This window comes from Schistocerca nitens, chromosome 9, assembly GCF_023898315.1.
Source record: "Schistocerca nitens isolate TAMUIC-IGC-003100 chromosome 9, iqSchNite1.1, whole genome shotgun sequence".
NCBI lineage: Eukaryota > Metazoa > Arthropoda > Insecta > Orthoptera > Acrididae > Schistocerca > Schistocerca nitens.
In genome coordinates, this window is record NC_064622.1 from 247749385 (window position 1) to 247893563 (window position 144179).

The 144179-nt window shown below is 43.4% G+C and overlaps 1 protein-coding gene across 1 annotated transcript; it reads left to right on the plus strand.

Moving 5' to 3' along the window:
• The first annotated feature begins 53287 nt into the window (after positions 1-53287).
• Positions 53288-88741, plus strand: LOC126203142 (cuticle protein 8). Its single transcript, XM_049937388.1, has 3 exons — positions 53288-53320; positions 61627-61842; positions 86994-88741. The coding sequence occupies exons 1-3, from the start codon at positions 53303-53305 to the stop codon at positions 87273-87275; spliced, it is 516 nt and encodes a 171-aa protein (XP_049793345.1). The 5' UTR covers positions 53288-53302; the 3' UTR covers positions 87276-88741.
• Positions 88742-144179: the final 55438 nt, after the last annotated feature.

The following is a 144179-nucleotide window of genomic DNA, read 5'->3' on the forward strand; positions in this document are numbered from 1 at the left end:
TCTTCCGCTCCGGCTATCAGACATTGTGCTGTGAAAAAATATTTTTAAATGTACCGCGTAATGGCGGCAAATTGTTAACAATCAGAGATCACTGTTACTCGCTCCGCTGGAAACATGCTAAATAATTTTCATTAAATATTCTTTTCATAAGATAAATGTGGCGTAGGTTCTTGAAATAACACACGGAGATCACTTTATACTAATATATTCTTACTAGGACACAGTTTTCACCATTAAATATTTGCAATTACGTTACGACAGAAACAAATGCTAGCGCAGCACAATAGCTTGCGTACCTTATTCCAGCTAACACCAGAACGAACAGAACAAAACAGACTAGACAGAAGAATGATCATTGCATTGTGTTTTATACTCTTACAGAGATGATAATACTCCTTTTAATTACTTACACATTATAATCTCATACACTAAAAATTATGTCTTTTCTGCATTTATCGATATATATTGTATATTTTTACAGTTAAATCAATGTTTGCAATTCATTTTGAGTCACATACAGTCATTTTTATTTATGTTTCACCTCGATAATGGTGAATATTGCAAAAGGGACACTACACACGTATTAAGAACCTTCAGTCATAAATTGTTCCAAAACCTTACTTAAATTCAAAGAAGTACCAAAAATCAATATCAAAACCTACGATTAAAGATTTTATGTACGTACTCGTAGCATATGAAGTGTTTCTTTTTTCTTAAATTTCTTTCCGGTAAGACATTCAGATTCAAAACAGCCTTAATTTTTTATGGAGAGTTCCTTTAGTATCTTTAAAAAAAAACTTTCAGATGGGTGGTTTAATGATATGTACCAGTTTCTGTCTGTAATGATGTTAAAGGATGCTAAGCAGGAAGTGATATAAAATGTTAACGGCCTTTGTTCGCTGTGTCATTATGGTTTTGAATATCTATACTGATACTGTGATAAAACGATGTTGATGATGATGATGTTTGGACTGTGGGGCGGTCAACTGTGCGGTCATCAGCGCACATACAAAGTTCCAATTTTAACGCAGTTCAGTTTTTTTTACACAGTCCAGTCTGACCATTGTCACGAATGATGATAATGAAGACATCACAAACACCCAGTCCCCGGGCAGAGAAAACCCCCAACCCGGCCGAGAATCGATCCCAGGACCCCGCGATCCAGAGGCAGCAACGCTAGCCACTAGACCACGAACTGCGGACTGTGATGAAGCGAGAACAGATTGCAAAAATGACATTTTGTAGCTGATTTGAACTCATTCTAAAAGTATTACTAAGCAAACGTATAAATAAAATAAAATCGCTAAATTAAACAAAATAGTTGCTTGGTTCTAACACAGTAGAAAGTTTTAATAGTAACTCGTTTAACGTAAAACAATAGAATAAAACTGTGCAACAAAAACCAACAGGGATCGGTACAAGTTACGAATGGGGGTGCCACTGCCCTGTTCAGGTATCTAGTGAGGCAGTCCTGTGGATTCCTGTTAAAGTAGTTTGAACTGTGATAGAACTGAAAGTTGTGTAAATGCTGTCACTGTACTATCTGCGAAGACACCAAAGCGATGTTGAACGAGAAACTGATGCTGGGTATTAACGCTGCAAATATATAAGTACGAAAGTTCCTAGTTGTAAATTCGGCATCAAGGTGACTCTCTAATTTCAGTCGATTACTTTGGTGGCAACAATGTGATGTTAAACCTGTGTGTCTTGTTTAGTTATTCTGTAAGACATAGATTACTTAAGATGAAACTACGTGCATCTGAATGTGTTTCACAGACGTGTTTTGTTTTCTTTTATTTGGATCGTCAGTCTTATGATCGGATTGACGCAGCCCGCCACGAATTCGTCTCCTGTAGGGGTCTGTTCATCCGAGAGTAGGATCTGCACGCACCTTCTTCACGTGTGTCCTGAATGTATTGCAGCGTCGTGGCTTAGTGGGCCAGCACACTGAACTCGTGTTCCGGATGACGACGCTTCAGATTCGAGTCAGACCATTCAGAAGCAGCTTTTCTGTGATTACCCTAAATCGCTCTATGCAAATTCCGGAATGTTCCTTTGAAAGGGCACGGCCGATTTCCTTACGCATCCTTGAAACAAATCGAGCTTGTGCTCCAACTTTATTGATGTCGATGGTAATGCGCCGTTAAACTCTAATCTTCCTTCCTTCCTTCGCTTCAAAGTCTCTGTTCCGCTGCAGTTTATATCCTCAACGGACCCCTGAAGTATCATGGGAGTTATTCTCTTCACACGTGCCCTATCATCCTGTCCCTTCTTCTTGTCAATGTTTTCCAAATTTTCTTCTCCTCGCCGATCCTGTGGAGACCTTCCTCATTTCTTACCTTATCAGTACACCAAATTTCGAGTACCATTCACTAAACCGCATACACTTCGATTTATTCGTTTCCGAATTTCCAGCAGTCCATGATTCACTTCCACACTTCCAAATGTATATTGTCAGAAATTTCTTCGTGAAACTAAGTTTGATACTAGTAGTGCTAGTCTTCTTTTGATGTCCTCCTCCTTTCTTCCGCCATTTGTTATTTTTTTCCAAGGTTGCAGAATTTTTGTTCTCCCACTCTGTGGTCCATAATTTTTGTGTTAAGTTTATCGCTGACTAGCTGCAGTGCCCAGCGTACTGCTCAGCCTTCCATCGTCTTACTGGTTCCCGTTCTACACCCCATTACCTCCTTCTCCATTACCCCTACTTAACGACTGCCCCCTTCCAAACAACCTCTGTAAGGCAAACCACTTCGCTCTCCACCTTTCTGAGGTCTTCTCCATCCCTGATGATATTCACTTTGATTATTGTCCTTCCTCCACGTCGATATCTCGGTCGTTCCACTTGCTCCCAGTCTCCAGTACTTGGGACAGTTGCCTCCCTCCGACATCAACACTCCAATTACAGCACAAGACATTACACGTATCCTCTGGTCAAATCACAGCAGGGCCCCTTGTCATGATTGTGTCACCTACTGCTACCTCAGAGAATGCCCCTTCTCCTTCCTGACTGTCCTTGCCAATCTGTACAATGTCATCCTCTCTATTGGCTTCTACCCAGACCTGTGGAAGACTTCCCACATCCTCTTATACCTCAAACCTATCAGACCCCCTTCCATCACAACTTCCTACCATCCCAACTTCCTCACCTCCATCTTCAGTAAGCTCATCGAATCCATCCTCTCCTGTCGTATCTTTCACTAACTCTGTCAACACCACCTCCTCCCCCTTACCCAGCCTGCCTTCTGACCGTCCCTCTCCACTGAAGACCATCTCCTCAATCTCATCCACCTTCTCTCCCACCAACTTAATTTCTGTCGCTCTGCCGTTTTTGTTTCCCTCGACCTCCAAAACGCCTACAACTGTGTATGGCATCCCTGTCTCTTCTTAAAACTCCCAATGTACGCCCTGCCTATCAGCATTGTCCATATGGTCACTTCCTTCCTCTCACGCCATCCTTCCTCTGTAACCCTCCATGACACCAACTCCCGTCTCTTTTATCCCAATGCTGGCATCCCCCAGGGCTCTGTACTCTCCCCTCTATCTCCTGTACACCACTGATATGCCCAATCCACCCCCACCTGTCCACCTCCTTCAATATGCTGATGATACCGCCTTCCTGACTTTGTATCCTACCCTTCAACAGTTCCAACACACACACTCCAAACCCACCTTGACTAGTTCACCATTTGGTGTAACCAGTGGTTCCTTTGTATCAACCCCTCCAAAACCCAGGCAATCATATATGCTGCACCACCTGCTCCTTCCATCTCCATAATTTCTACCTCACCATTTATGGTCGTCCCATCCAGCTTACCCCAATCCTGAGATACCTTCGCTTCTTCCTTGGCTGTCACCTCACCTGGACCCCTCATCTCCAGACCATCCAGCAGAAAGCCCATTCCCGCCTCTATCTCCTGAAACTCCTGTCTGGCTGGACATGGGGATTGCATCCTTCCACCATCCTCCACACCTACAAACCCATCTGTCCTATCCTCTGTTACACTAGTGTTGTCTGGATCTCTGCCCCCCCCCCATCCCCCTACTTTTATAAGGCCCTCCAAATCATAGAACACCATGCACTTCGCTTTGCCTTCTGTATCTGCCTTTCTTCCCACACACCTGTATGACCTCATCCCCTACCATCACCTCCTGCTTTTCCCCCAACATCTCCACATCCTTTACACTGTCTGCAGGCTTGATCCCCCACCCCTTGTTTCCTCCTTCCTCTCCACCTGCACCTGTTGTGGCACCTCTATCGCAGTATCCCTCCCTCTCTTCATCTCCACACCCTCCATGTCCTTCATCAGGGCAATTTCCAGTTCCTACCTCTCCTGGATGTTGAACTACGCCGTGACATGTACCCTTCCTACCAACTGTAGCCTGGCCTTGTCCCCCCCCTCCCAGGGCCCCCACTTTTCCTCTCCCCTAATTCTCCCAGAGCGGGTTTTCCTCCTCCCCCCTGAGTCCCTGCACCCCCTCCTCCTCTCAACCCTTCCCTCCCTGGCCCTGCCTCTTTGCGCCACCCACCTTATCTTCCTCTCTGTCCCTGCCTTCTCGCCTCCTTTTTCCTTCTCACTTGTTCCCCACCCCTGACAGATCCTCCCAGGTTTTTATTCATCATCAAGTGTGGTGTGTTACTGTTGTGTTTGGTGCTGTTATACAGTGTCATCAAGTGATGTGGTTTTAATTGTGTGCTCCACCTGTATACAGTCCATGTTTGTTCGTGTGATTTTTTATACTGTGGCCGACTTTTTAATTTGTGTTTGACTCCAGTGATTTTAAGTGTGCAACGAATTGCCAAATGTGTTCTTTTAACTTTATGTCGACTTTTTAACTGTGACCCAGTGCATGTCCCCTTATTAGTGTATATTTTAACTCCCGTCATCTCCATTTGCCGTGTTTTTATGTCCCACTTTTATCCCCTTTTTTTGTACGCTTTCCCCTTTCATGTTTTTTGTAATCGTGTTTGGCTGAAGGTCGGTGGACTGTGCTCCTGCCTGCCTGCCCATATGGGCAGGAGAATGAAATTACAATAAAGAAAAAAAAAGTGTTTCAAATCAGATTACGAAATCTTATGTAGACAATCGTCTTCCTCTTGTTTTGAAGGTTTAGTGTGAAAATTTCCGTCGGGATCGGACTAAAATTGAAGTCTTGTATGAATTACAAACAAACGAACTAACAGACGGACACTCTAGTTCGTTTCTAATATTCCTCATTGGCACATATATCTAAAAGTAGTTTATTTATTTATTTTTTTTACGTACGAGTACACATATTCTTAAGCATTTCTAAGCATAAACCTGCAGTGTGGAGGATATTCGAAGAAAGTTTCTGGAAACTGTTATGACCAATCAATGATACGACTTTTCCCGGTAAACAACCCGTTTAAAGGGGACCTAAAACGCACAAAGAGCTGGCATGAGTCCGTCACTTGCCTTCAGCTTGAAGGGACGCCCAGCTGCCCGCTCGGGCGCTTTCCCCGGGGCACTCTGCTCGTTACTTCACCGGCCTGTTTCGAACTCGCTCCCTTACTGGGTAACTGGAACAAACGCGTAGCGTTCTAGCGCCAGTTTAAATTATCACAAATACCTTCTCCTTATCAGATACAGTCGTACTTATTCCTGGAATTCTGTTTTTGCAGAGAAAGTTCTGTTCGGCACGTTTCTAGAGCGACAACGTGTTCTTCACTCTGATTGCTGTCCCTGTCTTTCTTACTGCAACGTTAATTGTAACGTCTCCGTTCCACCCGTCGGAAAGACAATGGACGGAAATTTTATTATCTTCGCTGTGAATCTGCCCATTCCTCAGACCGCCCAATGAACAACTGTTTTCTATTCCTTAATGAAACACAAACCTTTTCATCACCAAATGCCATTCTCACGCTACTGTATCAGATTAAGACAATAAAGTCGTATGTAGGGACAGCGATCTTCGAATTACAGTTCATACTTACTCATTTTGGTGTTCCCTGGCTGATTTAATCTTTCATAGAATTTTCGGGAGGATTATTTCTGAAGCACCTAACACGATAAATATGTATAAGGAGTGAAAAAGGAGGAAGCTAGAGCTGCAAACGAAATACCTTTACTAGTCTTAAGTGTAATCACCGTTATCTACAACGCTGATCTAACAATGTCAGAAATCATTTCGGGTGAGGAATCGTTCGAAGCATCGTGGTGACACATTGTTGGATATCCTTAACATTACAGTGGATGAGAACTGGTTCTACCATTACCATCCAGAGACAAAGCGACAGCCAATGGCACTGTGGTCATCGTCTATCCTGTACAATCTTCAATTCTGTATAACTACTGCAGGCTGCATCCATTTCAACCAATTTAGTGTAGCAAAACCACGGTTTTCCTTTACAATTACACTACTCTCAGTTACCAAACTGACGAGTCTTAGGACCTGTAATATCAGTCTACCCTTCTTTTAACCATTTCTGAAATGAAATTCTTTTCGGCCTAATTTTATCCACAACCTCCTCACTAGCTCTTCATTTCATTCTCTTCTTATCCCAATTGTTTATCGTTCACTTATCGCTTTTTCGCTTCAGAAAGAACTTCCTAACATTTAAACTTTTTTTCAAATTTAGCAAATTTCTCGTTTTCACAAATTATTTGCTCGCTGTTGCCGATCTGCGTTTTATATCTTTTCCTTTTCTGCCACTCTATTTTTCTTCCGAAATAACAAAATTCACCTACTGGTTTTAAAGATCTAGTCATTTCATTCAGCTATTTTCCCGGGTCATTTGTCCTCCCCGACAGAATTTCAGTGTCATCGTCCAACCACAAAGTTATAATTTCTTCTTTGGAATTTTCGTTTTATTTCAAATTTCCTCTTTGGTCTGTTTCACAGGTTTCTCAACATACAGATTAAGTAACATCGGAGACGATTTTCAATGACCACATTCATGCCTTTTGACTCTTATAACCGTAATCTGGTTTCTGTACATTAACTTTTGCTCCCTTTAATTTATCCCAGCTACTTTCAGGAAATGCTATATTCTATCTGAAAGCTGCCGGTGTCTTCACATTTCTTCCATGTATATAACCTTCTCTAAACCAGCCGTTAGGAATTCCACCAGGCGGTTTCCATTTTCATTCTTTTCGCCTAATCAATGTTTTCCTACTATTTTTAATTCTATTCCCTTTCTTTCTATCTGATTCCAGTCCCCCATTGTAATTAAATTTTCGATACATTTTTTGATTCTCTCCATCATCTGCTAAACATGTCCTACTGTAATGAGTATTTTTTTGTGTCTGTCGTGGCAGCGACAATGCATTCACTATGGTGTTCATAGCAGCTTATTCGCATTCCCATTTTCTTCTTCCGTTAGAGAATTACTCTGTATTATCCCTATTTCTTTTTGTATCGACCACTCTGTACTCTTCCGAGGAGAAATTATATTTTGCTACTTCACTAATTCCCACCGATATAATTTCAACTCATCCACAAATATGTTTTAAATTCTCTAATCCATCAATTCTATTAAGGCATGGGTGCTGTGACCTTTCGAACGCCTAGAGCGATATTTTTTATGTACTAAGATGTAAACGGTAAAAAACTTACAAAATATGTAGTCTGTTCTAGTTCAAGACGCTATTTATGCAGACATATTAGGAAACTATTCTTGCGTCCTCAACAACTACCGTAGTCATTCTCAGACAATAGACATCTATTTTGAAGAAATGTGAAGTGTTTGTTAGTGACTGAGAAACAAAATCATTGTTTGAGGCTCCTATCGTACGCCGAGCGTCATATAAATGAAACATTTAGCAGTGGGGAATCAAACCAGTACTGATGGAAGTTGTTTGGGTCCCGGACAAAAGCAAGAACGCGCGAGATCATACTGACTGTATGACTTATTTTAGAAGATAGGAGAAGGAAAGACAAGCTTAAGTTCACAACATTGGTAGGTTTAGAGAAATCTTCTGGGAATGTTGACTGGAATACAGTCTTTAAAATTCTAAATGTAGTAAGGGACAAGATACAGAGAGCGAAAGAATAATTACCGCTTGTGCAGTAACCAGACGGCAGTTAACAAAAATGAGGCAGTGGGTGGGAAGGGAGTGAGACATGGTTGCAGTCCATCTCCGATGTTACTGCTGCTGGTGACTGTGAGTTTAAGGAGACTAAAGTCATCCGTCTCCTATTCCTGGTCGGAATCGGTGAACTACCATCTGTAGGTGTCTGGAGTAAGTTCTGCGTGCAAGTGTGAGAAAGTTTCCTAAATGTCTGTGTAATGTATATCTGTAGTGGGACGTCGGTAACAGCTGGACATTCACTTCGTCGGATGTGGGAAACCACCCAAAATCAACATTCAGGCTGCCCAGCACACTGGCGTATGTCTTTAATCCGCCGGGCTGATTCGCACCAGGGTCGGTGCGCCTTCCCATCCCAGAAACGGGTGCTTTAAGGCGCATGGAAAGCCAGGCGGGTCACATATTTTTGTCCTTCCACTGTGCAAGCAGAAAATGGCACTAGGCTCGCCAACTCTAGCCGATAGAAAGAGAGGTGCACAATATTGGTCCAAAAAGGGCGATCATTACAAGGTAAAGGAGAAATTGGGTAAGAGCCACATCGAACGAGGAACTAAAGGAATTCGGGAATAGAGAATGGCAATAAACCTGGAGCAGGAGAGAAAAAGGGAACAGGACTTACCAGTTCCTTCCTAACATAATAGACAGATTAAGAAAGTCATACTTCCTTCTGATCCAGGGAGCTATACGTTTCCTCTCTCGACACAGCCCACATCCCGTCTACTTACTAAAAATACAACACACCACAGACACTTGTGGATATGGAGTAATCAGCAGCCAATAACGCATCGTCTGGGAATGTGGCACTAGATAAGATGTTACAGACCAGGACAGGAACGTCTGTGGTAATATGACAGTCTATGAAATAATAAGGAATGAGGAACTGTGGATAAGGTAGACGCCCTGACAGCTAAAGCATCAGCTTATGAATCTTAAGTCAAAAATACATAAAATATCTACAAAAAAGTATACAAACTCAGATTGACCATCTGGAGCAAAGATATTTCTTCATCCGGAACCACAAGGCACATGCTACTGGTCTGCTATAGTATCCTGCACTGTTTGATCACAATTTTTTAAATTTATGACTCTGGGCTGCCACTTGACAACACTGTACTACAGAGCACTGCACTATGCTACTGTCTCTGGTGTCAGAACCAAGCTAGATTCCTCACTTTTCCGGACAGTTAGCCCCTAGCACATTGAAGTACAACTCAGGATTCATAGGGACTGTGCTGCTATGCTATCCAACGTGTAGAGATTGGGAAATGGCTCTGGGGGTTTCAGCAAATTCTTCCTGGTTCTCTCCGAAGCTCTGCTTCCAAAAGGGTGTTGTATGTGGGTCATCAGAGACAGCAAAAAATTTGGTAGAGCCTACATACGAAAACTAGGCCATTTATATCACGACTTTACCTTAACTCCGAGACCTAAAAATGTTCTAAGAGAAAAACGGGTCGCAGCACAATAAATGTATAATTATACTGCTGAGGTGGTTTTCATTAATTATTAAAATTTGTCATTCTTGGTGCTCAGCATGATCAAGATAACTTGGAAGAACAGCTGGACGAAAGGATACTGAAAAATGTTATAAACTGAACATCAACAAAACAAAAACAAAGATGACGGAATGTAGTCAACTTAAATCAGGAGGGTATTTGATTAGGAAGTGAGACACTAAAAGTAGGAGATGTGCTTTGCTATTTAGAGGGCAAAATATGTGATAAGACAAGTAGACTGAATGTAGCAAGAAACGCATTTCTGAAAAAGAATTTCTTAACGTCCAGTTCTGATTTAACTGTTGACTGAAGGGAAAGATCGATTGATAGCGTACATCCTGAGACATCAAGAAATGGTTAATTTGGCACTGTATGGAAGTGTGGGGGTGTAGTAATTACAGAAGGAGAACATGCCATGAATACTAGGGTGATTTAGTGAGTCTGGTAAATTTCCGCGAAAGAATGCAACATTTTTGTTGTGCCTACATGGTTGGTGAACTTGCTTATTCCTAAGACCATAGGAGGAATTTCAACTGTCTAAAATGTACAGTTCATTAGTGACAGTCTTCTGAAATGATAAATGTGTCGACTACGATTGAAAGTGGAGAAAACCGTGCTCCGTTAGTTTACTAAACATCTTCATTTGCAGGGCTCGACTGCAGCAGAGATCAAAAGAGAATCTGATGAAGTTCACGCGGTCTCCGCACGATCATTGAGAATCATTTGCTGTTGGGCTAATGTAGTTGAATGTGATCGAAGAATGACTGATGATGAAGGGTGCTCTGGCTGTTCAATTGAGGCCACCACAAAGGAAACCATTAACAAAATCCACGATATGGTAAAGAAGACTACCGAATAAAAATAAAATCAGCTGAGAATGTAGGCATCTCAAGTGAGCGAGTGCATAATATCCTACACGGAGAATCGACTATGAAGAAGCTATATGCGAGGAGGATGTTGCGATTGCTCATAATGGACCAAATGCCCATCCGGCATAACGTTCCAGTACAGTGTCTGGCGATGTTCAATCGGAATCCGCAAGATGTTTTGCTTCGATTTGTGACTGATGAAATCTGGATTCATCATTACACAGGGTCAAAATGACAGTCAAAACAACGGACAAAGGCTGGTGAAAGTGCACCGAAGAAGATAAAAACCGTCAGCTGTTAAGTTGACGGGCACGAATTTTTTGGGGTTCCCGAGGACTAAATATTAATAGATAACTTGGAAAAAGGCAGAACCATAAATGGACCCTATTATATTTCATTATAGGATCGTCTGAAACTTACATTGCCTGAAAAAAGAGCAAGGTTAGCACGCAAAAAGGGGCTTTTCTACCACGACAATGCACGATCACACAGGTCAGTGATAACAGAATTGGGGTTTGAACTGATTCATCGTCCACCTTATTCACCAGACGTAGGCTCAAGTGACTTTTTCCTGTCCCCAAATCGGAAAGTTTGGCTTGCGGGAAGAAATTTTCATTAAATGTGATAGTTGGAGTCCGTGAGTATTTTTCAGAGTTTTTTTCCAGTGGGGTGAAAAACCTGAAGAATCGTTGTGCCAAGTGTATATCCCTCAAATGAGACTATGTCAAAAAGTAAAGTGAGTTGTTTACGAAAAAAAAACATTTTTTCTTGCCTTTTACCAGACTTATCAATCCACGCACGTACACGGAGCATGTGCAAATGAATGTATGTTGCATCGAGTATTGAGGGATTAAAACGCCTGCATAGGGTAGGCTACGATGGAGAGCTGTATCAAGTCGGACTGAAGACCACAACGACAACAACAAAATTGTAGAAACGCTGGTGGAAGTTTTAATTTTTCGTAAGAGTAGCTTACTTTTCAAATTTATGACGAAATTCTTTAACCGAAGCTCGAACCGATTGGGCAGGACTGGGGAGCCAGCCCGGAGCGATGCCGCCCGCCGCCGCTGCCGAAATGACAGCCTTTCACAGCCGCCGTGCCCCACAGACTCACCAGCCACCAGTCGGGGCTAGCGAAGGGGAACCACACGGGACCGCACCGCACCAGCCATAAATCTAGCGCTCCGGGCTCCTGCCTTTCGCTTCGTGGGCGGAGCGGCTTCGGCTTGGACCCTGGGGACAGCAGCCCGCTCTCTGGGCCCCATCGCCCAGGCCCTGTGTGGCAGGGAACATCATGTCTCTCCTAGAACTAATCATTCTACGAAGCTGCTCTCAGTCGGTGTGGAAATGTTCAGTACCGAGATCCACGTCTGGAGCGATAGGCAGTGACAATATGTAAATCTTCATCTACGTGCAAACTCATCAGACCACTATGAAGTGAAAGGCAGAGGGGCACCACAATTTAGGGCTTATTCTCATTCCAACCGTGCATGGAGCACCGGAAGAATGAATGCTCAAACATCTCTGTGAATTCTGTAACTAGCTTACTCCTGTCTTCATGCTCCGTATGGGAGACTTAGGCGTCTGGGGAATATCGTTAGCTGCTTCACTGAAGACACTTTATCATGTCTGCTGAAATTGACAACACTGGAGACGAGCCATCTTTCACAATTTTGTTTAAATATTAAGGATTAAAAATCCTGAAAGTCAAGAACTTTACTGTGGTTATTAGTCTCAGCTACACAAAATCTATCTTCAGGATCGTCATCTGTTACGCTCTGTGGGTCATTTTCATCAATATAATCATTATCAGACGCCAAGACAAAATCTCAGTTTCTTACGATTTCGTATTTATCCAGAACTAAATCTGAAATCAGAACAAACTTAGAACTACGCCTTTGTAACTGGTAATGATTCTCTTGATGTATCAGATACACTAAGCATAATAGATGACAAAATCTGAAGATGGCTCGTGTGTAGCTGAAACTAGTAATCACAATAAAGTTTGTGTGCGATCTTGCGTGCGAGGATTTTTAATCACTGTTAGCATGCTTTCGCTTGGTAATTATTTGTTTGCTAGAGTCAGCTAATTCAAGCTTTTGAACATTTTCATGGCGTTCTATCATGGGTCAAACTGGCCTGTGGCCCTTCATGCTGCCCCCCTTTGTGTATGTTCAGTATCTCCTGTTAGTAGCGCACACGTGAAACACATTCAGACATGGGACGCGCAAGTAATTTATAACCAGTCTGCTTAGCAGCCTGACTGCCGTTTCCCAGCATGCTGCCAATGAAACGATGTCTGCCATACGCTTTACTTCCGACGAATCCGGCATGGTCATCCACTTCCTGTCGCTACATGTTGGGACACCCAATTATTTCCCATGAGCTAACTGATTTGCACTTCAAGTTGGAATATCAGTAGGATAAGAGTTTAACATTCTATCGACAGCGCGGTCATTAGAGACGGAACACAAGCTCTGATTACGAAAGGATGCGAAAGGAAATCGGCCGTGCCCTTTTCAAAGGAATCATCCAGGCATTTGCCTGGAGCGATTGATGGAAATCATAGAAAACGTAAATATGAATGCTCAGAGGGGGATCTGAACTGTCATCCTTCCGAATGCGAGTCCATTGTGCTAATCACTACGACACCTCTTGCAGTGATGCCTCTTGACTGCCGGTCTGAGTGGCCGAGCGGTTCTAGGCGCTTCAGTCTAGAACCGCGCGACCGCTACGGTCGTAGGTTCGAATCCTGCCTCGGTGATGGATGTGTGTGATGTCCTTAGGTTAGTTAGGTTTACGTAGTTCTAAGTTCTAGGGGACTGATGACCTCAGATATTAAGTCACATAGTGCTCAGAGCCATTTGAACCATTTTGAGCCACTTGACTCAGCTATGTTGTCTTACGACAACCGTGAAGAATGCCGCTCGTGACTGTCACCTAGACTTCTCCTTCGTTGATTTGAAACCTTCTCTGCTCGTACTTCAGTACTGCCTGGTCTTGTACAAGTTTATGCACTCAGACCTGAGCTCATTGTCATACGCAACGCCAGAGTGTGCACATAATCTTGAATACTGCTTCACCCAGGTCTGTGTACTATGGGCAACTCTGTCCGATTAAACTAATTGCAGCTGAATGACTTAAGGGTGAAACACGTACGAAAACCTTGTAATCACACTTCTACGTTTTGGAATAAAACTGTCTGGATCTAGAATATTCTCGTTATCAAGGTCCGAAAGCGATTTCAGTTTATTTGTGACCCAAACGGATACCTTTTTTATCTCTTGTCAAAATAAAAACATGTATGTGTACGAGATTTTTTCTCGATTGGTTTAAACCAAACTGTTGCGCAACTGATCCATGTTGAACTGTTCTGGCACAGCTGTGATGCTACGCTATAATGTGCTTACCTCTTATCTGAGATACCTACGACATGAAGGGATCTGGCGGAAGAAAGTGCTAACCCAGATAGTGCATGTTATACCTTAGGTCAAATTCAAAGAGAAGACCATAAATACAATAGGACAAAACAATTGACATAGCTGATAGCGTTTTCTAGCGCTGCATGTGAAACAGTTTGTCACCAGTATGTGATGTATGCAAAAAGACAACAGATAACACGGCCAGATTAATCCAAACTAAGGGTTAGCATTTTCTTCCGCAAGTCCCTTCATATATCAAAATATAGCTTTATATAAAATATGATGGGTGACGAAAATAAGAATGGTGGAAATCTAGAAAGATTATGGCTTGGGGCCAAAGTAAAATGAAAAAACTAGCGCTTCTTCCAGTGAGTGTGTATTCAAAGGAAAGGGTGATTATATTAAAAACAGTAACTAGAAATTAATGGATATTGTGTGTTCAGTAGCAAAGTTTTCACATTAAGTAGACAAACACTTGTTAATTCACCTAGTTGGACGCTTATCTAAACTGAAGGTTCATACGTCTAATCTCACGGAGACTAGTCTGCAGCTCGTGGTGTAGTGGTTAGCGTTACTGCCTCTGGATCACGGGGTTCACCGAGTTCCGGGTTCGATTTCCGGCCGGGTTGGGGATTTTCTCTGCAAGAGGACTGGGTGTTTGTGTTGTCCTAATCATTTCATCATCATCATTATTCGTAGCAATTGGTTAGATTTGACTGTGGAAAAAATCGATCTGTGTAAAAAAAAAAAAAAAAAATTGGCCGAGCGGTTCTAGGCTCTTTAGTCCGGAACCGCGCTGCTGCTACGGTCGCAGGTTCGAATCCTGCCTCGGGCATGGATGTGTGTGATGTCCTTAGGTTAGTTAGTTTTCAGTTGTTCTAAGTCTAGGGGACTGATGAACTCAGATGTTAAGTCCCATAGTGCTTAGAGCCATTTGATTTTGATTAAAAAAATTAGGACTTTGTACGGGCGCTGATGAACGCGTAGTTGAGCGCCCAACAAGCCAAACATCATCATCATCACGGAGAGTAAAACATATGTTGTACACGTAGAAATACGAATGAAATGGTTTTCATTGCGGGCACAACTGTTTGTCTAGCATGGACTTTCACACAATACAGTTGTGGGCCAAACATCGTAAGTGTCTCATCACGCTTAGACATTTCTGAACAACATGATTACCAGATAATGCAATTCAGGCTTTCGTGGCCGGATGTATTAGCTGTTGGTGAATGTGCTGTGTTGTATGATTGTGGTTCATCAAACTCTTCCGTTCGTGAGGTTTCGTCCAGAGATGTTCAAGAGTCGGCAGGACCCAGCGGAAACAGAAGCATCTCTAATGATGTCCAGCGAAGTTCTGGACGAAATGTGAGAAACGAAAAACTTTGACAGACAACGACCGTACAACAGAGAATATTCACCAGCAGCTATGATCGCTAGAAACACTAGAACCTGGAACACATTCAATCCTAACACGTGAATAATGCTGATCACTTTAAATCAAATATAACTGCTCAGTAGAATAAATAGTCCAGTAGAGAAACCAAATCAATGGAATCTAACGGTAGCAAATGAAATCACTTCAACTCAGGTGGAAAATGAAGGACTCTTTTGTGTTGGGGTTGGGTTGTTTGGGGGAAGAGACCAAACAGCGTGGTCATCGGTCTCATCGGATTAGGGAAGGAAGTCGGCCGTGCCCTTTTCAAAGGAACCATCCCGGCATTTGCCTGGAGCGATTTAGGGAAATCACGGAAAACCTAAATCAAGATGGCCGGACGCGGGTCTTTTGTGTAATTCCAACATGGCGTTAAACTCTGTTCAGAAAATTATGTTATTTAATCTGAGTGGCCATGATCATTCACCTTGCGATCATGTGTTACTGACTGCAGGTAGGTACTTGCGATGAGTTCCAATTGAAATTCACGCTTGTAACTGGGGCGGAAGTCCCCAGACGTCATGAAAGAAATTTTGCCAAACTGTTTACCGTTACCAGTCTCCTCCTGTTCCAGTTAAGCAGCAAGTTTCTCGATGACTGAAAGAGAACCATAGAGAAAGACAGGCATATTTATCGCATGTATGTAGCTATGGTCACTTGTAGCAAGGTAGAGAGATAGAGATACGTATTTAAGTGCAGCGATAGTCGCCTACTGTAAAGTGACCATGTGTAAACATCATACAGTTCCTTAGGTTGACAAGTTGTAAAAGTTATAATTCAAATAGAACACATTCTACGCAATAGCACAGACCCATTGTCCAATTTATCCCTCAGAGAGAAAACCTACGGTCATATTGTGATTACCTACCGATCAGCATTTCACCTGCTGTTTTCAAACCCATGAAAAATATTCTTGATGATCGAACCACGGAATATTTATGGAAATTCGTCTGACATGACAAATGTGTCTGGTCTTCCTAACGTTTCATAGTACGAACGCTGTTATAATTAAGGTAAATGGTGACCATAAATATGCCACATGCAACCAAGAAGCACGATATTGACAGTGATAGATTCATCAAAGTATTTGACTATAGCTTTACCGATGTGCCAAACCTGAAGTTCCTCATCACCTAGTGGAGGACAGGGCGGGATGAGCATGGGGAACTAAGAATGGGCGGTAACAGCTCGGGGCCCCATGTTCGACATGCGAGAACTCTTGAAAGAGCCATGAGCACCCTGGGGGAGAGTACTCGGCCGAAAGCTCGTGGATTTTAAGCGACCTGACACGTCTAGAAGCTCTAGAGAACTTTATCACAACGAATATTTTTAGCAATTTGCCAAAGGAACTCGTCTTCAGCACTGCAGTGACTGTTCAGAGTCGTCGTAAGATACATTCACGTCATATCATACAGACTGCGCTGTGTCATCTGAATATCCTTGCGATAATTAAGATATTTATCTGCTTTATTGCACTGCTCTAATCGTACATGCTAAGGACTAAATAAAAGTCTCTGGTATGACTTTCTACAGAGATGATTCGAAGCAAATACTTCCCTAATTTTAGCAGAAGTGTACCACGTTAGAGATTCCATCCAAAGCAGTTGCTTAAAAATCTTTGATAACGAGCAAGACATCCTATAAAACACAATAATAAAAATCCAGTTTTGCAACGAGAGACATGATGAATGAAAGCTTGTCTGGAAACCATCCAGGTACAGAGTGTGTTTAGAGCCTCTTTTCAGGATCATGACGTGGGTAAAATGCATTTAAGTACTGCAGTACGTATGGCACCACCCGTACCTAAAACAGGGAAAACAGTCTTTAATTAGGTATTTCCAAGCATGAATTCTGATGTTCGGAAATGAAGTGGATAGTCTTAACGAACGCAAGCAACAGAGACTCAGTTGCTACTAGTACATAACACTGTGACTGGCAACATGCAAGTTTTTTGTTACTTGCGTTTTTAGTGTGCTTGTGAGACAACTGTTCTTGTTGAAACTTTCTGGCAGATTAAAACTGTGTGCCGGAACGAGACTCGAACTCGGGACCTTTGCCTATTGCTAGCAAGTGCTCTACCAGCTGAGCTACCCAAGCACGACTCACGCCCCGTCCTCACACCTTAACTTCTGCCGGTACCTCGTCTCCTACCTTCCAAACTTTACAGAAGCTCTCCTGCGAACCTTGCAGAACTAGCACTCTTGAAAGAAAGGATATTGCGGGGACATGGTTTAGCCACAGCCTGGGGAATATTTCCAGAATGAGATATTCACTCTGCAGCGGAGTGTGCGCTGATATGAAACTTTCTGGCAGATTAAAACTGTGTGACGGACCGAGACTCGAACTCGGGACCTTCTGTAAAGTTTGGAAGGTAGGAGACGAGGTACTGGCAGAAGTAAAGCTGTGAGTACCGGGCGTGAGTCGTGCTTGGGTAGCTCAGTTGGTAGAGCACTTGCCCGCGAAAGGCAAAGGTCCCGAGTACGAGTCTCGGTCCGGCACACAGTTTTAATCTGCCAGGAAGTTTCATATCAGCGCACACTCCGCTGCAGAGTGAAAATCTCATTCTGGAAACTGTTATTGTTGTCTGACCAATGTCCTAAGTAGACAACCAAACTGAACTGGGTCGCCGCGAGTTACAGAGGAATTGTAGCAATACTTTGTTTTAGTTAACTGCAAAAATAATAAAGAGTAAAGCTACATAAGAGCCGTATCGTTTTCTGACACCAACAAGTGGAATGACCACAGGGAAAGTAAAATGAAGCGTGATTCAGTGATTAAAGGTGTGTAACTAAGAGATGTAACTAGTGCTACATTTGTATCTGGGATGGTCAAAGGAGTCTTACTGAGATAGCAAGAGGCAGAAACAAATCAGTACCCACCAATTCACCCAAAAATTAGTGGCTGCGATATGAATTATTTATTTCTCCTTTTACTTTCATTAGTTTATGCTTTACATTGATATGTGTAGTGTAAGGCTTAGGTTCTGAAGCATACGATTATTTGACTGAACTATGAAATAAGATTTGGAAAATGCGGACTAAAATGCTTATGGAATTATGGAGCCTGATGAATTGCCTACACCTACTAAACTGTGTACCATTTCCGACTTGGACGAGCTAATGTATAGCAGAGATGTCGATTTTCTACTAGTGAAGTACGTTAAAATATTTAGTGACCTGATAAAAATATCACCTGAAAAATGGCGAGAAACGAAGTCTTCGGATGACCGTAACAAGGAATAATATTAGTTGGGTACAGGCAGAATTTATTGAACTCAATAACTATAGACCACTGGACTAGTAGGGGGGGGGTGTAAAAAGTACTCTGTTCACTCGAGAATACACAGTGACAAGCAAGAACGTCAACGGCTGGCAAAGAAGTCCAAATCACAGTCCAGAGCTGAAGTCAGTCATCATCCACGTCCAAGATCGGTATCTAAAGGCAGGTGATTATTTGAATGAAATACAGAATAAAATTAGGAAGATGAGGATGAGCGGAACTGGCTGCCTAAGACTGTAGCAACGCATATGTAGGCGGCTGGTTGTTGATGGTCGACTGTCTCCCAGACTGGTGCCGCTTTTACCTCCGGACACCCACCGTTGCACAGTGCAAATTGCTATGCTCTGTTGAGCCGCCTACAGACGTTCCATAGTCACCGATGGATACAGAAAGTACGAAAGTTTGAGAAAAATATGGAAACAACGCGAAATGGTCATGACTGAACTTAAATACAGATGCTGGCCAAGCCTGCAGGTTGCGTTGTTGCGGTTGACCGCGAACGGCACGTGTGCGATGTCCTCAATACGTTGCATGGGTCAGTCGAGCTCAGGAGAGCGTTATCTGTAGCTGTGAGTGCATTATTTCGGAGCTAAGCGGAACTTCATAAGGGCGAATTGTTGCTGCTCGTATGGGGTGCTTCTGTAAGCAATGTAGCCCAAGTGTTTGGTGTGCCATGAAGCACTGTAGGGAAGATATACCATATACTACACGGGAAGTGGATGAACATTATCCGCTGAATCATAACGTGGACGACAGTCCGTGATCGTGACGGACTGGAATTGAAGACAATTTTGAAAAAAAAAAAAATGCTAGCACAAAAGTAAACCGAAAGGACCTCCACACCCAAGGAACTGCAGGGCAAGCTGGAATTCAAAACCACTTATCAGTGATGTAAATGTACATAACAGGAAAACGTGGTGGCGAATCCATTAAAACTGGATTATGGGGCAATGCAAGAATTTCATACTGTCGGATGTCTTTTCCACAGTACTTCCAACTACTGGTGAAGTTTACGTCCCATAAGTGTACGTGGCGGCAATTCGGTGATGATTTGACAGGCATGTAATGGTACTCCAAGGACCGCTTGGTTACTCTGAAACGTCGTATTACTGCCAAGGATTATGTGAGCGGTTTGGCCGGTCACGTCTAACCCATGGGATACTGTTTATCCTCCAATGATGGTGCTGTGTTCCAAGACGACAGTGTCTGTGTTCACAGAGCTCGCCTCTGTTGCTGACTGGTTTTTAGCCTCGGAGAGAGGGTGCGTATCGCTATCCGCCTCCATCATTTTCACCTAAACTTTTTATTTTTCGAGTCATCAGTCTTATGACTGGTTTCATGCGGCCCGCCACGAATTCCTCTCCTGTGCCAATCTCCTCATCTCAGAGTAGCACTTGCAACCTACGCCCTCAGTTTCTGGGTGTATTCTAATCTTCCTTTACAGTTTTTACGCTATACAGCTCCCTGTAGTACCATGGACATTACTCCCTGATGTGTAAACAGGTGCTGCACCATCCCGTCTCTTTCTCTTCTCTCTTCTTCTTGGCAGTTGTTTCCATATATTCCTTTCCTCTCCGACTCAGAGGAGAATCTCCTGATTCCTTATCTTATTAGCCCATCTAATTTTAAATATTCTTCTACAGCGCCACATCTCAAATGCTTCGATTCTCTTCTTTTCCTTTTGCCACACTACATGTTTCACTACCATACAACGCTGTGCTCCAGACATACATTCTCAGAAATTTCCTCCTCAAATAAGCCCTATGTTTGATTTTCCAGCAATGCCCTTGTTGCTAGTGTTAGCCCACTTTTCATACCCTCCTTGCTCCGCCCGTCAAAATGGGCCATTTTGTGCCTAGGTAGCAGAATTCTTTAACTTCGTCTATACTTCGTGATCACCAATCCTGATGTTAACTTTCTCGCTGTTCTCTTTTATGCTACTTTTCATTATTTTAGTCTGATTGCTCGAAAGGCCTGAATGTAAGGTACATGGTCCGGTGACCACCGCCTGTGTATGACGTCAAAGAGGAATAACCACTCACAGACAGTAGGTGGCAGTACTAGCTGTGGAGGGCGTACTAAGTCCATCGGATGGACGCGGAAAACAGTGCAGTCGTTATAAGGCGGGAACGGACCGATTTAGTTGATATCCAGAAGTTCATGAACATTGTCATTCCGGACAAGGATGAAAGCATTTCTGAAACGCCGAAGTTTGAAACTGTTCGTTTGTCGATGTGGTTAACCTATACCGTGCATGGCAAAATGGCGCTATCAGAAACCGGCACCGAGCAACTGTGCACTACAGCCCATGAATGACAGATGTGAACCACGGCTGCGGAGATGTGTTCGGGTGAACTGATGTGCGGCTGTTGACCAACTGGCCGCCCAGATCACCCAAGGGACAGCTAACAGCGTTCCTCAACGAGCATCCAGCAAACGTTGCTGCGTATGGGCCTCTGCAGTAGGAGCCCGGTTCATGCAACCAAGCTGACTGCTGTTCATAGGCAACAGTTTGTTTTTCCTCAGCACGATTGCATCTACCAGCAGCACAATGCAACTTTTCACACAGCTCAAAGTATACATGCCTGGTCCGAATAGCACTAGAGTGGGTATACCGTACTGTCATGGCCACCAAACTTCCCACATTTAAACCCAGTCGAGAATCTACGTGACCACCTTGTTCGAACTGGTCGTGCCATGGACCCTCAACCGAGAAACCTAGCGCAGCTGGCCATGGTGCTGGAGTCAGCACGGCTCCAGGTTCCGGTCGGTACTTCCAGAACCTCACTGACTTTCTTACTGAATGTCGCGCAGTGGTCCACGCTGCAAAAGATGGTTATTCAGGCTTCTGACAGGTAATTTCATTCAGCGGTCATGAGGTTACAAAGTCGAGGAATCGGCCGACCGCCCTCGGGGGGTGTGGGAGGGGGGGGGGGGTAAGAGGTGTCGTGTGCCCTTTGGACCCTGGTAGTGTTCAGCTGTGTGTTCATGAAGTCTGTAATCGGTGAATCTGAGTAATCAACCCAATTATTTCTCTAGAAAAGAAAACCTATAGAAATCGAAAGTGCACGCCAGTGAGCTATCGTGGAGCTCTGGTTGAATACTTCCCGATTTTCTAGGTAAGTGTTGTCTGTAACTATGCGCGGGTGTGCCCAGCAGGCAGAGGCCTTACATCAAATCATGGAGCCAGTAGCCAGCTGGACTATGACGCTTCACCGAACGAGACGGACAGACGAAGTTTAATTCAAGTAAATGGATCCCATTCGTTCCCATGTGAATTCCACTTGTGTGTTTCTGTGAGACACTGAAATGTATTTCTGTTTTGTTACGTGGAGATTGAGCTGTTGGGGGCTCGCAGTACATTTCTTGTGCCTTGATTTCGGGTATTATTCACTGTCGCTACTATTGGCAGTGCGAATCGATTGTACCTTGAGCAGCGTCGGTTTGGCAGAGCATGCAAGGCAGTGAGTGACAATGGACTAGAGGGCATCAAAGGCCAAGATCAAGACATAGTGGGTCATTGGGCCGTTATCTCTGTTTACGTCGAGATTTAGTGTAACTGGCGAGCTGGATTACGACATTGAGCTGAGTATGGCGTCTTTCTGACCATGTCACTGATTTGTCCGGCTTTGCTATTCCATGCTGTCCACACGGAGACTGGGTGCTGGGAGCCACTCTGGACATTTCCAGGATTATTAGTTACCTGCCACATCGTGCGTTTATGGTCAGTATTTCTAACACTACGATAGGCCCACTTCTATTGCCTGAGCTTGGTGGTTTACTGGCAAAAATTTTGCAGGCTAAAGTTTGGTATTACGTATTTTTAAGTATTTTGCATGTAATCTTGTATTTTACATTTTGTTTGCTTTAACAGAAAACTCCTATATCTTTCATGCGTAGCTTCCAACATCTAAATACCACAAAAAGGAGCATTCCTTTTAAGATATAGTTGTTAAGATCCGCACCGTAGAGGTAAGCTTATCGTTTTCCTTACATACACTACTGGCCATTAAAATTGCTACACCACGATGATAACGTGCTACATACGCGAAATTTAACCGACAGGAAGAAGATGCTGTAATATGCAAATGATTAGCTTTTTAGAGCACTCACACAAGGTTGGCGCCGATGGCGACACCTACAATGTGCTGAGATGAGGAAAGTTACCAACCGATTTCTCATACACAAACAGCAGTTGACCGGCGTTGCCTGGTGAAACGTTGTTGTGATGCCTCGAGTAAGGAGGAGATATGTGTACCATCACGTTTCCCACTTTGATAAAGGTCGGATTGTAGCCTATCGTGATTGTGGTTTATCGTATCGCAACATTGTTGCTCGCGTTGATCGATATCCAATGACTGTTAGCAGAATATGGGATCGGTGGGTTCAGGATGGTAATACGGAACGCCGTGCTGGATCCCAACGGCCTCGTATCAATAGCAGTCGAGATGACAGGTATCTTATCCGCATAGCTGTAACGGATCGTGCAGCCACGTCTCGATCACTGAGTCAACAGATGGGGACGTTTGCAAGACAACAACCATTTGCACGAACAGTTCGACGACGTTTGCAGCAGCATGGGCTATCAGCCGGGGACCATGGCTGCGTTTACCCTTGACGCTGCATCACAGGCAGGAGCGCCTGCGATGGCTTACTCAACGACGAACATGGGTGCACGAATGGCAAAACGTCATTTTTTCGGATGAATCTAGGTTCTATTTACAGCATGATGATGGTCGCATTCGTGTTTGGCGACATCGTGGTGTACGCACATTGGTAGTGTGTATTCGTCATCGCCATACTGGCGTATGACCCGGCGTGATGGTATGGGGTGCCATTGGTTACACGTCTCGGTCACCTCTTGTTCGCATTGACGGCACTTTGAACAGTGGACGTTACATTTCAGATGTTACGACCCGTGGCTCTACCCTTCATTCGATCCCTGCGAAACCCTACATTTCAGCAGGATAACGCACGACCGCATGTTGCAGATCCTGTACGGGCCTTTCTGGATACAGAAAACGTTCGACTGCTGCCCTGGCCAGCACATTCTCCAGATCTCTCACCAATTGAAAAGTCTAGTCAATGGTGGCTGAGCAACTGGTTCGTCACAATACGCCAGTCACTATTCTTGTTGAAGTGTAGTATCGTGTTGAAGCTGCATGGGCAGCTGTACCTGTACACGCCATCCAAGCTCTGTTTGACCCAATGCCCAGGCGTATCAAGGCCGTTATTACGGCCAGAGGTAGTTGTTCTGGGTACTGATTTTTCAGGATTTATGCACCCAAATTGCGTGAAAATGTAAGCACATATCAGTTCTAGTATGATATATTTGTCCAAAGAATACCCGTTTATCATCTGCATTTCTTCTTGGTATAGCAATTTTAATGGCCAGTAGTGTAACTGTTTGGTTCACGCAAGGTTGCTTGCTGAGTGATTATGCTGAATTACTGTAATATCTTATTTTCTGGGGATTTATTAAGTTTCCGTGTACTAAATTTTATTCCGCTAATTGGTTTAAGAGACATTACCTTCGCCACTACTACGCACTCTTCATATTTTGTAAACTTGATGAAAGAGAATTTTTTGAGATATGGTAGCACAATAAGAGGCCTTATAGTGATCATTTCTCAAAAAATCCATTTAATAAAACCATCAGCTGTAGAATGGAACGACTACAGTGAAAATTTGTGCCGTACCGGGACTCGAACCCGGATTTCCCACTTATCGCGAGCGCTCGCCTTACCATTTGGCTATCCGTAAACGACACCCAGCCAGACCCAAACTTCCATATGTCGTCAACCACGCGTCTACGACCTGTACTCGTACATCCACTATGTATATTCACGTACAGGTCAGACATTGAACTTGAAAGTAGCTTTCCCGGTATCGGCAGATGAATACGAAACTGCAGTGCTTGTGTTATCCAGATTACGATTCAAAGTTCTTCTGGACGTGCATGCATGCCCGAAGGAACAGCCACTGCGGCGACTACAGCCGTAACGAAATACACTAAATGAAGTCGCGCTTGCGAATAAGGATATCCATCAGCTGCAGAACGGAATGGCGGCAGTGAAAATTAGTGCAGGACCAAAGGAACTTTGCATCGGAATCAGAATAACACAGGCACTGCAATATCGTATTTCTCCAGAAGGTGGACATCAATTATTGTTTAAGTTGTTTGTTTGGCCTATGTTTCATCTAAGTGGTGTTTGGTTAACAGCTCTACTGAGTCTTCTGAGCGTCGCAGCCGGTTAAGTAGTGGCTCTATTAATTAATGTTCTGATCTATGGAACCTTATTTAAAGTTTTACTTAAAGTTGTACATCTCCTTTGGAATATGCTTTTTATTGCCCATGTTATGAATTTTTGGGTAGCTAAGTTTGTTTAAAGTTGATTAAGCAGAAGGTAGTGTCTTGAATACTATGTTACACGACTATTTCCAAATCACTTAACCATAATTAATGGTTTGAGCCTAAATTAGGACTGTACTTGCCTCACGTGTGGACAACCTTAATCAATTGTTTGTTTAAAAGAAATTAGTTTCTTTTCCCAATACCCTTTGAAGACTTAAGTGACTTTTTTTAACTGTCAAAGATAGCTTTACTGTTGCCCTTTGTGTAGCTTCTTTTCTTATAAGGAAAGGTTTTTTTTTTTTTAAATTACTGTTTTATATTTATTCAGGCACTGGGTTGCGTTGTTTCTGGGAGACGACCAGACAGCGAGGTCATCGGTCTCATCGGATTAGGGAAGGACGGTTAAGGAAGTCGGTGGTGCCCTTTCAAAGGAACCATCCCGGCATTTGCCTAGAGAGATTTAGGGAAGTCACGGAAAACCTAAATCAGGCTGGCCGGACGCGGGATTGAACCGACGTCCTCCCGAGTGCAAGTCCAGTGTGCTAACCACTGCGCCATCTCGCTCGGTCAGGCACTGGGTTTTGTGTTATTTCTGTAAGCAACTATTAGTCTTACGCTGTCGTTCATAATTATTTGTGAGTATCGTATTTATTTATTCACGCTATCAAGTAGTGGTTAAATAAATGTAACCACTCAAACAACAGATGACGCTGCTCTTCTGGTTTCGGCCTTTCATGCTTTCCCTCTCTTACCCCATCCTGTGTTTATGGTCTTCAGAGATTATGTGGTTATGTTGCAGATTTATAAACACTGTTATTAATTAACACAAACAAATAATGTGTCCTCGGAGGCAGGTGTTCATCAGAAACATGTATATCGTCAGTAGTGCCCCAGGGTAGTGTGATATGCCCACTACTATTTTTCATATACATAAATTATCTGGCGGGCAGGGCGGGTAGCGGTCGGGGACTGTTTGCTGGTGATACTATGGTACACGCGAAGGCGTGTCGTTGGGTGACTGTAGGAGGATACAAGATTGTTTAAATAAAATTTATAGTTGATCTGATGAATTACAGCTGTCTGTAAATGTACAAAAAATTAAGTTAATGGAGATGAGTAGGAAAAAAACTCCGCAATGTTCGAATGCTTGACTCTGTCATGTCGATTAAATATCTAGGAGTAACGTTACGAAGCGATGTAAAAGCGAATGATCATGAATGGATTGCAGTAGGAAAGTCGAACGGTCGACGTCGGTTTGTGGATAAAATAATAGGAATGTATGGTGCATTTCTAAAGGAGACCGCATATAGGATTCTTGTGATACTTATTCTCGAGTACTGCTCGAGCGTTTGGGATCCCCACCGAGTGGAATTAAAGGAATGCATGGAACAATTCAGAGCAAGCTGTTAGATTTGTTACCGGTTAGATTCGAACAACAATTAAGTATTACGGATATGCTTCGACAACTCAAATGGGAATCCCTGGAGGGAGGGCGACGTACCTTTCGTAGAACACTATCGAGAAAATTTAGAGAATCGGTATTTGAAGCTGACTGCAGAATGATTCAACTGCTGTCAGCCAACATACTTTTCACGTAAGGACCACGAAGATAAGATAAAAGTTAGGGCTCATACGGTGGTGCGTTGAAAGTAATTTTTCCCTCCCTCTGTTTTCGAGTGGAGCAGAAAGGAAATGACTAGTCGCGTTCCAGTGTTCTCTCCACCACACACCGTACGATGGCTTGCGGAGTATGTATGTATATGTAGGTGTACATATGGATATTCGAATACAGTGGTGAGGTCTTAGAAACTATCTGAAAGTAGCTGCAGTGCTACAACACTTTTATTATTGACAGAATAGTGGGAAGCTAAGCCTGTGTCGCGAATCAAAGCGAGATCGACGGCCATCGGTTAGATAGTGTAGCAGAACATGAAATTAGATTCCCCAATAACTATTTCAATTAAAAGCCAGGCGCAATACGTCGCGTAATTTGTATCGCACGTCAACAGTGCGTTAACTGTGGTGCGATGACACGGAAGCTCCAGTGGATGGACGAAAGAAACGTTTAAAGTTCAAGACGATTCTGGCTTTGTTCACTTGTACTGACCAAAGCTCAAAATAATTAGCTTTTAGGCCATCGACTTTTTCCAGACACAAGACGGTTCTCGGCAGTGACCTGCCTAGTTTGCGCAATAATACGACCCGTGGTCTAGGGGTAGCGTCTTTGATTCGTAATCAAAAAACGCCTTCGGTCCCGGGTTCGATCCCCGCCACTGCATAATTTTGATAAATAATCAGCATTGGCGGCCGAAGACTTCCGGCATAAGAAGTAAGCCTCATTCTGCCAACGGCCTTGTCAAAGAGGGCGGAGGAGCGGATAGAGGTTCAGGGCACTCTCTTGTCCTAGGGGTGAGAAATTGCCCCTAAAGGCGGAAGAATCAGCAATGATCAACGACATGAGGATGCAGAAGGTAATGGAAACCACTGCATTAAAGACACGTAACGTGTATCCACAGGACATGTGGCCTGTAATTGAAGAAGTGTCATGATGATCTCTCCATTAGCAAAAGATTCCGAAATAGTCCACCATTCGGATCTCCGGGAGGGGACTGCCAAGGGTGAGGTTACCATGAGAAAAAGATTGAATAATCAACGAAAGGATAACGTTCTACGAGTCGGGGCGTGGAATGTCAGAAGCTTGAACGTGGTAGGGAAACTAGAAAATCTGAAAAGGGAAATGCAAAGGCTCAATCTAGATATAGTAGGGGTCAGTGAAGTGAAATGGAAGGAAGACAAGGATTTCTGGTAAGATGAGTATCGCGTAATATCAACAGCAGCAGAAAATGGTATAACAGGTGTAGGATTCGTTATGAATAGGAAGATAGGGCAGAGTGTGTGTTACTGCGAACAGTTCAGTGACCGGGTTGTTCTAATCAGAATCGACAGCAGACCAACACTGACAACGATAGTTCAGGTATACATGCCGACGTCGCAAGCTGAAGATGAACAGATAGAGAAAGTGTATGAGGATATTGAAAGGGTAATGCAGTATGTAAAGGGGGACGAAAACCTAATAGTCATGGGCGACTGGAATGCAGTTGTAGGGGAAGGAGTAGAAGAAAAGGTTACAGGAGAATACGGGCTTGGGACAAGGAATGAAAGAGGAGAAAGACTAATTGAGTTCTGTAACAAGTTTCAGCTAGTAATAGCGAATACCCTGTTCAAGAATCACAACAGGAGGAGGTATACTTGGAAAAGGCCGGGAGATACGGGAAGATTTCAATTAGATTACATCATGGTCAGACAGAGATTCCGAAATCAGATACTGGATTGTAAGGCGTACCCAGGAGCAGATATAGACTCAGATCACAATATAGTAGTGATGAAGAGTAGGCTGAAGTTCAAGACATTAGTCAGGAAGAATCAATACGCAAAGAAGTGGGATACGGAAGTACTAAGGAATGACGAGACACGTTTGAAGTTCTCTAACGCTATAGATACAGCAAAAAGTAATAGCGCAGTAGGCAGTACAGTTGAAGAGGAATGGACATCTCTAAAAAGGGCCATCACCGAAGTTGGGAAGGAAAACATAGGTACAAAGAAGGTAGCTGCGAAGAAACCATGGTCAACAGAAGAAATACTTCAGTTGATTGATGAAAGGAGGAAGTACAAACATGTTCCTGGAAAATCAGGAATACAGAAATACAAGTCGCTGAGGAATGAAATAAATAGGAAGTGCAGGGAAGCTAAGACGAAATGGCTGCAGGAAAAATGTGAAGACATCGAAAAAGATACGATTGTCAGAAGGACAGACTCAGCATACAGGAAAGTCAAAACAACCTTTGGTGACATTAAAACCAACGGAGGTAACATTAAGAGTGCAACGGGAATTCCACTGTTAAATGCAGAGGAGAGAGCAGATAGGTGGAAAGAATACATTGAAAGCCTCTATGAGGGTGAAGATTTGTCTGATGTGATAGAAGAAGAAACAGGAGTCGATTTAGAAGAGATAGGGGATCCAGTATTAGAATCGGAATTTAAAAGGGCTTTGGAGGACTTACGGTCAAATAAGGCAGAAGGGATAGATAACGTTGCATCAGAATTTCTAAAATCATTGGGGGAAGTGGCAACAAAACGACTATTCACGTTGGTGTGTAGAATATATGAGTCTGGCGACATACCATCTGACTTTCGGAAAAGCATCATCCACACAATTCCGAAGACAGCAAGAGCTGACAAGTGCGAGAATTATCGCACAATCAGCTTAACAGCTCATGCATCGAAGCTGCTTACAATATACAGAAGAATGGAAAAGAAAATTGAGAATGCGCTAGGTGACGATCAGTAGGAAAAGTAAAGGGACGAGAGAGGCAATTCTGACGTTACGGCTAATAATGGAAGCAAGGCTAAAGAAAAATCAAGACACTTTCACAAGATTTGTCGACCTGGAAAAAGCGTTCGACAATATAAAATGGCGCAAGCTGAGATTCTCAAAAAAGTAGGGGTCAGCTATAGGGAGAGACGGGTCATATACAATATGTACAACAACCAAGAGGGAATAATGAGAGTGGACGATCGAGAACGAAGTGCTCGTATTAAGAAGGGTGTAAGACAAGGCTGTAGCCTTTCGCCCCTACTCTTCAATCTGTACATCGAGGAAGCGATGATGGAAATAAAAGAAAGGTTCAGGAGTGGAATTAAAATACAAGGTGAAAGGATATCAATGATACGATTCGCTGATGACATTGCTATCCTGAGTGAAAGTGAAGAAGAAGTAAATGATCTGCTGAACGGAATGAACAGTCTAATGAGTACACAGTATGGTTTGGGAGTAAATCGGAGAAAGACGAAGGTAATGAGAAGTAGTAGAAATGAGAACAGCGAGAAACGTAACATCAGGATTGATGGTCACGAAGTCAATGAAGTTAAGGACTTCTGCTACCTAGGCAGTAAAATAACCAATGACGGACGGAGCAAGGAGGACATCAAAAGCAGACTCGCTATGGCAAAAAAGGCATTTCTGGCCAATAGAAGTCAACTAATATCAAATATCGGCCTTAATTTGAGGAAGAAATTTCTGAGGATGTACGTCTGGAGTACGGCATTGTATGATAGTGAAACATGGACTGTGGGAAAACCGGAACAGAAGAGAATCGAAGCATTTGAGATGTGGTGCTATAGACGAATGTTGAAAATTAGGTGGACTAATATGGTAAGGAATGAGGAGGTTCTACGCAGAATCGGAGAGGAAAGGAATATGTGGAAAACACTGATAAGGAGAAGGGACAGGATGATAGGACATCTGCTAAGACATGAGGAATGACTTCCATGGTACTAGAGGGAGCTGTAGAGGGCAAAAACTGTAGACGAAGACAGAGATTGGAATACGCCAAGCAAATAATTGAGGACGTAGGTTGCAAGTGCTACTCTGAGATGAAGAGGTTAGCACAGGAAAGGAATTCGTGGCGGGCCGCATCAAACCCTCAGTAGACTGATGACAAAAAAAAAAAAAAAAAAAAAAAAAAGTGTGAACGTATCCTACTCCAATTGCCAACACAGCTGAGTTCATGACCTCAATGAATGCTGAATAGCACAAAATGGAAGTGAGTTCTACCATGTTCGAATGTTCGAGAGAGTTGGAGAATCATGCTGCAAACGTATGGAGGAAACAGAAGGCTGATTATTTGAACAACTGCTGTAAATTTGTTCGAACAGTAAAGTAGGAAATTGTACCGCATATACAGTTTTTGTTGTTTGTTGTCACAACCTTACTGAAGTCTGCCAATATACTACCCGACTTCCGGAAAAACATCATCCAGACAGTTCCGAAGACTAAGAGCTGACAAGTGCAAGAGTTATCTCACAATCAGCTTAATAATTTATTGATCGAAGTTACTGACAAGGTTAATATACGGAAGAATAATTTAAAAAAAAACAGAATGTGTTGGATGGCGATGAGTTTGTCTTTAGGAAGGGTAAAGGCACCAGAGATGCAGTTCTGGCAGATGCAACATTAAACAAAAAACAAAACACGTTCAAAGGATTTGTCGACGTGGAAAAAGCGGCCAGTAATATCAAATGGTCAAAGACGTATGAAATTCTGGACAAAATAGGGTTAGGTCATAGGGAAAGGCGGGTAATACACAATATGTACAAGAGCCAAGGAAGAACAATAAGAGTGGAAGACCAAGAAGGATGTAAAGTAAAACAGGGATGTAGTCCTTCGCCCCTAATAATCAATTTAGACATTGAAGAAGCAATGACGGAAATAAAAGAAAGGTTCAGGAGTGTAATTAAATTCAAGGTAAAAGGATACAAATGGTAAGATTCGCTGATGACATTGCTATTGTGAGTGACAGTGAAGAAGAATTACAAGTTCTGCTGAATGGAATGAACAGTGCAATGAGTACAGAGATTGGATTGAGAGTAAATGGATGAAAGAATAAATCGATAAATAGTAGCAGAAATGATAACAGCGAGGAACTTAATTTCAGTATTGGTGATCACTTAGTATAGATGAAGATAAAGAACTTTACTGCCTACTCAACGAAATAGCCCACGATGGTTGGAGCAAAGAGCATATAAAAAGCAGATTAGCACTAGCAGTAAGGGCACTCCTGGAAAAAAGGCCTTACTTGAGGAATAAATTTATGGGAATGTATATTTGGAATACAGCATTGTCTAATAGATGATGGCGAGACATGGACTGTGCGAAAGGCCGAGCAGAAGCGAATCGAAGCATTTGAGATGTAATGATATGGAAGAATTTTGAAACTTCGGTGGAATGATAAGCAGGTTCTCCTCTGAATCTGCGAGTAAAAGAATACATGGAACAGAATAGTGGGGCAACTTTTAAGACATCAGAGAATTACTTCCAAAGTACTAGAGGAAGCTGCAGAGGGTACAAAAGTAGAGGAAAACAGAGATTGGAATACATCCAACAAATAACTGAGGACATAGGTTGCAGATGCTGGTCAGAGACGAAGTCATGGTGAGCCACGAACCATGAGTCGCATTAAACCGGTCATCATTGATGATCAAGAAATTCAAGTCTTGATGACTCATCGTATATATAATAGCACATGGTACCACCTGACATTAGAAATGACCAACTTAAACAGAGCTGGCTGCTTACACTTCCATGCAGCTAACCTCCGCATGTGACATAAGTAGTAAGTAGCGTCCTTTTGTATATACGTATGTACTGAACTGGGGACCTAGAAAAGACGGAGAGGCTTCATCCCTGCCATAGTCCTCAGTGGTACACAACCCAACAACAGATTACTGCAGTCCACTCACCCCATCGCCGCCCCACGCCGAACTCAGGGTTATTGTGCGTCTCGGCCCCTGGTGGAGCCTTCCCCACCTTCCCCCTCCCAGGAACGTCTCATACCAGACGAGTGTACCCCAAACGTTTGCATGGTAGGGTAATAATGGTGTACGCATATGTGGAAACAGTGTTTGCGCAGCAGTCGCCGACATAGTCTAACTAAGACAGAATAAGGGGAACCAGCCGCATTCGCCGAGGCAGATGGAAAACCGCTTTGAAAACCATCCACAGGAGTATTGGAAAAAAAGCCAGTTCTACGCCTCTCTGCATTGTTGCCAGAGAGGCATCGGAGATGGCTGCCATGACGTCATTCAAGATGGCGGATTTTGGCGGGAACTTTGAATTTTGGCAGGAAAGTGCCACACCTCCCCTCCCCCAGAAAATATGTCGGGAAGTTCAAATTCCAACACGATAATGCATCACACCTTGGTTATCTCTACTGACTTAGTGCACATCACCACTACCAGAGGGCGCTCCCATCTGCGACATAATTCAAGATGGCGGCGTCTTCGATTATGGTACTTGCGTCATCACCCGACGCCTGAATGTTCATTTCCAGTCAATGATCGGTTCAGTTGGACCAGATGACCCAATCCATTCGATGTAAACACAGCCCATACCATTATGGAGCCACCACCAGGTTGCACTGTGCCTTGTTGACAACCAAGGTCCATGTTCCATAAAAACAGCACCAAATGCCCTTATACAGGTTTATTTCTAGGCAACTAGTTTCGACGTTACACTACGTCAATTTCAGGCCAAAACTATGGAGGATATAACACAGCAATAAGACTTACTGAAATACAGAGCATATTCACTAAAAGAATCAAGTGTTGCGTATTACTTTACGTTATGAGAATTATATAGTGAATGTAGTATCAGAGCAATAAATTACATTAAAATACAGAGCGTATTGCTTAAAAGCAAGGTTTTGAAAAGTTAACGTACGCAATGTCTAATTTATGGTGTGGTATCTGAGACTTATCCCTTACGTGGACTCAAGGATAAGTTTTATTTTGCGTATTTTGATTTTTACCTCTTACTGTCATCATCATAGAGGATTCCTGTGGTTCCTCCATGTAGAATATTATCTACAACCATTGAGTACAACTATGGTGGTTCAATACTTGCAATGCCGTTTATTAGCTGTTCCTTTGTACATACTTACTCTAAGTAGTCCAAGTCTGTATAGTGAACCAACACTCCCCCGACCCCCCCCCCCCCCCCCCCCCACCCTTTTGTACTTCGCCTGGTTTATGATAATGATACTGTTCTACATATGGTTTGTCGTCTAGGATCCAACCAATATCGACACGAGCCCAGGAGAGACGCTGCAGGCGATATCGTGCTTTTAGCAAAGGCACTTGCGTTGGTCGTCTGTCGGCACATCCTATTAACACCACATTTCGCCGCACTGTCATAACGGATACGTTCGTCGTACGTCCCACATTTATTTCTGCAGTTATTTCACGCAGTGACGCAGTGTTATTTGTCTATTAGCATTGCTAATTCTACTGAAACACCGCTGCTCTCGGTCGTGAAGTGAAGGTCGTCGGCCACTGCGTTGTCTGTGGGAGAGCTAATGCCTTAAATCTAATATTTTCGGCATGCTCTCGACACTGTGAATCTCCGAATATTGAATTCTCTAATGATTTCCGAAACGGAATGTCCTATGCATCTATCTCTATCTACCATTTCGCGTTCAAAGTCTGTTAATACCCGTCGCGCGGACATAATCGCGCTGGAAACCGTTTCGCATGAAACACCTGCGTACAAATAACAGCTCCATCCATGGACTGCCGTTTTGTATATAATGTGTAGGATACTACCGCCATTTGTGTTGGTGCATATCGCTATTCGATGACTTTTGCCATCACAGTGTAGTTCCCGTCAGAGGTGGCTGTGAGTATGTGTATATACTAATGACTCGACTCACACATTCAGGTTACTATCCACATGAACAAAAACGTTTGTTTCACCATTATCAGTGACCAAGTGAACCACTACATCTTATGATTATCCTGTGGACACTCCTGTGTTATAAGATAGCAACAGCAGTATTCACAAGGCTGCATACAAACGTTTCTGATTTGATGAACACTCAGGCGCCACATCGTACCTCGACTGGCCAACTAAACCACTCAACCTGGATCGCATATAAAATGTCTGGGACTATTTGGGACAGTGGCCGAAACGTAGCAATCAATGCATTGCAGTTTGGTAGCTCTACAGGAGCTAATCAACAATTAGTGATTTCAGCCAGCACTTCCTGATAAAAGTCGCTGCTTCAGTTGGATATGACTTACCTGAAGAAACTCCTAGACTCTCTTCTTCGCCAAATGAAGGCCATTATTATAGCTAGAGGTGGTCTAACACTGTGTTAGAGTGATGTCTGTCCTGCGTGCTTGTAGTTCTCTGTCGGACATATCTGATTCGTAAGGAGGCTGCGATGCTGTAACACAGTGGTGAGCTCTTGTAGTACATAACTACACATACTCCTGCACTGAGAACGATAATTCATGATATGCTGCGATTATCTCTACAGATGCACGTGCCATCCACGGCGAAGCCATGTGGGGTAGTCGTACGGTCTGGGGCGCCTGTCCACGGTTCAAATGGTTCAAATGACTCTAAGCACTATGTGACTTAACATCTGAGGTCAACAGTCCCCTGGACTTAGAACTACTTAAACCTAACTAACCTAAGGACATCACACACATCCATGCCCGAGGTAGGATTCGAACCTGCAACCGTAACAGCAGCGTGGATCTGCCTAGAAGCGCTCGGCCACAGCGGCCATCTTCCACGGTTCGCGCGGTTGCCCCCGTCGGAGGTTCGAGTCCTCCCTCGGTCTTGGGTGTGTGTCTTGTCCTTGGTGTAAGTTACTTTAAGTTAGATTAAGTAGTGTGTAAGCCTAGGGACCGATGACCTCAGCAGTTTGGTCCCATAGGAACTTACCACAAATTTCCATTTCCGTCCACGGGGTGAAGGACGGAAAAGAACCCCCTGTCGAATGATCGACTGTACTATCGATAGGTCAAGCAAGCCATTTATGCAGAAGACCTTCGTGAGGCATGACTACGTAGTGAGAAAAGCCCATACGTCCAAATGTGTAGCGCATCCTCAACAGCAATGCAATGTCTGGCTGCCCAGGGAGTGAATCTTGCTCTCGGGTGTCAGACTTTCGTAGTGTCGTTTGTCGATGGCTCATCAATTTACGTGTTGGCCTCTGCATCTACAACTATTTCCGGCAAACCACGTGAAATGCGTAGGAGACGGTACATCTCTTTACCACTTCCTTTGACGTATGGAGCGCGAGAAGAATAATCGCTTAAATTGCACTGTGCCGGCTGTAATTAGTCTAATCTAGTGTTCGCGGTCACTACGGCAGTGACACCTAGGGGTTGTAGTAGACTCCTAGATTCCACGTGCACTGATGGTTCCGGAAATTGTAAGTAGGCTTTCGCAGTTATCTAGCGTCTCTCTAAAATCGTTTGCCAGATGCTCCGTAACGATTTCCTATTGGTCAGACGAACCTGTAAAAATTCGTGCTGTCATTCGTTCTACACTGTTAATATCCGCCGCCGTTCCTATGTGGTATCGCTTTCACACACTTTGTTTATATTCTAGGGTGGATCACTAAAATGTGTTGTTAGCAATTTCCTTTGGAGACACTGCATTATTCCAGTACCCTCCCAGTAAACCGAAGTCTGCAACCTGCTTTACCTCCGACTGATACAACCCATTCCTACAAATTGCTACACACTGTTATTCGCCAAATGCTTTTCGGACGTCAAGAAACACTGCATGTACGTGATCACATTGATCCGTAGATTTCAGGGCGTCATGTGAGAAAAGTGCGAGCTGGGTTTCACATATCAGTATTAGGGTCCCTCTTGATCGCTGTTTAAATCTTTTATTTCTTAAGACGAACTTGTCGAAATTTATTGAGATCTATTACACGAGCTACGTTGTATCTATCCTTATTATGTAAAAATGTATCGCACCTCGTTATATATGAAGCTGTTGGTTTACAATTACTATCTATGCTTCACAGATCCGAAGCTGGTTACTTAGTTGGCTAAAACGGATAATGTAAATAAATGTCGAAAAATGGCGTTCTTAGCTATCTGAATATCTTTGCTCGTATTTTCATATTAATTTAGATCGCACCATAAGTGAAAACTGTCAAGCATATGTAGTATTAAGATATTTTAGCAACAAAAGATCTCAGAGGTCAAATTAACCAGTCTAATATCAAAATCTATTTTACAGACGCCGGTAATCAGAACAACACTGGATCGTTGATTGATTTAAACTTAGTACGACGAGATTTCCAGTGGCATAGGTTAAAATGGAACCCCGGTTTCATGTCGACGAAGAGCAACAAGGCTTCGCACCGAAATCTTGCACAGCTCTCACTTGCATTCGACTCCGATCGTAACCGGTCGTCCCACTAGTTTTACACTGGTAGGATGAGAACAGTTGAGTTTTAGAGCTCTAAAACAGGAAAGAGACAATGTTGCCACACATACAGTAGTACATTAAAAACAATCACATGTCATTTGAAATAAGAAAACAGTTTTTCATGTTTAACATCCCTGAACAGCTCAAGTAAACTCAACCATGAATGATCAGTTAATACATGGCCCTGTTGTTTGACAGGAGCACATTTAAGTAAGTGCCAAAAGCTAGATGTTGCAGTAGTTCAGTAGTTACGGCGAAATGCGAGTCCCTCATAACACACACATAAGCTACCGCTGGCTCGCCCTTAGAAGTTTGAAAAGAAAAAAAAAAATGTGAATAGAGCACCAGAGCTCGCATGGGAGCCAACAACAGTTCACTCGCAAATGGCTCAACTCAGTTATTACGCAATACAGAAAACAGGGGCTCACCTTTAACATCAGTTATACGAAGCTGATAACTGCCATACAGCCTCGCAGCAGGTAAACCTCGATAGAATACATTCGTGGTGGAACTGAGACGTGGTTTCACCACACTAAATGTTCCACATCGCCGGCCGCGGTGGCCGAACGGTTCTAGGTGCTTCAGCCCGGAACCGCGCGACTGCTACGGTCGCAGGGTCGAATCCTGCCTTGGGCATGAATGTGTGTGACGTCCTTAGGTTACTTAGGTTTAAGTAGTTCTAAGTTCAAGGGGACTGATGACCACAGCAGTTAAGTCCCATAGTGCTCAGAGCCATTTGAACCCTTTTTTTTTTTTTGTAATGCATATTCTCACGAAGAAAAAGACTGCTCAGTAAGCAATTGGTCGACATTGTTGGGCCAGGAATACGAGTGGCATCGACATGGGATGGAAACAAGCTAGAGGTTACAAATACCCCTGCTAAACCCGAAGTATAGGACAGGTAGTTGAAATTGTGGAAAGGGGTCAAAATGAGCGGCTGTCAGTTACATTCGAACACATATAACTTTATTTATTTGACCAAACATTACAGTACAAATTCTTGAACTTAGTTATCGGCTGAATACGCCACACTATCTTATGACTTAAGGGCACAACCACTTTAATTATAAAAAAACTGCTAAAAGCCATTAACTCAAAATTCAGATGCCAAAGAGAATATTTAGAGGACAGAAGGCCTCACGTTAAGTAAGTTCTACAATTTGGCTGAATGCCCAAAATCTAACACATGTAAAGCAACAACCTATTTTTAAAGACGGCTGAAGGCCCATGAATTAAGTCTCAAGGTAAAATTAACTAAAAAGACACAAGGCGGAAGGCCTTCAATTAGGCTGATGGCCCCAAACAGTCTGATGCTCAAAAGACAAATATCCTTAATTTAAAAACGGCTGAAGACCCCATGACTTAAAACTCAAGGGAAAATAAATTTAAACAAGAAAGCCTCATCTTAAATTAGGCTGAAGGCCCCAAACAATCAAATACTTGATAAGCAAGGAACTTTAATTTTAAAACAGCTGAAGGCTGTTGACTTAAAACACCACTAAAAACAATTCAACTTTAATTCAAAACCCTCGGCTATGAGCCATACGAATACACACAACAGAAAATAAGAAAAGGCAGTGCAGCTAACTGCGCTCAGAAGTTTCGGGAGTCGGTCAGCACTTGAAATACTAATGATCACTTATGTGAGACAGGCAGACAGCCAACCATTCTCGATCCAACGACAACCCAACCAACAGACAGTAAACGGACTCACCGACAAGGTAACTTGCGCTCCACTCGACCAGCACACAAGTGGGAGTTCAATGCAAAACGTAAAAGGCATGGACGCCCACAACCAAGCATACATTAAACTGTTAAACTACACACCGTGCTGGACAGCGACAACATGGTGAGAAAAGGACACTGCCTGAATTTACGTCAACGGCCAGGGTAGGTAACCGGAACATTAACGACCACAAGGCAGAAAATTCCGCTGGTGCACTTCAATTGGGAATAACCAAATACAGTTAGACTCCACCGTATAGTGGCTAAACCTTCCCCAACTCGAACACACACGTTGTTGCTCGCTGGAATGTCGCAACAGCCAACAACGAGAACCAGACGGCACAATGTGAACAGTTTTGACTTGCTGATAAATTAAATCCAAACTCAACTTTCGTGACCAGGGTCGGTGAGCCACGGACCTCGTAGCGATGGGAACAGCCCCATACACTCCGACAGTGCGTAGAGATCACCAGCGGGCCTGGCCAAACTACGCCCTACGGAGATCTGTATCGGCAACCGTCGGGGGAGTCATGGCTGTCCGGACCTCACTGCAGCCGCGCCCCAACTGAACTTCTGCCGCATCCAAGTCAAAGACTGCCAGGTTCGAACTGCACCGCTAGCGCCTCCCAACTCACTGGCAGATCCGAACTAACCCCGAACACACGAAAACCGGGAAGTAATAGCAGTCAGCAAAGGGACTACGCCAGGGCTTATGTCAATAAGCGCCGCTGCTGCCGCTCAAGGGGAGGCAAGGCGGCAACGCAGTGACACCAGTAATTGAAATTAACATAACGAGGTGGAAATACAGTAAAAATAGGATGTCAGATGGGGTATGGCACGAACATGAACCACACAATGCTCACTGCCGTCTTCCATAATCGGCACTATACACTGTCCTGGGTCATCTCCACATATTCCTGGCTGCTTGTAGACTGGCCAACTCTGCACTGCCCAAATCAGCGTACTGCCGCCAGCTTACCCAAACGGTAGGAACATGTCACTCTGGCGATGAAAGTATGATTGGGAAACTTACGTATCAGCTAACTAAGGTTCTCTCTGAAGTTTTAGATTACGTCTGTGGGATTATAAAGTGCCTTCGAAGTCGACTTCAGTGACGTTATACTTGATCAAATAGTGACAACCGAACAGCGCTGAAAACCACTATCTCATCCTCAGGAGAAAGGGGTTTCACTTACAAACAGTAGGTGGATCAGTCTGCAGTATATTCACCTCCTGTCAACTGAAAATCCTACCTAGCTGAGGGAATGGATAAACAACCACCTCAGCCTGTTAATGTGAGATGTACGATTTTCAAGAATCCCATCGGTGTCCCTTTTTTATTGATGGGACTCCGAATAGCCACCAGTATCTACACTTCCGAACCGATATTCTGACACAGGTACTGGAAATCGTCCCCCTGGACATAAGGCAATCCATTTGGTACAAACATGACGGATTACGTGTCATTCTGCAGAGATATTTAGAGACATTCTTAGCGGACCGATGGATATCGTTGCCTGAACCCTCAATGGACAACACACCTGATTTTCTCTGCGACAGGATAAGTAATAGATTAATAGATGTACAAGGAAACCCCGACGACTCTCAAAGACACGGACCTGTGCTGTGCTAAGTCCAGACGAAATTAAACCTACAGTAGTGTCTGTCAAAAATCGTGTTACTTATGTATCGATGCTGAAAGTGATCATCTTGAGTACTTGATATTACACTCGTAATAATAAACACACGAAACATACCTGAGATCGCTGTGTGCTTACATTTGGTACAGCTGGGCAGGCACTTGTGCAACATATTCTCCTAAGGGTGGATAAGAGGTTCGCCACGCTGTTCTAGTGCTACCATTTGATAAAATTCCACAGATGCTACGGCCCGCATCTCGTGGTCGTGCGGTAGCGTTCTCGCTTCCCACGCCCGGGTTCCCGGGTTCGATTCCCGGCGGGGTCAGGGATTTTCTCTGCCTCGTGATGGCTGGGTGTTGTGTGCTGTCCTTAGGTTAGTTAGGTTTAAGTAGTTCTAAGTTCTAGGGGACTTATGGCCACAGCAGTTGAGTCCCATAGTGCTCAGAGCCATTTGAACCACAGATGCTACATCGTAGACTCTTTCCAATAAAGCATTAAAAGTACACAATTCTGTAAAAAAAGAAGTCGGTGTCATATTTCGGCACCTACAAACAGTGATCTAGCGAAAACCACTCCTCGATCATTTACTGGTTCTAGATATATTTTTTGTAATCTGCGTCGGCTGCCTGATCACGTGTGAAGACAGAAAGGAATGAAAGACATTAGATGTCTTTGGGCATTGATTTATGTCAATAGAGCGTGTAGAATATTTGTGGCCGACTGGATTCGTATGTGGGTCTCATGCTTACTAGGCAGATGCGCTGACTGCTACGCCATCCGGACACAGTGATGACCCGAGCCGCACCGACTAAGCTAGTACTCCTCCCACCAGATCGAAATCCTCAACTTATACAGCACACTACTGATGTAGAGCCCCTGCTTATTAGCTTCATTACTCGCGGCATCTCGGCAATTCCCATGAAAGTTCGAGCTTGGTGCGCATCTGCACTGGAGGTATCATAGGCCGTCATATATGTGATCTCTCGTACATGTCGGAACGAACAGACGCCACATAAATGAGCACATATAAGACGACGTCCGGGTTTTCCTTCCTAGTCCGATCACCGGAGTCGTATGTGTTCGCTTCGAAAAATGTAGATTCCAGTAACATTTGACGTAGAAGCTAAATGTATTTTAAGTGTCATGTGCTCATTACCTGTCACTGATTACGTCAAAATTTGGATGTGTATCGTGGAATATTGGAACTTTCGAATGGTGAGTAATTCGTACTATATTCTCAGTTGTAAATCATATTTGTGCTTTCTACAAAATTAGACTATGGCATCCTCGGTCACACAATCGTTCTCTCTACATTTCGTACTTATCTATGTGACTTAAGTTATTTTTATTTTATTGTCAGAAGCTTATGACTGTTTCGTGTAACATATTTTGTAGTAAATCGGTTTCCTTTAATTGCTGAGTACGTACTTACATGGCAGTGGTAGTAGTGGTGGTGGCACAAGTGTTGGGCACCACATGGAGCTCCCATATTATAGTCTGATGCCAACTTGACTCCGGAGAGGATACAACAGCTTTATGACATCATTCGCAAATGAATCCGTGCATGCATAACTGGGCTCATACTGCCAATTTATTTATAAACTTGATTCGATCCTTCAATATCTGAAATGACATCACATACCCTTCAACCTGTGAAGTTTCATTTCCTCTTCCCTTTCTAGACGCTTCACCGTTTTCTCAGGCCGTGTACTTTTAATATCAACGTAACTGCAGCCATGAAAATATTTTTAGAATAGCACATACTACGTGCTCTGGACGCCATCAAAATTAACACCTTACCAGCTGCAGCATTCCTGTCGCTCTTCTCAGCAGCGTACGGTAAGAAAGGTTAGTATTTAAGACATCGTCGACAGCGATGTCGTTGATGTTGTAGAAGTACAGGGCAGCAATGGGCCGATTTCTTAACAGAGATCCCGGAATTAATCAGAAGCAACTTGAGCCGTCTTATGACTGGTTTTATGCGGTCCACCACATATTCTTCTCCTGTGCCAACATCTCAAAATAGCACTTGAACCAAACGACCTCACTTCTTTGTAGCATATATTTCCGTCTCCGCGTCCCCTTACAGTTTTTACCCTCTGCAGCTCTTTCAAGAACCCTGAAAGCTATACTTTGATGTCTTAACATATGAAGGGCTTATTTCAATAGTGGTACAAGTCAATTCTTGTTCATTGTGAGATACAGAGTCCTAAAGTTAAATCAGCTCTGAAAAATCTGCAGTTGAGATACCAGAAATATCCAAGCATATGGCTTCTTGCTAGAGATGAACCTTTCTTTCAGTCTGTTTGGATCATTAATTGCAGAAGCATTATAGGCAGAAAAGTGGAGGTAATGGACTTGTACCACTATTGAAATAAGGCCTTCATATATTCTATCATCTTCTTGTCAATGTATTCTATAAGTTTATCTCTTCTTCGAATCAACAAAGAACCTCCCAATTTCTTGTCTGATCAGACCTTCTAATTTTCAATAAATTTCTATAACACCAAATTACAAACGCTTCTGGTTTTCTCACTGTACACGACTTCCATACAACGCTGTGCTCCAAACTCACTTTCTCAGAAATTACGTCGTCATATTAGGATCAATGCTTGATACTAATAGGTTTTTTTTTCAAGAATGCCCTCTTTCCCTGTGTTAATCCCCTTTTTATTTACCCCTTACTTCGTTCACCATAAATTATTTAGCTTCCAAGGTAGCAGGCAGGCGTTCTGCACTTCGTCCACTAAAACAGACACAGTTTTGATCCCGTAGTCACTATGAATCCTGATACAGTGGGCATTGACTTAAATCAGTGGGGAAAGTAGAAAATTTGTGCAGGACGGGGATTCAAACACTGGTCTCCTGCTTACTAGGTAGCTGATGCCCTGACTGTTGCACCGTATGGACGCAGTGTCATTGAAACTGCACGGACCACTGGCTGAGAAAGGTTCTCCTTGATAACTCCTTCTGCTCCGTACAATTACTGTCATGTGTAACAGGTGGTGGATAGGAATTATTATCTCGCCTCTGTGTACTGCTTTCTTCTTGAAAATGAAGCACTTCGAAATGTTCACAATGTAACCATGTGTACAAATTAATTTGCGATGTGAATGTAAAACGTCTCCTTCCACATTATTACGATCTATCGTCAAACTGACGATACTACCCTCGCACGCGTCTCGTCAGACCCAAATTCTCAATTTACACACGCATTACAGAAGTACTGCCCGTTGTCCATTAAGCTCATTACTTGCTGCATTTCGCCGATTGCCATAAGAGTTTGAGCGTGATGTGTATCTGCACTGAAGTGAACAGTTGGTCGGGCTCACCTACATTATACACACATCAAAAAAAGTTTTGCATCACCTTGGTTCCGAGAGTTCAGGAACCTGTAAAGAAAATTGGAATAGAGATCAACATAAACAACATTTCCACCCTTTTAATTGCTCATGAAACCCACACATTGCATGTTGTACGACCATACAGCGAGACCTTCAGAGGTGGTGGCCCAGATTGCTGCACACACTGGTACGTCTAATAAGCAGGAGCACGTCCTCTTGCGTTGATGCATGCCTGTATTCGTCGTGGCATACTATCCACAAGTTCATCAAGGCACTGTCGATCCAGATTGTCCCCCTACTCCGCGTAGAGCCCTCAGAGTGGTTGGTGGGCCACAGCGTCCATAAAAAGCCCTTTACAACCTATCCCAGCCATATTCCACAGGGTTCATGTCTGGAGAACATGCTGGCCACTCTAGTCGAGCGCTGTCGTTATCCTGAAGGAAGTCATTCGAAAAGTGTGCATGTTGGGGGCGCGAATTGTCGTTCATGTAGACGAATGCCTCGCCAATATGCTGCCTATGTGGTCGATATGGTTGCACTATCGGCCGGAGGAAGGCATTCACGTACCGTAAAGCCGCTATGGCGCCTTCCATGACCACCAGGGGCACACGTCGGCAGCACATAAGGCCACCCCAAACTAGCAGGGAACCTCCACCTTGCTGCACTCGCTGGACAGTGTGTCTAAGGCATTCAGCCTGGGCGGGTTGCCTCCAAACACGACTGCGACGATTGTCTGGTTGAAGGCATATGCGACACTCATCGGTGAAGAGAAAGTGATGCCAGTCCTGAGCGATCCATTCGGCATGTTGGGCCCACCTGTACCGCTCAGCATGTTGTCGTGGTTGCAAAGATGGACTTCGTCATGGACGTCGAGAGTGAAGTTTCGCATCATGCAGCCTATTGCGCACAATTTGTGTCCTGTGGCTGCACGAAAAGCATTATTCACAAGGCGGCGTTGCTGTAAATGTTCCTCCGAGCCATAATCCGTAGGTAGCGGTCATCCGCTGCAGTAGTAGCCCTTGGACGGCCTCTCTGTATCTCTTCCATGTCCGAATGACATTGCTTTGGTTCACTCCGAGACACCTGGACACTTCCCTTATTGAGAGCCCTTTCTGGCACAAAGTAACAATGAGGACGCGATAGAACCGCTTTATTGACTGTCTAGGGATGGTTGAACTACAGACAACACGAGCCGTGTACCTCCTTCCTGGTTGAATGACTGGAACTGATCGGGTGTCGGACCCCCTCCGTCTAATAGGCGCTGCTCATGCGTGGTTGTTTACATTTTTGGGCGGGTTTAGTGACATCTCTGAACAGTTAAAGGGACTGTGTCTGTGATACAATATCCACAGTCATCGTGTACCTTCAGGAGTTCTGGGTACTGGGGTGATGCAAACCTTTTTTTGATGTGTGTATATGTGAAGTGTCTTCTTTTGGATATGTCTGAAAGAACACACAATTTTGGTCCCACAGTCACTATGAATTAACGACATTAGCTGTCGGCGGCCTTTGATTTAAATCTATAGGGAAAGTTGAACATTTGTGCTGGACTGGGATTCGAAACCTGGTCTCCTGCTTATTAGGCAGATTTGCTGACCAATGTGTCGACCAGACACAGTCGCCAACGCAACTGAGCCGACTACACGGAATATCCTAGCAAATCACGTTACACGCTAATTTAAATCTTATCCACATACTACTGATGTAATGCCCCTTGCACATATAATTAAGCTGATGACGGCCAATTGATCACTTCAGTGCCGATGCACACCACGCTCAGATTCTTAAGGGAATCGGCGAAATGCCACGAGTAATGTGGATAATGTGCAAGCGGCACTGCGTCATTAGTGTGTGGATAAGTTGAGAATTTGATGGGAGGCGCGCTGGAGTCGTTTGTGCAGTTGCGATGACAACTGTGCTCGGAGGAGCAGTAGGCAGCGCAGCGCAATGCTCGCCGTTGACTTAAATCGATGCCGACTGGCAGCTGAAGCCATGAATTCCTTTGTGTTTGATTCACATTTCTGCTACTCCTCACTAATTCCGCCTATCTTCGGTGTACTCTCTGTCTATATTCTGTACACTTTAGACTGTTGATTCCATTCAGCAAGTTCTGCAGTTCTTCCTGACTTTCTCTGAGGATAATAATGTCACCAGCCTATCACTGACGTCCTTTCGCTAGGAATTTTAAATGCACTCCTGACCATTCCCTCTATTTTTTCAATGCTTCTCGCATAGATAGACTGAACAGTAGTGGAGAAAGACCGCATTCCTGTCTAATTCACTTTTTAGTGCGAGTACTATCTTCGTGGTCTTCCTTCTTATTTTACCTCCTTTCTTCTTGTACATTGGTGTATTATGCGTGTTTACCCGACGCTTACACCTATTTCACTGAGAACATCAAACTTCCCGCACCATTTCACATTGTCGAACGCTGTTTCTAAATCGAACAACCCTATGAAATCACTTTGCTGTTATTTAAGCTTTGCTTCCATTATTTAGAGAAATGTACGTAATATCTTTTCCAAAGTCAATCTCATAATCTAACAGGTTTTAAAATTTCAGTTCCACTCTTCTGTGTATTATTCTTGTCGGTAACATGGATTCATAAGCTATTACACTGATTTTACGATAGTTCTCGCACTTGCTATCTTTGGAATCGTGTGGATGATATTTTTCCGGAAGTCTGATGATGTGTCTTCTTATTTATAGATTCTGCAAACCAACTTGCATAATTACGTATGTATCATTACGTATGTATCACTTCCTCCGACGATTTTATAAACTCCGAGGGATTGTTATATATTTCCTTCGCCTTATTGATCGTATGTCTTCTAAAGCTCTGTTAAATTATGCCTCTAATATTGTTTCCCTTATACACTCCTGGAAATGGAAAAAAGAACACATTGACACCGGTGTGTCAGACCCACCATACTTGCTCCGGACACTGTGAGAGGGCTGTACAAGCAATGATCACACGCACGGCACAGCGGACACACCAGGACCCGCGGTGTTGGCCGTCGAATGGCGCTAGCTGCGCAGCATTTGTGCACCGCCGCCGTCAGTGTCAGCCAGTTTGCCGTGGCATACGGAGCTCCATCGCAGTCTTTAACACTGGTAGCATGCCGCGACAGCGTGGACGTGAACCGTATGTGCAGTTGACGGACTTTGAGCGAGGGCGTATAGTGGGCATGCGGGAGGCCGGGTGGACGTACCGCCGAATTGCTCAACACGTGGGGCGTGAGGTCTCCACAGTACATCGATGTTGTCGCCAGTGGTCGGCGGAAGGTGCACGTGCCCGTCGACTTGGGACCGGACCGCAGCGACGCACGGATGCACGCCAAGACCGTAGGATCCTACGCAGTGCCGTAGGGGACCGCACCGCCACTTCCCAGCAAATTAGGGACACTGTTGCTCCTGGGGTATCGGCGAGGACCATTCGCAACCGTCTCCATGAAGCTGGGCTACGGTCCCGCACACCGTTAGGCCGTCTTCCGCTCACGCCCCAACATCGTGCAGCCCGCCTCCAGTGGTGTCGCGACAGGCGTGAATGGAGGGACGAATGGAGACGTGTCGTCTTCAGCGATGAGAGTCGCTTCTGCCTTGGTGCCAATGATGGTCGTATGCGTGTTTGGCGCCGTGCAGGTGAGCGCCACAATCAGGACTGCATACGACCGAGGCACACAGGGCCAACACCCGGCATCATGGTGTGGGGAGCGATCTCCTACACTGGCCGTACACCACTGGTGATCGTCGAGGGGACACTGAATAGTGCACGGTACATCCAAACCGTCATCGAACCCATCGTTCTACCACTCCTAGACCGGCAAGGGAACTTGCTGTTCCAACAGGACAATGCACGTCGACATGTATCCCGTGCCACCCAACGTGCTCTAGAAGGTGTAAGTCAACTACCCTGGCCAGCAAGATCTCCGGATCTGTCCCCCATTGAGCATGTTTGGGACTGGATGAAGCGTCGTCTCACGCGGTCTGCACGTCCAGCACGAACGCTGGTCCAACTGAGGCGCCAGGTGGAAATGGCATGGCAAGCCGTTCCACAGGACTACATCCAGCATCTCTACGATCGTCTCCATGGGAGAATAGCAGCCTGCATTGCTGCGAAAGGTGGATATACACTGTACTAGTACCGACATTGTGCATGCTCTGTTGCCTGTGTCTATGTGCCTGTGGTTCTGTCAGTGTGATCATGTGATGTATCTGACCCCAGGAATGTGTCAATAAAGTTTCCCCTTCCTGGGACAATGAATTCACGGTGTTCTTATTTCAATTTCCAGGAGTGTATCTTCCATATAGACTCTCATTTCTCTTTCTGTCATATCATCAGACATTTCCTCAGCCCACTAGATGCGTACAGTGTAGTCTTTCCACCAGTCCCGTCTCTCTTCTGCATTTAACAACTTTGAAGTGGCGCAGGGGAACATAAGTAATGACGACTGGACTGGTTATTAACTTCTTCCAATACCAAAGCTTGCACAGTCATCACCGGCCGAAGTGGCCGTGCGGTTAAAGGCGCTGCAGTCTGGAACCGCAAGACCGCTACGGTCGCAGGTTCGAATCCTGCCTAGAGCATGGATGTTTGTGATGTCCTTAGTTAGGTTTAACTAGTTCTAAGTTCTAGGGGACTAATGACCTCAGCAGTTGAGTCCCATAGTGCTCAGAGCCATTTGAACCATTTTTTGCACAGTCATCACAGTGGAATCAGTGAACCATAACGCAGCTGATGTCGTTTTCATAGGACGAAAAGGACAGGCGATGGTGTGAGTGATTATAGAAATCCATTTCCGTTATTCGTACCACACAAAGGAATGATACGGCCATCGGCTCAAGAACTATGGTCGTCTCCACACCACTGTAGTACTTACTTAACTGTTCCAAATGTTTTTTGGTGCTTATCAAAATTTTTCAATTAATCGATTTTGAAAGTTTCAGGCGCCTGTCGAACGCTATATGAGACCATCAGCGGCCGAGCAGCAGCTCAGCGACTGTGGCTGAAGCGGCAGAGCAGAAGTCTGCCCTCACTGAATTTCAAACTTACCGTAATTCCTTTTCTCTATTCTTGCAGCAAACACTGTGTCGTTACAAATAATCGTGTTTCTTCGCAAATGAATAGTAAAAGGTAATGAAATATCACATTTCTCGAATTTGTGAAGCGGTTGTGGCATAGTTTTAAATTACTGGATGGTTAAAGTACAATGTCTCGCGAAGATTGCATTACTATTCACTCCCAGACACAGTAAATGATGATGGGTTCAGTATTTGTACCTATGACGCATGCTTTGGCTTAAAAATTTATTCCTGAACGCCTTTTCTTTTTAAATTTTAATAGTGTGTGTTTCAGCTAAATGTACGTGCCAGTAAATGGCGTCCAGTATGTGTTCTTGTTGCAAATCTATACTTTGTTCTTCATGCTTTTACATTATCTGTTATGTTGGTATTTTGAAGTTCTGAATACTAGTGTGTCCCTTGTAGCTACCTTGATTTCTGCATATTAACTGCAACCCACATCCATTTGAACCTATTACTGCATTCGAGCCTTGGTCTCTTACTGCAAACTTTACTTCTCACACTTGCCTCCCTTACAAAACTGATAATTCCTTGACACCTCAGGACGTATCCTGAAACTTATATCTTCTTTTGGTCAAGCTGTGCCATAATTTGTATTTCCCCAGTCAAAAACTGGTTCAAATGGCTCTGAACACTAAGCGACTTAACTTCTGAGGTCATCAGTCGCCTAGAACTTGGAACTAATTAAACCTAACTAACCTAAAGACACCACACACATCCATGCACGAGGCAGGATTCGAACCTGCGACCGTTCCCCAGTCATATTCAGTACCCCCCCCCCCCCTTCCTCCGTTACTTATTCAGATTTACACATTTAAACTCCAGCATTCTTATGTACCACCACATTTCAAAAGTTCCATTCTCTTCTTCTCTGGTTTATCGTCTATGTTTCACTTTACTTCAATACTACATTCCAGATAGCCATAATCATTATTAATGTTGCTTGCCAAACAGCAAAACTTATCTACTAGTTTTAGTGACACATTCAGCAATGTTATTCCCTCAGTATCGCATGATTTGATTCGACTACATTGTATTACCCTCGCTTTTCGTTTGCTAATGATCATCTTGTAATTTTTTTGAAGACGCTCTTCATTTTGATAAACTGGTCATCCGTGCTTTTCAATCTCTCACAGAGTTACAGTGTCATCGGAAAACCTCGCTGAACCGTGATTATATGATCGATACTACCCAAAATACTGTCGCCAGACGATAACAAAGAACAAATGTAATTGTAATGACTTTACCGCAAAACCATATTAACATGCAAATGATTGTATCCATAAATAAACGTCATTTCATCTCGATTCGTTATTGTGCTTCAATTATACGTTGCCACGAATGTAGTACTGTCTGTGTTCCTTTCCTAACAAACGCGTTTCGTCGAAGCAATGCAAGGCCGAAGAAAAATGGCGATAGTCAACTGCAGTGTGCGCCTTAGATGGTTGCTCTAAAGATATTCAGCGACGTGTTGCGCTGTTATAAGATTTTCACGAGCCTCGTAAAACTTTAAACCTCGATATCTATAGAACACTTCAGAAACGGATCTACCAGGGCAGCATTTACTACAATGGCGATGGCTCTGAGCACTATGGGACTCAACAGCTGTGGTCATAAGTCCACTAGAACGTAGAACTACTTAAACCTAACTAACCTAAGGACATCACACACATCCATGCCCGAGGCAGGATTCGAACCTGCGACCGTAGCAGTCGCGCGGTCCCTGACTGAGCGCCTAGAACCGCTAGACCACCGCGGCCGGCAGCATTTACTACATTTTAGTACGTATTGCAACCGCACGAGCGAAGAGCAAAATCAGTGACTCTTTGTCTGTGCTTTCTTAGTCGGTCACCTATCGACATCTCGCAGGCAATAATATAATATAATATATTATCTGCACCTGTTAGTGTAAAGCAATATTTGATGTGTTTGCGTTCGCGTTTGTGACGGGCTGAACTCTGCTGCGGACACTGCCAGTAGGGTGCCTAAAAGTCCGTGGAGAAACAGCAGCCCATTCTTCCTCAAGAGCCAAAGCTGCAAAAATTAATGATATTGGAAGAAGTTTACGCTCCAACTCGTGAAGAATGGTGCAAGTGGCTCTGAGCACTATGGGACTTAACATATGAGGTCATCACTCTCCTATAATTTAGAACTACTTAAACCTAACTAACCTAAGGACATCAAACACATTCATGCTCCAGGCAGGATTCGAACCTGCGACGGTAGCAGTCGCGCGGTTCCGGGCTGAAGTGACTAGAACTCCTCGGCCACAGCGGCCGTCTCCAAGGAGTTCCATGACCTTCAGATCGGGACTCTTGCAAGGAAAGTTTTGCCCACAAACCACTGCACCACAGATGCTGGTTTATAAGAACTGGCATTGCCATGCTGAAATAACCATCGTCTGACCACTGTTCCTCTACTTTACGCTGTACACAACTGTGTAAACATATCCTTCAGAATTTTCCATTTTATTAAGCGCAATTAATGGGGACCACACCCTAACCACGAAACACACCGAGATACGGTGACACCACATCTTCTGTACTTGACTGTTGGCACTACTATGACGGGCAGGTAACCCTCCCCCGGCATTCACCAAAACCTAACCTTCACATCTAATTTTAGTAGGGTACAGCATGAGTCATCGTTCCAAATCGTTCGTTTCCAATCATCCACTGTCCGGTGGCGCAGCACTAGCACGGAGTACAGAAATGTTTGGTGTATGAGGAGCTGCTGAACCATTGTACACCATTCGTTTTACCTCCCCACGCTAAATGGTACACTACTGGCCATTAAAATTGCTACATCACGAAGATGACGTGCTACAGACGTGAAATTTAACCGACAGGAAGAAGATGTTGTGATATGCAAATGATTAGCTTTTCAGAGCATTCACACGAGGTTGGCGCCGGTGGCGGCACGTACAACGTGCTGACATGAGGAATGTTTCCAACCGATTTCTCATACACAAACAGCAGTTGACCGGCTTTGCCTGGTGAAACGTTGTTGTGATGCCTCGTATAAGGAGGAGAAATGCGTACCATCATGTTTCCGACTTTGATAAAGGTCGGATTGTAGCCTATCGCGGCACTGCTGCTCGCGTTAGTCGAGATCCAGTGACTGTTAGCAGAATATGGAATCGGTGGGTTCAGGAGGGTAATACGGAACTCCGTGCTGGATCCCAACGGCCTCGTATCACTAGCAGTCGAAATGACAGGCATTTTATCCGCATGGCTGTAACGGAGCGTGCAGCCACGTCTCGATCCCTGAGTCAACAGACGTTTGCAAGACAACAACCATCTGCACGAACAGTTCGACGACGTTTGCAGCAACATGGACTATCAACTCGGAGACCGTGGCTGCGGTTACCCTTGACGCTGTGTCACGGACAGGAGCGCCTGCGAGGGTGTACTCAATGACGAACCTGGGTGCACGAATGGCAAAACGTCATTTTTTCGGATGAATCCAGGTTCTGTTTACAGCATCATGATGGTCGCATCCGTGTTTGGCGACATCGCGGTGAACGCACATTGGTAGCGTGTATTCGTCATCGCTATACTGGCGTATCACCCGGCGTGATTGTGTGGGGTGCCATTGGTTACACGTCTCGGTCACCTCTTGTTCGCATTGACGGCACTTTGAACAGTGGACGTTACATTTCAGATGTGTTACGACCCGTGGCTCTACCCTTCATTCGATCCCTGCGAAATCCTACATTTCAGCAGGATAATGCACGACCGCATGTTGCAGGTCCTGTACGGGCCATTCTGGATACAGAAAACTTTCGACTGCTGTCCTGGTCAGCACATTCTCCAGACCTCTCACCAACTGAAAACGTCTAGTCAATGGTGGCCGGGGAACTGGCTCGTCACAATACGCCAGTCACTACTCTTGATGAACTGTAGTATCGTGGTGAAGCTGCATAGGCAGCTGTACCTGTACACGCCATCCAAGCTCTGTCTGACTCAATGCCCAGGCGTATCAAGGCCGTTATTACGGCCAGAGGTGGTTGTTCTGGGTACTGATTTCTCAGGATCTATGCACCGAAATTAGTTGGAAATGTAATCACTTGTCAGTTCTAGTATAATATATTTGTCCAATGAATACCCGTTTATCATCTGCATTTTTTCCTGGTGTAGCAATTTTAATGGCCAGTAGTGTAGTTGGACTACTGGTAGTTTCTTAGTATTCACAATTATTATCGATGATTCCACACGATTTTTTCCTACCATCCTCCACAATGCTCGACAGTCCTTGCCCGTCAGTACAAGAGGTCTTCTTGGTCTTCGTTTATGAAATTTAGAGACTAATCCACGTTAGAAGTCACTGAGCTCTCCTGAGCAAGCCATCCTTTGCTTCTCTTGGGCGAACACTCTTCTCCCCCTATGAAATTGTCGGTTCCCCCTGTCGACACAGTGGCCGACTGATTCCGCAATACGAAATTGTACATTTCTGTTACATTCTTGGGAAGGATCCTAGCTACGATAGCCATTCTGGGACCAATTCCTTTGATTACCGGGTACAGAATATGTGAAGGAATTAGAGGTAAGGCTAGACGAGGGTGTTCGATATGCATTTAGTCCCAAACGGCCAAACTGCGACGGCCGTCGGAAGTTACGTAAAGACGCGTGTGGCGCGACGCGGCGCGGTCCGGCGCTGCCCGGTGGTTGGTGAAGGGTGGGGCCGGTAAAAGTGTCCGGCGCCGCCCCCTCCCCACCCCCACCCCCGGGGGCCGCCGCCGCCCCTCCGCCTATAAAAGACGCCGGCCGCCTCATCCAGGCACCGCTCTCCTCGCCAGCCTCCAAGAAGCGACATGGCTCTCAACGCGCAGGTCAGTAGCTCGCTCTCTGCCTCCTCCTCCGCCTCTGATCTAGTTTCCCATCACTCTAGCACACCGCTCCGCGATGTTTCTCTATAGGCTGAGGACCGCCTACAAATTTTTCTTTCTCTCTGCCCACTACACTACCGTAAAACAATTAAGCACACTGGACGTCTGAAACAGATGAAAATCTGGTCTCTCAGTACTACTTTCGCCAAATTGTTTCACTTATTTGAGTCAAGTGTTTCGTAATTGAGTCCTTTTTGTCAGATGACCTGCGTACAAATGTGTGAGAACAGCTGTAAGCTGTGAGGGAGGTTAGTGTGTTGTTGTCGGTGTAGAGGCCATTAGAGTCCGATTCAATTTATATGAGCATCGTGCGTTTGAGGTCCAGAGGTGGGACGTTATCGCAGCAAGTACAGTCCCGCCACTACGCTCCGACTTCCGCTATAGGCCGCGATAACATATCGCTTTAAAGCCACTCCTACAGAAAAGTCAGGCAAAAATTCTGAAATTCACATATTACCTAGAACTCTAAAACGTCTCTAAGCATGTAAAAGTCTGTTCTTAGTTGTAATTAATGGTAGCGTTAAGTTTTTTTTCTTGAAATGTTTAAAATTTTCGCACACAGAAAAATTATTTTCTAAGAACTGGCACGTACAATGCTTTTCGCAGCGGAAGTGGCAACAACAGTCGTGGCTGATAGTTCTAGACTCTTCGTTAGTGTACTGCAGGCGGGAGTAGTATCGCTCGCTAGCTGTCAAATGACGACTTTTGTACATGGACTATAGAGAAGTAGGGCGAGTTATTGAGGAAGGAAGGTTGAGCAGTAATCGACAGTAGCCATTCTCGCAGTCATCTTAACTGCCTTAAGGATACTACAAGAACGAAAAAGGTCCTGTACTTATCAAAGCGTAGCAAAGACTGCCATAGTTGTATATTTCCTGCTGTGTAGTCAGCGTTTTTCACTCGGTACGACGTACCAAATGCTTGAAGAAGGAAGTAAAAGAAAGGTAGGAATTTTCGAATGCCAGTGACAGTGGCACTGTAATGTCATTAGTACCCCGATGTAATGATAAGAATTTCTGTCTATTGAGTCTTTCACACATCTCGTGGTCTGTTCTAGACAAATTCTTGAGTGCTGTGAGTTATGGTCTCATTACTACAAGAATGGAGCACTGACGTGAATGACGAAAGACTGGACACTGTACAAGAAATGAACAAGCACCAGTAGAAATGTGCAAAAATGCAGTCTCTAGTCCAAGTACAGGAAGAAAAACTTTTAGAGACATTTTTCCTTCCGAAGTTCCTTGGGATTTGCTGTTTATAGAGAAATCTAAGTGCAGAACGAAAGAACGTTCAGATTTCCAACGGATCGCGATGAATCTCTGCTTCCTGGTTGGAGCAGGTGTTAATGCAAATGGCGGTTTGCTTTCTCCCCAGGCCATACCTGCGGGATAATCTGCGCTTGTTGGCTGCACTATCGCCTGCATCAACATAATTGTTGGGAAAGCTGCAGCAGAAGTGCATCTTGTCCGGGCACGAACCTCCGCTTAAGAAAATGAGTCGCCCGGCGTCGGACGATCTGGCATAAAAACAAGCCACTAACATTACTAATGCAGTACCTTAAAAAGTAAACTTTGTCCACTGATTACACCCTACATCCATTTAAGAATGACAGTTACAACTTCGGTTACGGTGGAGTACGTATCTTCGAACGAACGTTATCCTTGGCGATGCTCCGTTTGTCGCATGCGGATTTTTAAAATATGTGAGACTCCGGAAAGAAATACGAGATCTGGGATTCTGCCTAAACAGTGGCCTCTTTTGTTGACGTCCTGAGCATCTTATTTATCCGAGTTTATTTCGCAGTCGATCTTATTACGTAAAAATGCAGAAGAGTATTTTTTTAAAGCCAGTAATTAGGGAATTCGCGAGTAAGGTACAGGAATATAACGCAATACTAGCAGTAATGACAGGAAACACGTGAACTCTTCATTTCTAAACTACGAGAACGTTTACGTTCTGTGTAACGCATCAGAGAGAGCTTACGTCTCACAGTAGACGGCAGCAATTGAGTTTGTATAGCGTACTTGCTCGTGAGCCATTACAGCTGTCCTGCGCTCGTTAAGTTGGTGCTGAGGAGCTGATGGTAGTGCTGCGCAGTAATACGACAGTAACACAAGCTTACAGCAGTCCGTCCGGCGGAAATATATTCCGGGTGTCTGGTACGTAAAGGACAGAAGTCACAAAGACTTTGACTGATGTGGCGTGGAGACTGTGCAGATCACATCCACTAGCACAGACTATTACCACTTAGATGCACAGCTTATATTCGCAACTGACAAGGACTCACGGAAAATTATCAACGTACGAAACTAAAAATTCAGTAACTTCTGTGAATCGAAAATGTAGGAAGGGAAACGTCCCGTCGAAAGTGCGGTCATTTTAGATAGAGCATAAGATCGGGTTACCTCGGGTGAAATCAGGACTGGTCCATTGGAAAGGGGTTTTGCTCCGTACTGATAAACCCGCTAAAAGTTAGCCGAATAATGAGGTCTAACGTTTCAGGTCATTAGAGATGGAGTGAAAATTCCGGAAGGAATAGAATACCGGCCGTGGCCGTTTCAAAGAAACCATTCTGCCAGGTGCCTAAAGCGATTTGGGGGAAGAATGGAAAACCTGCGTCTTGATGGCTGGACTGGGGGGCAAAACGCCCTTCTCTTGAATGCGAATCCGCTATCTCACTCAACGGCTTCGTCATTGTTACGGTTCTTGTATTTCAGCAGGTAATATGAACCGGTTACAAAAAGTCAATAATTTAGGAGATATACGTCTGAGCGATCTTCACTAGCCCAAAATTGGCTGCTTTCATCGTGTTACGAACGGCAGTTTCTGAAATAGACAGTCCGGAACAAGACAGTTGTACACTTTCAGCAGCAACCTGATAGGAATTGAGGCACATCCTTTTATGTTCAGCAGCATTTGATACTGTACTGAATGCGTCATCTCGACGATAGATTCAGCTACTCTGCAGATAGAGAAAAATATACAAACTGGGAATATGATGCGATTTGGAGATTCAGAGCTAGCAACAGTGGCGTGTAAGCTTTGTTCGTTAAATGATCAAACTACTACTTTAAGTATATTGGTTTCAAAACGCGAGATGCAAACCATGAAAGAGGAAAATTGATGAGGAAACTTTCTGATTGTGATATCAGTTAAGATTTCTCAGACAGACCCAACGACAAGGGAGGGTCAACAAAATGTTTACAACTGGGCCGATAAAGGCTTGGGTTTAAATTCAACTTCGTTCTGGCACATGCACCTCACCATTTTTCTGAACATTTACCTAGAGAAAATCCTTATTAACTGGGACGAGTATGGCGATCGTACCCGGCTGGTTTGCTCCGATGCAGCCTTCCGCTATAGGGTCTCTTATCTTTTCTTTACGGCGTCAGAGTGAGGGCTAATTAGAAAATAACCGAGCCATAAAAGCACGATGATTACGCGCGCCTTCCATATGTTGCACGCTAACTAACAGATGAGTCATTGCCATCAGCGCCGATGGATTTGAAAGGCAAATGAAGTTATCCGCGGAGAATTCACGACGCTCTGCTCTGGAATTAAACAACTGGCCTCAATATAATTTCTTAATAATATTGCATTTTAAGGAGAATTACAGATTTCAATAAACATGGAAATACAAAATACATTTTTCAATATGATTTGATTACAGAAGGCTACTACAGCAACCGGGAAAGTGACAAATGTAATGAGAATATAATGAATGGGACACAGGAATTTGTGGGGCGTAAATCTGCATGAGAATTAATCAAGATAAAATTTAAATAAATAGTCTTTGACAAATAATTTATACAGTGATTATATATATATATATATATATATATATATATATATATATATATATATATATATGTGTGTGTGTGTGTGTGTGTGTGTGTGTGTGTGTTTGTATGAACGAAAACATATGAAAGAAGTCATTAAAAGGTGAACAAAGAAAAATGCATGCACTGAAAAAAATGACATGTGTTCATTGAAAGAACATTGCTGCCTCCAAGAGTTCAACAAGCAAGAATATCAGAGCAATTCATGGTGCTACTAGAGACACGAGCTTAATGACTCAGAGGATTCTGTGGCAGTGACTAGTTGAAAAGAACGGATATGGGAGGAAGAGAGCGGTCACAAAATGTGTTGCAGTTGTTGGCAGCGTAAAACTAAAGAGTCACTCAGGAAAGAGTAACTGAAGAGTTGTCGTCGAAAATTTGGTCGTGCAGGCGCTCTAAACCCTTGTCCGATGGGACAGCCTCAGAGGGGTCACAATGGCTAACAAACTGGGAGAACCGAGGTTCAAATTTCCACCCAGGCTGAGGTTTTCTATGATTTATATTATCTATGATCTCCCAAAAGTGCTTGAGAATACAGGAACTGTTTGTTAACAATCGCACTGGCGAACTGCTTCCCGATTCCAAATTCTCAAATGGTAATGAAGTCGATGTACTGCTAAATTTCATTTATTCCATGTTGTTATCATTCCACAGACAGTAATACGCAGCAGATGGGAAGTCTACTAAGTTAGAGGAACATGTGAACACGAGAAAAATTCGTAAACTGGAAGGAGAAACGGGTTTCATTCCGTGCACAATTGCACGTGGGAACTCGAAAGGAAATGCGTGCACGGATTGCGACGGAGAGTTAATTTTCTAAATAACTGTGAAAGTTTCGGCGCACGCAGGTGCAGCGGCACGTGACTAGAGAGCTGCTAGCGTTTCGGGTAGCGTGCTCGCCTGACGCATTCAGCGCACGCTTCTGCGGCTACCGGGACGTGCCTCGGTGACATGACAGGCCAACTAACAGCTGCGCGCACAGCTTTCTGTGTCAACGCCGAAAACTGTGCGCGGCCCGCTGCTGGGAAGACAGAATACTTCCCAAATATTAGTCGCAATTGCGAATAATTTTGACACCAGCTGCATTAGGCAATGAAAGAATACCTGTTGGTGACACGTGTAAGATGCCTACTCGTTTATTTGTATATATCACGACAATGTTTCTCTCTAAATCCAACTACGTTGATATAATCAAGGCAATCGGGTCAATGTTTATGACGCACAGCTTAGACTCGCATTCTGGAGGAGACGGTTCAAACCCGTGTCCGGCCATCCTGATTTAGGTTTTCTATAATTTCCCTAAATCGCTTCAGGCAAATTTCGGGGTGGTTCCTTCAAAAGAGCACGGCTGATTTCCTTCTCCATACTCCTTTAGTCCGAGCATATGCTCCATCTCAAATGACCTCGTTGTCGACAGGACGTTTTACTCCCGAGGAACATACACCTGAAGACTAAAAATGCAACCGTATTCCTACCGGTACGTACATCACCAAAGCCATTACAGTTGCGACCAAAAATCTTCACATTCAGTTAGATCTAATACACATGAAAAGGATTCAAAAGGAGACACTGGTTTCATCAAACTGGAGGATTTACTGTCTCTAGTACAAGGCTCAGTAAAAGTTCCTAACGTTTCTGCGCTCGCTCACTGACGTTCACTCTTATTTCGGCTTATTATTACTTTCCTGAGGTAACCATTGCTTCTACCGGCCTTTGCTAACTACTCGCTTCTAATATTGATGTATTCTCTACTCGGGCGACTCACTTCTAATATTGATGAATTCACCACTCCGTCCACGAACACTGCAACATTTTAGAGATTTATCGAACTTGTCACGGCACGCGGCCATGTATCGTCCCCACTACCACTTGCCTTCCGCGCCACCCGTAGCGGTTGTCGCCAAACCGAGCTTTTCTATCACTGGGTTTTCTGCTGGCGACAGTGCTCTTGCGCTAGCCCGCTACGTGTAAGGTACAGGAGTGCTGAAGTGCTGGAGTGGGACTCGAACCCGGATTTTCCGCTTTTCGCGAGCGGTCGCCTTTACCATCCGGCTATACAAGTACGCTTCCAGGTCGATCCAGAACTCCAACATGCCTCAGCCTCAGTGTTTGAGACATGCGTTATCACTGTTAGTATTATCGTCAAACAATGTCTAGACAGCACAATGGTAAAAAAATACAACAAATAATTTATTTGTATTAGGAAAGTCTCTGCACCCTACATACAATACAGAATGATAGTGAGAAATGTGTTATTTTGATTATTGTAAGCTTTATTTTTCTTTCACTAAAGAATATATTTCGACATACAGTTCCCAGACGTGACACATTAAAAGGTATCCATATTATCATTCAGTGGACATCCGCCAGGTTAGCCGAGAGCGCTAATGCGCTGCTTCCTGTACTCGGGTAGGCGCGCCACCCCCGGATCGAATCCGCCAGGCGGATTACCGACAAGGGCCGGAGTGCCGGTCAGCCTGGATGTGGTTTTTAGGCGGTTTTCCACATCTTTCTAGGTGAATACCGGGCTGGTCCCCACGTTCCGCCTCAGTTACACAATTCGAAGACATTTGAAACCCGTTCGCACTATTTCATGATCTACACAAGGCGCAATCAGCTGGGGTACACTGATTCCGTCCCAGGGAGGTAAGAGTTGGCGTCAGGAAGGGCATCCGGCCACCCATTAAAACTAACATTGCCAGGTCCGATTGTAAGTACGTCAACACTACGTAAATTGCGGGACAAAGGCGTCAGCTACCGAATAGAACTGTTATTCACTGGAGCGCTATCTATCGAAACATTTTTACACGTATTAGATGTTGCATGCTTACGTTGTTGCGGTTGTATGTACTACATATTACTTACAGACGTTAAAAGTTGGCTTTGGAATTAATTATTCTTCTAAATGAAACCAGTAGCTAACCTGCTTTTAACTTTTTCATTGTTTATGAAATTTTCGTGTCGATTATGTAAAAGTTCTTTATACTTAGGCAACTGAATGAAATTTCTATTACATAAAATAAAAACTTACGAAATGAAAAAAGGGCACCTTAAAGTTGTTATACGTTCATGAGAAACAGAATTAAACAAATCGCATTTTATAAGAATTTATTATACCCTAGATTTTTCATTATTTTTTTGTCATTTGCGTGGTACACTAGAAAGAATTTACACCCTACCTGAAACTGTAATTTGTATTTTTTTATGACACACTTGTTGACCTTCTTCGCATACTATAATGTTTTTTACATATAGCCCATAGTGGAGCGTACGTCACAGTCATTGACGGCATACAGTGATAGAGTAATACGATGAACTTGTAGTGATGTGGACTGTTACGCATTCTGTCTTCAAGAAATTATTTAATTGTAGCTCTCTCTCTCTCAGACATTGTCTTTCTCTCTTTTCCTCTCTCCCGATATCTTTCACTTTCTTCACCCACTGTTTCCAGGGCAGTTTTGCCTTTGGAGTGTAGACGAGGATTTACCTTACGTTTAAGGCGGGATAGCAGCACCACAGGTCCTATAGATTGCATGTTTCAACGACTGAAAACACCGTTTTGAAATGTCATGCCCCAGGCGTTTTTGGAATTAATAAAAGAAGAATCCATCACGTATAGAAGTGTTTCACATTCACAAATTCAAATATTATTTACTCCCGAGATGCCTACCATTTGATTAGTCACACAGACCTTAGTGCAGATTTAAACACGATGGAATTTATTTTATCACTTCTTCTGAAGGATATGTTGGTTTTTAAGACTTCATCTTCTGCCAAAGGCAGCCATGTGTCGTATCCAGTGTATCTCTTTTTCTGTTTGAAACTAAATTTATTTCTAAGATGGTATTGTGGAATTTGTGCTGTTTTTATGCATTTCGTGCTTAGACGGATGTCAAATTTTTCTTCGTACTGTAAATGTTTGGTGCGTTTCTTTGTGAGTATGCACTCTCGTGTATTGTAGCAAGTTTTCGTGTACAAAAACGAAATTCCAAAATCTTCCTTTCGCATATGTCTTAATAGGGCATCCAGAACAAGCCAACAAAAATCCAAAACGGCACATTTAATCCCATTACTCAAGTAACAGACTCTCTTCATAAGTAATGGAAGATCCCCATGAACTTCCTTCAACTTCTTATGTTGATCGCACATCACACCTCGAGTAAAATATTTTGTTCACGCACGATGTGAGTACTGTTCCACTGAAATGAGATGTGTGAGACTGTGCAATTAAAAAAGATTTCAACAAATCACCGTGCGTTCTATGAGTTTGAAGACTGGCCTAACCCAATACCGTCAAAACCCTTACCTACAGCCAGGACACTGTGCAAAATTTCCTCTTTATTTCGAGACCATTTACCACCTTTGCTTTTCGGAGGCGAGTACGACGTGAGGCGGTGCTTCCTGTGACAGGTGGTGGTGCTGTTGGCGACGGCGATGCTGGCCGGGGCGCTGCCGCTGGAAGACGAGTACGGCAACGTGCTGCACGCGCCCGGTGGCTATGGCGCCCCCGCCGCCTACGCCGCCCCCGCCATCGCGTACGCGGCGCCCGTCGCCAAAGCCGTAGTCGCCGCGCCCGCAGTCGCCTACGCCGCCCCCGTCGCTAAGGCAGTCGTGGCGGAGCCTGTGGTAAGACACCGAACCAGTCACATCATTCATATCCGATGCATCATCTATGATGTAGTTCAGGGCTTCCCGAATACAACTCACACGAAAAAATAAGTCACCACCTTAAAAGAGCACACTGTCCCTTTGGAGCGCTTTAGATGGCACAGGACAGGTATCAAACGGTCGCGTGACCTCTACCTCTCGTTTGACTCATTACGGTGAGGGTATGTAACTGCCAGTCAGTTGTATAGAATCAGCGCAGCTAGATTGGTCGAGCTGGAGACGAGACAGTGGAGTGCTTAGGTCCTTCGTAACTAGATGTGCCTGCGATCACATGGTGAATGGTGTTGCTCGATTTCTTGGTGTATCAAAATGGAATGTCTACGACTCTACCAGGTGTCGTAAACCGGCGAGGGTCGGAACATACTTATTTAGAAACTTACGCTCAGATCACAGATGATGCGGTATTCAAGATCATCCGTTTCTTGGCACACCAGTGGCTGCGCACGGGAGCGAAACAGCGATGGGATCATATTGAGATTTTTCGGCTTCGTACAGGAGTGAGACGTCGGTGGGGTCAAGCTCAGGTTTTTTTGGTCACTATGGGTGGAGACAGCACAAAAAGACTTGGATGTTAAGCTACATCGTTAATATTGGGATGATAAGGAAATGAGACTCTGGATTCGCTTAGAGGTCTTCTTTTTATTGCTTCTTCAAGTGTTTGCAATGAATATACAGAAGAGCTCAGACACAAGCCTGTAATTACTGTAAATGTAAAACGTAAATGAAGCCTACTAGATTTTCAATAAATTACCAGAATAATATACAACTCAGGCCTATAACTTCATTAAGATTCGCGTATACACAGTAACGTATGGTAATACAGACTACGAATCATGGAAGCGGCAGATTCTGTTGCTCTAATCGAACCCTTAAGTTCAAGTAGTCGTCACACTGAGAGTGACATGCAGATGCAAGTGCATGCATAAAAATGTTGGATAGAGACAGATAACCGTCGTCCAGAAGTAGGTACAGGTAAGCTTTGCAAGTTGTTCTCTGTGTAAAGGCCTAACTAAAAATAATGCTCACTCACAAGGGATCTGCTGTAGGTGGTCGGCCATCCAAGGCTCGAAGTGTTCTGATCACTGGACTTTTGAACTCAGCCTTGTTTGGTGTTTGAGGGCTGATTGCTTACAGATGGAACGGACTGACGAAAGAGGCTTGTACTGTACGTATACCTCTGCCTAAGTTACAAGGCTTACAACTAATATTCATAATTAGCTACATTTTTTTGGCAACCCATTATGATTCGATCGTTACAAAGATCCAATCGTAGTCATAAAATGTTCGTAACCGAGAGCGACAGGCGTCGCGTGTTGACAATAGCCGATAGGAACTGTCGCTGTCAGTGAAAGCAGATCCATTCCATCTAGTTTCCCAGCTAACATTGCGAAGGGGACTGCATGCGCTGTACGTTTACAGCCGGTTATTTCGCAAAATGCAGCTGCTCTGAGTAGCAGATGAAGCTGAACGTCTTCTTTAGGTCAAAAGACGGGAACTGGACAGTGTCTGGCTGGAAGCATGTGGTCTGGTCTGGCGAGTCGTGACTTCACCACTTTTCAAATGATACAAGGGGTGGCCCACGAGGCATTTAGCCCGCAGTGTGTGGAGGATGCAGTTGATGTCAGAGGTGGTTCTGTGATTTTTCTGGTGTTTTTGTGTTGCCATGACGTGGGTTTAGTCATTTAGGTTACCGTGAACATGTATCAGGTTGTATGTTTCAACAATCGCAGTGACCTGCTGTTGTCTTTTTTCTATAACTTCCTGATGAATATACGGATGCTTCAGTCTTGCAAGATGAGAACGCTTTTGTTTATAGAGCTGCATATAAACGTCCCCGGTATGACGAACACCCAGGCGCGCCATCCGCCCTCAACTGGGCTGCTGAGTCATCCGAAGAAGATGTTCCGGAGTATTTGGAAGATCGGGTGCAGTCAGCATCCTCGCCTTTGGGAAGCTCCGCGGAATCATCTGTGAATGAATTGACAAGGATTCAGCATACTGAAGAAACTTGTGGGTCCTCTTCCCTGTAGAAATGAAGCCATTATCAAAAGTGCAGGCGGTGTCTCCTAAGACTGTCGTGCTTATCTTGTCTAAGTATTCGTAGGTCATAAGGCTCTTCTCCACATCTGTGTCCGTACTGTTTCATTTCTTCATTTCTAGGGATGTTGCGAACATGTCAGCTATTGGCGCAAGGAGTAGTGAAGCTTCGCTCCTTAGCTCCAGTGCTCTGACAACGTCGAATCCTGCAGAAGGGGAAGTGATGAAGTGGCAGAAAGCCTCTCAGTGTTTGACTGCGTAGTACTTTAATGTCTTCGTGATTTTAGTATGGACAGCATCAGATCTTCCTGCTGTAGTATCCTAAGTTAATGAACTTATCAGACCTCTAAGAACGCCTTCATGCGCAATACCTGAGGCCCTCAGCACGTCATTGTTACTTTCCGTGATATTTAAGTAGAGTATCGTTCACAGTGAAGCACAGTTCGCAGTGATTGCAGCAGCTCCCTATAGCTCGAGTAGCTAGAATTCCACTTGATGACTAAATATGTCACACTTGAAAGTTTATAGAATAATTCTGTGGCTGTATGAGTCATGATCTGATGAGTCTTGTCCTCTTCTTGCGTCATATTATTGGAAGGATACTCTGGAAAGCAAGGCTTCTACTAGCAAACTCATCATAACGCGTTTTCTTTCTCCTCCTCTTACTACACGTCGGAAATCAGCCAGATGACTGTTTCTGCTGTCCACTCGGATCCAACGCCATCGTGATCCACCTCCATTCCCCTCATCTTTTTAACTGTGCTTTATTTCGAACTATATCGCATTTTTATTTCATGAGTAATTGTCCATTGTCTCCAAATGAGTTTCCCATTCTCATCGATATTGTTACATTTCTTCGTTGCTAGCTTATATTAAGTTCTTTTGTTTCTAGTTATTCATTCGTTTCCGTACATAATAATGTGCAATAATTCAGTTGCCTTTATATTTCATTTCTCATTTTGAAAGGAAACACAAGTATAGAAGTATTACATATGTACGTTATTTTATTACTTTAATATTTACAGACAATGCTTAGCACTACTTTCTCGAATTTTCAGGCTTTTATCGCCCATTGCTGATTCTTTTCCAGATCAATACGCTTTGGCCGGTACATATTTCTCCAGGAGTTACCTCTGTTCCTTTCTGAACTTATTTTCTTGTGATTAGACAATCTGTACCCCGTACACATGACCCACGTAATGTAACTGTAGTTCGGCCAGAAAACAAATGCACAGCCAAGATTTCCTCCTCCATCCTTGCCCAGTTGGTAAAGAGATGTTAAAATTTCCTATTTTTCCCCTCTTCATTTCAAAAAATTGTTCTCTAATTTCAGTACGTAAGTTCATTTCCCAGGTCTCATTGCTTTTGCTACTGAGCTACTGACATGTTTTCATTACGTCACACAACACTGTCTGTTCCATCCGTTCTGTTTAGTGTTATTTCTCTCTTTCTCGCACATGAATTTCACATAGCTTCCTTGCCAAATATGTCTTTCCATTGCAACTAAAGTGAAATGAATTTAATTACAAGAACATATCTCTTCTGTGTTTTATTACTTATCGTAGATAGCAGGAGATATATTTCAAATCTAATGTTTGAATTTCAGTAAAACAGTTTTCAACTTAATCTGAGTCTTTGTTGTAACCGAAGTAATGCCTTCTAAACACTGTCGTCATCTTCCACCACTGTTCAGGTTGATGACTTGGAAAAATTTGTACATCACAAGCAATTATGTCTTTTTCTTAATTTCAAACTATACTAGAGTACTTATGTCCTATGTACTGGTTGTAAATACATCTGTGAACGCCAAACAGAAACTCAAAGAAACACATTCGGGAAAATATATTTGCAAATCGATGCCGGTTGTTAGAAGCGTATCGCTTTAGTGGGCTAACTCTGACTGTCTAGACGTCTCTTTCCCTCTGCAGTAGACAGGTGTTACAGAAGAAAGGAATATTATGCTTCAACGTTTCGTCGACAACTGTGTAATTAAAGAAAGACTGTACTCTCGGACTGCGGACAGGTATCGGCTGCTGTTGGTCCGTCATGGACACGGGACCTCGGCTGTTTAAGTAACTGTCAATATCAATGAAACTGACCAACAGGCGTTTATATTAAGATGTTATTTTATTTTATTTTGAATTCTACCAGTGTCATCATTTCACTGTGCCACCTTCAGGTCTAATATGTATCTCTCCAAATTAAAAAAAAAAAAAATGCCATATAGAACCATAAATCACGGACGTCGTGAATTCAATCGCTACACTAGTGCTTCATTAGAAGACTTGATTGGAAAGATGCGTTTGGGGCCTGAAAGTGGCATAGTGAAATGCTGAAACTGGTAGTCTTCAAAATAAAACAAAATAACATCTTAATATACACGGCTGTTGGTGAATTTCATTGATATTGACAGTAATCGGCCTTGTTCTTTTTAAATCAAATCACTATTTGCCGAAGCGATTTCTGGAAATCACGGGAAACCTTCATCGGGATGAGCGGACGGGAGTTTGAAACGCCGTTCTGCTGAAAGCCCGCTGATTGTGTTGCAATCGCGCCATCTCGTTCGGCCACCGACTGGTAGCGTTATGGCTGCTGTAAACGTTCGAAAGTGAGGTAGGTGTGCGAGTGACGGAGAGAGAGTGATTGACGGGGCACCACTGGAATGAAGACACAAAGAGAGAAGCAGAGGAATGGTGATAGGAGATTGCACGGTGGGGTATTAGCGTGTGGCAGCGGGACGAACACTCAGCGTCTTTACTGCTGGCGGCGGAGCTCCGTAACAGCCGAGTCGTTTGTGCTGGCGCGCTGTATGGTCGATAACTGACTCATAACTGCCTCGGCAACAGTCGCGCTGAACGTCTGGAGTGTCTGCAGCGGTGGCTACAGCAGGACTGTCCATAATAGTTACCGTTGTGTTTGTTGCAGCTTAATATGACTAAGAATGACAAGAGAAGGAACTTTATAAATAATGTGCATTCGCATTACTTTCGATTACTAATCCATATTTATCAGTTCTGACATAGTCGACGCAAACGACAGTGAAACATTCACTCTGCCGATCAGAGATCACAGTTACTGCACACCTTCCTTGTAGTGACGGTCGGTCGGTGCCGCCAAGTTTGACCAAAGCATATCGGTAATTTTCAAGATAGCTGTACGTCGGCGTTCGTAAAGTTTACGATGCTGCCACACAGGTGAAGTGAAATTCCCTTGCCGCTGGTCAACATGAATATTGAAGATCACAAAACGCTGACGTGTTTCTCTTACGCTTATCTCCTGGCTCTGTTGTTATCTTCTCACGCTCTAAAATGAAAGCCTGAGGCCAGTGCTGTGTCTGTCACTAGTACACTGATGACACAGTTCAAATACTATAGTATGTTTGCGTCTACATACATATTTCTCGAGCCACCATATGGTGAATGGCGAAGGGAACCTTGTGACACTGCTAGTCGTATATCTTCTTGTTCCACTCACAAATACAGCGATGAGAAAACGAGTGTCTATATGCTTCCGTATGAACCTTGATTTCGACTTCCTTCTAAAGATACAAATTCGAGTTCATGTGACATTTCCGCAATACTCGCGTAGTAATGGAACCTATCGGTAACAAATCCAGCAGCCCGTCCCAGAATTGCTTCAACGTCTCACTGATGCGGATTCTAAGCGCTCGAACAGTACTCAAGACAGAGTCTTGTGCGCCGTCTCTTTTATACGCTTTTCTAGAGGTCTCCCAAGAAACTGACCTTACATGCTCGTTACATTTCATATCGCTTTGAAGCGACAAGCTCGTTAGTTTTTAGATAATTTTTATTCATTTGCCTCTATAGTAGCGTCCATAATTACTCATATCGTAAGAATCTCTGTATTCCGTTTGTCGTTTCTAAAGGAAACATAAGTATCATATATGTCTATGGTTTTATTACTTTAATATGTACAGACAGTGGTCAATATTATGTTCATGAAGTTTCAGGCTTTTATAGCCCATTCCTGATTTGTTGTCGGATCGATATGCTTTGGTGGGTACATGTTTCTCCAGCTGTTTCCTCTATTTCTTTCCCCACTTATTTCCTTGTGGTAAACGACATCTTTCGTTAGTTTGCCTTTGTATATATGATCTCCATGTAATTTAGCTACATTTCGGCTAGAAAACAACTTCACAGTCAAGATTTCTCCTCCTTCCAGCAGCAGAGTTGTCAGCCTTTCGACGGTAATTAGAAAACACCAGTACAATGCCCGCAGAACGCATCTTGTGTCAGCTGTTTTACTGAGTCAGAGACGCCGCAACGCGTGCCAAATTCGTAGAGATATCTGAAAACCAACAAGCTACCCTCAACTACATTAACGCCCCCCCACCCCTACCAGCCATCAAATGTAGAAGTTATTTAACCGGTACGATGACTCAGAATATAATATTGTTAATAGGGTGGTGCAAGCCTTTGAATTTGTCGCCTATTTAGCTGCCTATTTATTAGAGCAGCGCCCTTGACTCACATTGAGCGGAGGCTGCAGGGAACTAATAAAACGCAGAAAACTTTAAAGTGGGCAACAGGAACAGTCACCACTACCCCCGTGCTTATAGTGGCCTGCGGCAAATCCTGTGGAGACCATTTGAATACATCAAGCGTACAGGTATTGTGTTCAAGCATTGAACACATTTCGATACTGTGTTGTTTTTCCGATGTTAGTTTAGAGACTTGTGAAGTCTGACAACTATATAGGTAGTCTTCACCAGAGTTATCTATATGCAGCATACGACCTATAGTTCCTCGTCCTAGTGGTTAGAGTAGTCTACTCTTGCTGTACCATTTCAGATAACAAAGAGGTTCATAAAGAAAACTCAAAAGTTAGAGTAATTTTGAAATAAAGGCTGTTCTGTCAACTACAGAAGGTACTCGAAATATCTCGCAAGGTCCTGATTTCTATTTCAGACACTGTAACATAATTTCTAGCTTCTGTCAGGACAAATTTCATCGGTCATGAGATGGTAGACTTACGTACTGAAGTGCATGGTGCATACAGAAACAACCAGGGATGCGTGGACTATACGAATTTCAGACTGTGCCATATTTGATTACTGTGCATTGGCGACGTACTGCGAACTCTAAAAGCACTCCGTCTTCAGGCCACGAATGGCCTACCGGGACCATGCGACCGCCGTGTCATCCTGAGTGGAGGATGCGGATAGGAGGGGCGTGGGGCCAGCACACTGCTCTCCCGGTCGTTATGATAGTATTCTTGACCGAAGCCGCTACTATTCGGTTGAATAGCTCCTCAACTGGCATCACGAGGCTGAGTGCACCCCGAAAAATAGTGCATGGCGGCCTGGATGGTCACCCATCCAAGTGCCGACCATGCCCGACAACGGTTAACTTCGGTGATCTCACGGGAACCGGTGTATCCACTGCGGCAAGGCCGTTGCCCGCTAACTCTAAAACGTTAGTTATTATGCATTCGAAGTACCAGTTGCCTAATTGTCTGTTTCTTCAGTCGTCTTTTATCGCCGCATCATGTTTGATCACATGTGGCGGTTCAATCGTTCAGTTACTATACTCCCATTTATGAAGACATCTACGTGTAGATTTTCTCTAAATTCCTCTCATGATCTGAGGTGAATTCCAGGAGGGTGGTACTGAAAATACCGCGGCCAGTTTCCATCTCCATCGTTCTCCTATTTGAGGTTGTGCATCGACTGTCACGATCTCATGGTTGCTAGACATTAAGTCCAGCTCCTCATTTGTTTAGATCCTGTCTACTTATCATGTATACCCAGATGTAAATATGACTGCGTATCGCCTGTTGGATGCTCCAGAGGTGAACCTAAGGATATTCCTGACCAGCAGCCGCTTTCCTGGAATAGTAGGGGGCAGGAGTGGGACCGAGGAAAGCGAGAACGTAGCCAGCGGCAGAGGAAGGACGCGCGGCGATCGCTTTCTTGGCGGAGGAAGCGCCGGCACAGGGACGGGTTTCTCCGCTGCGCGGCAAAAGTGTTCCAGCCCGAGCGAGCTGGACACGCGCCCGGAACACGCCGCCAGTGAAACCCTGCCGGCCACTGACTCCAACGTGAGGCCTCTGGAGGCTCCAGTTAGTGCCAGAGGCAACTTGAGGATGCAAGAACTGTTGCGAACGCGGCCTTGCGGGTACCCAAGAGCAAGCGCGTAGGATCACAACTGGACTACACAAATTAACCGTCAAGAACGATACGTCCAGATGTTCCCGGTCTCATCTTCAGATTTATACCAGTTTCTGCAGAATATTTTGCTGTTTGGCGTTTGAGGACTGAGACCATGATGCGTAGTTCACCGTCACCTATATTGCGCATCTTCATACTTGTTGCCACAGTTTCACTTTGACCTAACGAAAGTATAATGTTCTGGCCGATTAGATCACATCACTTTTGTCTTCTTTTTCTTCTAGCCCACGCTTCGACTTCTCTCCTGGGATCAGATTCAGCAGGGATACTCTGATTCGACCCTTATACTGAGCTCGTTATGTTAATTTTATTGTGATGGAGAGCAGGTGGAGGAGGGAATGGGGGTGAAGGTGGGGGTGGGGGAATGAGAAAAGAAAAGATTTTTACGCTATATACAATGTGTAACAACTAGGACTTTCTTCTGCTAGTGTTACGATCATCCCCTGACGATGGATGTAAAGCGCGATTTGTCTCCATTTCTCCTGAAGCATGGACAATACTCTCTGGTTGAGTTTTACAGAGAACTTACCAGAACGTGATGTGACGCTTTTCTACATTTGAACAATGTTCAGTCAGAAGCAAGTCCCACCTTTGAGCGGCCAACTCTGACAAATCGATCTCATTTTCTACAAACCAACGATGCAATGACCCTTCCAGAAAAGTTTAGATACCAAAATGCCACTACTGTGTGAAAATAGTAGTTTTGTCTGTAATAACTGGTTCCTTAATTATCCACCGAAACTAATGCTCAAATTGAGTACCGGGAGAAGTGGCAATCCGGCAGTCGCAACTGTAACTGAGTGACGACGGTTATCGTCTGGAGTGACTGACCGCGGTACCTGACGTCTTCGGAATCATTTAATGCATTCGCAATTACGAATAAGGAAAACCATCAGCTGCAGAATGGAATGAAGACAATGAAAATTTGTGCTGGACCTAAACTCGAATCCGGATTTCCCGCTCATAGCGTGACGTCGCCTTACCATTGGCTATCCGTGCACGACTCACGGCCAGCCCCAAAGTTCCATATGTCGTCAACCATGCGTATACGACCTGTACTAGTACGTCAATTACGTATATGCACGTACAGGACATGCGTTGTACTTGAAAGTCTCTTTCCCAGTATCGGCAGATAAGTACGATATTGCAGTGCCTGTGTTATTCTAATTACGATGCAAAGTTCCTTTGCACATGCATGCATGTGTCGTATATATCGTATCGTATATTCGGAATCAGATGGCCGTATAGGTCTACCATAGTGACGACTGGATCTGATATTCCTGCTTCGCGCTGTTATTAGCAGCGCACCTGGTCATGTATAAACTCCTGTCTATGAACGAATATAGGAACATGATAAAGAATATGAAGTCTGTGAAATACACATACGAAACTCTACGAAGCCCTGGGAGACGAATGTGTAATTTTTGTGAGTCTCATCTAGCAAATCAGTTAGACGAAGAGGAACCTTTTATCTAATGTGTTGCATATTTTACAAAGAAATCACTGCAGAATGGACGTGATATGTGTTGTTACTACATGTCTGTGGGTGTGCAAGTGTTGGGGAAAGCCTCGCTTAGATTAGAAGAAATTCTTGTCCTCCCACGTGCGGGCATCGGGAGTTCAAAACATCCTACGGGTGTGGTTGGTGGACGAGAAGTGTACAACTGGTCTTTCAGCTCGGCGCCGGCCCACATTCACCCTGAGGCACGGTGAGAGGTGCGCAGAGCAGCGAAGAGGTGCGAACCGCCGTCCCAACCTCTGCACAAGTGTCTCCGGTACAGTCTGTGCTTGCAAACAACGGATCAGTTGGCAAAGTCAGTCTGTTTCGAGATTTGTGCAGACTTTTCTAAATGATACAGATAGACTTCCAACGGGTTAACTATTGTGATTCAACAAAAGAGTTGTTAAGAGCACAATAGTGCTGTTCAAATATGCTGGGGAGAGAAATACCTGTCTCAGAAGTGAATATGCGGAGAAAGCGGTCATCTCAGGCCACTGTAAATCGATACTGGTGGAAAAGTGTCAGCGTCTCAGAGCTAGCCTAGACTTTTTTCTCGGATGAGACTAATTAACAAGGAAAAGAATAGTTTTGAGTGACGGCAAGATGATTAGCGTTTAATCACCGCTTGACAAAGTAGTAGTTAATGACAGGACACAAGCTCTGATGAAGGAAAATGTGGGAACGAACTCGGTGGCGTTATTTTATAGAAACCACCACGGGATTGACATTAGCGAAAGTCACGCAAAACGAAAATAAATGAGATCGACAGGAATTTAAAACCTGCTCTTGTCGAAATCGGGCCCCCAGTAGGCAAAATACTCCCTCGTTTGGTTGTTGTGCTGGCAGACGGAGAGAGGCGGCGAAGTAGTTTGGGAAGGTGTGGTCCATGATTTCCCAAATCGTTTAAGACAAACGCCGGGATGGTTCCTGCCAAAGGCCGCAGCCGATTTCCCTCGACATCCTTGCTCCACTGCGAGCATGCGCTCCATCTGTCGTTGAACGCTTTTGTTCATTCCATCTTTCCTGTTGACACATGCTAACAGTGTTTACTGTTAAAGAAGTAAGAAAATTTGAATTAAAATTCATATTAACATTTTTTTTCAAATAAATACAACCAAATTTTACTGATATTGAACTTTACGCTAGCTACTGGCCGCAGGGGCTAGAACTGTAAATGACGATAACCAGATTGATTCACAGAATTCCTAACTCAGTTACATATAGCAAAACGCTGTTTTTTGCCAGAAAAAATTCACACTTTTTGGCACTGAAAAATTCTCACAGTGTCTCCTCACATATTGGAGGACTTCTGAATTCTCTATCCTTGACGATTCCAGCTACACGTCAGAAACCAGTTTTTGTTTGCGAGTTACGAATGTCTCCAAATGCGAAGAATATTGTTTTTTTTAACCCGCAAGGCTTTGAAGGAAGAATGCATGTATTACGAAACTAACGGGGAGTAGGTAAGCGGATGTGAAGTGTAAATGATTAAAGTTGCAGAGCGATAACAGGCATGTTTGCTGGGCTGCTCTCGCAGAAAAGCTGCGTTAGATGTACGTGTATTACTATTATGGAACTCAGTCGGTGTTTGACAGCAGAAAGCGTTAAAAGAGAGATCAGTCACGCTGCTAGAGGCCAGAGGGCACCCAACGACTGTGTAATCAACGTGTTAGATCACTTCATGTAATTAAGGCTACAAATGTCGCAGTGCTACTACAGTGATGCGCGACTGGTAGACACGATTTTCAGCCGTAATTCCAGCTGCGATCCGTGAAATGTGGCCTGAGGTTTCAGTGACGATCATCTCATCCACCTGACAGTGAGTGTTATCACAGTGATCAAGTAGTTTTCCGAAACAGAAGAATACGTCTTGTAACGATGTTCGAGTTTTTTGCTCCGCGTGACTGATGACAATCCCTTTGGCCACTTATTCTTCTGTTACGTCACCGACTGCGTATTTCTAGTATATCATTTATCACGACATGACGTATTATGGCTGAATTCTGGCTTGGAATTAAAAAGATATTTGTAATTCCATCCATGAGCGACAGTGAAAATATATTCATTCAATGAAATCACATCTAGAGACTTTGCCGCAACCATGGCGCTTTGTATATTTTTCATTTATTCATTCATGATCCTGTGAGTGCCACGAATCATAGAAATATTTGAAATTTTTAGCTTGTTGCGGAGAATAGTGAACTACTGTTCTCATTATTGTGGTATTCTCTTATTACATCCACTTCACACAACTGTATTTAATGTTGTTTATTAATAGCTGTAGATTACCGAACGCTCAAGCCTTCATAATAAGGCACATGTGGTGACTATCGACGTACTGTACACCAACAAAGTACATTGTTTCATAATAGTGGATCGTTATCTAGTGTGGCAGCACCTTAATTTTCGAGTCAGATCATTGGTGCATTAAATATTCGTAAACAGATAGAGTTGCACCATCTGAAAGTTTTAGACAGCATGGAAAGACAAAGATGGCGTTGGAAAAACGGTCAGTGGGAACGGCATCTATGTGCCCTCGCCATCAAATGTCCACTACAAAAATAATGTGAAATAAGTTCGTACAGCGATGTAGAAGACAAAATAGAAACCATCTACACATGATTCCACAGTAGTGGCGAAATGTGTTCAGGTGAATTTGGAACAGAAGAGGATCCAAAATAAAGAACATCAATAGCGTAGGCTTGTATGAGAGCAACTGAAACTACCCGAGACGGCTGCCTTTAAATGCTGATCTTCAGAGCGGGAAGAGCTGTGCTCCAGTTGGGATTTGCAAGCGAGCGTACGCCGGCCAGGGCGTAATTAAAGTGAGGCGAGCGGTCGGCGCTCGATAGCGGTGAGAAAGTCGAGCAGCGGCTCAAGGTTTGTAGCTCAGTGGCAGCCGCTGCTGGCCGGCCGTCACTTTCGCCAGGGTGGGCGCGGGCGCTTCTCGGACCTGTCGCGGTGCTCGCCGCTGATTCACACACACACACACACACACAGTGCTTTGCCCCCCACTCGGTAATCGACAAGGATCTCTCCCGGCATCCACACTGTACTTTTCTCCTCACCCACCTACAACTCTGTCACTTCATTTAGAATCGTTAAAGCCAGGGTGATAAATTTTACTCTTTTTGGTGAAGTACGCTTTTATAACTTATACTAAAGATCCATTTAGTGGATTACGTGAGAGGCTCCACGAATCCATTCGCAAACGCTTCTGTCGTCTGTAGGGAGGTTGCATCGTCGGGAGAATGGCACTAAGTGCAGGAAGAGCTGCGGAAGATCGGCGCCTGGTGCAGGCACTGGCATTTGATATACATCTACGTCTACATCATACTCCGAAAGCCAACTAATGGTGTGTGGCGGAGGCTACTTTCGGTATCACTATCCGATCCCTCCAACCCTGCTCCATTTGCAAATAGCCGGCCGGTGTGGCCGAGCGGTTCTAGGCACTTCAGTCTGGAACCGCGCGGCCGCTACGGTCGCAGGTTCGAATCCTGCCTCGGGCATGGATGTGTGTGTTGTCCTTAGGTTAGTTAGGTTTAAGTAGTTCTAAGTTCTAGGGGACTGATGACCTCAGATGTTAAGTCCCATAGCGCTCAGAGCCATTTGAACCATTCGCGAATAGTGCGTGGCCAGAATGACTATCGGTAAGCCTCTGTATTAGCTCTAATTTCTCGAATTTTCTCCTCGTGGTCAATACGAGAAATGTATGTGGGGGGAAGTAATATGTTGTCCGACTCCTCCCGAAAAGTGCTGCCCCGAAATTTCAGCCGGCCGTGGTGGCCAAGCGGTTAAAGGCGCTGCAGTCTGGAACCGCGCGGCCGCTACGGTCGCAGGTTCGAATCCTGCCTCGGGCATGGAGGTGTGTGATGTCCTTAGGTTAGTTTGGTTTAAGTAGTTCTAAGTTCTAGGGGACTGATGACCTTAGAAGTTAAGTCCCGTAGTGCTCAGAGCCATTTTGAACCGAAATTTCAATATTAAATCTCTCCGTGATCCACAACGCCTCTCTTGTAACGCCTGCCAGTGGAGTTAGCCTCTCCGTAACCCTCTGACGCCAGCTAAACGACCCAGTGATGAAACTTGCCACTCTTCGTCGGATCTTCCCTACTTCCTCTATCAGTCCTACCTGACAGGGATCTCAGATAAATGAACAATACTCAAGAATCAGGTAAAAGCGCCTTATAAGCCACTTCGTTCGTGGATGAGTCACATTTCCTTAAGATACTTCCGATGAATCCGAGTCTGGTGTCTACTTCTCCCACTATCTGTTTTATGTGGTCATTCTACTTAAGGTCGCTCTGGATAGCTACGCTTACTTAAGGTCGCTCTGGACAATTACGCCTAGATATTTTACGGTAGACGCTGTCTCCAGTTGTATGTCATTAGTAGTGTAGCTGCACAGTAGTGTATTTCTTTTCCTATGTTCTCGCAATGTGTTACATTTATTTAAGTTCAGGATCAACTGCCAAAATCTGCAGCGTTCATCAATTCTCTGAAGGTCGTTCTGCAAATTCTTACAATCTTCTGGCATTGCTACTTCGGTATATATAACTGTTTCATCTGCGAATAACCTTGGAGTGCATCCGACGCTTTCTACTAGATCATTCATATACAGTGTAAACAGCAGGGATCCTATGACACTTCCGAATATTACCTTAACATCTGTCGATTTTGTTCTGTTACGAGCGAGGTGTGGAGTTCTATCTGCAAGAAAGTCTTGAATCCAATCGCAGGTCTGCTCCGACACCCCGTAAGCTCGTATTTTTTTCATTAAACGGTAATGTGGGATGGTGTCAAACGCCTTCCTGAAATCAAGGAACACGGCATCAACCTGAGCGCCGTTGTCCACTGCGCTGTGTATCTCATGGAGCAACAGGGCGAGCTGAGTTCCGCAGGATCTCTGTTGGCGCAATCCATGTTCATATTTATAGAGGAGAAGCTCATTACGGCCTTTCTTAAAAACGGAAATGACCTGCGGTTTTTTCCAGGACGTAAATAAATGTAACGTACTGCGGATTACTAAACGAAGAGTTCCACTGTTGGTTCGATTACACTATAGGCGACAGATTACTGGTGACAACTACTACGGTACCGGAAAATATGTTGGAGTAATCTAGAGTGGACAAATCTCCCGCTTTTCCCAGGATCTCGCGTGTTACAGCAGTATTTCTATAATCCTCACGGATCGCTTATTGACCGCCTGTTTCTACCGAATATTCCGTCAGTGACCTCTTTCGCAAACAGTAATCCCACGGAGTACTTTCTATAGTTCAAGTTTCATGACTGACAGATCGCTGTTTCGTGTTCGTACTTCTGTGGAAAGAAGAAGGTTTGCCATAAGGAAATGCGAGGAGGCGGAACGAATGATAAAGTCAAAACGTATCTAGAGAGGTCGTGAGAGGGGGATATTCAGCTGTTTCTCGGTCAGCACTGGCAGTCCACGGATACTCTCGCCTCATACTAGTCAGCAACTGTGGCAGAAATGACACTTGGAAGTAACAAGGACTCGGTAAAGACGATCAGAGATTTTGATGTTCAAACACACTCGTTTCGTTATTCTCAATTGATCTACATTTCACAGTAACATTCCGCAACACTTAGAAAGATTTTTGTGTCTTACGAGCAATAAGTGGACGAATCATAGAAACATCAGCAGCTTAGAATTGATTAAGTCAGAGTTTATGACTGAAATCAATTTTTAATATATATATATATATATATATATATATATATATATATAGTGTGTGCGAGCGCAAATTTCTTGAATTTTTTAATGATTATATATGCATATTATATGCGACGAACAGATCACTTTTGCTTAGATTACATTATATTTACTTTTCATTCCATAGACCCAAAAGTGAGAGGATTCTTCTACGTGTGGAAAATGGCAAAAAACTTAATACAACAAACATATTTAGAAAGCTTGAGTGTAATATTCATTTTTGGATTTACACCACAAATGTCATATTACATGCTTTTGCACTCTGAAAACTTTCTCTGTTTGTGCTGTTGCCCCAAAATATGATACCGTATGACATAATAGAGCAAAACTAAGCAGTATATGCCAGATGTTTATATTTACATCTCTGTTGTCAACCTGTCTAAGATAATACGACGTAGTTGTGCAGTTGAAATTTATTGCGGCCAGATCTCCCTGGAACCTCCCTTAAATCGTGGTCAGGTCGTGGTAATCTCCCTTAAAACCATGATCAAATGTTGGCCTCCCTAGAGTAACCACTTGGAGCGGCCTAAGGTGGAATGACTACATAAAACAAATAATCTCTTATTGAGAAAATCTTAAGGAAATATCATTCATCTGCTAAATAAGTGGCTTACAAAAAACCATTTGAACGATTAGCAAGTGTTGTTCATCATTCTGAGATCTTTACCAGGTAGGACTTATATCTGAGATAGGAAAGATCCAACGAAAAGCTGCACGTTTCGTCACAACATCGTTTTCTCGACGCTGGAGCGTTATGGAATGCTCAACAGTCTCCAGCGTCAGATGCCACAAGAGAGGCGTTGTGCACCACGACGATGTTTTCTATTCCAGTTCCGAGAGAATACTTTCCAAAAAGAGTGTGGCAACATATAATCACCTCCTACATACTTATCGCGAAAAGGTGACAAAGAGAAAATCGGACGACTTAGAGCCGATACGAAGTTTTGCTGACAATCATTCTTCTGCGAGCCATTCGTGACTGGAATAGGAAAGGGGGTAAAACATTTGGTACCACAAGTATACCGTCAGGTCGCTGGTGGAGTACTGTTGGAGACCAGACAGTCCCTCGTGATTTAAACTTGACTTACGATGACACCAACACAGTTATCCTCAAATGGTTATTCTCACCTTAATTGTATGTATATGAGCGTTAAGTGATTCATTGTATCTTCTATATCCTGACGCACTGAAATGCACTAATACCGCTTCTCAAAAAAGCGGTAAGATGCAACCTAACTGAAAACGAATGTTGGGCTATGAGGGCTTATTAAGTTGGGTGAAATGTGAATTATGATCACGTTTTCAAATAAAGACGAAAGAATGTTTATTTGAAACCTCACATCTTCCTGGCTGTTTCGTTCACGTACCTAAATACAGTTCACCTATCACGATTCAACCTGAAGTAAATTCTGAAATTCACAGTATTTTTATTTTTCCATCTTTTATGAAGTTAGGACGTGTCATCTGAAAGAAATCACTCTATCTCTATATGTTCAGAGATATTACGTATACTGTCAGTTGCAGGAACAATTATCTAATACACGTTCGCATTATGTGGGTGTTCAGAGTAACGGAGGAGGGAGAAGAAATCAGTAGCGATTAATAATAAAGGATTAGAATTTGTAAGAGTGGACCGATAGGGACTGCGTTCAATGATTTAAAGGTTGCAAAACCAAGTATCGAAACTGCACTACTGGCCATTACGCGGCTGCCTAAATCGCTGACGAAACTACACAGTTTCGAGTTGTTCTAGCTTTGGCGACATGAAGCTAGTAGTTGCCCGTGGTTTGGGGTTAGGTGTTGCGTCCGTAACACGTACCAAAGTTGCGAGTAACTATGAAGGGAGGAATGCAGTACATTGTTCGTTTCATGGGTATCTATTCTGTACATAGGTGTTTGTTGGATTCCAACGGTGTTGGCTACAGAAACAAGCAACGACATGTAGCTGCACTTGAGGCCACCCTACGCAACTTGACATGGACGATCTGACGATAAGTAACTTGATGATTCATTCCCTTAGAAGCACATCTATTGCAGAGATGGGTATGAATCCCCACTTGCAAAAAAAAAAAAAAAAAAAAAAAAAAAAAAAAAAAAAAAAAAAAAAAAAAAAAAAACGACGTAATGTGTAGTTTCAATTGTGCCAACAATGCTTTCACATTATAGTACCTTTCTTCCTTGTCACATCAATAAAGAAGGCACGCGAAGTGTTGTGGTGTCATTTTCAGATGGCTGAAATAATTTGTTTGACCATTTAAAATAATTTCTTGCAGCAATGTCTCTGGACAACCGAGGTGACATCTTTTTGATCCTGTCGGGAATCCAAACACATAACTTATCCGAAAGCACGGTATTTACTGATAAAATTCTTTCGGGCTTCGAGCCGTGTCAAGTTGTTTACAACACAAGACGCCTCGCGGGATTAGCCGAGCGGTCTAGGGCGCTGCAGTCATGGACTGTGCGGCTGGTCCCGGCGGAGGTTCGAGTCCTCCCTGGGCATGGATGTGTGTGTGTGTGTGTTTGTCCTTAGGATAATGTAGGGTAAGTAGTGTGCAAGCTTAAGGACTGATGACCTTAGCAGTTAAGTCCCATAACATTTCACACTCATTTGAATATATATATATATATATATACATATATATATATATATATATATATATATATATATATATATATATATATATGTGTGGCTAGAAACCCGATAGAGTTTTCTCACGTATCTTATTCTTTTCTTAGTACACATTTCATGCAGACAAGCATTAAAACTCCACCGCTCCTAGTGCAACTGGCAAAACTTTATTCGAAAGACAACTTTGGCATTCAAAAGACGACGAAACGCTGGTGTCACTGTGTCTACTATTGTACACGAAATCAGTTTCGTTAAACTGGTTTCACGAAATGAGTTTCGCAACTTAAAGTCGTCGTGTAAACTAGCCGTTAGAATTGTTGTGACGCGGAAATTCAGGCAAATGAGGATGCTATCTCGCGGCAGAAGGAACAAAATGAAGAAAGGGAGAGAGAGAGAGAGAGAGAGAAAATGGCCCCCTTCCCATTTCGGCCGGCTCCTGAGGTGTGTGCTGGCTGCAACAGGAGCGCCTCCCGAGCCGACGTGTAGCAGCAGGTTGCCTGCCGTGCGTCCCGTCCTCCTCCATATTTGCCGACACGTCCAGCCATCCGCGGCTGTGAAAGTACTCCGCGACCGAGCAGTCGCCGCGGGCTCAGGCACGCAGCGAGCGTCTGTTGCATGCCTGCGCCGCCGCTCCTTTCCGAGACATCTGTGCTACGACACAGTCCTTGCAGCCGCTAAGAGCCACATAACGTGTAACGCTATTCGCTTCTCTGAACAGCTCAAGCTGAACACATCGCACTTTAGCTTACAACCGGTTGCTAGAACTAGGGAGAGTATTACACAACGCAGGGCTATTCCGTGCACACTGTTATGGCTGACCACTCCAGTGGACACAGTGAAATAATGAGACTGGGCGTATGTATGCAGAATGATATGACGAATGGAAATTTGTACCATGGCCGGGATTCGAACCTCGGTCTCCTGTTCACGAGGTACATGCGCTAACCACTAAGCCACAGCGGCCATGCACATATACACGGACTACTCTAGCACGACTCCCTGTCTAATCGAAATTCCCATTCACGTATCAGCCCACTTGGTATTCCCCCTCAACTTGAAGCGCATCTACCTAATGAGCAGGAGACACATATTCGAATCCTAGCCCTGGTACAATTTTTCATTCATCGCTTCAGTTTGCATAATCAGGATGTTCCCATTACAAACTTCTAGGATTTGTAGATAGGAGTGAGTAGACAATATTTTGAATTGGAAGCCCTGTCCGGAAACGTACCGTTTCCATGCTACAGCAGATTGAAAACATGTTTGATAGGTAAGTATGGAAAAGTTTAGTCATGGTGGGAGGTGGTTACATTAAATCGCCTGATGTCATTTGACGTCTGACCTACCTCTCCGACCTCATGTTTGAGATTTAAAAAGGTCTCTGGTATCATGTAGTTTAATTTGAATGAGACTGAGGTACTTTTTCTTTCCTCCGTGCAAGCAGTCTCTATAAAAGTGGTATCTTATGCAGGATAGTGTCTGTGCTGTATTAACGTCAGACATGGAAATGAAAGGGAGAACGAAGCATGGTTTCTGCATGTAGCTTACTCTCTCCGCGTAGCATGAAGGGGCAACTCTGCTTGATGTCGCCATCCCACGGACAGTGTGACTCTCCTCGCCAGGATTATTAGAGAATTTTGACTCTATTTAAAGTTACACAGTAACAATAACGTAACTTGTAAATAGCCAGTTCTACATTAACAATGATGCCGACTGCTGGAGTGTAAAACACATAAAGAGAGAGAGAGAGAGAGCAAGTGAATCTTATGTTTGTCCCAATTTACGACTGGAAAAATATTTGAAGTACTGCAAATGTTAGCCTCTCGTTGGAGGACAAAGAACTTGCGAAAGTGATACTTCCTTCCATATGACAAATTAATTTTAGCTTCTCCTGGCATATTAATCTGCGACTTTTGTGTTTTGTCGAATACCTTGTTTTATTCTTCAGCTCTGATGTTTCTCCCCTTATTCCGCAAATTTTATGTCCATAGTTTCCTCAGTCGTTGCGTAAACACTATTAGGGAATTAAAGTGAACCTAATGATGTTATCGAACGAAGTTATAGAGTTTTTTTTTAAGTGAATGCCGTCGTATTTGCTAGCGGTAGACTGCGTAAACAAGTCCAAAGATCAAGATTTAGGACGTATTTGTTTCCTTATATCATTTGGGCTCTGCACTCTCTGACGACCTTCATGTCGACAGGGGATTAAATTCTACCCAATGAAATTTCAGCCGATCTGAGCGCAAGGTCCCATAAGGTTGCACTGGGAATCAAAGTAACCTACTGCAAACAAGTTGCTTATGCCAATGCCAAGCTTGTCGGGTGGTAATGAGACGCTCATAGTTTAGATGCAAGTGGTGCCCCACAGCCACCAAGTATTCGAAATAAAGTGGTACTTCGAAAAGACCAAGAGCTGCTGATATAGTAATTATCCATGTACTAACAGTTTCTAAGTTCCTATTTTCAGAAGTTATACAATTATTTACAACGGCCAACAGCACAACTTTCTTACTGTCATGTCAAATAAAATACAAGCCATCCGGCGCCACTGTCACCAACAGAAAAGTTAATTGGCAGTCAACAGTAAAATCTGCTAGCAAAAAATAAATAATATTCTTGTAATGTCAATTAGGTTCTATCTTTATGTGTGGGCGAGGTCAGAACTATAATGAATACAGAATTCTTTTATCAACAGGTGTTCGCGGTTTTGAAATAATAATTTCTTTTACATTTTAGATTTATTCCATGCTACACAGCTTTAGTAATTCTTCCAGCTGTTACTTGCATTCAACCCAAAGGGCGTTTTCATCTGTAAACTTGTAATTCTCTCAGTTTTCAGAGATACAAATATTTTGATTCATCTCCACAGAACTATATGATGTTTATAATAGAATTCCTGAGTCTATAAATTCTTCTAAACGACAATCACAAACAAAAGATTGTGTGTTGATATCTCCACCAATACTGCTTGGTGATATTCACATTTATGCCATGCTATGTTAATCAAGTAAATTAATAAGTAAGCAGCACTTTAAAAAAATAAAAGCTTGTGCCTCCTCAGTTTTCCCTGCTGCGTTTCAGTTAATACTTGCTTAATATTTACTCGATTACAAACATATTTTTTCAAAGAAAATATTTCTGATATCTGTACATATTTAGTCCCATTTGTAGTACATTAGTACACCTCATACACTTGAGAAGAGAGTGAGACAGGGTCTATCATGTTATTCATTTTGTAAATTAAGTAAGCAGTAAAGGAAATCAAGGGAAAATTTAGAGTTGGAGTTAAAGTCAGTGAGAAGAAATACAAAATTTTGAGGTTTACAGATGACATTGCAATTCTGCCAGAAATAGCAAAGGACTTGAAGAGCAATAGAATGGAATGGACAGCATCTTGAAAGGAGGGATATAAGACGAACACCACCAAAAGCAAAACAGGGAGAATGGAATGTAGTCGAATTAAGTTAGATGATGCTCAGGGAATTATATTAGGAAGGAGAAGCTGAAAGTAGTGGACTTTCGCTTTTTCGGTAGCAAAATAAATGGTGATGGAGAGGACGTAAAACGTAGACTGGTATTGGCAAGAAAAGCGTAATCTTCTCTGACGGTATTTATCTTCATTGTAGCTATGTATGGAAGTGAAGCATGGACATGGACAGTTTAGGCATGAAGAGAATAAGGATTTTAAATGTGGTGCTACAGAAGAATGTTGAAGGTTTCATGGGTACATCGCGTAAACTAATGACGAGGTAGTGAAGAGAATTAGGGAGAAAAGAAATTTGTGGCACAACTCGAGTAAAAGATGAGTTCGGTCGAAAGGACACATTCTGAGACATGAAGGGATAATAAACTAACTATTAGGGGAAAGTGTGGGTTAAAAATAATAGAAGGAGTCCAAGAGGTGAATACAGTAAGCGGATTCGGAAGGATATAGCAGTTATTCGGAGATGAAGAGGCTTTCACAGGACTGAGTAGCATAGTAGTGTCAAACCAAGCTTCGGACTGAAGATCACAACAACAACGTAGTCTTACAACAAACATTACTATTTGCCGTGTGATGAGAACTTTTCAGTCCCTGAATCTATTGGGTTGGTGCATAGTTCGTAGCGTTTTCCCATAAATTAAAAAAACACAACAGATACACACAACAGAGGCTGTAGTCATTAATAACATATTCTCCTTCACTATTTACAACAGTCTGCCAAAGCTGGGATTTTGGAATCCGTGACTGTACAAATCAAGTGATTTTGAGGCAAAGAACCCGTCCAACTTTGTTCGGAGCATATTTTCATTCGGAAATGAAGTTCCTTGAAGGTGTGAAAATCTGAGGGCACAAGATCAGGCGAATAAGGCGGGTGCGGAAAACCCAGCTCCCGTGTAGTGTTTTTGGTCAGTCTATCAGAATGCGGGCTGGCGATAATCGTGGAGTAGCATCGTTTCACGCAGTTTTCCTGGTCGTTGTTCTTGGGCTTCGTCTGCAAGACAAGAAATGTGAGCATTGGTGGTTACAGTCCAGGAAAGCAATTCGTAGCACACCATACCATCGCTGTTACACCAGATGCATAAGAATATCTTGTGTGGATGAGCGCAGGTCTTTGTATGGAGAGTTTCTGCTCTATTTGAGCTCAGTCATTCCTTCCCTTCCTTTATGTTAGCATGAAGACACAATTTATCGTCACCAGTAAGATTCCAGGACAGGACTGGTCGGAGCTGTTTAAGAGTCAAGCAGAGATGCACGTACGGTCACCCGCAGATTTTTATAATTTTGGCTTAGAGCAATATCACACACAGCCATGCCCGAGGCAGGATTCGAACCTGCGACCGTAGCAGCCGCGTGGTATAATGATCACAGTTCATCGCATTTGCCAGTGCTCGACCACACTAACGTGGATCATTTGTGGGTTAATGCGTTTAATCGATCTTCATCGAACCCCGAGCGTCTTGTGAACGTGAAGAGTCGCTAATGTCAAAGCGATCCTCCTTAAAACGAGAAAACCGCTTTCATTCCGTGCTCTGTCCAGCGGCATTATCCCCACACACGGTGCAAATGCTTCTGCCTGCGTCCGCCGCTGTCCCCCCTCCACTGAACTCAAACAGAAGAATACGTCGGAAATGGTACGATTTCTTCACTTGGCTCTCCATTTACTAGCTGCCCAGCTCCACTCACTACTTAGAAATGACAAGATGACAATATTAGACTCAAACAGTAACGGTGAACAACAAAAAACAAAAAAATTGAAAATCGATAAATAAACCCACAGGAACTGAAATACCAACATGCAAAACAAAAACGCTACAGACTTACGCATCAACCTAATAGATATTTATATACTAGGGTTGTTCGGAAAGTGAGGAACGATCGGTCGCGAAATGGAAACCACAGCGAAAATCGAAACTGATTTCTTGGCAGATTTAGCTACCCTTCCAGGTACTTCTCTACATAATCGCCGCTCCGACTTAGACATTTGTACCGAATTTCCAACACCATCGCCATAGAAGGCAGCCGCCTGTGCTTTCCTTTAATTCTCTACGCTGGTCTGTAGCGCGTAGCCTGCGCCCAAGTGTTGTCTTCGTATCCATCGCTTCATGTGAACAGAGATGATACTGAGGACGAGCCAAACATTTCTGTGTTTACATTTACATTTACATTTACATTTATACTCCGCAAGCCACCCAAACGGTGGGTGGCGGAGGGCACTTTACGTGCCACTGTCATTACCTCCCTTTCCTGTTCCAGTCGCGTGTGGTTCGCGGGAAGAGCAACTGCCGGAAAGCATCCGTGCGCACTCGAATCTCTCTAATTTTACATTCGTGATCTCCTCGGGAGGTATAAGTAGGGGGAAGCAATATATTCGATACCTCATCCAGAAACGCACCCTCTCGAAACCTGGACAGCAAGCTAGACCGCGATGCAGAGTCTGCCACTTGAGTTTGCTAAACATCTCCGTAACGCTTACCAAATAACCCTGTGACGAAACGCGCCGCTCTTCTTTGGATCTTCTCTATCTCTTCTGTCAACCCGACCTGGTACGGATCCCACATTGACGAGCAATATTCAAGGATAGGTCGAACGAGTGTTTTGTAAGCCAACTCTTTTGTTGATGGACTACATTTTCGAAGGACTCTTCCAATGAATCTCAACCTGGCACCCGCCTTACCAACAAATAATTTTATATGACCATTCCACTTTAAATCGTTCTGTACGCGTACTCCCAGATATTTTACAGAAGTAACTGCTACCAGTGTGTGTTCCGCTATCATATAACCATACAATAAAGGGTCCTTCTTTCTACGTATTCGCAATACATTACATTTGTCTGTGTTAAGGGTCAGTTGACTCTCCTTGCACCAAGTGCCTATCCGTGCCTATCCGCTGCAGATATTCCTGCATTTCGCTGCAATTTTCTAATGCTGCAACTTCTCTGTATACTACAGCATCATCCGCGAAAAGCCGCATGGAACTTCCGACACTAGCTACTAGGTCATTTATATATATTGTGAAAAGCAATGGTCTCATAACACTCCCCTGTGGCACGCCAGAGGTTGTGGGTGATCGAACGCTTCCCATTGAAAAGGCTGCAGGAGCCTCTTCACTGCTCGTGCAGAGTGCGGCTGGGAATTGCCCTGTAGAAGGAAGTGCGTGGCAGTTGTGTTAGGTGGGCTGCATTCATTAAGGCGAAGCCTCTCAGCGTTCCCTCCAACTTGGCAGGAGACATTGTTGTTCTAGGCACCTTTACTCGCTCACGATGTGCTCAGAACTGAAAAGAGCGCCTTGATGTGATGACTGGCATACTAGAGACACTGCCTGTGAATAGCCTCGTCGGATTTTCACAGCGGTTTCCATTTCGCGATCGATCATTCCTCACTTTCCGAACAGCCCTCGTAATTTGCGGAGTAGCTAATAAGTTTTTTTCAAACTTTCGTTCGAAGTGGTAGGCATTTGAATTTCTTGTTTTATTTTAGACTGGAGCTTACTCAATAATTTTTCCAACATGAATACATCACTGGGTTCTTCTGCTTTCAGGCGTACCCGAAGTACGAGTTCAACTACGGCGTGCACGACGCGCACACCGGCGACATCAAGCAGCAGTCTGAGGCGCGCGACGGAGACGTGGTGAAGGGCAGCTACTCGCTGGTCGAGCCCGACGGCTCCACCCGCACGGTCGAGTACCAGGCGGACGACCACAACGGCTTCAACGCTGTCGTGCACCGCACGCCCGGCGCGCACCCCGTGGCCGTGGCGCCCGCCGTCGCCGTTGCGCATGCGCCGGTCGCCGTGGCGCATGCGCCCATCGGCTACCATTAAGCCACGTCAGCCAGGCGGCGCCGCCTCTGCCTAGTCGCTCACCTCACGCCGGAGTGCGCAGGCTCCGCACCACACGGCCTCTCCCTAACCAACCAGGACCTCCGTTTTCTGCAGTTTGTTGACAATAAACCAGTCGCTGGATGATCCTTATCTAACCTCTACCTTTCCACTCCTAAGCTATTATGTGCCCTTCTACTCGCATCTGAGGACGAACAAAAGTTAGAACTCATGTATATGTGAAGTGCACAACAGAAAGTAAAATCAACCGTCGTGACTGTCTCGTGGGAAAATCAAGAATCTGCTGTCACATTTTCTTCAACCTCTAGGGAACAACTACGTCAATGACAATTTTCAAAGACTTCAGTTCTGTTAATTATCCTGGAACAGATGTGTTCAGTCCTCCGATTCGTATGATATCTATAAGATACACTGAGACATCAGTCGCTTGGAGGAACACATCGACTACACTACGTGTGTTCTAGTCATAGACGCAAGTTGAACTTCACGCAGACCCATGATAGTTTCTGCTTTCACATTGTCATTAGTCTCTACAGTAAGTTTGACCAACTTTTCTACACACTTTTTATTTTACTGCCTTTTCCTTTCTCTTAATTTTACTTCTTTCTTCTCTTTGCGTCCCTATTCATTCACATACGATGTCTGTAGCTGCGCGTCCTCTAATTAAAGATGGAAGTCGACCAAGAAGTGATTCGTTGCAGAAATTATCATGGCCAGTGTTTGATGGGCAAACGGATAGTACGAATTACGGCCGGCCATTGTAACGGTCGCTACTACCTTATAGCTAAACCTTGGCTCGTTTCAGACACTAATATTCTTACAATACTACTTACTGTCGATCCAGTTTACAACAGATGGCACCGAGAAAATATCTTGAAGGCGTCAGCCTTTTATAGGACGCCACTCTGAATCACAGCGTAACAGGTTATGACACAATCTGCGTTGCTTCCATGTCTATTTATGGAGTGAAGTCTATTCTGCTATTTTCATATCAATTAACACTCCGCCAATCATTAAGACTATCTCATTTCCTCTTGTATTATAATCTCAATTACGTAATACGCACAGTAACACTTTCTAGTCTCATACTGGGCAACGAACGCAATGTAACCTCCGACATAACTTAAAACGGTGCAAAGTGTTGTAACCGAGTGACAAGTACTGTGTCTGAGCCGCCGTGTCCGCTTGGAGTCTGCGCCCTCCGTTTCCTCAACCATTCCCTATCAGCCCTCCTACGGCGCCGCCAGCCCTACCTACTCCAACAGTCGCTCGCCCCATCCACTCATACTGCATGCATGTTGGTGTTGTTTGTACATTAGCTTTTGCTCATAGGTGACATACTCATGTGGAGGTGTTAATTATAATTCATGTTTTCATAAACAGCATGGCTATTCATTTTTATACGCCTATTTTTCAAATTTAAAATAAAGTTATTATCAAAAGATTAATTTATTATTTCCTTGCATTATCTATAAGTAATTCTGACATCTGAACTGCTCCAACAGATCTGAGGCAACTACAGTTAGTTATACCTACATGGTGTTAAAATAATATGCCTTTAAAAAAAATGTTTCTGTGTAACGGTTAACCACTTGTACATACAGTCTAGATTTCTACACTGCGTGGTATACACGGCACGATACCACTTAATTTGGACAAGCAGAAATTTTCACAGAACGTATAAACTGTTCCATACACAATCAATTCACATAATCAGCCGTCGAAACACACATAAAAATACCGAACACAGGTTCACAAATATAGAAAATCTTAAGATACACGATCACTTCCAGAAATTGCCAGCAATGCATACAACGTAGGGATTAAAAATTTTCGTGGGGACAAGCTAGATAGTCAAGCTAGATAGTCAACCCATTAACTATCTGTAATATTTCCTTCCATATAGTAATTGCAGTAAATCCATAAATATATTTCAATCATCTCTTCCGAATTCAACAACTGTAGACGTACAAGCGACAGTGTAATGTGCACTAATCAGGCAGAGTATTATGACCACCGATCTGCTATCGATATAAACCCGTGCAGGCGTTAGTAGCGTCACTTGGCGAGGAATGACTGCTAGTCAGGCATACGCACCGTGAATGTACTATCAGTGAGTGTTCTGTTCGTGTGAAGAATTGGGAAGTAGCGCGATGTACCTGAGTTTGACCTATGGCCCGGAAGCTCGGCATGAGCCTTTCGGAATGTGCAAGACGTGTTGGGTGTTCGAGGAGAGCCATGGTGAGCGTCTTCAACACGTGGCGAGACCATGTTGAGACTATGTCCAGACGTCGTCGAATTGGCCGGCCACCTCTTGATATAGATGTCGGGCGTTGTAGGCTAGTCAGACTGGTAAAATACGACAGGCGCCGTACTATGGCGGAACCAACATCAGACTTCACTGCTGGGCAGATAACAACTGTGTCTGAACACACAGTGCATCGAAGACTCCTAATGATGGATTTCCGCAGCCAATGACCCTTGCAAGTTCCAATATTAACACCACGACACCGGCAACTACGACTGAAATGGGCACTTCAGCATAGGCAGTGGACGTTGGTGCAGTGACAGAGCGGATCCCGATACTTTCTTCAACATGCTAACGGGAGGGCGCGAATCCGTCGTCCTTCAGGGGAACAGCTCCTTCAGAAATGCACGTCGGGACGAATACAAGCTGCCGGCGGCTTCAGTATGCTCCCTGGAACATTCACACAGGGATCCACAGGCCCAGTGGAGTTCGTACAAGGCATCATGACGCCCAAGGTGTATCGTACACTCATTGTAGGTCACGATCATTTATCGCAACGGCTGCGGCATTTTTCAACAAGATAACGCGCCGTGTCACAAGGTCAGGAATGTGATGGAATGGTTCGAGGAACACAGTGGTGACATCCGATTGAGGCGTTGGCCTCCTAACTTGCCAGATGCTAACCCGATAGAAGACATCTAGGATGTGATTGAACATGGCGTCAGGGGTCATCCCTCTGTCCCCCGAGTTTACAGGACTTTTAACCCTACCACTACTATTGTAATTTAGTATGATTTTACCTAAATAACAGAAACCCAGCCTCTATGTTGCTCTTACTAAAATTTAGTTCAGTTTCCAAAAAAAAAGTGCACTATAGGAGGACAGTCCTGTTTATAGGGAAAGCAAATCAGTAGAGTTACCCTTTTTACAGGATTTGACCGTGTGTTGTGTCTAATCGATAAGTAAATCAGACTATTCACTTCTTCACCTAAGATCTTACCCAGCAGTTAGACAGAAAAGCAGTACGAATAATACTATACTGAAGCTAGGACATCCCATTTCCAAGTTCATTTAGTGGTTTAAAACATGTACTAATGGTCGCCAGCCTATCCAGGCAATGAAACAGTGAAGTATTAGAAAAGCAGAAGTATGAATTTTACCTACTTTATTGCTACTATTTAATTTGGTTTTTCAAATTAATATTACTCCACAATATTACTCCAACAGTATTGGACTACACCCTTATACATTACGTTTTTAGAAGAGAAAAAGCGCAGTAGATAACTTCAAAAAGCTAAGAAAATTGGCAGGGGGGGGGGGGGACCTTTAGAAAAGCACTTTCTGTAATTAACAAACTTAAATACTAAAATACTTAGATACTAAAAAATGGTTCAAATGACTCTGAGCACTATGGCACTTAATATCTGAGGCCATCAGTCCCCTACAACTTAGAACTACTTACATCTAACTAACCTAAGGACATCACACACATCCATGCCCGAGGCAGGATTCGAACCTGCGAACGTAGCAGTCGCGCGGTTCCGGACTGAAGCACCTAGAACTGCTCGGCCAAGGCGGTCGGCTTAGAGACTAAAGCACACACTTTTTCTACTGAACATTTCAATTCAAGAAAACCTCTTTTTTAACTGGAATATACTTTAAAAAGATGTTATTCTTTGAACTAAATCTGTATAGTCATTTAGCAGATTCTAGTAACTTGGCTACACTATGGTTGAATTTTACGTAAGAAAACTTTTACTGTAACATTTTGTAGTAGTTAAGAAAACACAAAAACAATTTAAATGGCGAATCTTTATATAAGCTTGGCACTTCATATTGGTGTAAAATAAGATATTCGGATTAATCAAGTACCAAGAAGCAACCGTACATAGGTGTATGATTACCATGAAATCACAGGGTGAACCTGTTTGGTTCAAATCAAATGGCTCTGAGCACTATGGGACTTAACTTCTGAGGTCATCAGTCCCCTAGAACTTAGAACTACTTAAGCCTAAGTAACCTAAGGACATCAAAAACAGCCATGCCCGAGGCAGGATTCGAACCTGCGACCGTAGCGGTCGCGCGGTTCCAGCCTGTAGCGCCTAGAACGGCTCGGCCACTCCGGCCGGCGGTGAACCACTTTCTTTAAAGTTTAAGAACGATTATTAAAACACAGTTCGATTTAATGGTTCACACTGTACAATAGCAAACATGCAAAAATAAATCTTATCTGATGGCTGTATGCTTGGGTGTGGCGAACAGTTGCGGCGGCTGCACTTCCCACAGTACGGCCTGCAGTATCCTGCTGTATGGGCTCAATTTGTCTTCTTGGCGTTGTTCAGTTTTACATTTTTTTTTTTTGGGTCATCAGTCTACTGACTGGTTTGATGCGGCCCGCCACGAATTCCTTTCCTGTGCTAACCTCTTCATCTCAGAGTAGCACTTGCAACCTACGTCCTCAATTATTTGCTTGACGTATTCCAATCTCTGTCTTCCTCTACAGTTTTTGCCCTCTACAGCTCCCTCTAGTACCATGGAAGTCATTCCCTCATGTCTTAGCAGATGTCCTATCATCCTGTCCCTTCTCCTTATCAGTGTTTTCCACATATTCCTTTCCTCTCCGATTCTGCGTAGAACCTCCTCATTCCTTACCTTATCAGTCCACCTAATTTTCAACATTCGTCTATAGCACCACATCTCAAATGCTTCGATTCTCTTCTGTTCCGGTTTTCCCACAGTCCATGTTTCACTATCATACAATGCTGTACTCCAGACGTACATCCTCAGAAACTTCTTCCTCAAATTACGGCCGGTATTTGATATTAGTAGAATTCTCTTGGCCAGAAATGCCTTTTTTGGCATAGCGAGTCTGTTTTTGATGTGCTCCTTGCTCCGTCCGTCATAGGTTATTTTACTGCCTAGGTAGCAGAATTCCTTAACTTCATTGACTTCGTGACCATCAACCCGATGTTAAGTTTCTCGCTGTTCTCATTTCTACTACTTCTCATTACCTTCGTCTTTCTCCGATTTACTCTCAAACCATACTGTGTACTCATTAGACTGTTCATTCCGTTAAGCAGGTCATTTAATTCTTTTTCACTTTCACTCAGGGTAGCAATGTCATCAGCGAATCGTATCATTGATATCCTTTCACCTTGTATTTTAATTCCACTCCTGAACCTTTCTTTTATTTCCATCGTTGCTTCCTCGATGTACAGATTGAAGAGTAGGGGCGAAAGGCTACAGCCTTGTCTTACACCCTTCTTAATACGAGCACTTCGTTCTTGATCGTCCACTCTTATTATTCCCTCTTGGTTGTTGTACATATTGTATATGACCCGTCTCTCCCTATAGCTTACCCCTACTTTCTTCAGAATCTCGAACAGCTTGCGCCATTTTATATTGTCGAACGCTTTTTCCAGGTCGACAAATCTTGTGAAAGTGTCTTGATTTTTCTTTAGCCTTGCTTCCATTATTAGCCGTAACGTCAGAATTGCCTCTCTCGTCCCTTTACTTTTCCTACTGATCGTCACCTAGCGCATTCTCAATTTTCTTTTCCATTCTTCTGTATATTGTAAGCAGCTTCGATGCATGAGCTGTTAAGCTGATTGTGCGGTAATTCTCGCACTTGTCAGCTCTTGCTGTCTTCGGAATTGTGTGGATGATGCTTTTCCGAAAGTCAGATGGTATGTCGCCAGACTCATATATTCTACACACCAACGTGAATAGTCGTTTTGTTGCCACTTCCCCCAATGATTTTAGAAATTCTGATGGAACGTTATCTATCCCTTCTGCCTTATTTGACCGTAAGTCCTCCAAAGCCCTTTTAAATTCCGATTCTAATACTGGATCCCCTATCTCTTCTAAATCGACTCCTGTTTCTTCTTCTATCACATCAGACAAATCTTCACCCTCATAGAGGCTTTCAATGTATTCTTTCCACCTAACTGCTCTCTCCTCTGCATTTAACAGTGGAATTCCCGTTGCACTCTTAATGTTACCACCGTTACTTTTAATGTCACCAAAGGTTGTTTTGACTTTCCTGTATGCTGAGTCTGTCCTTCCGACCATCATATCTTTTTCGATGTCTTCACATTTTTCCTGCAGCCATTTCGTCTTAGCTTCCCTGCACTTCTTATTTATTTCATTCCTCAGCGACTTGTATTTCTGTATTCCTGATTTTCCCCGAACATGTTTGTACTTCCTCCTTTCATCAATCAACTGAAGTATTTCTTCTGTTACCCATGGTTTCTTCGCAGCTACCTTCCTTGTATCTATGTTTCCCTTTCCAACTTCTGTGATGGCCCTTTTTAGAGATGTCCATTCCTCTTCAACTGTACTGCCTACTGCGCTATTCCTTATTGCTGTATCTATAGCGTTAGAGAAGTTCAAACGTATCTCGTCATTCCATAGTACTTCCGTATCCCACTTCTTTGCGTATTGATTCTTCCTGACGAATGTCTTGAACTTCAGCCTACTATTCATCACTACTGTATTGTGATCTGAGTCTATATCTGCTCCTGGGTACGCCTTACAATCCAGTATCTGATTTCGGAATCTCTGTCTGACCATGATGTAATCTAATTGAAATCTTCCCGTATCTCCCGGCCTTTTCCAAGTATACCTCCTCCTCTTGTGATTCTTGAACAGGGTATTCGCTATTACTAGCTGAAACTTGTTACAGAACTCAATTAGTCTTTCTCCTCTTTCATTCCTCGTCCCAAGCCCATATTCTCCTGTAACCTTTTCTTCTACTCCTTCCCTTACAACTGCATTCCAGTCGCCCATGACTTTTAGATTTTCGTCCCCCTTTACATACTGCATTACCCTTTCAATATCCTCATACACTTTCTCTATCTGTTCATCTTCATCTTGCGACGTCGGCATGTATACCTGAACTATCGTTGTCGGTGTTGGTCTGCTGTCGATTCTGATTAGAACAACCCGGTCACTGAACTGTTCACAGTAACACACCCTCTGCCCTACCTTCGTATTCACAACGAATCCTACACCTGTTATACCATTTTCTGCTGCTGTTGATATTATCCGATACTCATCTGACCAGAAATCCTTGTCTTCCTTCCACTTCACTTCACTGACCCCTACCATATCTAGATTGAGCCTTTGCATTTCCCTTTTCAGATTTTCTAGTTTCCCTACCACGTTCAAGCTTCTGACATTCCACGCCCCGACTCGTAGAACGTAATCCTTTCGTTGATTATTCAATCTTTTTCTCATGGTAACCTTGCCCTTGGCAGTCCCCTCCCGGAGATCCGAATGGGGGACTATTCCGGAATCTTTTGCCAATGGAGAGATCATCATGACACTTCTTCAATTACAGGCCACATGTCCTGTGGATACACGTTACGTGTCTTTAATGCAGTGGTTTCCGTTGCCTTCTGCATCCTCATGTCGTTGATCATTGCTGATTCTTCCGCCTTTAGGGGCAATTTCCCACCCCTAGGACAAGAGAGTGCCCTGAACCTCTATCCGCTCCTCCTCCCCCTTTGACAAGGCCGTTGGCAGAATGAGGGTGACTTCTTATGCCGGAAGTCTTCGGCCGCCAATGTTGATTATTTATCAAAATTTAGGCAGCGGCGGGGATCGAACCCGGGACCGAAGACGATTTGATCATGAATCAAAGACGCTACATCAGCTATTACATGGTGATGACTTTAATCATCGAGTGCGATTGTGTCAATGGGCTTTAACAGAGAATGCGTTGCAGTTCTACCTGTTTACCGATGAAGCGGGTTTCACAAACCACGGGGCAGTGAATCTACGGAACACGCATTACTGGTCCGTGGACAATCCTCGCTGGCTCAGACAGGTAGAGCGACAGCGACCGTGGACTGTAAATGTATGGTGCGGAATCATTGGCGACCACCTCATTGGTCCTCACTTCATTGCAGGGGCCCAAACAGCTGCAACATACATCGCGTTTCTACAGAATGATCTGCCAACGTTGCTCGAAAATGTCCCACTGGAAACGCGTCGACGTATGTGGTATCAGCATGATGGTGCACCTGCAAATTCCGCAATTAACACTAGGCTGACCCTTGACAGAATGTTCGACGGGCGTTTCATAGGACGTGGGGGACGCATGAATAGGCCAGCCCGTTCTCCTGATCTTACACCTCTGGACTTCTTTCTGTGGGGTACGTTAAAGGAGAATGTGTACCGTGATGTGCCTACAACCCCAGAGGATATGAAACAACGTATTGTGGCAGCCTGCGGCGACATTACACCAGATGTACTCCGGCGTGTACGACATTCATTACGCCAGAGATTGCAATTGTGTGCAGCAAATGATGGCCACCACATTGAACATCTATTGGCCTGACATGTCGGGACACACTCTTTCCACTCCGTAATTGAAAACGGAAACCACGTGTGTACGTGTACCTCACCCCTCATGGTAATGTACATGTGCGTCAGTGAAAAAGACCAATAAAAAGGTGTTAGCATGTGGACGTAACGTGCTGTTCTAGTCTCTTCTGTATCTAAGGTCCATCACCGTTCCCTTTGGAGCCCTACGTAATTCGGTGCTCTCCGATACACACGATCGAACAGCGGAGGAGTGGTACTCAAGCGTCAACTTTAGGTTACAATATCTCCGGATGTAATTAACATTTTACAATGCAACAAACGGCACTGATTACGTATTTGTTTATATGTTCAGATGTGCTAACAAAACTAACGGTGTTCCATTTAAAAAAAACGAAGGTTTGTGTTAAAAAACATACTTCCGTGCATTTTTTTATGGTTTGTGGAATCGATTCGTCAGTATTTGATGTGGTTTACGAAATATATCCAGCGGTAATGTTAGGTGACTCACCCTGTATATCAGCTGTTATGTAGTTTGTCATAATGTTATGGCTGATCAGTGTAATTGAAAAAGGCAGTCCATTGAAAGACACATCATTGGGCAACTTCAGTTCATATCTGGTGTAACGAAAGGCCAACTTCGAGGGGTTGTAGAGGGTGTTCTGGGCAATAAGTTGAGGATCGGAATTTATGTTTCGATAGGTTATCCAATGACGTTACAGTGCGTTCAAGTAACGAGGGAAATTCTTGCCGCTTGGACATTATTCTGTCAGTAAGCATGACACTGACGCCTCTGCCATCATTGCGTTTCTGTCCCTATAGTGTTGAGGTATGCATGGACGCCATACACGCTATCTGACGTTTTGAATACTGTCAGCCCTGTAGCGAGAAGTTCGCTCTGTAATCCGCTTGAGTTACGGCCTACATTTTCTACAAAAGGCGTGGCCTATTACTATACGTTCTCTTACGTAACTTTGACCCTCACTAGCGTCGTTCATAACGCTCCCGGACATGTGTTTCTATCTTCAATTTATTCCTCAAGAAACTCTCTACATCGCTTCGAAGTTTGACCGTTTAATTTGGGTAAACCCAGTTCATGTAAATGAAATTTCTTACGCCCCTTGAAATTCATTCACTGGTCACAGGTATTCAGTAATCGTTCATTACATGTAATTAAACATGCTTTGCTTTGCATGATTTCCATTATTTCTCTATAAGACATAGCTTGGAATAATGAAGTACTCGCTATTTTTATATTACTGTAAAATATTATTAGTTTCGCCAATTATGGTATTTAATTTCAGAGCGAAACAAAGTACACAAGTTATTAATTGAAAGTATTAACTGTCCATTCAGAATTATGAATTACTGCCAAAAGTCTGAAATTACAAGTTGTGGGAACAAAATATATGGCTGTATCAGGTCCAGTTGCGTAATTGAAACGATATTCCATAAACACGCAATTTAGTACCTTGTGAGGTACAATGTCAAAAGCCTTCTGGAAATCTAGAAATACGAAATAAATTTGAAATCCCTCACCAATAGCACTCAACACTACGTGTAAGTAAAGACATAGTTGTGTTTCACAAGAACAATGTTTTCTAAGTCCGTGTTGACTAATCCGTAGGTAGCAGTCATCCACTGCAGTAGCAGCCCTTGGGGGGCCTGAGCGAGGCATGTCATCGACGGTTCCTGTCTCTTTGTATCTCCTCCATGTCCGAACAACATCGCTTTCGTTCACTCCGAGACGCCTGGACGCCTCCCTTGTTGAGAGTCCTTCCTGGCACAAAGAACCAAGGCGGACGCAATCGAACCGAGGTATTGACCCTCTAGACACTGTTGAACTACAGACAACACGACCCGTGCACCTCCTTCCTGGTGGAATGACTGGAGCCGATAGGCTGTCGGACACCCTCCGTCTAATAGGCGCTGCTCATGCATGGTTGTTTACCTCTTTGGGCGGGTTTAGTAGCGTCTGTGAACAGTCAAAGGGACTGTGTCTGTGATACAATATCCAGAGTCAACGTCTATCTTCAGGAGTTCTGGGAACCAGGGTGATGCAAAACTTTTTTTGATGTGTGTTTCACTTTCATCGAAGCAACTTCCGTCCTGATCACGATAGCAGACATAGTAGATGTCGATACCCGCGTTGTGTAGCAGAGTGGTGGGGCTGCGGCAGAAATGATCACCTCACTGTCATTTGTCAACAAGTGGGCCACTGGCTGCGTGCTCAGCTGTAGCATGAGGACAATGCAGCGGTCCACACAGTCAAAGCTGAGGACCAGGTAGTTTCCCCGTCGTTCTGGACCTCATTTTGGCATTGACACTTTTCAGCCGTGTGTGGAAGTCCAGCTCTCACCAGTCTCAATGACAAATATTGTCGGTTTGTTTGGACTCCACTCTGATTGGCCTGTCCTACTGCCACACACCTGTTCCTGTCCTCGTTGAACTGTCACTGGCGGCTACATACAAAGACGCTGAATGTGTCCTCAACGTTTTAGTTGTGTGCTCCCCTAATGCTACCAACATTTTTGGCTTAGATGCCTTTACTTATTTTCGATTCAAAGTAGAGGACAAAATCATTTTAGAGTCAGATGCAGTGCTTGTCAATATGCTTTGGAGCACCTTAAGGACCGACTCAAGGTGACTCGGTATCTGATACCATATATGCTGGAAGTGTTGTTTACTCTGGCGACAGACGCGTCCCGCTACGTTATTGCGGTAGTTTGGTCGCACACGTTATCGGATGGTTCCGACTCCAAAATGTGAAATGCTGCGCACCTCTATTTCGAAACAGAGAAGGAGGCTTTAACCATCATTTATGGGGTCAAGAAATTTCATGTTTGATGTGTAGCAACAAATACCACTTGTAAATAATAGATTTCTAGCTGAAATATAGAACTGCCAATAAACTTTAAAAAAGGACGACTGATGGCTGAAACCTATTATTTACAAGTCAATATAACAGTCGGTGCGTGCAACAGCCTTCTGAATGGAAGATAACCTGATGAAATACCACTTGATAATGGATCGTAATCCCCTGATTTCCTTGTTCGTATCTGCAGGAATGGGCGTTATTTTTAGTATGTACCACTACGAAATCCACTTAACCCCACCACTCAACACGTAAGACCAGTCACCCTATTCCGCCTACTTCTTGCAACCGATGGAGAATTTGCCAGGAAACTTGATCATCACCTACAAATGATCCTGTACGAATATCACTGGCGTCGAGCCTGTTAGATGAAAAAATCGTGAAGAATGTTTTATTGGTAGTCCACTAAGAGTAGGTAGAACATGTTTCCTGCCAAGCAGACTCGGATTTTCGCAAATGTTTCGCATTGCGCTTAGGGCTCAATGCTACTCAAGGCGTCTTACCATTAGCCATGGTGGACTCTGACTGCCGTCATTGTGTCCCCATTCTGTCTCCGCAGCCGCCAGCTTCTTCACGCTCCGTGCGGGGGGATGATGCGCATGAAGGCTCGAGCAGGCGCCCATTTGCCAGCCTGACACTGTAACCGAAGGGGAACGTGCGTGTCTTTTACTGTCATGCCTACACCCTCAATAAGCAGTCTCCAGCATTCTGGACAGTTAGAACGAATGATTTTGCCACCCTAATCGCCTGACACGCATCCCATCGAACACCTATGTGACATAATCGAGAAGTCAGCTCATGCACTGGCAACACGTTCGCAGTTATGGACGGTTATGGAGGCAGCATGGTTCAGAATTTCTGCAGGGGTCTTCAAAGGTCTTGGTGAGTCCATGCTACGCCGAGTTGCTGTATGTACCGGGCAAAAGAGGTTCGACACAATATCTGGAGGTATCTCACGACTTCCGTCACCTGAGTGTATAGGACCATCAATAGGGCCAGTTCAGCTGCAATTGCGCATGGGTGCTTGTACTGCACCTTATTCGACCTTGTGTTTCCTCTGTGATCAGCCCATTCTTTGTACAGGCCTGCCTAAGTGCGGGGCGCCTGTGTCTGGGGTGGACCACAGGGCTTATCCTAGGCCACAAAGGCCAATGGCTGTTTGACGTCATGACCAGCTCTGGCCAGCAGTCAGCGCCCCCTCCCTAGTCTCCCTACCTCTGACACCGAAGCAGACACCAAGGTGTCCCCAATCAATGTACCTCGTCTTATTCCCATACTACCTGCAGATAAGACCTCTGAACCTGCGCCTTCGCTTGCTGACAGTTGGGTGCGGGAATTATAGTTTAGGAACCTATCAATACGTAATCATTCTGTCCATCCCATCCTTTCTATACCTCAGTGGCACCGGAGCAGTCTGCTGCTGCTTGAACGCTGCCAACTCTTCCATCCCCTGCAGTCCTGGTATGAGCCTAATGGCGGGGTCAACGTTTCTTGGCGATTCAGTCCGGAACCGCGCTGCTGCTACGGTTGCAGGTTCGAATCCTGCCTCGGGCATGGATGTGTGCGATGTCCTTAGGTTAGTTAGGTTTAAGTAGTTCTGAGTCTAGGGGACTGATGACCTCAGATGTTATGTCCCATAGTGCTTAGAGCAATTTGAATCATTAGAGGTCAAACCCGGGCCGATGATGCTACAACCGTGGGAGTAGGTACCGAGGCGTCCCCCAGGAATTTTTGGGGCTATTTCAAGGGGATGATAGCAACAACACCCCTTAGGCGTTGTAGTTCAGATGTGAAGCACGCCACCGGACGCACTGAAAGCGCATCACGTGGGCTCAGCCATTCGTAGCAAGGGGCTAAGCAACCTTCTGGATATCGATATCGACATTACTACTGTTTTTCAGTCACTACAAACGTAGCCTGTGAACTCGTGTCAGGTGCGGACGCAATGGCAAACAGGCTATTGAGAACAAGCTCCGGAATGCCAAGAGATAGTAACGACATCGCTATATACCGCTAAAACTTTGTGCGTGTTCCCTCGCGGTGTGGCAATGGCTTGGTATTACACGAACAGATGCAAAGTGAAATTTCTGGGCTCTGAGACACGTTTTAAAATCTCTGTTTAAGGGCGACAAGTTTGGTCGATAAAGTTGGATTATCCTAACCATTTTTTTTTAATTTTTTTTCTTTTTTTTTTAGTTAAGGTATAACGCTTCTGTTCAGTCTTTAGACAATGTATTCCTCTGCCTTAGGTCATTGCAAATAATTGATATCCATGCCAAGACCCTATAAAATTCGTTAGATAATTTATCTTCCTAGGGAGTTTTACATATATTGTAAGCGTTCCGAGATGAAACACTACTAATAGGCCGTTGTGCTACACTACACGTGGTCTGCGATTCAACGTTCACGCAGAAAGTCATTAACTGCTTCCTCCGGCGGTTGGGTACCGATCTAAAGACGCACGTAAAGCCATTGAGTGACTGGGTACGATGAACCCGACCTTCCTCGTGAATGTTGTAGCGGGCCCTTAATACTCCAACACGATGAACAACAGCAAGTAATGAAATTTTACGTATAAATTCTTTTATAAATTGTTTATTTTCCGTCTCAGCCGCACAGGTATATTAAAGCACTTTAGATCACATTCCATCGTCTTCAGATCTATGTAGTAAGCAACCAGTCGTATCAGTGCAATAACTATACATCAGCCTAAGAGTGTCTGCCTTTACCTGGCTAAAATGTTACTAATCGGGTCGTAACACCATCTAAGTGGGTAGGTGCAAACACAAACAACTGAAAAGCATCCTGTGTCAAATGTAATTTAGAGAATTCGTTGTCATTTCGGACTTAGTTTTCACGCTAATTTATTCTCCAAAATTGAGCTGCGAAATTTGGAAATTAATTTATGTAAAAATATGATTGCTTTTACTGAAATATGTTTCTATTTTATGACTGGGAGACGGATGGCATGACTACACAACCACTATGATGTCCTCCCGCCCACCCCCTTGGACCCGCGTCTTATTAAACTGTACACGCACAATTCACAAAATTTCACTATAGACGAAATATTAGGGGCAAGCGAATTCAACAACGATGCTGACACTTAAATGTTTTCTATGTCTCTTAAGACATCAGGAAATGACTTCCATGGTACTCGAGGGAGCTGTAGAGTACAAGAACGGTAGAGGCAGACAGAGATTAGAAAACATACAGCAAATATTTGAGAACGTAGATTGCGAGTGCTACTATCAGATGGAGAGGTTGGCACAGGAGAGGAATCCGTGTCTGGCCGCATCAAACCAGTCTGAAGACTGAATACAAAAAAGGTCTTTTATTTTTCCATCTCAGTTGCAGATTTTTACTGTATGGCTAGTTTTGATTGCAGTCAACCATCTGTAGTTCTATTTGGCTGCGTCAGCATCCTGTCGTGTCTATAAACGAGCTACACATCAGAACACTTTTGTTCATAGCTACTGTTCAACAGCTGTGGTGAATATTCGTTTCGTCAATACAAAAATCAGCCGTGCACTGACGACTGAGTATGACTTTGGTGAAAAGGACGTTCGTAGACGCTGCACCACAATCTCACTACTGTCAACAACTGGAGTTTATGCTTTACGTTCAGTAGTAGCTCGATCTCTCCACAGTCGTTGTAACCTTCTTGTTGCCCTTATGATTTACGTGACTTCGAAACTACGAATAGTTTAAAATCAGGCCCTCGCCGTAAAACTGGTCCCAAACGGAACAAAGTTATTGGTTTAGAAGTATATAGAGTTCAATGTAATGACTGGAACCAAAATTGGCCAGACAGACCGTTCGTTTGAAACGTGTGCTAGGGAACACACATTCTTCCAGAATAAGACTGTCTTCGGTGAGCAAATTGCTACAGAGATATTAATTATATTGTAGAAGTGTTGCACACCGCACCCATTGGACGACTGTTCGATGTAGTGAAGAAAACAGAAATTAATAATAAAGAGAAAAAATGCTCTGGATCTACACTCAATGGGCAACACGAGTTCAGTCAGAACTATTATTTTAATATTTTCGAAGAACTATTTTAAACTCTGCAAATTTAGTGTTTTATTATAACTGATACGCTGATTGACAAATCTTTTATGCGTTCTACACGGAAAACTGCCAACACAGACTGCCTTCCTCGCTTGGACATTTCTGCCAAACACGCCTGCTGGATGGCGCCTCAGTCACGGAGAATGATCGACGGCGATGAATAGCAACTTTAATATTTGTGCAAAACATGGAAATTACTCTTCATCATTTGGACTTGCCGCTCTTTCATTTACCGTGTTTCCAGTTAAAAATTATTAGATATAGTCGGCCTGTTCCGTAAAACACTGTTTTTTAATGTGACTCAAACATGTTACAGCGCCTCTGTGTCATAATCAGTAGGTTTTCTTTATTCAAACCTGAGAAATGACAAAATTTTTTAAGTGAGAGCTAATCTACGAGCATTAGACCCAGGGACAACTCTTATTTGTTTTGTTATCATCTCAGTTTACGTTTCACGTTTTTTTCAGGACCATTTGTACATTACCCTTTAGCGATAGCTTGCCATCTGCAACCAAAGACGTGAATGTGAATTTTGTTGGGGAGTTAACACGTCACTTCAAGTTTAAACGTAATTTTTTTGTGTCAAGATATTTCGCATATATATTTGCTAGTGCTTACGTTTTGCTCTGACAGATTCTCTTTCTTTTGCGCTCTGATGATGTTTTGAGAACAACACACAAATACCGCACATGTTTTGCAGAATTTTGGTTGTGACGAATGTTTCTCACTTCACCAAAATAAAGTGTAAATGTACTGTGCGTCCCAATCCAGTTGGCGTTCATTTGTTCCCAGGTGAGTATTGCTTTCTGGATGTGGAAGTATTCTTCTGTTCTTAGTTTACGATGTAGGTTGTGGCTGGATTTTAGTATTTTTGGAACACATTTCTGTTGTATAAGGGACAGTCAACTGAAAATGAAACATATGAAACAAGTAACTAAATTGTCTTTTGTTTCAAAATTAATAGCCGTAACTGTTAATACATTTATCCCACTGTGAGACAAGACGGTTAGTGACTTCACGGAAAAATGTTTGCGGTTGCCTGTGGAATCACGATTATAATAGGTATGTATCTCTACGTCTGAAGCATATCTAATATCTTAATTCAGGACTCTAAGAACATAGAAATCATGTAGGGAGAGGTCGGGATTGTATGGAGGATGTGTAAGGGCTTTTCGCCAGAAAAACTGCTGCACCGTAGGCGAAACAACATTGGCAACATGTGGGAGGTTGTTATCCTGCGTCCGTTAATATTCCTGTGCGTTTGGTCTTGATGGCGCGCTTAAATATTAGCGCAGTGTTCATGTACAGATGTGCGTTAATTGTAGCACCCTGTTCCATGAAGTCAATGAGCAGCTCCAAGGAAAGGAAAATGTCATCACGACTTTCCAGAAACCAGGGTGCCTCTTGTTTCGGCCACGCTACAGGAGTTTCGCTGGGAAGGCCTTACACATCCTTCATACAGTCCTGGTATTTCCCCGTGCGATTTACATATTTTTGGAGTACTAAAGAGAGACATTAGTGGTCGTCAATTTGCTTCGGGCGAAGAGATGTACGCCTGGGTACAGTCACGGTTCCGTTCACACCCACAAACATTTTCCCATGAAAGCATTGACTATCTTGTCCCACAGTGCTATAAGTGTATCAACAGTTACGACGATTGCTTTTGAAATAGTAAACAATTTACTTACTTTTTTTTTCCACCTGTCTCTTGTACTACAGTCTGGAACCGCGAGACCGCTACGGTCGCAGGTTCGAATCCTGCCTCGGGCATGGATATGTTTGATGTCCTTAGGTTACTTAGGTTTAAGTACTTCTACGTTATACGGGACTGATGACCTCAGAAATTAAGTCCCATAGTGCTGAGAGCCATTTGAACCATTTGTCTCTTGTAGTTTTGATTGACCCTTATAGTTTGGTAGTGGTTGTGGGCTATTAAGAATTCAGTAAATGTGTTGTGGGAGCAGTTACCTTTTAGAGTTTGAGGTGTTCTGAATATCTTGTTTTAAAGTTCCTGCATGTTTCATCCTATGTACACTGATTGACAAGTATTGCATGTGATTTTATACATTCCTGATCTGTTGAACTTACCTGTGGCTATTTCCTGTGTTCTGAGCTTTTTCTGAGTTATGTAGTTTGTCCATTTTCCGAACCGAAATTCCTGTTTCTGTAGTATGTTGCCTATTCTGTGAAATATTTGGTTGTTATAAACGAGTATGTGCCATTAAGTTGTTTGTATGTTTGTGTGTGTGTGTGTGTGTGTGTGTGTGTGTGTGTGTTTGTGTTGTTGCTCTGTTGTGTCTTGCACGTAGTCATTGTGTGTTCTGTTGTGTAAAGTGCTGCGTGTATGTGGCCTATTCATTTTTTCTCCACTTACATATTTTTTGGTTTAGATTATGTCATATGGGTATCTTAACCATTTTCCACTGCTATTTGTTTTATTGTGTTTAGCTCCTGTGCTAGTTCTGCTTATCAGCTTTTTGTTTAATCTGTGGAGCGTGAATCTGAAGCCTGCTTGCTTATGTTCCAACGGTTGGTTGTCAGTTTGCTGAATGTTATGAAGTCATGGTCGTTCTTTATTTTTTGTATGGTGAGATTCAGTAAATATAACGCTGTATATTTTTGTTGTTATTATGTGTCTGAAGGTCTCTTTCTCTAAGTTGTCTATGAATATGTTATTTACGAGGCCACTAATCAGTGATGCTGATGGAAGTCCTACATATGGGGATTAAAATTCTTTGTTGAACACAAAGTAATTTTGTACTGTTGTGTCCCCGTGTATGGTTGCCATTTACTCAATGTGCGTGTCTGGTATGTTTCCTTGTTGTTTTAGCCCTTGTGTGATGATGTTGATTCTTTCATTTATTGGAATGCAACTGTGCATTGATCATCATCTCATTCCAAGGATTAGGTATTGTAGTCACTTTCACAGATCTCCATTGTCCACCTGTCCAGCTCTTACAAGTCTACCTAGTTCTCTCTTTAACTCGGCAGGTAATTCACTATCTTTTATGGCTGTTTGTTTGCTGCCATTCTATCAACATACTTCCATTTAATTCTATTCTCATGTATCTTATCGTTAACTGAAAAGATTTTTTGATCTGATCTTACTGCTTCATCCTTATTTTATCCATTTTATAATAGCCTCTTACATATCTCATTAACTTTATCTCTGTTACTTGTATTCGTGATTTTTCTTTCTTTTTGTTACTGTCCATGATTCGGAACCAAATAGAGTATGTAGAGCCATAACTTTATAGAATTTGGTTTATGCTTCTTTACTTGTTTTTATTCCCAGAGTTCTTCCAGTTGTTCCACAGGTGGCTTGAAACCTATTCACCTTCTTCTCAACGTCTTTGTCATAGATAAAACTAATATATTTAGATAACCGAAGTAGGATATTTGTTCTAAGGTTTTCTCATTTTTTCTTATTTTCTATTTGGCTGGATTCTTTCCTTTGAAAGTCATTATCTTAGTCTTCTTTGCAGATATAGTTAAGTTGTAATATATCGCGTTTTGGCTCGATCTATATTATGCTCTTTGTAAATTATCCTCTGTTTCTTCTATAATTATCTGGCGATCAACATATAACAGAGTGTTTACTGGTACGTTAGATCCTATTTTAATTCCTAACTTCATAACTGGGTCGTCAATACACAAATTAAATAAAGCGGGTGACTGACTTCACTCTTGTTGAACACCTTGATTTATACAAATTTCGTCTGACATTTTCGAACCTGAACATGTAACTGTTGTTGTACTTACATGTAGACTGTTTACGGTATTAATAAGGGGTGTAGGAGAATCTTTAATATCCATGATTTTCACACAAAAGGGGGTCCTTCTTATTAAAAAGAAGTAAATGCTAAATTCATTTCTAAGCCCAGTTGCCGAAGTATTTCAATAATTTGCTGTGTTATAAAGATATTATCATTATACAAACGTCCCTTTCTGAAGCCTGACTGTTCTTCTGAGATTGTTGTTTCATCCTTATTTTATCCACTTGCAATCTTTGAATAAGAATTATATGTTGCATGTGGTAAAGTTATTCCTTTATAATTTCCTGTGTCTTTCCTACTGCTGCTATAAGACTAGCTATGTCTCGTATGGCTATGTGCTTGATTCTATTAATTCCTTTGAGTTTTTCACGTTCCTATAGTTTTCAAAAGTGTCCATTAGTGATTTTTGGGTGTGTTTTGTAATTAATGACTGGTCTTAATGAAAGATTCTTTATGTGCATTAATGGTAAGCAATTTAGAGTGGGAGTCTTTCGATTCGTCTGTAATTATTTTTATTTGACCTTTTGAGAATGTATTTTTTTATGTTTATCAGTGTTGGTTGAATGTTTTTCTGGTATCTTGCTGTTGGATCACTGGTAAATTTTATGTTGTTGTCATTCAGGAAATCTAGTGTTTATCTATGTATTTCTTGGTTTCACCCTCACTTTTCATAGCCACCGCCCTTTCTGTTCTTAAGCAGTTTTTGTAAATTTCATAATTGTATTGGGATTACCAATAATATTTTAAAAGTTACAAAGTTGAAACTGTGCGTCCTTGTGTGCCACCTGTGGGTTATAACAGGTGTACCCGGCGTACACAGCCAGGCACTTGCGGTGATTAATCTGCTGCTGACGTCATGCATTGTGCTGCTGTGACTAACCTTTTGACATTGACAAGGTAGACTTAGTAACGATGTTGTTGTAGTCAACACTACAATTACGTACCAACTATGGTATAGGCACGGTAGGATTTTATACTATTTTTTATTCATACCTTTATAGAAATGTATGTTTTTTTAAGTATTGTTAGATTACCGAAAGACGATTCTTTTTCTCTAAAAATATCAGGACTACTGGCAGTAAACCAAAACCGACAATCACCAAGTTGTGATTAAATTCATCTTGATCAAGACTATTGCAACGTATAATCTATAAATTTCGTAGACTTGTCTTTTAACTGTTTGTGTATCTTATACTCTGAGGCGGGAATTGAGGAACAGCCCAGCATTTGCATAAACGAGCATGGGAAACCATCTAAAAACCACAATCCGGTCAGCGCACTAGCCACAGCCGTTAGCTCGCTGTGCATATTCAATCCTGGTCTGGATAAGTTTCCTGTCTTGCAAGCTGGCGAGTCCACTTACATGCAAATTATGCTCCATTCTCAGAATATTACTTGAAAGATGTGTTCTGGTTGTTACTTTTTATTGGCGCCATCTTCGTGTACTCTAAGAAAACTATGTTTGTCTAATATGTCCTATTTATGAGGTACAGTCTTTATTTGTCTATTTCATCTTCTTGGACAAATTACTTTCAGTTTTAATCCACTGGGGGAAACACTGTTCGTCGTTTGTTAATGCCTGGATTGTCTCCCATTTCATGTGTGGAAGTATTTCGTGATGTGCAAAAGAGATTCGTGGATGAACTCAAAAGCCCAGTAAGGATATCCTATTTTTAGAAAATGGTTCAAATGGCTCTAAGCACTATGGGACTTAACATCTGAGATCAACTGTCCCATAGACTTAGAACTACGTAAACCTAACTAACCTAAGGGCATCAAACACATTCATTCCCGAGGCAGGATTCGAACCTGCGACCGTAACAGCAGCGCGGTTCGGAACTGAAGCAGTCATGACCTCTTCGGCCGAATAAAATGTACGGCCACGCAGAAGTGCTTTCATACGAGGAAAGAGAGAGAGATCGCAAGGTGTGGGAGCAGGTGAGCTCGGAGGGTGTGGTAAAACGGTGATCTGTTGCTTTGCAAGTTCCTCCTGGACGAGGAGAGAGCGATGCACAGGGGCGTTGTCGTATAGCAGCAGCCAATTCCGCCCGTGCCAAAGCTCAGGACGTTTAAGAAGAACTGCATTGCGTAAACGGGCAAGGATGTCTTTTATAGGGTATGTTTTACTGCTGCAACATCTGGGATGAGTTCCATGTGAACAACTCCATTTGAATAAAAAGAAACACTAATTTATATCTGCTTTATCGCCGTTTTTCCTGTGGTGGGGATATTATCGTTTTCCTCGTAACGGATTGTCGCTTCATTTGCGGATAGTGTAGGAAACACTATGCTCCGTCTCCACTTATGACCCGGTTGAGAAATGTCGTCCGCGCTACTGATCAGGTCCCCACAAACTGTCATGCGATCATCACGTTGGTCTTGCGTCAGTACGCATGCCACAGCTTTCTGGGTAACAGGTGACATGTTCAAGTTATCAGTCAGAATTTTGTAGCACGTATATCGCCTCACCGCTGCTTTTTCCGTGAGATCATTTACCGTTTCGTAACGACTGGCACGCTCCAACACTGCAAACTCTTCAATTTGTTGCTCATTTAGAGCCGTTTGTTGCCGACCACCACGCGCATAACCCTCCAAACTGTCTCTCCCTTGCGAAATACGTCTTTGTCACCTAAACTCAACAATGAGAGTCGTTGAGTCGTCACCGTAAACTTTCTGTATCATTTTAAACGTTTCGGTAGCGGTTTTTCCTAATTTATGACAGACCTTGACGCTTGTCCGTTGTACCGACTGCGACAAGCTTGAGTTCCGAAATGTGTGTGGTCAGATCACCGTCAAAACAACAAGCATAGTTCTGTTCGCAGTACATGCACTCAACTGTGACTTGCTGGGACAATAGGCTAACTGTCGAGGTGCCATACCGCGGTGTCACCTGGACGCTCTAGTGCATCAGACCACCACTAGAACCTAACGACTGTGCTACATACAGGGTGGTCAGAAAATGTCTGAAACGCTTGTAGTGATGTTGTAGGGAAAGTTGTACCAAGACATAAATGTTAAGAAAAAAATGCGATACGTTGCTCCGTTTCCGAGTTATTTAGCATTGAAGTTAGCCAACCGGGGCGTCGCGCGCGTAAATTCAAGTTTCAGCTAACGAGACAAAGCACTCGTTGGGCAACACCGCCCCTGGCAGGCCGCTTGAGTGTGACCGCGCGACGCCCCGATTGGCTAAATTCTATGCTAAATAACTCGGAAACGGCGCAACGTATCGCATTTTTTTCTTAACATTTATGTCTCAGTACAATCTGCCCTACAACATCACTACAAGCGTTTCAGACATTTTCTGACCACCCTGAATATGCACTTCCGAAACAAATGCACCACACTCAAGAGCATGGCCATTTTGCTAACAAGTGTTTTGAGCCATGTAGTTCATCATAGTAGGAGTATATAATAACAGATACAAACCAAAAGGAAAACGTATATAGCAGTAAGGAATACCCAAACAGAGGCATCAGTGTAAAGTGTACCTCAAGCTGGTGAGAAGGCATGCCCGTATTCTAGCACGAAACGATCGTAAAGCTGCCCAGTGCCATCTTGCCATAAACTGGCCCAAGCACTTTGCAGCTTTTGTTCGGTAGTCGTTCTTGCAGGCAATGGAGAATGAGTAAGTTCCATTTGACTATATTCTATAGGTGTTCGCTTGGCGGAAGATCTGCTGGTCTTTATCCGCTGATCTTTACTCTGGGTAACATCAGCTGTATTCGGCACTGTCCTTATGAAAAAGCACATCGGCTCCCTGTAGAAGAAGTGGCAGTAGCACAGGGATAGCGCTCTATGCAATGTAGCGGCACTGGTTGCTTTCCACCGCAGAAACACCAAATGTTGTAACTGAGCACCTCCGCACCAAGAGGCATACAGTGGGACCTTCGTATGGTATGACAAATACCCTTCGGACTGGCCGCTCACCAGGTCCACTCCGTACACTATGAACATCCATCATTCACATTTAGACAGAACCGACTCTTATCATGGAAGACAACATTGTCATTCTACCCTCCAGTCGACTCCACGATACCACAGAAGCCATGGTAGTGGTAGCACGGCCAGAAGCAGATGTGATCTTAGTCCTGCTGCAAGCAGTGCCTAAATTTCTTCCCTTGATGATGTAGGTCGGCCACTGCTATCTCACAGTGCGTCGATCTTAATGAACGTCTGTACTATGTCGACTTCCAGAACCTGGTCTGCAGGTGTGAGAATGTTCCACGGGCTACTGCTTAAAACAGCAAGACACCACCGATACTTTCTGCTCAACATGTGCAACCACCCGTCGAAACGTCCATCCGGGTTCCCGAGAGCCTATAGTGCGACCTTTTTCAAATGGTTCATGAGTGCGTACTCATCGGTGGGGCAGGTTTGTACACACTATTCACCTCCAAACTCACGACAACACCTCAGTATGTACGTACACTACTGGCCATTAAAATTGCTACACCACGAAGATGACGTGCTACAGATGCGAAATTTAACCGACAGCAAGAAGATGATGTGATATGCATATGATTAGCTTTTCAGAGCATTCACAAGAGGTTGGCGCCGGTGGCGACACCTACAACGTGCTGACATGAGGATAGTTTCCAACCGATTTCTCATACACAAACAGCAGTTGACCGGCGTTGCTTGGTGAAACGTTGTGATGCCGCGTGTAAGGAGGAGAAATGCGTACCATCACGTTTCCGACTTTGATAAAGGTCGGATTGTAGCCTATCGTGATTGCGGTGTATCGCATCGCGACATTGCTGCTCGCGTTCGTCGAGATCTAATGACTGTTAGCAGAATATGGAATCGGTGGGTTCAGTAGGGTAATACGGAACGCCGTGCTGGATCCCAACGGCCTCGTATCACTAGCAGTCAGATGACAGGCATCTTATCCGCATGGCTGTAGCGGATCGTGCAGCCACGTCTAGATCCATGAGTCAACAGATGGGGACGTTTGCAAGACAACAACGATCTGCAGGAACAGTTCGACGACGTTTGCAGCAACATGGACTATCAGCTCGGAGACCATGGCTATGGTTACCCTTGACGCTGCATCACAGAGAGGAGCGCCTGCGATGGTGTACTCAACGACGAACCTGGGTGCACGAATGGCAAAACGTCATTTTTTTCGGACGAATTCAGGTTCTGTTTAAAGCATCATGATGGTCGCATCCGTGTTTGGCGACATCGCGGTGAACGCACATTGATAGCGTGTATTGTTCATCGCTATACTGGCGTATCATCAGGCACGATGGTATGGGGTGCCATTGGTTACACGTCTCGGTCCCCTATTGTTCGCATTGACGGCACTTTGAACAGTGGACGTTATATATCAGATGTGTTACGACCCGTGGCTCTACCCTTCATTCGATCCCTGCGAAACCCTACATTTCAGCAGGATAATGCACGACACCATGCTGCAGGTCCTGTACGGGCCTTTCTGGATACGGAAAAGTGTTCGACTGCTGCCCTGGCCAGCACATTCTCCAGATCTCTCACCAATTGAGAACGTCTGGTCAGTGGTGGCCGAGCAACTGGCTCGTCACAATACGCCAGTCACTACTCTTGATGAACTGTGGTATCGTGTTGAAGCTGCATGGGCAGCTGTACCTGTACACGCCATCCAAGCTCTGTTTGACTCAATGCCCAGGCGTATCAAGGCCGTTATTACGGCCAGAGGTGGTTGTTCTGGGTACTGATTTCTCAGGATCTATGCACCTAAATTGCGTGAAAATGTAAACAGATGTCAGTTGTAGTATAAAATATTTGTCCAATGAATACTCGTTTATCATCTGCATTTCTTCTTGGTGTAGCAATTTTAATGGCCAATAGTGTATTATACCCTGGTGCCACTGAACTCTTCAGGACATGTATAATCTAGATGAACTGCTCTTACCTACTTTGTAGGGGCTTTTTTGAGATAGAAATCATTTGCATATGCGAGCAGTACACTTCATAGCAATCGGTCGTTTCCCCCCAGCGACCTTCCTGGCGTTTCAGTTTCAACAGCTAGTAGTGTAGTTATTTTTGTTTTACAATTTTCTGCAATTTTATGAGTGGTCAAATGGCTAAAATATTGTTGAATAAGAGTACACCTGATAAAACATCAGGACTCATCAATCACAGGAGTTGGAAAAACATAAACGGAAATGCTGCCAGCTAAGAGTACGACGTCCTAATTCTGCCACGGTAAGTTATGCCCAGCAAGTAAAAGTATTGAAAACAGTGGGGAAGACTGTGGTGGCTTGCGCCTAGTGGAGCACGGTACCGGGAACACGGGGCAGTGGCGCAGCTTAACCGGTCGCTCTGCCGGAACGGCCGCAGCCTCCGTCCATTCGGCGCGCGCCACACCCACGCTTTCTCGCCGGCCGCATGCCTGTGTCCCTACTTGTAGGCGGTGTTATGTGGAGAGCCGCCAGCAAGTGCCGCGTAATGTTCGCTAACGACCGGTGGCTGCTCTGCCTCCCAGCCGATATGTCCCCTTACGCAACAGCACGCCTACACTGAATGCAGGTGTTTCTGGAGTATACACTTCTCTCACCACGGTTTGAAAGTAAGACGGGCGGTTCACTCCGCGCATCCGTGTGAGACAGAGTTATCAGTACCTGATGGAATTCGAAAGGGGCCTTATTTTGGATCTCCATTTGCCTAGCTCGTCGAATCCCGCAATATCAAAATTTGTGGAGCATTCGAATGTTATACTGCAGGCGTCTTCGTGGTTAAGGTTTCGGTCAGCCACGCCTGACCACCTCGGGGGTTACACTGTATGTACATAACGTACAGCGTAACCCCTTCACAACTGCAGCTGCCGTCCGAGAATATGTAATGGATTCTTTACAACGTTCAGTGTCATCCTACAGCAATTCTCGGAGACTAGAGACTAATTGCAGCCAGACTACGAAATTTACGTTCCGTGTGTAAGTTGCAGTTAACATTCCAATACAAAAAATCTGCGTTTGGAGTAGTACCATGTGACTGGGAAGTATGTCCTACTGTTGGATGGTGTCTCATTATTTTCAGCGACGAATCGTGGTTTAGCGCTAGGCCAGATGACAGTCGTCGGCGAATGTGGAGGCGACGTGGGCAAAAGTCCCATTCCTCCAGCACTTTACAAAGGCGCAATGGCATTATTTCTGTCGTAATGCTGTGGGGAAGAATCGATTATGACATAAGGTCACAACTGGTAGTGATCGAGGGCGCTCTGACGACACAATGGCACGTCACGGACACTCTGCTTCCGCAGCCTCTAAAGCAACATTTCATGGAGCAATTTTTCAACGGAATAATACTCGTTGATATATTAGATATGTCTCTCTGGTTTGATGCTGAGGAATTCCCGTGGCCAACAAAACCTCCAGACCTGTTTCCGGTAGAGCGTGTGTGTGTGTGTGTGGGGGGGGGGGGGGTTTGCTCGTATGTCAACTCCGCCCCACTGCCAGTATCCAGCATAACGAGGACCAGCTAGGTTTAGAACTGAATACAACGGCTTCATGACATCCTTCCCAGTTGAGACAGTGCATGTATCCAAGACAAAGGGAGCGCAGCGTCGTACTGATAAGTGGGCTCTCACTGCCAAATCCTTTGTAAATTTGAGTCGGTAACGTAATCACTGAGATAACATCACATACCCTTTCACCCCCTTAAATCCCAGTTTGTCTCCGACTCTCTTTCAGGGTACCCCACTTCTTATTCTTCTTTATTTATTTATTTTTTGAGGCAGTGTACTACAAACTCTGCATGCTAAGTTATTGCTTGTTTCCAAAGTATATTGCCTTATATGGTGCACTTCTTTATATTTTTCTAATATCAAGGATACGGGGACGAGCTGAAATACACGAAGAGGTGGGAACATGGATGAGGGAGTAAGTACGGGGGAGTAGTCGGAGACTAAGTGAGGCATATCAGGTTAGAGAAAACCAAACTAACCAGTACACAAGAAAATACAACTGTTGCCCTATTCACCTTGTGGATGAAGCTCACTTTTGTACATATTTGCTTTCAGATATATAATTATAGAGACAGGGTTCTGACTTTCAATTTGTGATTGCTAAAGGCTGAACCATATTTCCGTTAATGTGCGTTTATTGTCGCTAAGCTAAGTCTGCGATCGGTGTGGTAGCGACCGAAGAAAAGAAAGAATTATGTTAATTTCACGTAGCACAGATCTACTACAAAATACTAGAGATACACACATCAGTTGTCTCCTATGTTAGAAGGCCTTTAGCGTCTCCATTTCTGACAGTCCATCGCTTCGTGCTGAATGCTGCAGTGCTGCAGTATGTCCTACATTCCAGAACATTGTCCAGGATCTATTTTCTCTTCCTCCCTCGCCTCTCGTATTACACACTCTTCTAAAATGGTTTTTATAAGCCCCCCCCCCCTTCTCTCTTAATTTACGTCCTGTCCATGTCTTATCCCACTTTTTATTTTCAGTAACTGCATAGCTAATTGCTTAGCTCTCCCACTCATCTCAGTACATCCTCATTTTCCATTCTGTGTATCTAACTTACTTTTTCCCGTGCTCTGCCACATCCAGCCTTGTCTTAGCTTTCTTTATTGTCCAATTTTCAGCATCACACAGAAGGGCACTCCATACAAAACAATTTACCAGTCGTTTCATCAAATCTTTGACCTTATTACTGTTCTCCTTTTCAAAATCCTGTCCTGATTCACAATACTAATTACAATTAGAACCTAGAAAGAATCCAGCATGGAGAATGAAAAATACAAAATTTACATGAAGCGCCTGTATAAGTTCGTTGTGAATCGTACACCGCCAGTAAAAGAGACCCTAAGGTCTGGATTTCTTACTCTCTTGCTGTGTGTGCCCCTGATCGTTCTCAAGGTAATAATTTTGCTCCTGATCATTCTATCATTCTCAAGTTAGCGTACATGTGGCGTATCCTCGATATAAAAAAAAAAAAAAAAAAAAAAAAAAAAACTGGCTGAATAGACATTATGGTCTGTTTGACCGATTGAAAACAATTACATTAAGACAGAGGTCAGTTTCTAAATTTATAACGTCGTTTCGATTGCTTCCATCATCGAGCCTGTAGTTAAGACTGAAGAAGGATAAGAATGGGAGTTGTTTATTATACACAATCAGGCAGTAAAAGATACAGACTGCATAATTCACAAAATATGCCCAATTAGCGCAGACTGATTCAGGAAATTTATTTCCTTTGTTAACAATAAATCACCTTTGCTCGCGATACTTGCAATTCGATCCCAGTTTGCATATCTGTTCGTAGGGCAATGGGGATTCAACCAGGCCCAGAAGACGAATGGCAAAGCACGCAGCTTGATCATTCGGTTGTAGCAGGAAACGTGCGACTTGAGATAAGACTAGTGCCACTTACACCTCAAAGAAGTAGGTACACACGAACAAACAACAAAATATTTGCCTCGTAGCATAGCAAGGAGGTAACACATCAGGACTCTGTGCACGCATAGCGTACAGATTTACAAGTTGGCAAAAGAGAGAAAAATGGACCAGATACCTTTTAGTTGTACCTGGAGGCCTTACTAGTGGATTTACCATAAAAGCACGGTGATTTAAAGTTTATCCTTCCGTTAACACAGAGGACACTAGAGATGTAATAGGAGCTCATTTGGATACGGTTGAGCCAGGAAACCTCATGACACTGAACTCGCGTTGCGGAGAGAAACCACTATATTTTAACTAGTCTCATTACAGATGTTCTGAAAGCTCTGTGCCACAATTACTACAAGAGGACTTGGGGTCTGTAGAGGTCGCATAGACAGTATCAAAGTATAGAGCTTATAGAATTTTAAACATACACTTTTAGAGATACGCTTGTATGACTATAAAACCCTGTTTAAGATCATACAATGCAGGTTTTCACGACTGGTATTTGCATCCGTGGTGAATTTTTTATGGCTACTGTATCAGGCCGTAGTCCGAGGTATTTATCTCATCAATGTGTTCGTCATACTTGGGAAAAGATCGATTGTTTAAGGTACCGAACCATGAAAGTAGATTCTACGGCATCAGTTGGTAAAAGAGGGAGAAATTCGACAGTTTACCTAAGAAGAGAATCACTTTCTTAGCTTCGTCAGGAGCTCGTGGTTATGTGGTTAGCGTTGTTGACTTGATCACGGGGCCCAAGTTTAATTCCCGGCTGGGTCGGGGATTTTCTCCACTTGTGTGTGTGTGTGTGTGTGTGTGTGTGTGTGTGTGTGTGTGTGTCTGTTGTCCTCATCATCATTTCATCATCAGCGACTCGCAAGTCGCCGAAGTGGCGTGAAATAAAAATACCTGATACCAAGTGGACGAAGAACTCTCTGAAAGGCGACTTCCGTCCAAAACCGCCATCCGCACATTTAAAATTTTTTTCTTAGCTGCAGATATGGGTCAAATTGTTACTAATAGATACGAGAAGTGAGTTCAGTCTAAGAATGAAATATGTGTGCTTGTCAACAGGGGAAATCTTACAACTGCGCATTCTAGAATATCAACAGACGACATTGCGGCTAGTATCGTAGGTGTAATCCCCTTTTACCTAAACCAGCTGCAGATCAAATACGCAAGGAATCAGCCAGAATACTGCTTAGGAGCAGACCACCTAGAAGCAACTTAAGGAATGGTGAGATGAAAGGTCTTCGAGATTTAAATTCTGATAAACTTATATTCTTCCAGCCGGAAAGGGCAATGATAGAGTGGTAGTGAGGAAAGAAGTCCACCACAGAAAAATTCGATACATGTTAAAAGCAGGAAGAGAAAGAGAAGAAAGAGACCACGGATTACGTCATTAGGGTGACGGACTTGGTAATAAAAGCCTCTTTCAACTTCTCCCATTAACAACAAGTGTCTCATCAAATAAAAAGCTTTGTCACCAACATAGTACGGCTTACTAAAAATTGAAAACCTGATATTCCATTAAAATCTGTTGTTAACACTATTTACTCTCCAACTTATTGGACTGCAAAACACTTGGATTCTCTGTTACAGACATGTGAAGGAAAACTTACACTTAAACTAAACTTCTGATCATATTATATGTACAATAATACCTTCAACGAAGGCCTAGTACCCATGAAACAAATCTGACGTATTTTCAATGTTTCTGCAAATAACATATGTGATGACAGAGGAAAAATAGGTGAACAAAGTAACAAGGAAATTGAGAAATTAGATGCAACGCAAAAGAAAAAAAATATTGCATTAGCAAAGAAGATGTGGAGCTGACATCGGAAATAAAATGTATGTAGTTGAACCATGGAGCGCAAATGTTCGATAAAAAATGTCCAAGGACACAAGCTATTAATGGCCCTAATATTCCAGGAAGATAATTAAGACTATCAAGGGGCAAGGGCAGAAAGCAAAAGCAAATACCGCAAATTTGCAGAGCTGGCTTCGTAGCTTTCTCCTTCCTCGCCGAATTTTTTTGTCTTTGTCCCCTGATGGTCACGGAACCATTTAACTTCTTCATTGATGGGCGCGTCACGATTCAATTTGAAATTCCTGGTGGCGCTGTCGAGGGAGGCGACTGGGCTCTGTGTGTGTTATCGCCGCCTTGGCCGAAGTATCGCTGCTTCTGTGGAAAGCCTACCACTCGATTTGTACTGGACAGCAAACCGGTAAGCCAGCGTGCTCGAGGGACACAGACTGATATGACACTGCGGATTTCCATATGGCGGCTGATATTTTTTATAACATCTGGAATGAAGCTATTGTAGTAGCTAATCGTCTACATGAGGTTATGTTGCAGTCATGAAAGACTAATTCTCATTTTGTAAGGCAGTGATGTAATGCTGTACTCTGTATTATTTATTTTAAATCTTATAAAGTTAATTTTGAATCTCAGAACGGTTTCAGTGGCATAGAATTTATTAATAGTAAATGACGTTTATGACTTCCTCAATGTTACATATTATAGTTTGTTCACATACTGAGTTCTCAGTTTGCAGAAAATAAAGCCGGTCAGCATAATTGCTTTAATCATCTTTTATTCAGTTAACGTTTAATAAATCAGCTGTGAAAATGTATAGCTCGCCATAATCCCTGCTCGCCTACTCACCTTCTGCACAGGAAGGGCTGTTTAGTCCCTTACCCTCCAGGCAACCAGTCCTTCTGCCTTCTAACACCTGGTAATGTAACTTCATTGTTGTGTTTCTGGAGCCACAATTACCTCTGCTGTCGCTTTGACTTTGTCTTGATCTTCCATCAGATCGGATATCAAGTATTTCCAGCGAGGCAAATCCTCAAAGTCCAATTAACTGCAGCAATCGTGACAACAGTCACAAATGTGATACTGGAAACCTGAAACGAGGTGCGGGAAGACCTGCAGAGGATCAACTCATTGCAGTGATCGGCAGTTGAACATCAGCACAAACAAGTGCAACGAATTGTGTATAAATAGGCAGAAAGACCGATTATGATTATACGATAGAAGATCCATCACTGAAACACAATCACATCCGCAAAATATTTAGGAATATGCGTACAGAGCGATTTATAGTGAAACGACCACACAAAGCTAATCGTGTATAAGGAAAATTCCAGGCTGACTTTCATTGGAAGTATCTTCAGGAAGTGAAGGCCGCCTACAAAGGAGGTGGCATACAAAACCTTAGTTCGACCAATACTGAAACATTGCTCGTCAGTCGAGGATCAGTACCACATGGGACTGACAAGAAAAATAGAAAAGATCTAAAGAAAAGCAGCTCGTTTCGTTGTAGGCTGATTTAGTAAGCTCGAGAAAGTCACGGACATTATCAGGCAACTCCAGTGGTGGCGCTAGAACAGAGGCGTTCTGCATCACAGTGTGGTTACATTCAGAACTAACAGAGCGTGTGCTCCTCTTGCGAAAAGACCATCAAGATAAAATTGGAGAGATTCGAGCTCCCAAGGAGGCTTAGTGACAAGCGTTCTCCTCACGGAGCTTTCGCGACCCCCCGACTGCAACAAGAAAAGAGGGAAGTGACAGTAGTACGCACCCCCCACCGCACTCCATAATGTAGTTTTCAGAGTACAGAAGTTTATTTAATTCGATTACAGATGCCCATAATGAGACTTTTTTTATTTCCAATGTTGCGTTCAAAGCTATTTTTATCGGTCGGTTTCCACAAGCAAGACTGTCTGTCATTTGAGATCTTCAAAAACCGTCATGTTCCATTACGCGTTCGTAAACTCATGCCACGTTAACATTTTGTTGGAAAGTGTATTGTACATTCCGCACAGGTTTGTTAAAAATCAAATTACAAACAGGTTAGTCACAAGTAAAAATGTGCGCAGCTAAAATGCACCATGTGGAATTCAGCATGTCTTCACATGTATCACTCCCTTGATGGTTGTCAGTTGTTAAATCTACAAGATTCAGTAACGGTGCATATTTCTGCCAGTGTTTGCACTTAAATGACGAGTGAAATACATCTTGGAACCTTGTCAATCGAAATAAACATTGCCGGCCGCTGTGGCCAAGCGGTTCTAGGAGCTTCAGTCAGGAGCCACGCGGCTGCTACGGTGACAGGTTCGAATCCTGCCTCGGGCATCGATATGTGTGACGTCCTTAGGTTATTTAGGTTTAAGTAGTTGTAAGTCTAGGGGACTGATGACCCCAGATGTTAAGTCCCATAGTGCTTAGAGCCATTTGAACCATTTTGAAATAAATATTGCATAGTGTGCAGTACGAATTTTTTTGAGTCATCAAGTCTTCTGTCTGGTTTGATGCGGCCCGCCACGAATCTCTCTCCCTTGTCAACCTTCTCATCTCAGAGTAGCACTGCCAACCTACGTTATTAATTATTTACTGGGTCTGTGCGACAATCTCTGTCTTCCTTTACAGTTTTTAACTTCTACAGCTCGCTCTAGTATCATGGAGGTTACTCCCTCATGTCCAAATAGATGTCCTATTATCCTGTCTCTTCTTATTGTCAGTGTTTTCCATATGTTACTTTCTTCGCCGATTCTGCAGAGGACCTGCTCGTTCCTTACCGTATTACTCCACCTGATTTTCTACATTCTTCTGTAGCACGACATCTCAAAGTGTTCGAGTCTTTTCTTCCGCTTTCCCACAGTCCAACTCTCACTGCCGTACAACGCTGTGCTCCAAGTGTAAGTTCTCAGAAATTTCTTCCTCAGATGAGGGAGTATGAGTATGTTTGATTCTAGTAGACTTCTCTTCGCCAGGAATGCCTCTTCTACCTGTGCTAGTCTGCTTTGTTATGTCCTCCTTACTCCGTCCGGGTTGGGATATTTCGCTGTCTAGGTAACAGAATTCCTTAACTTGTCTCTTTTGTGAGCCCCAGTTCTGATGATAACTTTCTCATTATTCTCATTTCTGGCACTTCCAATTACTTCTTCTTTCTTCGATTTACTATCAATCCACATTCTGCACTCATTAGACGGTTCATTCCATTCTGTTCTGTAAATCTTCTCCACTTTCATAGAGGCTAGCATTGTTATCAGCGAATGTTATCACTGATAATCTTTCACCCTCAATTTTGAAAATGGTTCAAATGGCTCTGAGCACTATGGGACTTAACATCTGTGGTCATCAGTCACCTAGAACTTAGAACTACTTAAACCTAACTAACCTAAGAACATCACACACATCCATGCCCGAGGCAGGATTCGAACCTGCGACCGTAGTAGTCGCGCGGTTCCGGACTGAGCGCCTGAACCGCTAGACCACCGCGGCCGGCCCCTCAATTTTAATCCCACTCTTGAACCTTTATTTCCATCTCTGAACAGTAGGGACGAAAGATTACACTCGTGCCTTGCACCCTTTTTAATCCGAGCACTTGGTTCATGGTCTTCGACTCTTACTTTTCCCTCTTGGATGATGTGTATCACCCGACTACAGCGCACTTCTTTCTTTTCAGAATTTCAAATATCTTGCACAATTTTACATTGTCTAGGCCTTTTTCCATGTCGTCAAATCTTATGAATGTGTCTTTCTTTAGGAAGAATACATCGTTACGTTTCTATGTAAGTAGGGGATAGGCAGAGCGTGAAATTTAGTACACGTCATAGCTGCAGCTAACCATGCTTGGATGACAGATACGGATATGTCATTTCTTGTTGCTCAATCTTTGTGCCAAAGTTCTTCAGTCGTAGTGGCTGGCAAGTGAGGGCATGCCAATGTCGGAACCGTATAAGCAGTTGTTTTCAGTGGCTGAGGTACATGGAAAAGTTGCTGACAGAGCAACAATCGAACGCCGTCTGTATAAATCTAGGACCGGGCAGCAAAGACTACATACAGTCTTGCGCTCTCTTGTTAAAAGATAACATCGGGAGGACTTCGCAGATGCAGGCTGAATTCGTTAGAAATGTAACGGCAGCTGTCCGAGTTACCGGCTGCGCGAACAAGAGGTAATCGTGTCGTGTACCCAGAACCTCATTTCATCACGCCAGTTGCTGGACCAGTATGACGATGATGAAGTCTGGCAACTTTCGTTCTTCTGAGCCTACACACACGGATACATCTATCGTAATAGTGTATACAACATTCATCTAAAGACGTGGCTGGGCTCAACACCGTTGGTGAACCTCTCTCTCCTGGACAGCAGGGAAAGATACAAACCTTGTAGGTGTCCTGGCATTCTTGGTGCTCCAGCTACCCGTCTTGCTGCAAACAAGCCAGTTTCCTTACTCAAGGTACGAGACGTTTCAGCACGAGACTGCAGGCCCGAATGAGCAACCCGTCTCTCCTCCCGTGTATGGCCACTCAGATGCTGCCTCATGTTATGACCCAAATATAGGGTAGAACAAATAAAAGTGGCCCGGACGAGTGAATACGATTGGATGTGAATGTAGAGTATAGTGGGGATCCCTCAAGTATCGTAACATAGTCTTCAAGAACTACAGCAGAGCATTGCGGATGAGACTGCAGAAATTCCAGCTGTCCAGCTTCGATCCACCTTTAGTAACATGCTGACCAGTGTCTTAAAGTGCCTAGAGATGAGTAGTGGTCACTTTCAAGATCTGTCATAGGCAGGTTAGTACTGCATTTCCTTTCCTCTGTTGTGTTTCTTTGTATCCCAGAACTCTCCGTGGCCAGTTTTATTTGTCCCAGCCTGTACACTGATTCAAAATTCACAGGACAGTCACAGGGTCACAACTATTTCTGTTAGCAATATTGCAGGATAAAAAATCACCGTATTATTAGGCCACGGTCTTGTCCCTGTGTAATTCCGCTCCTAAATATGACTTATTACTCGTAGTCAGCCGTCTTGCCGCTGTGTAATTCCACTCCTATACGTGGCTGTATACCTTGCAAGATTCGGTTTCTTCAAGCACTTGTAGGAAGCCTAAATCAAGTGATTCCAGAACCACTACAAAGAGATCTTATATAAGTGCTCAAAAAAGTGAAAATTACGGTCATACTAGGAACTACAATGTGAACTGCGAGCTTCTTTGAAATCTCACAGCCCGTAGATTAACAGACAACCTCCTCCTCACCCCAACCCCGCCCTCTCATGTGCACCACTCACTCACCCCGTTTGTCTCAGTCCCTACCCCCATAACTCCTGTACTTCCTTTTGTTTATTTATTTATTTATTTTATTTATTTATTTATTGTTCCGTGGGACCACATTTAGGAGAAGTCTCCATGGTCATGGAACGAGTCAATACATGAAATTATAACACGATTGTAGAAACAGATAAAATGAAATATAAGATATTCAGGCGACAAGTCGTTAGTTTAAATAAAGAAAATCAAGAATGTAACACTGGAATTTGCTTAATTTTTTAGCTCTTCCAGGAGCTCCTCGACAGAATAGAAGGAGTGAGCCGTGAGGAAACTCTTCAGTTTAGACTTAAAAGTGTTTGGGCTACTGCTAAGATTTTTGAGTTCTTGTGGTAGCTTATTGAAAATGGATGCAGCAGAATACTGCACTCCTTTCTGCACAAGAGTCAAGGACGTGCATTCCACATGCAGATTTGATTTCTGCCTAGCATTAACTGAGTGAAAGCTTCTAACTCTTGGGAATAAGCTAATATTGCTAACAACAAACGACATTAAAGAAAATAAATACTGTCAGGGCAATGTCAAAATTCCCAGACTATTGAATAGGGGTCGACAAGAGGTTTTCGAACTTACACCATACATAGCTCGAACAGCCCGTTTTTGAGCCAAAAATACCCTTTTTGAATCAGAAGAATTACCCCAAAAAATAATACCATATGACATAAGCGTATGAAAATATGCGAAGTATACTACTTTTCGTGTTGAAATGTCACTTATTTCAGATACTGTTCTAATGGTAAATAAAGCGGCATTTAGTTTCTGAACAAGATCCTGAACCTGGGCTTTCCACAACAGCTTACTATGTATCCGTACGCCTAGGAACTTGAACTGTTCCGTCTCGCTTATAATATGCCCATTCTGTCTGATTAAAATGTCAGTTCTTGTTGAATTGTGAGTTAGAAACTGTAAAAACTGAGTCTTACTGTGATTTAGCATCAAATTATTTTCCACAAGCCACGAACTTATATCATGAACTACATTATTTGATAATGTTTCAATATTACACACAAGATCCTTCACTACAAAGGTGGTGTCATCAGCAAACAGAAATATTTTTGAATCACCTGTAATACTAGAAGGCATATCATTTATATAAACAAGAAACAGCAGTGGCCCCAGCACCGACCCCTGGGGAACGCCCCATTTAACAGTGCCCCATTGGGACTGAACATCATTACCACTCTCAATATTGCGGAGGATTACCTTCTGCTTTCTGTTCTTAAAGTAGGAGGCGAACCAATTGTAAGCTACTCCCCTTACTCCATAATGTACCAACTTCTGCAGTAATATTTTGTGGTCAACACAGTCAAAAGCCTTCGTTAAATCAAAGAAAACACCTAACGTTCGCAACCTTTTATTTAATCCGTCCAAAACCTCACAGAGAAAAGAGACTATAGCATTTTCAGTTGTTAAGCCATTTCTAAAACCAAACTGTACATTTGACAGCAAATTATGTGAATTTAAATGCTGCAGTAACCTTGTATATACAACCCTCTCGATAACTTTAGCAAACACCGATGGCATAGAAATAGGTCTATAATTGTCAACCTTATCCCTGTCTCCCTTTTTATAAAGTGGCTTCACTACCGAGTACTTTAATCGGTCAGGAAACCGACCACTCCTAAAGGAAAAGTTACAGATATGGCTAAGTACTGAGCTAACATACGTGGAACAATACTTCAGTATTCTGCTAGATACCCCGTCATATCCATGAGAGTTCTTGGTCTTTAGTGATTTAATTATTAACTCAATCTCACTCTTGTCAGTATCATGGAGGAGCATTTCAGGTAACAGTCTCGGAACACATTTTTCTAAGAGCGCTATATGATTCCCTGTTGGGACTAGGTTTCTATTTAGTTCACCTGCTATATTCAGAAAGTGATTATTAAGTACTGTACATATATGCGACTTATCAGTAACACGGACATCCCCACTACGCACTGATTCTATATTCTCGACCTGTCTCTGCAGACCAGCCACTTCCTTTACGACTGACCATATGGTTTTAATTTTATCCTGAGACTTAGCTATTCTATCTGCATACCACATACTTTTTGCCTTCCTAGTAACTTTTTTAAGCAAATTACAATACTGTTTGTAATGGGCTGCTGCATTTAGATTTTGACTGTTTCTAACGTTTTGATATAATTGCCACTTTGTTCTACAAGATATTCTTATCCCATTAGTCAGCCACCCAGGCTGCCTGTTTGTGCTAGTACCCTGTTTTGAACGTTCTAACGGAAAGCAACTTTCAAAGAGCACGAGAAAAGTCTTGAGGAAAGCATTATATTTATCATCTACTGTATCAGCACTATAAACATCTTGCCACTCTTTTTCCTTGATAAGGTTTACAAAAGTCTGTACAGCAACTCGATCAGCTTTCCTAAAAAGTTGGTAACTATATTTAACATGTGTTGCAGCACAAAAATCTTTTAGACTTAAAATTTGTGCATCATGATCTGAAAGGCCATTCACCTTTTTGCTAACAGAATGCCCTTCTAATATTGACGAATGAACAAAAATGTTGTCTATGGTTGTTCTACTGTTCCCTTGCACTCTCGTTGGAAAGAATACGGTTTGCATAAGATTATATGAATTAAGGAGGTCTACCAGCATCCTTTTCCTTGCACAATCACTTATACAATTAATATTGAAGTCACCACATATAACTAACTTTTTGTATTTCCTATAAAGTGAACCAAGAACCTCCTCTAGTTTTAGCTAAAATGTTGTGAAATCGGAGTCTGGGGATCTATAAATAACAACAGTAAGAAGTTTAGCTCCACTAAATTTAACCACACCTGCACAACATTCAAACACCTTTTCAGTGCAGTACTTTGAAACATCAATTGACTCAAATGGGATACCGTTTTTCACATACATGGCTACTCCCCCACACCGCAAAGAGCTCCTAGAAAAGCTGCCAGCCAACCTGTATCCTGGTAAAGGAAGCCTCTGAATTATCTCCTTATTTAAGAAGTGTTCAGATATACCAATAATTTCAGAGTCAACATCTATAAGCAGTTCACTAACTTTATCTCTAATACCTTGTATATTTTGATGAAATATACTAATTCCCTCATTAATCGGATACCCAAGCTTTGTAGAAAGTGGTTTCTTTGTTAGAGAGACTTCCCTTAAGCAGGAATACCTATCAGCTGACTTCAATCTAAAAAAGGTACAGCTCTAACACCCACAACTACCGGAATTTTCCCATGAGTGATCCCACCACCCCCACCTATGCTGTCACCTATAAGTTTTGCCAACCTCCCCTTCCCATACCTGTTGAGGTGCAGGCCATGTCTAGTGAAACCCGTCCTGCTGATAGACTCCACCGACACCACTGAAATGTGACTCATGCCTTCTGTCATCAGCGCACCCCCAAGTCTCATGTTATTACGCCCGACGGCTGTATTAAGATGAGGCCGATCGTGACGCTGAAACAGTTCCACGAAATGCACATTCGTGTTGCCAGTCTGAGTGGCTATCTTTTCCAGGTCACCATCTATGTCATACTCCCCATCCCTATCAATACTATTACCAGCCCCACCCACAATCACTACCTGATCCTCTTTAGTAAAATCCCTACATAACCCCCCTATGTTAAAAGTCACCTGAGCCAATCCTGCATTAGGCTTCACAATGCTGGTGACCTGGTACTCACTCCCCAAAACTTCCTGCAACTGCTGGCCTACACCTCTACCATGAGAACGACCTAACAGCAGAACCTTCTTCTTTCTCTTAGACTTTGCAACTGTCCTAGCCACCGTAACTGCTGAGGTCTGCTGCATACTTGCTACATCTACAGCTACTAGAGATTCCTCTCCACTAGACTCTGACAGTTGGTCATATCTATTACAAACACCAATAGTAAAACTATCTGAAAATCTCCTTCTCCTAGCAGATCTCTTGCCAACAGCCAGCTCCCATTCCCCAACCCCCTTCTCCCTCCACATCCTATCTAGCTCCTCCTGTGCGTTTTTCAACTGCACCTGAAGGGCACAGATCTTACGCTCCTGCTTCTCTATCAACTTACTCTTGCTACATAACCTGCAGTTCCAGGAGAGGATCTCATCAGAATGCCCACTGGCTTCCCCACTGCATTCCCCCCAGTGAAAAAACTTCGAACAAGTCTCACACCGCAATCCACTACTCACGAACCTTCGGCAAAGCCCACACTTCTCACTCATGGTAAAATTTTACAAAACAACGAAAACAACTTTATCTAAGTTCCGCTACTACAATAAGAAGATGTTAAAAACTGACTACAATAATCACAAACTTGCTCTACAAGGGAAGTAACTACTATTATTGACAGTATTAATCAACAACAAATGAGAATATAACAAAATACTAACACAGAAAGAAAATCAAACGTCTAATGACAGTAACGAAACTGAAAGCAGTTCGCAAAAATTTCTTCTGAAGTTATTTCACCGGTAAACACCAAGAACACCGGTTGAAGACTACTAAAGTGTGCACTATGCAGTCTGTTTCGTGGTGTGGGATCAACAGGCTGAAGTTGTTCAGCTGTTCTCGCTTCTGGAAGGGTCGAGTACGTTCCAATTCGTTTGGACTCGACAACTCTAAAATACAAAGGATTATGAACACTGCAATATAAATAACGATACGTTTGACTGACATAACTACATATCAAAGATTTGGCATGCTACAATGGGGAAAGATGTCCTGTTACAAAACTGCTCGTCACCACTAACTCTAAGAGTTTGCTTTAGTTGAAACTATAATCTATTGAAATCAGAAAACTTTAAAGCTGTGCAGTGATCTTAAAAGAGGACTGGTTACGTTCCAGCAATCTGTATACGAATACATACGAAAACGAAGCTATCCAACATCTGTATTCCAGCCAAGTTAGATGAGTAACTTGTCACGTGATCGTGGTAGCCATGGAAGCTTTGATATCTGGCATTCTTACCGTCAGCTAAGATGATTCCGTCGTCAGTGAAGTGATTTCTTAGTAATCTTAGCAAATGCGGTTCGCTGTAAAAAACCCATATTTTTCTTATATGGTCCACAAGGTTCGAGAATATCGTATCAGTCCTAGTGAATGTAGGGGCTAGGTTGAAGTGAATGTGAGATATTCCTTTAAAACGCAAAGCTTTTATTAATATTTGAACATCTAGGAAACAAATTTCTTTAAAATTATTTTAAAGTCTCCACTACTGATTCAAGTCCCGAAATCCCAGTGAATGTAGGTTACAATGATTTCTCACACACTTATAACAAGGTAGAATTTTAAAACAATTGTAGTTGATGGCTCTTGTATACCTTATGAGTTGGTTACCGAAGCTAGCAAGCTAGAAACACAACAGCAACGATTTAAGAGGAGATACATTTTTAACTATGAAATATTTTAACTGCTCAGCGTATTGCAATACATTCAACTAACGAAATATTATCCATGTCTGGAATAACTAGTTCTGCCAGCAACACAGATATCATTACTTGTGTGAATATTACCTTTCGGCACAGTTCTACACTCAGGAGCCAAGTAAACTGGTACACCTGCTTAATATCGTGTAGTGCCAGCGCGAGTACGGAGAAGTGCCGCAGTACGACATGGCCTGGACTCGACCTATGTCTGAAACAGTGCTGGATGGAATCCTGGAGAGTGCGAGGAGGTGGAGATCTCTTCTGAACAGCACGTTGCAAAGCATCCCAGGTATTGTCAATAAAATTCATGTCTTGGGAGTTTGATGGCCAGCGGAAGTGTTTAAACTCAGAGAGTTGCTGGAGACACACTGTAGCAATCCTGCACGTGTGGGGTGTCTCATTGTCCTGCTGGAATAGCTCAAGTCTATCGGAATGCACAATGAACATCAGTGGATGCAGGTGATCATATAGGATGCTTACAGACGTGTCACCTGTCAGAGTCGCATCTTGACATATGAGGGATCCCATATCACTCAAGCTGCACACGACCCACACCATTATAGAGCTTCCACCAGCTTGAACAGTCCCCTGCTGACATGCAGGGTCCATGGATTCATGAGTTTGTCTCCATATCCGTACAAGTCCATCCTCTCGATACAATGTGAAACGTGACTCGTCCGAACAGGCAACATTTTTCCAGTTATCAACAGTCCAATATCGGTGTTGATTGGCCCAGGCGAGGCATAAAGCTTTGTATCGTGCAGTCATCAAGGGTACATGAGAGGGACTCCTGCTCCGAAAGCCCTATTTCTTTGAATGGTTCGCACCCTGATATTTGTTGATGGCGCAGCATTGAAATCTGCTGCAATTTGCGGAAGAGTTGGATTTCTGTCACGTTGAACGATTCTCGTCAGTCGTCGTTGGTCCCGTTTTTGCAGGATCTTTTCCCGGCCGCAGCGATGTCGGAAATTTGATACTATACCGGATTCCTGATATTCGCCGCACACCTGTAAAATAGTCGTACGGGAAAACCATCTCTTCATCGCTACCTCGGAGATGCTGCGCACCATCGCTCTTGCGACGACTACATAACTTGCCATTGTAGAAGCAGTAATCGACCTAGCAACTGTGCTAGACACTTATTCTCTTATACATGCGTTACCGACCCCAGCTCCATATTCTGCCTGTTCACATATTTCTGTATTTGAATACGCAGGGCCGCGTGCATTGGCCGCGTGGTTTGAGCCGCCATGTCGCAGACTGCGCGGCCCCTCCCGCCGGAGGTTCGAGTCCTCCCTCGGACATGGGTGTGTGTGTTGTCCTTAGAATAAGTTAGTTTAATTAGTGTAGTAGGGGCAGATGACCTCCCTTAGGAATTCACACACACATTTTTGAATACGCAGGACTATACCAGTTTCTTTGGTCCTTCAGTGTAGTTTTCAAATGGGTTACTCCCCAGAAACCTGGGGCAGATACAACCCAGTCAACATTTCTTGCACTAAGATTCCACTGACCTCTATTTAATTACATTAACTGCCCACAGAGGCCGAACGCAAACATCTGCCAAGCCATTCAGCGGCTCCCAACAAATTCGGACACCTGCTGCACGACGGCAGGCTCTCTGACCTCTTCCTACTGTTACGGCAAGGAATAGTAAGGAGGAGAAATTAGACAAAATTTTATTAAAACACCCTCACACAGCCTGAAGCTAAGACAAGTCACGCCAGAGACAGGCGGAAGCTACAAGCGAGCCATTATGAGGCAATTGAGTCAGGTCGGCGACACTTCTTCCGAGTAAGAAATAAACATTCAACAGAAAAGAGGATGGAAACCAAAGGAAGTGAGACAAATAGATATGTCAACTTCGAAGGGATGTTGCAGAGACGCTATGTTTCAAAAGAGCACATAGCGACGGAACGACGCAGTCTATTAAATATTGGAGAATAAGGAAGACACATTCGGTCATTACGAACCGAGCTATGCATCGTCACCTCACGCTAGGTCCCTTGGTATCGATGGAATCCTCAGTAATAGCACTCGATTGCATAATTACGAATCTGTGTGCTATATGCTCCAGCACAGTCTATGAACTAGCAGAAGCTGTACTCAAGATGATGGCCTTCATCGGCTGAAATTCATGCTGTTCGCCGCCTACTGCCTACTGATGGAGAAACTGACTGTCTTCCGACAACACCACGTCGCCAAGTGCTGCCAATACCGGACATCAACGTGGAAGCCAGCAGCAGGGTCTCCAGGGGTCCGCGTTCCTGTTACACATTCAGGCGCCTTTGGGTGCGGATACCCACAAGAGGTAGGAAGGAAATTAACCGCCCACATGACTGCCGCATACATCATCACAGAGTTCGGTGAGGGTCCGAGTACAATCCGCAGCCGGAGCGAGAACCATTTCGCGCTGGGCAGCCCACACCCCGCTCACCGGCAGCTGCCGTGCCGCCATTGTTACTGACACCACCTCCTGGGGGGGCGCAAACACTGCGCTGACTCGATGACCGTCATCTAGAATCCAAATGGCAGCTCAATTAGCAACACCCGAAGCTACTGCAGAACAACGACGACTTGTAAACATTGTGGCCGGCCGCGGTGGTCTCGCGGTTCTAGGCGCGCAGTCCGGAACCGCGCAACTGCTACGGTCGCAGGTTCGAATCCTGCCTCGGGCATGGATGTGTGTGATGTCCTTAGGTTAGTTAGGTTTAAGTAGTTCTGAGTTCTAGGGGACTGATGTCCACAGCTGTTAAGTCCCATAGTGCTCAGAGCCATTTGAACCATTTTTGTAAACATTGTGAATAAATAACTGAACCCTAATAATGTTTTACAGGCGTCGTTGACATTTCACAGCTTCCCAACAGCTATCCCGACTTCAAGTAGAGGTCTCTTCACTGATCTCTCCCATAATACACTAATTAAGGGCATTAAACTAGCCTGTCTTGCATTTCTAAAATCTGAATTTGCATACATGCAAATTAATGTCATTTCGCTATCCTATCACACTGTCAAGCAAAGTAGATGATAGAATGCCATGTAGTGGCTTGTACGTGATCGGCATTAGCAGGCATACATATCCAATGCCGTTCATTAGCGTTGGAGTCGAGTGGCAACTTTTGGGCTCCGAGGAGGCAAACTGCTCACAATGGCAGCGAACGGTCAGTCACTGGAAATTACGGAGGGGGTCTCGCCCGGCTCATGGCTGGTGGCTTTCTCTTTTGATGTCGGGCTTCAGGGGCAAGAGCGACGAACGCACGCTACTTTTACAGTGGCTGGGGAAAGCACCTTGTCTTGACTAGGAATGGGCCAGCCCGACGCCATGGTTCTGCTACTATTTGGGACTTTTGGAGAAATTGTGGCCAAACTCCACAGCATAGCTGGCGGAATGGCGCCAGGCGTAGCACCCCAATTACCATACTCCGTTGGCGCCTGTCGCTAGAAAGCTACATGCTGGAGGAGGCTGTGACAGCCTGCTTGACCATCACGTCAGCACATGTTTGCAGTTACCCTCGAGAATTGGTGGGAATGAATAGAATTGGCATCTAGTTGACAGAGTATGGTAGTGAGAGTAGACAAATTTGTTGTAAGGCCACAATTGGCGAAAACGTCGTTTATCGGGGGCGATTGGCCGAGTTCTGGCACTGCGGAGCGGTCGCTCTATGGGTGCGGGGCGCAAGGAAATTTGGGGTCGTTGGTTCCTGACTACTGCAGGAGTTGGTAGCGTATTTTTCGGCCCTTGCTGCAGAGCAGTTTCATTCGCAGTTTCACCCGAAGAAATACCTAGAGTTTTTTCTCGCTAGCGGTTTTATCGGCCCCCATGGAGGAGCCCATCTCCATGTAGCGACCACGGGTAGTAGGCGTCATCAGCGCGCCACCTTGCTTCGTAGTGTCGGTAATATACTCAGCTCAGGTTGATTTTTCAGAATTTGAATTGAGGTTTCTCAGCGGTTTCATCCGTAGAACCACATTGCCCCCTAAGGTGATATCGTGAAACTGCGTCCATTACCCACTTGTCTATCGATCTCTTAGATCCCCCTTCTCGTAGTACAGAGGCACACTAGATTCCACGCACTATCGTTTCTAATAGTTTCTTGCCAACACCGATATCAGATGAGGACTATTTACATTCATGACTGTTCCTTGCACAAATTCATAATCAATTTTGTGTTGCATTTCAAGTAAATCTTAAACACCTGTAGGGGTACGACGAGCCGGCGTCCTGCAGAAAGAGCGAGCCGAATAGTCGACACCTCCATGCCGAAGGCTGAATCCAGAAGACCATTCCACCCCATGCGTCCTGTAACAAGAAGCTGCAACTGTGCGGTGCGGCCACACGCGCTGCTCGGAGCCCCGTGCTGTAGCGAGACCGGGAGAGGGACGAACGAGAATTCAAGTCACCGCAGCTTGTGACCATTTAATGTCATCCAAAATACATCTCAGTTGTTGATACACCAAGCACTTCTGAAATTTTCGCTCCCTTATCGCATGTAACCGCTACAAAAAGAACCCTAACAAACTGCTTGTCACAGTCACGTCAAAATTGTAATACATGAGTATTGGCTGCTTCCATTTTGAATATAAATTTCGCATCATGGATATTTGAACGTTCTTTTGTGGTCCAAGTATGAAGTCAGATGAATCGTAGCTCACACGATCGTCAATGTTTGTTTTATCAAACCATAGAACGGTTGTGGCCTCAAATGGTGTAAACATTATCGAACTAGTCTTCATTAAACCTAGTACTTCTTTTAAAATGCCTGGCTGATACTTAAAATGCTTTGTCCATTTTTGGCAGCATTGATCGACTGGACAGAAGATAGTTCTGCCACCTTAGGTAAGCATATGCTATTGAAGACAAAGCTCTCAAAGTAAAGGCACTCGAAATGTCCTGCAAACACTGCTTTACACGTTTTTCTTTCTTTTTTTTAAAAGTCAAGAATCGAATTTGTCCTTGGGCGTAACACTCATACAATATTGTTGTAAACTCTTTAGTCTTACTGTCAACCGATCTTTTGACAGGTATTCCCCGTTTCTTACCTTTCATCATGGCTGCAGCTTCTTGCTTCAGTTAAGCGTTTCTGTTCTTTGCAAGAGCCAATTCTTTCAACGAGTCCGCAATTCCTTCCTCTTTGCTTGAAACGAACGGACGAGGAGGAATGTCTTTGTTAACTGACTTTTCCAGCTTTGTTTTCTTGAGAGACAAAACTTCTATTATCTCGAGAGCACCCTTCTGCACTGCTCTAATGTTACTTTGAAGTTCTCTTTCTGTAAATTTGTCTTGTGTTTGGTCATAACCCGCAGAATCAGGTTTATTTCCAGGCCAGTTAGTATTTTATGGGAAGGAATTTCATCTGACTTCAGCAATATTGTTGTAGACAAACTCAACAACTAATTTTACATATCCCATTTCTAACCCAAAGGCAAAAATGTTTTGGAACATATTCTTGTATTTTTAATATTGATCTTGTTCTCTCGAAAGGAACGACAACCATTCGCATTGGAATTCTAAGTATTTCGGAAACCGAAGATAAAGAACATCCTCTGTTCTATTCCCAGAGTCACTGTACTTACCAACAGCACAACACGACGTGAATTTGCTCATATCACTCAGAAAATAATGTGAATAACCCACAAGATAAAAATATCGTACTCCAATATGCCACGCGTCACTAACTCCACTCAAGCAAGCGAGAACACAGCACTACAAACTACGACGCGAGTCCCATAGACGCAAAGTAGTTGTTGCCCAGTTACGCCACGTCTGGTCAAGTGGAGCCCCACAAGGACTTGTGACGTCACACTAGTCGCCTTGTTCGCCATACTTCGCGATCGATTGTCTCTGTGCAGGGACCATAAGAAATCAATGTGTCAATGAAAAGGTACCATCTAAAGATCATAACTTTGTCGTGTACTATCGAGAGCCTGCAGGCATTTAAACGCGCAGCTAAGAATTATTAAAATTGTCTCAAATAGTTACTTTCTCCCCGCTGGAGACTGTTGCTGGCACTCGTAAGACTTGCAGTTGTAACACGCCCTGGGGGTACAATTGGGTGGGGTGGTACCTTAAACTGGTTGTCGTTTTGACCGTGAGCCCTGTCCATCCCGGGTACCCGATAATTCCGCGGCGGTCGTACCGTTCTGCTCCACACTGCTGCTGGCCTGCCTGAAATTATCTATCTAAATATGCAAGCGGGTTTAGGGGATCCACTCAGCGTCAAGCACAACACTGTCCTACGTCTGGTATGAACATCTGTATTCTATGACGATAAGAAATCACAGGTTGCACCGCTTACAGTCTGCGTCATAAGTTTCGATGTCAACTTCTAGGTGATTGTCTGTCCACCAAATCACTTGGACAAACGTACGCGTAACCGAACGCAGCGCGGACGATTGTTGATGGTGCGAAAGCCGAATAATCGAACCAAAGTTCTTACGCTCGCCACGCATACACAGATTTCTTTTGATACCAGTCCTCCTTGACACTAGTAATGATATTTTAACGTAACTAATTTCTACTGGTTCACATCAGTTCATTCTGTGAGACCGAACACGGCGCGGATTATTGACACTGTACGGTACGACACGCAACGAGAGGATACACAATATGTTATCGGCGGCACTGCTCATTTTTAATTACTTCTTGACGGACTTTCCTCTGAATCATTACCATATTTCATCAATTTACGGTAATAGCACTTGTAGCAACACTTCAACTTCCACACTAACAATGCCTCTCACATGCAGAGCTACACACTACTCAACATAACAGATCCGCGTCCCGCGCTCGACTCTGCAGACGTGGCTGCCCGCAAAGATACTCCGCTACCAAGCCAGCGATATGACAATACGCTTACACAGTGTTCGATACTGTGACGTACGCGCCGCGAGTTGTCTTCCTCGTAGCTCTTGTCGCCAGGCCGGGCGAACAGCATAAGCGTGGGAAGTCGTAACAAACCCCTCTGTAAAGCAGTTGCATGTATTACCCTACGACCTAAGGAGGCAGAAATCTACTTCTTTTCAGCTCTATCATTTGGCGTCTCATAACTGTGTGATAAGTGAGTATGTCAGGTCATGTCTTTCGGAACCTTAATCACTTGTTAGTGCAATCAATACTAATTTAACTTAACCTTATTCATCTGACAAGCAACCTTCATCCGTGATCCTCGAGTCCGAAAGATACGAAGGCAGAGTTGTGAATCGAAATACAGGGCTTTAGAATTAAAGTGCTCGTATCACAGCTCCTCTATATCGAAAAACTAGTGGTAGTAGTTATAAATATTGGACATATGGTGGTAATAAAATTCAAGAATAATACACTTAAGTCATAAATAGATTCACTTATACACTTAGAGGACCAGTTTTACGTGGATGAGAGTCGTAGTAGGTGGTCACTTGATAGAGGGAACCATTCAGCCATGTGATCTAACCAGTTTATTGAAATCACGGGCAGTAAAAATCAGTATGGCTGAATTAGCATTAGAGCCTTCATCCTTCGGCATACAAGCCAATTACGTTCAAAAAGCGCAAGGAAATGGGACATGGTAATACTAAGGAATGAAGAGACACACTTGAAGTTCTTTGAAGCTATGGGTAACTACGATAATGAACAGCTCAGTAGGCAGTTCAGTTGAAGAGGAATGGACATCTCTGAAAAGGGCAGTCACAGAAGTTGGAAAGAAAACCGGAAGCACAAGAAGGGTAACAGTGAAGGAACCATGAATACCGGAAGAAATACGTCAGTTGTTCGACGAAAGATGGAAGGGCAACGATGTTCAGAGACATTCGGGAATATAGTAATGCAAGTCACTTAGGAACGAATTAAACAGGAAGTGTAGGAAAGCTAAAGCGACATGGCTGCATGAAAAGTGTGAGGTCGAAAAATAAATGATTAGCCGAAGGACGGACTCAGCCCATGAAAAAGTCAAAGCAACCTTCGGTGAAATTAAAACAACATTAATATGCAATGTGAATTACACTGTTAAACACAGAGTAGAGAGCAGATATGTAGAAAGAATACACTGAAGGTCTCTATGAGGAGAAAGACTTATTATGTGATCTGATAGAAGAAGAAACAGGAGTCGACAGGGAAGAGATAGAGGTACAAGTATTACAACCAGAATTTAAAAGAGGTTTGGACGACTGAAGATCAAATAATGCAGGAGGTATAGATAACATTCCATCGGAATTTCTAGTAACCACTGGGGGAAGTGGCAAAAAAATGACTATTCACGTTGGCGTGTAGACTGTCTGAGACTGGCGATATACCATCTAACTTCCGAAAAAATATCATCCACACAATTCTGAAGATTACAAGAGCCGACAGCAGCGAGAATTATCACACAGTCAGCTTAACATGTTATGCACTCACGTACTGACAAGAGTAATATACAGAAGAGATGAAAGAAAACTGAGTATCTGTTAGATGCCTATCAGTTTGTCTTTAGGAAAGATAAAGACCCCAGAGAGACGGCTCTGATGTTGTGGTTGATAATGGAAGTAAGACTAACGAAAATTCAAGCCACGTTCATTGGATTTATCGACCGGAAACAGAGTTCGACAATGTAAAATGGTGCAAGATGTTTGAAATTCTGAGACAAATGGGGGTAATCTATAAGGATAGACGGGTAATATACAATTTATGCAGGAACCAAGAGGGGACAATAAGATTGGAATACCAAGAACGAAGTGCTTGGTTTATAAACGGTATAATGCAGGGATGTAATATCTCGCCCCTACTGTTCAATCTCTATATTGAAGAAGCAAGGACGGAAATAAAAGAAATGTTCAAAAGAGGGATTAAAGGTCAGGGTGAAAGGATATCAATGATAAGATTCGCAGTTGACATTATTAGCCTCAATGAAAGTGAAGAAGAATTACAGGACGTGCTGAATGGAATGAGCGCCCTACTGAGTACAGAATACGGAGTGAGATGAAACTACTGAGAAGTAGCAGACAGCACTGGCAAAAAGGGCATTCATGACCGAGGGAAGTCTGCTAGTAGGAAACATAGGTCTTCATTTTAGGAAAAAAATTCGGAGAATGTACGTTTGAAGCACATGGTGAGACATGGACTGTGGAAAAACCAAAGCAGAAGAAAATTGAAATATTTGTGATGTGGTGCTACAGGGGAATGTTGAAAATTTAGTGGAATGATAAAGTAACGAATGAGGAGTTTCTCCACAAAATCGCGAGGAAAACAGTGACGAGAAGATGGAACAATATGATAGATAAGCTGTTCAGACATCAGGGAGTAGCTTCCATGGTACTGGACGGAGTTCGAGAGGGTAAAGAGGAAGATAGAGACTGTAATACGTCCTGCAAATAACTGTCTACGAATGTTGAAATAGCTACTCCGAGATGAAGAGGTTGGCACAGGACAGAAATTCGCGGTGGGCAGCATCAAACCAGACTACTAATGTTGAAAAAAAGAGTAGAATCTTTTGTATTAGTTCTATTGCTCAAATCTGTTTTGTTTATATATTTTTGGATATAAGTTATTTGTTGATATAGAAATATAGTGCTACTATGTTCATCCATTTCTCAACATCTCACTATAGAACGTTCAGTGTGTCATCAATTCGAAAGTTGATTTGAACTGCACAGTGCTTTACAAGGTTGGTCCCGCTACGGTCGCAGGTTCGAATCCTGCCTCGGGCATGGATGTGTGTGAAGTCCTTAGGTTAGTTAGGTTTAAGTACTTCTGAGTTCTAAGGGACTGATGACCACAGATGTTAAGTCCCATAGTGCTCAGAGCTATTTCACAGATACAAATTTTGGGAAGGACCAGTGATCGAATTTTGCATTAGAAAGTTGTTGTTGTTGTGGTACTAACTCCGAAGACTGGTTTGATGCAGATCTCCACGCTAATGCATCCCCTTCCAGCCTCTTCATCTTGCATAGCAACTACAAACTACATACATCTGAACCTGCTTACCGTATTCTACCCTTTTTATTAATTTTTATCTCCTACACTTCCATAAAAAACCAAACTGACTATTCCTTGATGCCCTAGTGTGTTTCCTATGAACCTATTTTCCTTTTTCCTCAAGTTGTGCCACAAATTTCTTTTTTCCCCAATTCGATTTCGAATCTATTATTCGTTAATTTATTCACCTATTTAACTTTTAACTTTCTTCCATAGCACCGTATTTCAGAAGCCTTTATTCTACTGTTGCCTGAACTGCTTATCATCTACCTTTAACTTACGTATGAGGCTACATACGCACTTCTTAAATTTAAACTTATTTTCGATTTCCACAGAGTTTTCGTTTTCAGAAACGCTTCTCTTGTTATTGGCAGTCTTCATTTTATATGTTCTCTGATTTGTCCATTATCTTTTATTTGCTGCTCAACTAGCTAAACTCATCTGCTACTTTTAGTGCCCCAGTTCGTAATCTGATTCTATCAGCATCAGACGGTTTAATTCAACTACTTTCAATCATTCTTGCTTTACCTTACAACTTCTTTTCAAGACAGTGTCTGTTACTTTCAACTCCTGTTCGAAATTCTGTTTAGTCTCTCGATAGTACTGAAATTACATCGGTAAACCACAGTTCTTCTTTTGTTCTCCTTGAACCTTAATTCCTTCTCTAAATTCAAAATTTCCTTTACTGTTTGCTCATTGTACAGACTGAATAACATCAAGAAGAGGCTACAAAACTGTCTTACGCCATACTCAATTAGTACCTCACTTTCGCGCCCTTCGGCTGTTGCGACCGCGGTTTGGTTCGTGTGCAAGTTGTAAATAAGCTTTCGCTCCCTGTATTTTATTTCTGATACATTTAGAGTTTCAGAGCGTGGATACCAGTCGACATTGTTAAAAGCTTTCTGTAAGGGTATAAACAGCATAAAATTATTTTTTAACGGACGTCATATTCGCCGTTTACTGTAAAATTTTTTTTTCACAGTTGTCGTTTTGGCATTCGGGCCATTTTCATTGTGGTTGAGAAGTATTCGTAGACATTTAGTAAATTTCCATCCAAAGTGATTTAAATGAGGCACTGTAGGGAAGAACAAGTAGTTCGTTGACACATGGTATACCAACATTGCAGGCATTCATTTACGACAGATAATCTAAATCTTCGAAGTCGAACAGGTATTTATTGGAGCTATGGTTCTTTCGGTATCTGACGTCAGTGTTGTAAGTAGTTTGGCAAAAAGCGTATTGTATTCAAAAATGATGTGATGTTGTGTCATCAAAAATTTGCTACCACATAACTCTGACACCCTGACGTAACTTCTCCGTTTGCCCATGTGTTTCCTTTGGTATTGGGATTCACGATAAGAGAATAACCATTTCATCGACTGCGGATATTACAAAGGACAGAACATTTGCTCAGTTGATATGCTTCAATTAGGTATTAAGTCCCAGTCCAGTCAAATAAATGGTGAGTTTGAAAGACGAGCTATAAATGACACAGTTGTTAACAGACAAAAAAATACGAGACTCTGGGAGAGCGGGGTTATGGGAAAGGGAGAGTGCAAAGCGCGCCGGGCTGCGAACCCGGAAGCTCTGGCTCAAAGCCCGGGCACGCCCTGCCCTGCCAACGTCCAACGGAGACGGACGATAGTGTACGGAACTGTACGTGAACTTTCAAGCCAGAACATCAGGCGAGTTTTTCTGTAATGAGGAACCGCTGCTGTAATGAGGAACTTCAGCAGATCTCCTGAACAACAGTACAAAAATTACAAATAAAAACAATTAATAATTCTCGAAGCAGTCTTGTTTTCCATTATGTTCCTTATAAATACATCTATTTCTGATGACGTACCACTGCGCTTGAAAGCCGGTCTAATTGATGCTTACGCATGTTACTTCCGTCCTCTGAACTGCTGTACTGTTTCAAAAATGAAGATCAGGTCTTTATAAACCCATCGACAATGAAGTTATCAGATACAGAACAGTGGCTCCTGTTTGAAAGGAAGACCTTGTAAGACCAAAAATCACATAGTTTATCACCTGTTTCTTTAAAATTTAGTTTACACATTTACTAATGTCCAGTACGGTATCAGTGGTGTGCTACCAAACTGTCTCAGACGATACATTTTCACTCTATAAAATACTCCTTAGACTAACTGATGCGCTAATAAAGATTGGCAAAGTAAAATACAGCATTCACACCCCGTCTCATGGTTGTACATTTCATGGCTGTGCACGCTGTCCTCAAGAGTTTTCGGAACAGAGGATGTTAAACGAGAACTATTGGCGAACCTTCACAACAGAGATGTCACCTCACACGGCACGGGATGTGAAAGCTATAGACTAACTGAAGTAATTATGAAGGTCTGTTTGCGTTACGTCTACAACGTGTAACTGTTTGACCATGTCAGTACCTCATACACCCAATTAGGGTGTTTGCTCCTGGACAAGATACGTTAATACCGTACACTATGTCGGCTTCATCGACTCCTCAGTATGCACTCTCCACAGTACATTAAACTCTCACGTCAACATGTCATCATAATCGCAACACCTCGTATCCAACCTGTGCCCATCGATAAACCAGAACCACTCTCAAACTTTTTCGCCATTGTTGTTAACCACTTCTGCAATAAGCAACCCTATGACATATGCACAGGTCAACAAGCTCTGGCTTTTAATAAAAGTTTGAAGCATTTCCTTTAGTCATCCTCATTACTCATCTCTAGAAATCAAAAATGTGTGGCACTACATGTCTTTCAAACAACAAAGTCAAGTTATCACTACTTCTCTCGGTTACGCTATTTCTGTTTTGCTTTTTCATTCAGCCATTTAATTGTTTTTCCTCTCTTCATCGCTTGTGTTCCAGCCCGCTCATCCGCCATCTTTTCCGCCCAGTACGAAGACCTGTCACGGCCCATAGCCTACATAAACATACTGTAGCTGCGAAGTATCTTCATTTATCTTCACAAAAACATAAAAATTGTTCGTTCTTCTCTGCAAGAGCTACCACTGGTTTTACTGTTTCTATCGTAACTACCTCAAAGTTTCTGATTTCATACAATATTCCGACAAGAGTGTCACAGTGAACATAATTAAGATATAAAGAATTCCCCCTCGCCCCATGAGCCATGGATCTTTTCTTTGGGGGGAGGCTTGCGTGTTTCAGCGATACAGATAGCCATACCGTAGGTGCAACCAAAACGGGGGGTTATCTGTTGAGAGGCCAGACAAAGGTGTGCTTCCTGAAGAGGGGCAGCAATCTTTTCAGTAGTTGCAGGGGCAACGGTCTCGATGATTGACTGAACTGGCCTTGTAACATCAACCAAAACGGCCTTGCTGTGCTGGTACTGCGAACGGCTGAAAGCAATGGGAAACTACAGCCATAAATTTTCTCGAGGGCATGCACCTCTACTGAATGATTTGATGATGATGGCATCTTCTTGAGTAAAATATTCCAGAGGTAAAATAGTCCCCCATTCGAATCTCCAGGCGGGAAATTCTCAGGAGGATGTCGTCATCAGGAGAAACAAGACTGGCGTTCTACGGATCGCAGTGTGGAATGTCGGATCCCTTAATCGGGCAGGTAGGTTAGAAAATTTAAAAAAGGACATGGATAGGTTAAAATTAGATATAGTCGAAATTAGTGAAGTTCGGTGGCAGGAGGAACAGGACTTCTAGTCAGGTGAATACTGGGCTGTAAATACAAAGCCAAATAGGGGTAATGAAGCAGTAGGTTTAAAAATGAGTAAAAAATGGGAATGCGGATAAGCTACTATGAACAGCACAGTGAGCTCATTGTTGTAGCTAAGATATACACAAAGCCCACAGCCACCACAGTAGTACCAGTTAATATGCCAATAGTTCCCCAGATGAAGAAGAGATTGAAAAAAATGTATGATTAGATAAGAGTGAACAGAACCACCTGTATGAATATCAAGAGCTCAGATGGAAAACCAATACTAAGCAAGGAAGGGAAAGTAGAAAGGTGGAAGGAGTATATAGAAGGTTTGTACAAATGAGATGTACTTGAGGGCAATATTATGGAAACGAAAGAGGAGGTTCAGGAAGATGAGAAGCGAGATATCGCACAGTGTGAAGAATTTGACAAAGCACTGAAAGACTTAAGCCGAAACAAGGCCCCGGGAGTAGACAACGTTCTGTTAGAGTTACTGGTAGCCTTGAGAGAGTCAGCCATGACGAAACTCTTCCGCCTGGTGAGCACGACCTATAAGACATGCGAAATACCCTCAGACATCAAGAAGAATGTAATAATTCCAATTCCAAAGAATGTAGGTGCTGACAGGTTTGAAAATTACCGAATTATCGATTTAATAAGTAACGGCTGCAAAATACTAACACGAATTCTTTACAGAGGAATGGAAAGACTGGTAGAAGCCGGCATCGGGGAATTTCAGTTTGGATTCCGTAGAAACGTAGGAACACGCGAGGCAATACTGACCCTACAACTTCGCACAGAAGACAGGTTACACGTTGACGCCGAGCATTGGCAGTCCCCACACTGATGTGACTGGACTGTGTAATTTTTCACAAAGTATTAGAATGTAAATTGTCTTTCATCTTCATTTGCTACAAACGCTCGTAAATGAAATTGATCCAAGCAATACCTCACCATCTTTAGCCCGTCCAACGCTACCGTGAATCGCAACATCGGATTACAAAAACCGCTTCGCATAATCGTCATGGCATTTACCCTTAACAACAGGAAGGTCTTCAGTATGACCTACTCGATATTTTACTTGAGTTTCCTAGTCGCTATTTCGTTTCGTCAAGGTTTCCCGTACCGATTCTGAAAGTGTGTTTGTAACGTAACAAAAAACTTTTTTAAATCGGTTTCTTTACTTCGTTTTTCACGTAATCCTGTGATGCGTCCTCCCCACAAAACGAACAGTTTGATTTAACGTCGAATTTTTGAACTGACGATCGTTAAATGTGTGATTCATTTCCATTGTATTCGTTCTAGCATAATCATCCTTCTAATAAAATTACCTGCACTTTTCAAGAACAACAGCAGCACAGTTCACCAAAACAACACGTTTACCACGCTTTCTCGTCTTAACCATCTCAACAAACTTTTTTATATTTTCCTCTTCACTGTGGCAGACCTACACCGTCCACAACATTTTCACTAAAAAAAAATCATTCACACCTCGCGCTGACTTCCACTGACGAACGTAACTGAACAATGATTACTTGATGACTGACGCCTCCTCCACTCCGAAATAGATCAGTGGTCGATAAAAGACTCGACATAAAGCACACCTATTTCTATAGTGGGGCAGCAAAGTACAGAGAGTGACTGTACTGATAAATAAATGAAACATACAGAGCGAATATCTGAAAAAAAAACTGGTGAATGCAAATTAAAAAATTGATGGTCATTGACCAAGCGATGTTCATAAAATTGACAAATGGTGATATTTACTAGCCAGCTATGTTTTTCAACAGTTTCTTTGACTTATTGCAAACACTGTATTGCTCTACAGCTTTTCTTCTAGAAATTTTTTGTTAAAGTTGGCGCACTCTCGGATACTGCACGTTTTATGGCGACGAAACAGGTTTTTATCTAAAGCGAAAAACTACCGCTTTCTGATGTAGCGTGGTAATAATAATGCTTCACAAAAGCGTGCTATAGATACGTGCACATTGAAATGTACTTATTTACAGTAATATGGACGAAATTTAAATTAATCCTGTTCCAACAGATTTATTTATTTGATTGTCAAGGTTGGCAGTGACCTCAAACAGAACACAAAC

What these genes read in the sequence shown, in the direction of transcription:
- LOC126203142 (XM_049937388.1), top strand. An exon ending in CAGTCGTGGCGGAGCCTGTG is followed by an intron (nt 61,843 to 86,993) that starts GTAAGACACCGA and finishes TTCTGCTTTCAG; the next exon opens with GCGTACCCGAAGTACGAGTT.